The sequence below is a fragment of the Ictidomys tridecemlineatus genome, chromosome 7, assembly GCF_052094955.1.
Source record: "Ictidomys tridecemlineatus isolate mIctTri1 chromosome 7, mIctTri1.hap1, whole genome shotgun sequence".
NCBI lineage: Eukaryota > Metazoa > Chordata > Mammalia > Rodentia > Sciuridae > Ictidomys > Ictidomys tridecemlineatus.
Window position 1 is genome coordinate 192,848,057 of NC_135483.1, and position 141,564 is coordinate 192,989,620.

At 46.2% G+C, this 141,564-nt stretch overlaps 3 protein-coding genes and 1 pseudogene across 7 annotated transcripts in view; 3 read left to right on the top strand and 1 right to left on the bottom strand.

Moving 5' to 3' along the window:
* The first annotated feature begins 2,608 nt into the window (after window positions 1-2,608).
* Window positions 2,609-78,704, top strand: LOC101973439 (UDP-glucuronosyltransferase 1A6). Of its 5 annotated transcripts, none has more exons than XM_078018265.1 (5): window positions 2,609-3,478; window positions 73,754-73,885; window positions 74,493-74,580; window positions 74,756-74,975; window positions 77,734-78,704. In XM_078018265.1, exons 1-5 carry the CDS (start codon window positions 2,624-2,626, stop codon window positions 78,029-78,031), a joined length of 1,593 nt encoding a protein of 530 aa, XP_077874391.1. In that variant the 5' UTR covers window positions 2,609-2,623; the 3' UTR covers window positions 78,032-78,704. The 5 variants fall into 5 exon arrangements, with proteins under 5 accessions (XP_077874391.1, XP_040123976.1, XP_040123974.1 ...); XM_040268042.2 differs by lacking the exon at window positions 2,609-3,478 and adding an exon at window positions 8,515-9,403; XM_040268040.2 differs by lacking the exon at window positions 2,609-3,478 and adding an exon at window positions 40,738-41,700.
* LOC144365675 (UDP-glucuronosyltransferase 1-2 pseudogene) lies at window positions 53,318-54,902 on the top strand (annotated as a pseudogene).
* Window positions 62,337-63,737, bottom strand: LOC101973153 (dnaJ homolog subfamily B member 3). Its single transcript, XM_005326404.3, has one exon. The coding sequence runs from the start codon at window positions 63,617-63,619 to the stop codon at window positions 62,903-62,905; it is 717 nt and encodes a 238-aa protein (XP_005326461.1). The 5' UTR covers window positions 63,620-63,737; the 3' UTR covers window positions 62,337-62,902.
* Window positions 78,705-87,779: 9,075 nt separating the features above from the next.
* Mroh2a (maestro heat like repeat family member 2A) overlaps window positions 87,780-141,564 on the top strand; it is a 59,118-nt gene continuing 5,333 nt past the window's right edge. Inside the window, exons 1-36 of the mRNA XM_078018485.1 lie at window positions 87,780-87,847; window positions 88,460-88,559; window positions 88,678-88,771; window positions 88,963-89,144; window positions 99,665-99,796; window positions 100,008-100,170; window positions 102,363-102,461; window positions 102,960-103,111; window positions 103,634-103,777; window positions 104,556-104,648; window positions 104,834-104,912; window positions 105,022-105,135; window positions 107,180-107,256; window positions 108,104-108,223; window positions 108,495-108,605; window positions 109,349-109,496; window positions 110,554-110,594; window positions 111,109-111,250; window positions 111,488-111,540; window positions 112,304-112,411; window positions 123,221-123,340; window positions 123,498-123,620; window positions 124,851-125,003; window positions 126,007-126,129; window positions 126,989-127,068; window positions 128,503-128,611; window positions 129,136-129,231; window positions 132,482-132,586; window positions 133,557-133,680; window positions 134,165-134,283; window positions 135,004-135,156; window positions 136,997-137,154; window positions 139,553-139,712; window positions 139,795-139,988; window positions 140,331-140,468; window positions 140,885-140,999. Of these exons, the coding sequence (XP_077874611.1) occupies window positions 87,780-87,847; window positions 88,460-88,559; window positions 88,678-88,771; window positions 88,963-89,144; window positions 99,665-99,796; window positions 100,008-100,170; window positions 102,363-102,461; window positions 102,960-103,111; window positions 103,634-103,777; window positions 104,556-104,648; window positions 104,834-104,912; window positions 105,022-105,135; window positions 107,180-107,256; window positions 108,104-108,223; window positions 108,495-108,605; window positions 109,349-109,496; window positions 110,554-110,594; window positions 111,109-111,250; window positions 111,488-111,540; window positions 112,304-112,411; window positions 123,221-123,340; window positions 123,498-123,620; window positions 124,851-125,003; window positions 126,007-126,129; window positions 126,989-127,068; window positions 128,503-128,611; window positions 129,136-129,231; window positions 132,482-132,586; window positions 133,557-133,680; window positions 134,165-134,283; window positions 135,004-135,156; window positions 136,997-137,154; window positions 139,553-139,712; window positions 139,795-139,988; window positions 140,331-140,468; window positions 140,885-140,999 (4,290 nt within the window). The remainder of the gene's footprint in view (window positions 87,848-88,459; window positions 88,560-88,677; window positions 88,772-88,962; window positions 89,145-99,664; window positions 99,797-100,007; window positions 100,171-102,362; window positions 102,462-102,959; window positions 103,112-103,633; window positions 103,778-104,555; window positions 104,649-104,833; window positions 104,913-105,021; window positions 105,136-107,179; window positions 107,257-108,103; window positions 108,224-108,494; window positions 108,606-109,348; window positions 109,497-110,553; window positions 110,595-111,108; window positions 111,251-111,487; window positions 111,541-112,303; window positions 112,412-123,220; window positions 123,341-123,497; window positions 123,621-124,850; window positions 125,004-126,006; window positions 126,130-126,988; window positions 127,069-128,502; window positions 128,612-129,135; window positions 129,232-132,481; window positions 132,587-133,556; window positions 133,681-134,164; window positions 134,284-135,003; window positions 135,157-136,996; window positions 137,155-139,552; window positions 139,713-139,794; window positions 139,989-140,330; window positions 140,469-140,884; window positions 141,000-141,564) is intronic.

The window sequence follows — 141,564 nt, forward strand, 5'->3', positions numbered from 1 at the left end:
GAAAATTAGAATTGAAGCTTTGAGAATAATAGGGAATTTTGAACAAATTCTTGGTCAAGGGAAGCAATAGACCAGTAGATCCCTGCAACTTCATTCCCAGGGAGTGGACTTATATAGTAGTGGTCACAGTCAAGGTGGCCTTCACCCAAGCAAGAATGCATTACGTTTTGTGGATCTAGAATGAAAGATGCCAGGCACGTTCCTGGCACTGGCAATGTTATGGTCTTCCATGACCCATTCCAGTGACACCATAGTGGTTTTGTTTTTCTGTGGTATGCAGTGTAACTGTGCAGGGACTGGCTAGGTTTATTCACCAGGCCAGGGTATGAATGAAGATGGCTGTGGTCATGTTATTCTGGCTCTCTATGCTGTGACTCTAGAGGATGAGCTAGTTACCACAATAGGTGGGCAGGCCTGTTGATCACTCTTCAGTCATGTGAGCCACATGCCTTTGTTCTGACACCAGGGGTGGTAGCTGCTGATCTCCACTCTCTCTTGAAGCAATTATCTGGACTGTACTACCAAGTGGGGCTCCTGGCTGAGTACTGCAGTGGCTTCTGGTGAGGATGATTATATGGTAACCTGGGTGGCCATTCTAGTCTTTGGGGTCTGCTGTTGGGCAGAGGGTGCAGGCTGGGTTCTGAGGTAATTCAGAGTTCTTTCTTAAGAAAGGTATGGCCTGAGGCTATATTCATGGCAAATTCAGGACTTCATCTTTTTCAGAGCCTTGGGTACCTTGAGGCTGGAGGTATTGGAGGTGTAGCAGGCCTAACTCTACACTTGTCTTAAATGCACAGAGATGGGAATCTCTCTATGAGAGGTCTGTCATTGGCTCTGATTTTTCGCTGATTAGGGATACTGTTTGACTTTCTAATTGAAGGCATTGAAATACCTTTGACAATTTGGAACCCAGAAAGTGGGACCATCCCTGTGTTGGTGAGGTGAATGTGGTGGCATTGAGCTGGGCAGGAAAGAAACCATCTAGGGCCGCAGCTAGGTTGAACTTCCCATTGGGCTTTTTATGGCAACCAGCTCTGCTGGTCTGAGGTTTGCCTGTATCTGTGTTGAAGCATCTTAGCTGACAGCAACACTGAAGGTCCAGCAAGGTGCACACGCTGGTCACCATGATCACCGCCTCCTCACTGCCATTTCCACCAGAGTTGCCTTTGAGGTGATAGTGGAGTGGGGTCCTGGAGGGATCATGGAATGCTAGGGTGGCTGGATGATGGCCGCATGTCTCCTCTCCTTCTGTGGAGCCATGTTCCAGGGAAAGCATCCTGTGTGGTGGTGTGGATGTTTGGGGAAGGAGGAGGGTTGGCGTTGTCAGAGTGAGACCTTCTTCCTCCCCTTCCAAGCCAAGTGTGACTCAGTTCTGCAGACTGGTTGGGTGGCCTCAGGCTTATGCCCAAGTGTTGGAGTGTCAAAAGATGTCCTGGTCTGAGGATGATTGTTCACTGAGCTTTCTGTGTGGAGGTGGGTTCTGAGACTCCAGATTCGTCATATTCCTGTTGTCACTCTCCTCCTTCCGATTTTCTAAAGACAATGATGTAACATGACAGTTACCAAAGCAGTGATACAGCCAGTATCTGGTAACATCCAGGGTCTTGAAGGAACCACTGTGTGTTCCTAACAAGGGTGATGCCCCTAGGTTGGCTGTGGAATCGCTCTCTTGACTCTCCCTGTGGTATTACTGGAGAAATGCCACTGTGCTCACCTGTGAAGGTATGTAAAACGGCCTAATGTAGTTGAGTCCAGTGGAACAAACTGTTGCTGTGTACTTTTCTGTGGCTGGACACAGTGTGGGTCGTGTGGAAGGAGGGTGGGAACACGGAGACTGTGTGTCCTGTGTCCACAAAGAATGCTCACTAGAGTGTGGGAGAGAGGCACTTACATCCCTCAGGGAGGGCTCATGGGTCATGAGTCAAGCGTTGACTAGGTGATGACCTGCTGCTCTGGAGGAGTCAAGAGAAAGCGAGGTACTATAGATGGTGGCCACAAAGGGTCAAATGTAGCGGGCTCTCAATCCTGTTGTGGCATTTCAGAGGCCTCAGAGGTTTGGGAATGGATCATGACTCCTGTTGAAAGTTGGAGAGACAGCAGCAGTGTGAGTCCATGGCACATTCAGTGGTGAACCACTTTCACTGGCAGGGAGCAGGTCAGGACTGAGGCCCTTCCAGGAGTTCCTTTGAAGCTGGATCTCCCATTTCATTCTGAGCAAAGAGTCTCTGGTGCTAGGAAGATAAAGTCTGGGTTTTACTTTGAACAAATTCTAAAATGTAATGTTTATTGAGGCTTGTGTTTAAATCCTTCCAGATGACAAAGTCCCAATCCATTGCCTAGTAATTCTGTTATTAAAGTCACATTGTGGTACAGGGCATGATGCTCCTAGGAGGCAAAGATCATAAACCTGGAGAACACATAAGTCACGTAGGTCAGCAGATATTATTCATTAATCAAGGCTTCCCTGAGTAAATGATTGACAGCGGGCATCGTACCTTTTCACAAATTGATGAGTACACCCACGTGAATTGTTCTGGTATCTAAGTACCTGGACTTCTTCTGCCTACTGTATTCCTTGAGCTTTGTGTCCAAGCAGCTGGATTGTTGGGGGCTCAGCTATCCCATGGCTCCTGCTCTTTTGCCTGCCGCCCTTCCTCTGTGTATGAGTTTGCTGCTGGCATCTGGCTCTGCCCAGGCAGGCAAGCTGCTGGTGGTGCCCATGGATGGCAGCCACTGGTTTACCATGAGGTCAGTTGTGGAGAAAGTTGTCCACAGAGGGAATGAGGTGGTTGCTGTCATGCCAGAGGTGAGTTGGCAACTGGGACAGTCATTGAATTTTACGGTGAAGACTTTTTCAACTTCTTACACTCTGGAGGACTTGGACAGAGAATTCAAGATTTTTGCTGACACTCAATGGAAAACTCCAGAACAAAGTATGTATAGTGTTGCAATGGGTTCATCCAAAGCATTTTTTGACATCACTTTTTCACGGTGTAGGAGTTTGTTTAATGACAAGAAGCTAGTGGAATACTTAAAGGAGAGCTCTTTTGATGCAGTGTTTTTGGATCCTTTTGATGTGTGTGGCCTAGTTGTTGCCAAATACTTTTCACTTCCATCCGTGGTCTTCACCAGGGTAGTGTTTTGCCATCACCTTGAAGATGGTGCACAGTGTCCCAGTCCTCTGTCTTATGTTCCCAGATTTTTCTCGATGTCCTCAGATGCTTTGAGTTTCATGGAGAGAATAAGGAATCATCTAATATACTTGGAAGAGCATTTATTTTGCCCTTATTTTTTCAAACCTGCCTTGGAAGTTGCCTCTGAAATTCTCCCAACACCTGTCACAATAGGTGATCTCTTCAGCCAAATATCCATTTGGTTGTTAAGAACTGACTTTGTTTTGGAATATCCCAGACCTGTGATGCCCAACATGATCTTCATTGGTGGAATCAACTGCCACCACAGGAAGCCACTACCCAAGGTATGTTGTGTCTCCTTTAGCACACTTTGGAAAACCTGGCTTTGGGCATTAAGAAAAAACCCTTACTGAGCTGTGATTCCTTTAATATCCATTGTATCTGGCATTTCTTCCTGGGTTAACAATTGTTTGGTGCCTGTTCATTAGGTGTGGGTTAGCAAATTCTATAAAGCTGGCCTCCTTGATATTTATGTGCATATCAGTGATGGAATTCGTATGATTTTTTATCTGTTTTTTTGTTTGTGTTTGGTGTTGCTGGGGATTGAACTCAGTGCCTTGTGCATGTTCAGCAAGCACTCTACCAACTGAGCTGTATGCCCAGGCCCCAATTCATGTCATTTTTATGCTCCCTTTCTTTGTATTAGTGCTTGAGAAAAAACCTGAGAAACATATTAGGATGTGAACCTTTTTATTATTATATTCTTTTGCCAATCCTACAGGCAAGTATTCTTAGCAATTTTGTATGCATGTTTTCTTTTTATTGATGTTTGTATATGTATGCATATATCTATGCAAACTTTATACCTATTTTATTCAATAATATCTAATAGTGAAGTGTACATGAGTTCTTTTTTAATTTATTTTTTTTGTACACGAGTTCTTTACCTTGCATTTTCACTTGGCAAGGTATTGTAGTCATGTTCACCATTCAGTACTTACAAAGTTAACTTCTTCATTTAGTAATTGCATTGAAAGCTTTAAGGACCTTTTTCTTTTGAACCCACCAATGGTGATAGATATTTAAAGTTTTTTTCTGCTTTTTGCCTCTTTGAACAAGACTGCGGTAACCATTCTGAAGTATTCTCTTCCACTCTTGTGTTTCCCTACGTTTGCTGTTTTCTTTGTATCCTAGGAGCGTCTTAGGGGTAGAGCTGTTGGTTAGTTGCTGTGCTCATGTTATGCTTAACTAACCTTCAGAGTCTTGAGCAACCCCTCCTCCATGATCAGCAGTGTATGGGAGCTGTAGCTTTACATACCTTCTCCAGCTCCAGATGTTATGAAGTTTAAGTTTTGTTAATTTTATGAATGGAATATCAAGTTTTGGTTTTTGCTTTCTGTTTCCATAGTATTTGGGCATTTGCATTTCATGGGATTTTACTATTCACATTTGTTAGCCATTTTTAATATGGCTATCTGTCTTTTTAGAACTAGTTTCTTTAATTCTCTATTTGGATATTAATCTAGCTTTTTAGTGTGTGGTATGAATAAAATTTTGGAGCTTTTCTTTATGTTTGTCATGTAGGATTTTTGATTTTGGGAGTCAAACTGGTAAAGGTTTTCTTTAAGAGTTCAGGATCCCAATTTGTTTGTGTCTTTCCTTACCTGAGATGTAGAAACCTTTTTCCCATCATTTTATTTTTTTGAACTCTTCCAGTGTTGCTGTTTTCTTTTTGCAAAAAGACCTTTAAGTATACTGTCAAAACATCTAATTGTATTAGTTTTCTCCAAGGATAGTCCTGTGTCCCAACTTCTTTTGGTCCTAATTATGTTCTTCATTCGTTGCACTGAACTCTGTGTGTGTGTGTGTGTGTGTGTGTGTGTGTGTGTATGTGTGTGTGTGTGTCTATTTATGTGGCACAAATGTGGCCCTGTGTTATTAGGAACATAGCACAGCTCTTTTATATGTGCTATGAATATTTTTCCAATTGATTAACTCTTCCTCATAATTTTCTCTACTTCAACCTTTTAGGTTTTTCCAAATCTGACTCATGGACACATTATTTGCAGATTATGTTTTGTTGCTTTTTGTTCCTCCAGTGTTAAGAGCATTTTTTATTTTCTCAAATAATAGTCTACTATCAGAACTCACTTTAATACTAATTCCATTATCTGTCACTTTAATTACACTGTATACATATCATGGTAATTTTCTATGTGCTGGTGTGTGCTTCAGAACAGTTTTATTCCACTGCCTTATTTTTCCATTTATGCTGCAGTACTGTGTTTTGATTAAGAAGCTTTGAATACTTGGGAGGACAAGGCCTATAGTCCCTATTCATATTTCTAATTTATCTTGAGATTCTCATAACGTGTTCTTTTTTCATAAAATTTAAAGTCATTTTGTTGAAGTCTAAAAAATAAAAGTTTAGTGTTTCTTTTTTCACCCAAGAATATGTATTTCTTTTTACTTGTGCATATGTCTTTTAAAATATCTATCAGATACTTCATTTACATAACATCTTTTTTCTTAAAATTGTTTAGACATGTTTTGAGCAAAGGCAATTTTCATTTTCTGAACTTTAAAGAACAATTTTTGCAACTTTATGTCCAGCTTATTCCTATTTTTACTTTTTCAGTTCCAATATTTATTATCTGTGTAATACCATGTATATTTATTGGATCCAATACCTGAAAAACACTGTGATTTAGGCAGTTTAAAGTGAGATTCAATTCTTTGTAACTGAAAAGGTCTTGATGAATACAAAAGTAATATTGTTGGCAAGTGTACCTTAACTAGATTATAGTGGAGCAGGCTGTGTTATCTCAGTATATGATTTTATTAGGGATGGACTATGGATGTTTCATCTGTTGCATGTTCAGTAGAGTTTGTAACAGTTCCATTCTCTTATATATTCACAGGTATTTAGTAAGAGTATCCTTTCAGCCAACTGGTGGGATAGTGAAAGATTTTTCCTTCTAAAGGCTGGGAGACTACAGTGTTAGGAGTGTGAAAACCATACACAACTTTCTGCATTTGGCAGGGTTTTTTAAAAGAGTTTCTTTGACCAGCTGATAGAAACACAATTTAATGCTCCTTGTAAAAGGCTAGAAGGCGACAGTTGTAGGTGAGTCAAAGCCAGGCATGGTTTCCTGCTCTTGCTAAACCAAGCAAGGAGATGCATGTGGCAGGGCATAAAAAGCTGATCCATTTAAAAGCTCTCTCCCCTTTGTCCAGTCTGTAAGATGGGTGAAGAAACATGCGGTAGACCTTGAGGATCCTTCCGGGGAGCACCTCAATTGTTTTCTTTCCTGTGATACTTTGGTAACAGGTAGCCCAGGTGGATTCTCCACTTGCCTTAGTGCTTACCTGTCTGCAGCTCTCTGAATCCTGGCATCAGAGGCTTATGTGCAGATTGCTGGTGTTTCTGCTCATTAGCTTCTCTCATCTTCAGTGTGTGCTGAGAGCATGACACAGACTTCCAAGTAGCACATTACATTAAAGAAAAGCATGCATAAACTTGAACTAAGGAGTGCAATATCAAATAGTGAGGGGAGCGCTATCAAATCAAAACAGATAATAATAATAGTGAAATGAGAAAAAAACTAGCATTAAGGAATCTGAAGTTAGTCTTTTTTAAGGTATTTGAGATGGAGGGATTTCTTGCTGGGCCTTCTAGCTCTGGATTACAGCAGGTATTGGGAGGCATAGTGGATACTCAAACCTCAGCTGTGTTACCTGTGTGTTTCTGGGCAAGAGGCAGCAACAGCATCAAGCCTTTCAGCTGTATGTTTAGTTCTTCCCTGCCCACGTGCTGCACCAGTGGTAGTAATGGGGTTCCCCTCGGTGGAATGGGCTGGCTGAGTACTATATGCTAAGAAAAATAGAGTGATGAAAAAAAACCAACAGAATACAGGAAATATTCTTTTCAATTGGGGCAGGATGGGCTAGCCGATCACATGGATGGAGCTTCCACACTAAAAAGAAGAAAATGGAGCCTGGGCTTGCTTTCTTTATATGAGAGGACATCAAAGGCCTTCCATAGAATGTTCTTTACCCAGTGCAGTTGAGTCCAGTACAACTAACTGTGCTTGTGTTCTTTCTCTGTGCAGGGCATGGTGTGGGTCCTGTGGGAGGAGGGTGAGAACATGAAGAATGTCTGTCCTGTGTGACAGGAGTGCTCAGTGGAGTGTGGGACACAAGCACACTGATCCTGAGGGAGGGCCATGGGTCGTGGGCCCATGGCAGAGGTCCGAATCTCTGGCCATACATGAAATCATTCAGAAAGCCAGAGGCATCAGCATAATGGTGAGGCCAGCACTGAGTAGGTGATGACCTACTGTTCTGGAGGTGTCAAGAGAAAGTGAGCTACCAAAGATGGTAGCCACAGAGGATCAAATCTCTGGAATGGGGATGGGAATGAGAATTGAAAAGACAGTAGAATGAATCAAAAGTAACTTTCCTATGTTCATATATGAATACATGACCAGTGTACTCCACATCATGTACAACCACAAGAATGAAGTTATACTCCATGTATGTATGATTGTCAAGATATGTTCCACTGTCACCTATAATTAAAAAAAAACAAATAAGAAAAACACTATTCTAATTCTAACCCAAACCCTAAACCTAACCCTACATATTGGCAAATATATATGTGTGTGTGTGTGTGTGTGTGTGTGTGTATGTGTGTATGTGTATATATTCATTTACACAAATATATGTATCCAAACTCATGGGGTAAACCTAATGTTAATTCTATACTGACACCTAAACATAAGCATAAAAGTAATCCCTGACATGGTCCACGATGCTCTGAATTCTACTGTACCATTTTAGAGGTCTCAGAAGGTTTGGAAATGGATCACGAAACCTGGGTTAAACAGAACAGGAAGTGTAGAAAGGTTGATCCAGGGCAGTTTTGTTTGTGAATAAAGCTCCTGCCACTGAGGAGGACTGAGGAGCTTCAGTGTTTCCTTTGAAGCTGGGTTGCCAATATCTTGCTGAGAAAAGAGCCTTTGGCAATCTGAAGATAAAACCAAATTTTGCTTCTGGAAAATATACCCCAATTCAGCCTCTATTCATATTTACTTTCCTTTCATCTTTTTGAGTTGTAAAGTCCAAAGTCCTTGCTCTATATTGTGTTTCTTTTCTCACATTGCTGTATGAGGTGTGATTCTCCCCTGACATTATGATAAGCTATTCTTCTCTGGAAAGGATACCCATCAGGTATGTCGACACAGGTCACTCATCAATCATTGCTTATCTGAGTAAATCATTGACAGTGTATAAATATTTTATGAATTTATAAATGCAGGATTACTGCTGTACATAAAATGCTTGTACTTCCGCCTACTGTATCCCTTGAGCTTTGTGTCCAAGCAGCTGGATTGCGGGGGCTCAGCTATCCCATGGCTCCTGCTCTTTTGCCTGCCGCCCTTCCTCTGTGTGTGTGTCTGCTGCTGGCATCTGGCTCTGCCCAGGCAGGCAAGCTGCTGGTGGTGCCCATGGATGGCAGCCACTGGTTTACCATGCGGTCAGTTGTGGAGACACTAGTCCACAGAGGACATGAGGTGGTTGCTGTCATGCCAGAGGTGAGTTGGCAACTGGGACAGTCACTGAATTTTACAGTGAAGACTTATTCAACTTCTTATACTCTGGAGGACTTGGAACATGAGTTTAAAGTTTTTGCTGAGGATAAAATGAAAAAATCAGATGAAAATTTAGTGTCTGCATTATTGGATTCAAACAAGGGGTTTTTTGAACTACATTTTGCCCACTGTAGGAGTTTGTTTAATGACAAGAAGTTAGTAGAATACTTACAGGAGAGCTCTTTTGATGCAGTGTTTATGGATCCTTTTGACGTGTGTGGTCTAATTATTGCCAAGTACTTTTCACTCCCATCTGTGGTCTTCACCAGGGGAGTATTCTGCCATTACCTTGAAGAAGGTGCTCAGTGCCCCAGTCCTCTGTCCTACATTCCCAGATTTTTAATGAGGTTCTCAGATGCCATGACTTTTAAGCAGAGAGTAGAGAACCTTATAAGCCACTTAGCGGAGCATTTATTTTGCCCATATTTCTTGAAAACCACCTTGGAAAGTGCCTCTGAAATTCTCCAAGCCCCTGTCACACCATATGATCTCTTCAGCCAAGTATCCATTTGGTTGCTTCGAACTGACTTTGTTTTGGACTATCCCAGACCTGTGATGCCCAACATGATCTTCATTGGTGGAATCAACTGTCACCAGGGGAAGCCACTGGCCATGGTAAGCGTGTCTCCCTTAGTACTCTGAGGGAACCTTGGCTTTGGGTGTTAAGAAAGACTCCTTCCTGAGCTGTGATTCTTTATTAATATCCATTGTATTTGTAATTTTTTCCTGGGTTAACAATTGTTTTGTTTCTATTCATTCATTGTGGGTTAGCAAGTTTTATAAAACTGGCCTCATTGATATTTATGTGCATATCAGTGATGGGATTTGTGTCATTTCTAAGCTCAATCTCTAAATCTGCCACAGAAAAATCCCAAGAAGCACATGTGAGACATTCCTTTTTGCCAATTGTTTAGGAAAGTGTTCTGAGTAATTTTTTATGCATAATTTCCTTTTTTGAAATTATTTTGTATGTATTCATGTATCTAAAGCAAAGTTTACACATGTTTTATTAAGTAATATCTAATAATGGAACATCGGTTGCGGCTCAGCAGTCAAGTGCTCTCCCAGGATATGCAAGGTGCTGTGTTCGATCCTAAGTAGAGTGCTCCCCTAGCACGTGCAAGGTGCTGTGTTCGATCCTAAGTAGAGTGCTCCCCTAGCACGTGCAAGGTGCTGTGTTCAATCCTAAGCACAACATAGAAATGGATAAATAAAAATAAAGGTTTAAAAGTATAAATAAGTAATATCTAATAATAAAATGTACATGAATTCTTCACCTTGTATTTCACTTTGCAATGTATTGTAGTCATGCTCACAATCTAATACTTGTAATGTGTTCATTTAGTAATTGCATTGAAACTTTAAACAGTTTTTCTTTTGAATCAACCAATAGTGATAGATATTTAAACTTTTTCCGCATCTTTGGACCAGACTGTAAACCATACTGTAAATGTGTAAAACACATTCCTTTATTTTTTCTTCCACATCATGTTTTATTTTTTCAACTCTTCTAGAATGTTTTCTGCCTGCTCTTGTGTTTCCCTTTCTTGCTGTTTTCCTTGTATCCTAGGAGCATCCTAGGAGTAGAGCTGCTGGTTAGATGCTATCTCATGTTATGTTTAAATAACTTTCGAGTCCTAAGGACTATCCTCTTTGATCAGCAGTGTATGAGAGCTGTTGCTTTTACATGCTCTCCAGCTCCAGATATTCAACTTTTAAGTTTTGTCAAATTTCTGGGCATAACATTGAGTGTAACTGCTTTGGTTTTTGCTTCCACTTTCCACAGAGATTTGCATTGAGCATTTGCATTTCTTCATAATATCTTGTTCTCATCTATTGGTCATTTTTAATGTGGCTATCAATTGTTTTACAACTAGTTTTTTAAAATCTTCTATTTGGATATTAATCCCACTTTAAAACATGTGCTATGAATAAATTTCCAGGAGCTGTTCGTCTTTTGCCAAGAAGGATTTTCAATTTTAGGAAGTTAAATTGTAAAAGTTTTTTTTTTTTAAGAGTTCTGGATCCCAACTCCTTTATGTCTTTCCTGACCTGAAATGGAGAACCATTTTTCCACATCATGTTTTATTTTTTCAACTCTTCCAGTGTTGCTATTTTTTTTCTTTCTGCAAAGAGGCCTTTAAATACACATTGCAAAAATCCAATTCTATTAGTTTTGTCAACGGATAGCCGAATGTGCCAACTCCTTTTGATCCTAATTCCATTCTTCATCTCTTGCACTGACTGCATATATATATATTTTTTTTTCTATGCTCTTTGCATTTGTATTGGCACTCTCAGTTTTTTTCCACTGACTTCTCTGTTTATTCGTCACTACTGTGTTCTCAGTAAGTTGCTCTATGGTAAGCTCAAATATGTGTGGCTCACTATCTGTGTTTCTAAATTTCCTAGGTGATTGTCCTTATGTATGCTGCTTCATAAAAGGTTAAATTGTTTTGTCAAGATCCAAAAAATAAAAACAAACTATTTGTGTTAAGGCTAAATTAAATGTTTTCATTAATTTGAGAAGATTGGCACTTTTTTTTCTTGCTTTTCAGGAAGATGTATCCTTTTTACTCATTCAAAGGTTTTTTGTTTTGAGATACAATTAGGTGTTAATATTTAATTACTTTCACTAATCAGCATTATCCAATCATCTGGAAGAATATGTATCTGGTAACACAAAATGGTTTCATTGAATTGGCTTAAATTATAATTTGCCTACTTTGAATTTATTTTTGAGGTGACTTTTTAAAATGTTATAACTATATAGAACATGGGCTTTATTGTTACATAGTCATACATGCTCAAAACAAAATTTGTTCATTTCATTCCCCAGTTGGTTTCCTCTCCCTCCCTTCCTTCCTCCTCCTGGTATCCTTGCATTACTCTATAGATATTTTAAATGTCCATCAGTAAAAAAATTCATTTTATTTGCATAAGCATTTTGTCTCCTTCTTAAAGTATATTTCTATGCATTTTATTATTTGTGCACAGTGCTATTTTTATTTATTTTGTACTGTTTATTGGTAATTAAAGGGCAGTTTTGTGCATTTACTTAATATCTAATTATATTCCTATATTTTTTCTTAGTTTGTAAGATTGATTTGGTATGGAACAGCATCTGCAAATCATTCCCCCTGCTGGTATTTTCACCACTTATTTTGCTTCACTGAAACACATGAGTATACTATTGGTCCAGGCACATTAAAATTGTATGCAGTCACTTGCAACTGAAATAATCTTGACAAATACAAAACTAATGTTCTTGGAAAATGCATGGTGGCTAAATTCGTGAGGAACAATTCATACATTATCTCAGCATCTTAGGGATGGACTATGCCTATTTATCTGTAGTACTGTCTTCTGGCCTGTTCAGTATACTTCGTAGCATAACCCTATTCTCTCCCAGGCTGGCAGGTGTTGGAGAGGTTCTTCTCTTCACCTGTGGAAACATGACCTAATGCTCATTCTAAAAGCCTGGGGGACTGTGCCTTCAGGCATGTTAAAGCTAGGTATATCTTTCTGCTCTGGGGGAGACCAAGCAAGGAGATACATGTTGCAGGATCTTAACAAGCTGAGTCATTCAACAGGTTTTCTCCCTTTTACCCTCTATGAGCACTGTGCCAGTCACCAGGAGGCACTGCCTGTGCTCTTGCCCTCTACCCTGGGGTGGGGCCCTGCACTTTCCTGAACCCACAGCGAGGTCAGGGTGGTTTTAGGAAGTCAGAATCTGTATATGATTTTCTGTCACCATCATTTAGGAATGCCTATAAAACATGGAACCATATAGTGTTTCAAATAGGTTTGTTTTTTATATAACATTCATATTTTGAAAATAAAATATTTGATTTTATATATGTATTAAAGGATATATATGGATTCAAACTTCAATAGAATGGGCGACTATATACATTTATAAATATAAATGTACAGTAAGCACAATTCTCAAAGAAGAATTCAAAGAAGAATTAAGATCTCAGAGGGCCCTTTGGTTAAGAGCCTGGGTATAGCACAGGTATAACTGTAAAAATTTCCATCCATAGAGCTATGAAGTGTGTGTTTAAAATTGGCAGAGGTCCCTTGGGAAAGCATTCAGTATTTGTATTGCTGAAGAATAGGTGTCATAGTCTTAACAGCATCGATTTTGTGAGAAGGAAACATTGATGATAGTGGGATTTTGTATGTATGTTCCTTTATCCTTGTTAGCTGTGTTTGGGAACATGGTGTCAAGTCTCTCTGGCAATAATGGTGATATCAAGAGTCTGGCATCATAGAAGACCTCTAATTCCTCCATGCAGAGGGGTGTCTGTTAATTGCACTTCTGTAGAGGAGCAAACTAGTGCTGGCCTTAGTGTTCTGCCATCTCAAGTCTCCTGTACAATTATTTGCTTAAAGTCAATTTTGCTTGATAAACTTATAGGTACCTCTATTCTTGCTTAGTTTTCATTGTGTAGGACATCTTGTTGGAATTCTGTTTTTTTAAACATTAAATTTTTGCTACTTCTTATTTTATGTATGTGTTTTCCAAATTTTACTAAATGTTCTACCCATTTGTTTTTTTTTAGTTAGCCGGCTTTTCTGAACATTATTCTGAATTCTTTTTCTAATGTTTCATTTCCTTAGTATCTATGATTGCAATTTTATTAGTTTTTTGGGAGTTATCATGATTCACTTATTCAAATATTTTTTATTTCACATTGGGGTGTGTGCATTTCAGGGTACAACTGCCTGTTCTGACCTTCACTGGTTCTCTTGAGGATAGCTCTTCATTTACTTATTATTCTATCCTGGGTGTTCTAGGTTACCCGACATAAAGAAATATTAGCCATGGGGTTGGGGCTGTGGCTCATCAGTAGAGCGCTCGCCTAGCATATGCAAAGCACTGAGTTTGATCCTCAGCACTACATTAAAATTTTTTTAAAAATGTATTGTGTCCAACTGCAACTAAAATTTTTTTTTAAATCTTAAAAAAAGGAAAGAAACCCCTCAGCCATTAGCAGAAAATGTCAAGAGAATACAAAGAATTATAAAGAACCAGAATGGAAGATTTGTGGAGTTAGGGGGGAATTTTGAACAAATTCTTGGTCAAGGGAAGCACTAGACCACTAGATCCCTGCAACTTCATTCCCAGGGAGTGGACTTATATAGTAGTGGTCACAGTCAAGGTGGCCTTCACCCAAGCAAGAATGCATTACGTTTTGTGGATCTAGAATGAAAGATGCCAGGCACGTTCCTGGCACTGGCAATGTTACCGTCTTCCATGACCCACTCCAGTGACACCATAATGGTTTTGTTTTTCTGTGGTATGCAGTGTAACTGTGCAGGGACTGGCTAGGTTTATTCATCAGGCCAGGGTATGAATGAAGATGGCTGTGGTCATGTTATTCTGGCTCTCTATGCTGTGACTCTAGAGGATGAGCTAGTTACCACAATAGGTGGGCAGGCCTGTTGATCACTCTTCAGTCATGTGAGCCACATGCCTTTGTTCTGACACCAGGGGTGGTAGCTGCTGATCTCCACTCTCTCTTGAAGCAATAATCTGGACTGTGCTACCAAGTGGGGCTCCTGGCTGAGTACTGCAGTGGCTTCTGGTGAGGATGATTATATGGTAACCCGGGTGGCCATTCTAGTCTTTGGGGTCTGCTGTTGGGCAGAGGGTGCAGGCTGGGTTCTGAGGTTATTCAGAGTCCTTTCTTAGGAAAGGTATGGCCTGAGGCTATGCTCATGCACAATTCAGGAATGCTTCTGTTTCAGAGTGGAGCCTTGGGTACCTTGTGGCTGGAGGTATTGGAGGTGTAGCAGGCCTAACTCCACACTTGTCTTAAATGCACAGAGATGGGAATCTCTCTATGAGAGGACTGTCATTGGCCCTGATTTTTTGCTGATTAGGGATACTGTTTGACTTTCTAATTGAAGGCATTGTAATCCCTTTGACAATTTGGAACCCAGAAAGTGGGACCATCCCTGTGTTGGTGAGGTGAATGTGGTGGCATTGAGCTGGGCAGGAAAGAAACCATCTAGGGCCGCAGCTAGGTTGAACTTCCCATTGGGCTTTTTATGGCAACCAGCTCTGCTGGTCTGAGGTTCGCCTGTATCTGTGTTGAAGCATCTTAGCTGACAGCAACACTGAAGGTCCAGCAAGGTGCACATGCTGGTCACCATGATCACCGCCTCCTCACTGCCATTTCCACCAGGGTTGCCTTTGAGGTGATAGTGGAGTGGGGTCCTGGAGGGATCATGGAATGCTAGGGTGGCTGGATGATGGCCGCATGTCTCCTCTCCTTCTGTGGAGCCATGTTCCAGGGAAAGCATCCTGTGTGGTGGTGTGGATGTCTGGGGAAGGAGGAGGATTGGCGTTGTCAGAGTGAGACCTTCTTCCTCCCCTTCCAAGCCAAGTGTGACTCAGTTCTGCAGACTGGTTGGGTGGCCTCAGGCTTATGCCCAAGTGTTGGAGTGTCAAAGGATGTCCTGGTCTGAAGATGATTGTTCACTGAGCTTTCTGTGTGGAGGTGGGTTCTGAGACTCCAGATTCGTCATATTCCTGTTGTCACTCTCCTCCTTCCGATTCTCTAAAGACAATGATGTAACATGACAGTTGCCAAAGCAGTGATACAGCCAGTATCTGGTAACATCCAGGGTCTTGAAGGAACCACTGTGTGTTCCTAACAAGGGTGATGCCCCTAGATTGGTGGTGGAATCCCTCTCTTGACTCTCTTTGTGGTATTACTGGAGAAATGCCACTGTGCTCACCTGTGAAGGTATGTAAAACGGCCTAATGCAGTTGAGTCCAGTGGAACAAACTGACCCTATGTATTCTCTCTGTGGAGGACATGATGTGGATGGTGTGGAAGGAGGTTGAGAATATGAAGAATATATGTGCTGTGAGCACAAATAATGCTCACTAGAGTTTGGGAGAGAAGCACTTAATCTAATGATCCCTGAAGGAGATTCCACAGGTTATGGCCCACAACAGAGCTCTAAATCTCTGGCTAGGACATGAAATCATATGGAAAGTCAAAGGCATTCAGCATGATACTGAGGCAAGCATTGATTAGGTGATGACCTACTGCTCTGGGGGTCAAGAGAAAGTGAGATATAATCAGTGATGAACCACATTTTCACTTAGGGAGCAGGTGGGGACTAAGACCCTTCCAGAAGTTCCTGTGAAACTGGATCTCCCCACTTCATTCTTGCCACAGTCCGGCTGCAGCAAAACAACCGGGGGGTGACAAACAACTTGTGTACATTGATACAGCAGGAGTGGGAGCCATTTATTGTAGGACCGGAGGGTACATATACATTACATAAACTAGATACAGCAGTCAACCAATAAGGAATCTCCACACGTAATGGCTCGCTGGCGCTACTTCACAAACCACTCCCTCTGGCAAAATGCCAGGCGCCATCCTGACTTGTTTACCAACCCTAACACATTCTCAACAAAGAGTCTCCAAATTTTACTTTTAGACAAATTCCAAAATGCAATGTTTGTTAAGACTTGCCTTTTAATCCTTATAGATGAGCAAGTCCCTACCCGTTGCTTAGTCATTCTGTGACTAAAGTCATATTGTGTTACATGGCACATGTTCCTATGAGACAAAGATCAGAAGCTATTCTAAACCTGGAAAACATACAAGCTTGGTATTTCAACAGTTGTTATTCATTAATCAAGGCTCTTCTGAATAAATCATTGGCAGTGGGCATAATACATTTTAACTAATTCATGAATACACACTAAGTGCTGTGGTACTTAAGTGTCTGCACTTTTTCTGCCTGCTATATTCTGTGAGCTTTGTGTCCAAGCAGCTGGATTGTTGGGGGCTCAGATATCCCATGGCTCCTGGTCTTCTGCCTGCTGCCCTTCCTCTGTGTGTGTGTCTGCTGCTGGCATCTGGCTCTGCCCAGGCAGGCAAGCTGCTGGTGGTGCCCATGGATGGCAGCCACTGGTTTACCATGCGGTCAGTGGTGGAGACACTCGTCCACAGAGGGAATGAGGTGGTTGCTGTCATGCCAGAGGTGAGTTGGCAACTGGGACAGTCACTGAATTTTACAGTAAAGACTTATTCAACTTCTTACACTCTGGAGGACTTGGACCAAATATTCAAGTTTTTTGCTGATACTCAATGGAAAACTCCAGAACAAAGTATGTATAGTACAGTAATAGGTTCATCCAAAGCATTTTTGAACATCACTTTTTCACGGTGTAGGAGTTTATTTAATGACAAGAAGCTAGTGGAATACTTAAAGGAGAGCTCTTTTGATGCAGTGTTTATGGATCCTTTTGATGTGTGTGGCCTAGTTGTTGCCAAATACTTTTCACTTCCATCCGTGGTCTTCGCCAGGATAGTGTTTTGCCATTTTCTTGAAGATGGTGCACAGTGCCCCAGTCCTCTGTCTTTTGTTCCTAGATTTTTCTCGATGTCCTCAGATGCTTTGAGTTTCATGGAGAGAGTAAAGAACCATCTAATCTACATGGAAGAGCATTTATTTTGCCCTTATTTTTTCAAACCTGCCTTGGAAGTTGCCTCTGAAATTCTCCAAACCCCTGTCACAATAGGTGATCTCTTCAGCCAAATATCTATTTGGTTGTTAAGAACTGACTTTGTTTTTGAGTATCCCAGACCTGTGATGCCCAACATGATCTTCATTGGTGGAATCAACTGCCACCAGCGGAAGCCACTACCCAAGGTATGTTGTCTCTTCTTTAGCACACTGAGAACAATTTGGCCTTGAATGTTAAAAAGAGAAACTTTTCTCAACAGTGACTTGTTATTTACATGTGTCGTACTTGGTGTTTCTTTCTGGTTTCATGAATTCTGTTTTTTTCAATTTATTTAACTATAAGTTTGCAAACATTAGAATTCTAACCTCATTGATCCATGCATATATGCAATTGATATAATTATATATAATATTATGATCGTATTTTTTTCAGGTCACATTTTAATAGTGTCTCATATGTACACTGGCAAAACATTCCTTTATTTAATACTATGTTTCCTCCTATAGAAAAGTGTTCTTGGGCTGGGGCTGGGGCTCAGCGGTAGAGCGCTAACCTAGCATGTGCAAGGTGTTGGGTTTGATCCTCAGCACCACATAAAAATAAATAAATAAAATAAAGGTATTGTGTCCAACTACAACTAAAAAAATAAAATATTTTAAAAACAAAATAAAGAAAAGTGCTCTAGTATTTTTCTGCATCTTCTCAATTTCTTGATAATTTTCATGTACATGAAGATATCTAATACAAAATTTATATCTACTTTTAAAAAATAATGTGCAATAATGAACTGGACATAGTGTTCTTGAGCTTGCATTTTTCATTTGCCAACAGATTTTTGACATGTTCAGCAGCCAGTGGGTAGGGATGTAACGTTTTCATTTGTTGATAGCATTAAAATCTTTACTTTGTATCTTTCTTACTTTACCTAACCAATGGTGATAGTTAATGAAGCCTTTTCTCCTTTTGGCTTTATGAACAGAAGTTTTGTAAGCATTTAAAATATTTTCTCTGGGGCTGGGGATGTGGCTCAAGCGGTAGCGTGCTCGCCTGGCATGCGTGCGGCCCGGGTTCGATCCTCAGCACCACATACAAACAAAGATGTTGTGTTCGCTGAAAACTAAAAAATAAATATTAAAAAAAATTCTCTCTCTCCTCTCTCACTCTCTCTTTAAAAAAAATTAAAATATTTTCTTTGCCTTCAAATATTTCCTTGTTTTTGCTTTTATCTCAGGAGGCCAGCATCATAGGCATAGAGTTGCTGAGATTGATGGTATGCATATGTCACATGTGTATACCCACATTGTGGTTATAGTTTTGCCATAACTTTTCTAGCATCAGATGTCAAACTTTAAAAGTTTGTTAACTTTAACAAATTTATAATTTTAAAATGTGCTAATTTTCTGGGAAAAATACTATGTGTATCTCCTGCACTTTTTACATTCTGTTTTCATAGATATATTGGCCATTTGCATATCCTTATTTGTAAATTACATATTCACATTTGTTAATACTTTTAAACAGGGCTTTTTGCTTTTTTATAATGGAATTAGGAATATCAACACTTAACATTTTTAAATATGTATAGTGCAAATAACTTTTCATTGGCTGTTTTTCATCTTTGTCATACAGTATTTTCACTTAAAAACTTTTTTTGAAGTTGTAAATGATCAACATGCCTTTATTTTATTTGATTATTTTCATGTAGTGCTAAGGATCAAACCCAGTGCCTCACAAGTGTTAGGCAAGTGCTCTGCCACTGAGCTACAGCCCCAGACTCCAGTGTTTTCCCATTAAGTAGTTAAATTGTTTAACTTCCATTTACTGGTTTCTGGATTTCAAATTGCTTATGTCTTTCAGGTCTAGCATATATAAACAATAAAGTCCTCCAATATTGATGACATTATTTTTAATGAGATCTTTAATTTATACAGAATAAGGATCTAATTTTAATTATTTTCTCAAAGTATAGTCCACTGTCCCACAACTTTTTTTAAGTTGTAGTTGGACACAATACCTTTATTTTATTTATTTATTTTTATGTGGTGCTGAGGATTGAACCCAGCATCTTGAACATGCTAGGCAAGCACTCTACCACTGAGCCCCAGCCCCAGCCCCACTGAACTCCTATTCATTTTAGAATCAGCTTATCACATTTAAAATAGCCTGGTGGAAATTTGCTAACCTTACATTAAATTGATCTGTAGATCAATTCAGGGAAAATTTAACATCTTTACAATGTTGAGCATTTCAATCCTTAACACATATGTTATTTATTCTTATATTTTCTTTAAGACTTCTTAATAAAATTTAAAATTTTCTCCATAAAAGTCTTCAACTTATTTCTAGATTTATATCTGGGTGTTTCATATTTTTTATGTTATTTTACATAGTAGCTTTGTTTAATTTTTTCATTTCTGTTTGTTCATGATATATTAAAATAAAATTTATTTTGAGTATTGATTTTTCTTAGCAACCAATAAACATTTAATAATAAATTATCTGTACATTACATTAAAATTTCCTCTGGCAATTATTTTCTACAAATAATGACAGTTTAGTTTCTTTTTTCCAATCTTTTTTTTTTCTCTTTTAACCATGCTGGTTAGGGAATCTAGTACATGTTTAATAGCAGGCATCCTTATTTTATTCCTGTTCTCAAAGAAAAAGTTTTAGGTTTTTATCTTGGTTATAATTCATGCTGTAGATTTTTGTGGAGATACCATTTATTATATTAAGAAAATTCTATTCCTAATGTTCTAAGACAGTTTTTTTTCTTTTTTATGGATGAATGCGAAATTTTAAGTTTTTTGCACATCTGTTAAGATTATTTTTTCTTCTTTAATCTATTATTTTAGTAGATTACATTAACTACTCCTTTGTAATTCTTTTTTTATTATTATTTTTTATTGTTGGTTGTTCAAAACATTACATAGTTCTTGATATATCATATTTCACACTTTGATTCAAGTGGGTTATGAACTCCCATTTTTACCCCGTATACAGATTGCAGAATCACATCAGTTACACTTCCATTGATTTCCATATTGCCATACTAGTTTCTGTGTATTCTGCTGCCTTTCCTATCCTCTACTATCCCCCCTCCCCTCCCCTCCCCTCCCCTCCCCTCCCTTCTTCTCTCTCTACCCCCTCTACTGTAAATCATTTCTCCCCCTTGTATTATTTTTCCCTTTCCCCTCACTTCCTCTTGTATGTAATTTTGTATAACCCTGAGGGTCTCCTTCCATTTCCATGCAATTTCCCTTCTCTCTCCCTTTCCCTCCCACCTCTCATCCCTGTTTAATGTTAATCTTCTTCTCATGCTCTTCGTCCCTACTCTGTTCTTACTCTCCTTATATCAAAGAAGACATTTGGCATTTGTTTTTTAGGGATTGGCTAGCTTCACTTAGCATAATCTGCTCTAATGCCATCCATTTCCCTCCAAATTCTATGATTTTGTCATTTTTTAATGCAGATTAATACTCCATTGTGTATAAATACCACATTTTTTTTTATCCATTCGTCTATTGAAGTGCATCTAGGTTGGTTCCACAGTCTTGCTATTGTGAATTGTGCTGCTATGAACATCAATGTAGCAGTGTCCCTGTAGCATGCTCTTTTTAGGTCTTTAGGGAATAGACCGAGAAGGGGAATAGCTGGGTCAAATGGTGGTTCCATTCCCAGCTTTCCAAGAAATCTCCATACTGCTTTCCAAATTGGCTGCACCAATTTGCAGTCCCACCAACAATGTACAAGTGTACCCTTTTCCCCACATCCTCGCCAGCACTTGTTGTTGTTTGACTTCATAATGGCTGCCAATCTTATTGGAGTGAGATGGTATCTTAGGGTGGTTTTGATTTGCATTTCTCTGACTGCTAGCGATGGTGAGCACTTTTTCATGTACTTATTGATTGACTGTATGTCCTCCTCTGAGAAGTGTCTGCTCAGGTCCTTGGCCCATTTGTTGATTGGGTTATTTGTTATCTTATTGTCTAATTTTTTGAGTTCTTTGTATACTCTGGATATTAGGGCTCTATCTGAAGTGTGAGGAGTAAAGGTTTGTTCCCAGGATGTAGGCACCCTATTTACCTCTCTTATTGTTTCTTTTGCTGAGAAAAAAACTTTTTTAGTTTGAATAAGTCCCATTTGTTGATTCTAGTTATTAACTCTTGTGCTATGGGTGTCCTATTGAGGAATTTGGAGCCCGACCCCACAATATGTAGATCGTAGCCAACTTTTTCTTCTATCAGACACCGTGTCTCTGATTTGATATCAAGCTCCTTGATCCATTTTGAGTTAACTTTTGTGCATGGTGAGAGAAAGGGATTCAGTTTCATTTTGTTGCATATGGATTTCCAGTTTTCCCAGCACCATTTGTTGAAGATGCTATCCTTCCTCCATTGCATGCTTTTAGCTCCTTTATCAAATATAAGATAGTTGTAGTTTTGTAGATTGGTTTCTGTGTCCTCTATTCTGTACCATTGGTTCACCTGCCCGTTTTGGTACCAGTACCATGCTGTTTTTGTTACTATTGCTCTGTAGTATAGTTTGAAGTCTGGTATCGCTATACCACCTGATTCACACTTCCTGCTTTGCATTATTTTTGCTATTCTGGGTCTTTTATTTTTCCATATGAATTTCATGATTGCTTTCTCTATTTCTACAAGAAATGCCGTTGGGATTTTGATTGGCATTGTATTAAACCTATAGAGAACTTTTGGTAATATCGCTATTTTGATGATGTTAGTTCTGCCTATCCATGAACAGGGTATATTTTTCCATCTTCTAAGATCTTCTTCTATTTCTCTCTTTAGGGTTCTGTAGTTTTCATTGTATAAGTCTTTCACCTCTTTTGTTAGGTTGATTCCCAAGTATTTTATTTTTTTTTTGAGGATATTGTGAATGGAGTGGTTGTCCTCATTTCCATTTCAGAGGATTTGTTGCTGATATAGAGGAATGCCTTCAATTTATGCGTGTTGATTTTATATCCTACCACTTTGCTGAATTCATTTATTAGCTCTAATAGTTTCTTTGTAGACCCTTTTGGGTCTGCTAAATATAGAATCATGTCACCTGCAAATAGTGATAATTTAAGTTCTTCTTTTCCTATTTTTATGCCTTTAATTTCTTTCATCTGTCTAATTGCTCTGGCCAGTGTTTCAAGAACTATTTTGAACAGAAGTGGTGAGAGAGGGCATCCCTGTCTTGTTCCAGATTTTAGAGGGAATGCCTTCAATTTTTCTTCATTCAGAATGATGCTAGCCTGAGGCTTAGCATAGATCGCTTTTACAGTGTTGAGGTATGTTCCTGTTATCCCTAGTTTTTCTAGAGTTTTGAACATAAAGGGATGCTGTACTTTGTCAAATGCTTTTTCCGCATCTATCAAGATGATCATATGGTTCTTATTTTTAAGTCTATTGATGTGGTGAATAACATTTACTGATTTCCGTATATTGAACTAGCCTTGCATCCCAGGAATGAATCCTACTTGATCATGGTGCACAATTTTTTAGATATGTTTTTGAATCCGATTCGCCAGAATTTTATTGAGGATTTTTGCATCTGGGTTCATTAGAGATATTGGTCTGTAGTTTTCTTTCTTTGAAGTATCTTTGTCTGGTTTAGGAATCAGGGTGATATTGGCCTCGTAGAATGAATTTGGAAGTTCTCCCTCTTTTTCTATTTCCTGAAATAGCTTGAAAAGTATTGGTATTAGTTCCTCTTTAAAGGTTTTGTAAAACTCTGCTGTATACCCATCCAGTCCTGGGCTTTTCTTAGTTGATATCTTTTGATGGTTTCTTCTATTTCCTCAATTGATATTGGTCTGTTTAGGTTGTCTATTTCCTCCTGACTCAATCTGGGGAGATCATATGACTTAAGAAATTTATGGATGCCTTCATTATCTTCTATTTTATTGGAGTATAAGGATTCAAAATAATTTCTGATTATCTTCTGTATTTCTGAAGTGTCTGTTGTGGTATTGCCTTTTTCATCCCGTATGCTAGTAATTTGAGTTCTCTGTCTTTTTCTCTTCGTTAGCATGGCTAAGGGTCTGTCGATTTTATTTATTTTTTCAAAGAACCAACTTTTAGTTTTGTCAATTTTTTCAATTGTTTCTTTTGTTTCGATTTCATTAATTTCAGCTCTGATTTTAATTATTTCTTGCCTTCTACTTCTTTTGCTGTTGTTTTGCTCTTCTTTTTCTAGGATTTTGAGATGAAGTATGAGATCATTTATTTGTTGTTTTTTTCTTTTTTTTAAGGAATGAACTCCAAGCAATGAATTTTCCTCTTAGAAGTGCTTTCAATGTGTCCCATAGATTCTGATATGTTGTGTCTGTGTTTTCATTTAACTCTAAGAAGTTTTTGATTTCCTCCTTGATGTCTTCTATAACCCATTGATCATTCAGTAACCTATTGTTCATTCTCCAAGTGATGCATGATTTTTCCTTCCTTCTTTTATCATTGATTTTCAGTTTCATTCCATTATGATCAGATAAGATGCATGGTATTATCTCTACTCCTTTATATTGTCTAAGAGTTGCCCTGTGACATAATATATGATCTATTTTTGAGAAGGATCCATGTGCTGCTGAGAAAAAAGTGTAACTGCTTGATGTTGGGTGGTATATTCTATATATGTCAATTAAGTCTAGGTTGTTAATTGTGTTATTGAGTTCTATAGTTTCCTTATTCAACTTTTGTTTGGAAGATCTGTCCAGTGGTGAGAGAGGTGTGTTGAAGTCTCCCATGATTATTGTATGGTGGTCTATTAGGCTCTTGAACTTGAGAAGAGTTTGCTTGATGAACATAGCTGCACCATTGTTTGGGGCATATATATTTATGATTGTTATGTCTTGTTGGTGTATGGTTCCCTTGAGCAGTATGTAGTGTCCCTATTTATCCCTTTTGATTAACTTTGGCTTGAAATCTTATTTGATGTGAGTATGGACACTCCTGCTTGTTTCCCGAAGTCCACATGAGTGATATGATTTTTCCCAACCTTTCACCTTCAGTCTATGTATGTCTTTTCCTATCAAATGTGTCTCCTATAGGCAGCATATTGTTGGGTCTTGTTTTGTGATCCATTGTACTAGTCTGTGTCTCTTAAGTGGTGAGTTTAAGCCATTAACATTTAGGGTTATGATTGAGCTATGGGTTGTTCTTCCAGCCATATTTGTTTATTTATGTTACTAAACATGGTTTGTTTTCCTCTTTGATTATTTCCCCTCCTTTACTGTCCTACCTCCCCCTGTTGGTTTTCATTGTTATTTTCCATTTCCTCTTCCTGTAATGTTTTGCCGAGCATGTTTTGAAGAGATGATTTTCTAGCTGCAAATTCTTTTAACTCTTGTTTATGTGGAAGGTTTTAATTTCATCTTAATTTAATTTAATTTTCATCTTCCATCCTGAAGCTTAATTTTGCTGGATACATGATTCTTGGTTGGAACCCATTTTCTTTCAGCGTTTGAAATATGTTATTCTAGGATCTTCTAGCTTTCAGAGTCTGTGTTGAAAGATCAGCTGTTATCCTGATTGGTTTACCCCTAAATGTAATCTGTTTCTTTTCTCTTATAGCTTTTGAAATTCTCTCCTTATTCTGTATGTTGGGCATCTTCATTATAATGTGTCTAGGTGTGGATCTCTTATGATTTTGCACATTCGGCATCCTGTAGGCTTCTAGGATTTGGGATTCTGTCTCATTCTTCAAGTCTGGGAAGTTTTCTCCTATTATTTCATTGAATAGATTGCTCATTCCTTTGGTTTGGACCTATATACCTTCCTGTATCCCACTGACTCTTAAGTTTGGTCTCTTTATGTTATCCCATATTTCTTGGATGTTCTGCTCATGGTTTCTTAATAGTCTTGCTGAGCTGTCTATGTTCTTTTCAAGTTGAAATACTTTGTCTTCATTGTCTGATGTTCTATCTTCTAAGTGTTCTACTCTGCTGGTAGTATTCTCAATTGAATTTTTAAGCTGGTTTATTACTTCCTGCATTTCTAGGATTTCTGTTTGTTTTTTATAATCTCTATCTCCCTGTATAGTTGATCTTTTGCTTCTTGGATTTGTTTATGTAATTCATTGTTGAAGTGATCTTTCATTGTCTGATTTTGCTGTCTAATGTCTTCCTTGAGACTCCAGATCATCTGAAGCATGTATATCCTGAATTCTTTATCTGACATTTCATCTGCTGCAGCTATTACTTCTTCTAAAGTTGAGTTGGCCTGCATTTCTTGTGGTCCTTTCTTTCCTTGTCTTTTCATACTACTCGTGTTTCTTTCTGCTTGGTGAAACTGTTGTGTTTTTGAAATTTTCCCCCTATATATTTATATTGCTCTTGTATAGTTGAAAAGTCTCCCTTGCAGGGGTGGGCAGCGGCTGTGCTCCTCCTCCATTTGGGGTGATCTGTCTACCACGCTGGCAGGCTGCTGGGTCTGTTCTGTCAGTCAGTCGTAGTTATGCCTACCTTGCAGGCATGGGCGGTGGCTCTGCTCTGCCCCTCCTCCAATTGGTGTGACCTGTCTACCACGCCCACGGACCCCTGGGCCAGTTCTGCCGTTTGGTCACAGGTCTGCCTACCTTGCAGGCGCGGGCAGAGGCTCTGCTCTGCCCTTACTCCAATTGGGGTGAATTGTCTACCACATCAGCGAGTCGCTGGGCCTGTTCCAGGCGTGGGAGGTGGCTCTTCTCTGCCTCTACTCCAATTGGGGTGACATGACTTCCACGCCGGCGTGTCGCTGGGCCTGTTATGGGCGCGGGCAGCGGCTCTGCTCTACCCCTACTCCAATTGGGCTGACGTGACTACCACGCCGGCGGGCCGCTGGACCTGTTCCTGGCACGGGCGGTCGCTCTGCTCTGCCCCTACTCCAAATGGGGTGATGTGTCTGCGTCGCCGGTAGGCCACTGGGGCTGTTTCGCCTGTTGGTCACAGGCCTGCCTACCTTGCGGGCGCGGGTGGCGGCTCTGCTCTGCCCCTACTCCATTTGGGGTGACGTGACTACCACGCCGGCAGGCCGCTTGGCCTGATCTGCTGGTAGGTCGCAGGTCTGCCTACCTTGCAGGCGCGGGTGGCGGCTCTGCTCTGCCCCTCCTCTAATTGGTGTGGTGTGTCTACCATGCCTGCGGACCGCTGGGCCTGTTCTGGGCGCGGGCGGCGGCTCTGCTCGGCCCCTTTTCCAGTTGGGGTGACGTGATACCACGCCGGTGGGTCGCTGGGCCTTTTCCGGGCACGAGCAGCGGCTCTGCTGTAGCCCTCTGGCTTGATGACAAACTGAGAGAGACTCGGGTGTATGTGACTCACTTTCTTTACCAAGAGACCAACTGTTTCTGTTGCCGCTGGTATTGATGAAGTTATCTCCTCCGCCGCTTTCTGATGACATCAGATCTCTGCCATGTTGGTATCCCATGCAAATGGCAGCATTTCGTTCTCTTTGCCGGGGGACCAAAGCAACAGGTGAGTCCTGACTGGCCCTCACAAGCCCTGTCTCAATCCTGTTGCCACTGCCTATGAAGGCTCGGTTGGTATTTACCTCCACAGTATTCAGCAGGACCCGGACCGAGAAGCAGTTTCCACGGGTTCTCTGTCCCACAACTTTTAGAATAATTCCATTCTTTATCTATGGAATTGAAATGTATCTTTATCAAGTTTTAATTTTTTATGTTCTTTGTATCTGCTTCTGAACTCTGTTTTGTCCTACCAACTTATTTACCCATTCATGCTGTGATACCATGTTTTGATTAAGTGACTTTTTAGTAAGTTTTAATATCTGTAAGTCAAACCTTATAGTTATTATTTTTATTTCTGAATTTCTCATAATGTATTCTCCTTCATATAATTGAAAATTGTTTTGTTTCATTCTAAGAAATAAAAACAAACCATTAGGGATTCTCTTAATATTATATTAAATATTCTTCTCATTAAAAAGTGATTGACATGTTTTGCTTTTTGCTTTTGTCCTCTTGTTTAGGATAATGTAATACATTTAATTTATTCACATATATTCTTTAACGCCCCTTGGTAAAACGTCATATTATTTATGTAAGCATTTTTCTTAAAATATATTCCCAGGCATTTTGCTATCTTTGAAACTATTTTCCCCAGGCAATTTATATTTCAATTTTGTAGTGTTTGTTGGTAAAGTGCAGCTTTGGATTTTCTTCATTTATGTTGTATGTACTCATATTTCTAATTTCTCTTATGATTTTTTTGAGATTCTGCCTCTGCAAGTAATTTGTTCCATGATTTTTGTACTACTTGTATTAGTCAGCTTCATGTTACTGTTATGAAATACCCAAGGCAATTAACCTATTTAGAGAAAAGATTTGTTTTTGGCTACTGGGTCTAAAGTTTTTGGTCTCACATTGAGTGGTCCCATCACTTTGTATCTCTGGTTTGAGTGGTACATTGTGGAAGTCTTGGTGGGATAAACTATGCACCTCAGGATCCTGGATGCAAAGAGCAAGATATAAAGGGGCTGGCATTCCACAATGCCCTTCAAGTACACACCCCAATGACCTAAGGACCTCCCTTGAGCTCCCCCACCACTCTAAGGTCCTATCACCTCCCAAGAGCATCACCATGGGGGCCAAGCCATTAACACTAGATCTTTAGGATTCAAACCAAAGAATGACTTATTTTGTTTATTGGAGCATATATTTCCAAACACTGTGTAATGAAACAGCATTTCTAGGCAGTTTAAATTGGGATTCAATCATTTAGACTTGTAAAATCCTGACCAATACAAGAATTAATAATATTGGTATGTACATAGTAATAAATGTTCAATGCCTGATGTCTCACTTCAGTTTTTTTATGGATGGATTATTCATTTCTATTGGCTATTATACCGTCTTCCATGTTCAAAAGACCTTATAGCAGAATCAGATTCTCTTGACATATTTTTAGGGGTTTAGTGAGAATATCTTTTCAGCCTACTGATGGGTTATTTGGAATGGGTTGAGGAGGATAACTTCCTGCCCTGGAGGTTCATTGGACAACTCTGTGGTTGGGATGGGACACCCAGGTTAGGGACTCAAGGTAGGATGATTTTCCTTCATGCTTCAGAAGGTAAGGAGCTCAACTTTGTGAGTATTCTGTGGGATTGTCAGATACCTCTGATCAAGTGCCGCAACAGGCAGCAAACTGTGGTACCACCAAGATCTTTTCTGAGTCCTATGACCTCTGCCTCCTTTTTTGTTTCTACCTGACCACAAGTAGATTAGACATACCTTTCCATGTTCTCTGTGAGAAGAGACAAAAATGGGCTTCCTGGGAAGCTTCTTGTGGTACTAGGATAGCTGGATGACTGTCTTTCTCTTTTCCCCAGGAAAATCCTTCACAACTGGTGATGTGCCAATTTGGGGTAGGCAGTGGGGTAGCACAATTGGAGTGAAAACATTCTTTTTTACCCTTATAATTTGGACTTTATTAAGTTCTGTGGACCATAAACTTGTCTCAGGCTTCTTTCTAAGTTCTGGGGTTTACAAAAGGATGTTCTAGACAGTGGGTAGATACAGGGTGAACATTCTTCAAGGGGGAGGGGTGCCTGAGTTGTCCTAAATCTCCTTCTTGCAGACATCACTCTCATCATTTTTATTTTTCAAGGACAATCATCTGAAAGTGCCCAAGTGACAAAGGTAATAGTTGATGAAACAAATGTCGAAGAACAGTTAGGGTCCTGGAAGAAGCCATTGTATGTTCTAACTAGGACGATAGACCTAGGTTGGCTGTAGAATTCCTCTCTAAATGCTTTTCAGGGTGTTCTCTGAAAAGGACCACCAGGTTCACTCATGAAGGTATCTGGAAACTTCCACAAAGTGATTGGGTCTGATGCAACAAATATTCCTTGTATACTGTGTGTATTATACTACGTATAAGCCATAGTGTGGATCCTTTAGAAGAGTGTGAAAACATTAAGTCATATCCCATGACTCAAGGGGCACCCAGTAGAGTGTGGATGACAATACATAGATTCTTGAATGACAGTCCTTTGATGATTGTGGTGAGCTTTTAGCAGAGGCTTAAATCCCTGGCTAGGACTTAAAAGCATGTGAGAAAGAACAAGGCATTTCATTGGAATGCTCTGGCAAGCTTGGGCAGTGGACTATCCACAGCATTGGACATATCAAGGGGAAATTATTTAAAATAGATGATCATATGATCAAGAATATGAATAACAATAAATGCTGGTGAGGATGTAGGGTAAAAGGTACACCTGCATATTGTTGGTGGCACTACAGACTAGTTTAACTACTCTGGAAAGCAGTATGGAGATTCCTCAAAAAATTAGGGATGGAACCACCATATGATGCAGCTTGCCCTGCTCCTTGGTATTTTCCCCAGAGATCTAAAATCAGTATACTACATCAATATAGCCACCTCAATATTTATAGCAGCACAATTCACAGTAGCTAAATTATGGAGTCAAGAAATTGTGGTACATATATATGTGTATGTATATATATCCTATTCAGCCATAAAAAGAAATGAAATTATGGCATTTGCTGTTAAATGGATGGAAATGGAGAATATCATCCTGAGTGAAATAAGCCAAACTTAGAAACTCAAAGGTCAAAAGTTTCCTCTCATATGTGGAAGTTAGAGTAAAATAAAGGAAAGGGAGAGGGAAGGATAGGATAATAAAAAGAACCAATCAAATATAAATAAATAAATATGTGAGTGAAAGGAAGTCTAGTAGAGTAGAGGAAGGAGAACCAGAGAGGGGGAGGACTGGAGGGAAAACGGGGAGAGAAGAGAGGGGATCATGATCTGGAATGGATTTATATGCTGTCTGAGTTTGCCGGGATGACCCAAATACTATGTATATCTATAAAGCTCTGAAAAAAAACAAACAAATCTCCAGCCTTCAGCAGAGTAATGGATGACAGGTAGTTGCATATATTTTGCTAAGCAAAGTCATGCATTTAATAATTACTATTAATATTGAGTAGCCATAGATTAATTCTGATTTTCACAAAGTCCAGCAAGGTGTATCATGTTCTCCCCATTTTATGGATGACAAAAATAAACCTCCAGAATTCAGTGACCTGATATGATAAAGAGTTAGTAAATACGAAAATAAATAAAACAGATGATTATCACCTTCCACCAAATCCCCTGACTGATCCATGTAGCCTCATGTTGTTGGCCCCATGTTAGCATTTCAGAGGCCTCAGAAGGGTGAGAGAGAAAGCAGGACAAGCAGCAATGCCTGTCCACAGCAGAGTGGTTTGTGAACAGCACTCAATGCCTGGGAGGAGCTCAGGCCGCCAGTGTTTCCTTGAAACCTGGATCAGTTCTCAGCAAGGGCCCTTGCTGATCTGAAGATAAAAAATCTACATTTTGCTTTAGGATAAATGTGATAAGTGCAAGCTTGAGTCAAATTAACTTTCATTTTTATCTCTCTGAGTCCTCAAGGTCCAAACACCTTGCCTAGTGACTCTGTTTCTAAAGTCATGTTGCAACAGGGCATGATTCTCCTCAAGGCAGAGATCATGAAGCTACTCCTCTCTGGAAAACCGACTGGTAGATACCTCAGCAAATGCTGCTCATTTATTATCGCTCTTCTGAGTAAACAATTGGCAGTGGGTGTAAATTATTTTAATGAACTTATGAATACACACCCTCTCCTGACACAGATTTTGTGCCTGTACTTCTTCTGCCTACTGTAGTCCCTGAGCATAGAATCCAAGCAGCTGGATTGTGGGGGCTCAGCTATCTCATGGCTCCTGCTCTTTTGCCTTCCGCCCTTCCTCTGTGTGTGTGTCTGCTGCTGGCATCTGGCTCTGCCCAGGCAGGCAAGCTGCTGGTGGTGCCCATGGATGGCAGCCACTGGTTTACCATGCGGTCAGTTGTGGAGACACTAGTCCACAGAGGACATGAGGTGGTTGCTGTCATGCCAGAGGTGAGTTGGCAACTGGGACAGTCATTGAATTTTACGGTGAAGACTTATTCAACTTCTTACACTCTGGAGGACTTGGAACATGTGTTCAAAGTTTTCGTTGAGACTCAAATGAAAAATCCGGACCAACGTTTATTGTCTACGTTATTTGGTTCATCCAATGGTTTTTTTGAACTACATTTTACCCACTGTAGGAGTTTGTTTAATGACAAGAAGTTAGTAGAATACTTACAGGAGAGCTCTTTTGATGCAGTGTTTATGGATCCTTTTGACGTGTGTGGTCTAATTATTGCCAAGTACTTTTCACTCCCATCTGTGGTCTTCACCAGGGGAGTGTTCTGCCATTACCTTGAAGAAGGTGCTCAGTGCCCCAGTCCTCTGTCCTACATTCCCAGACTTTATTTTGGTTACTCAGATGCCATGACTTTCAAGGAGAGAATACAGAACCTTATAAACCACTTGGGGGAGCGTTTGTTTTGCCCATATTTCTTGAAAACCACCTTGGAAAGCGCCTCTGAAATTCTCCAAGCCCCTGTCACACCATATGATCTCTTCAGCCAAGTATCCATTTGGTTGTTGCGAACTGACTTTGTTTTGGACTATCCCAGACCTGTGATGCCCAACATGATCTTCATTGGTGGAATCAATTGCCACCAGGGGAAGCCACTGGCCAAGGTACATGTGTCTCCCTTAGCACACGGAGGGAACCTGGCTTTGGGCGTTAAGAAAGATTCCTTCCTGAGCTGTGATTCGTTATTTATAGTGGGTCTGTTTGGAATTTCTTCCTGGTTCAACAGATTATTTTGTGCCATCTGCTCTCAAAGGCCTCTCAGTGTCAGGGAAGGGAGAAGTAGGGTCCCCATAGTTTGCTGGCCCATTATGTTTTACAAGATGAGAGGAGTGACATGGAGTATTTTAAAAGATGGTTCAATGTAGTTTTGAGAATCTGGATCCTGGAGTCATCCAATCTTGAGTTCATAGATTCCCCAGCCCTAAGAGTTACATACCCTTGGGTAAAACCTCAGTTTTTAATTTGAATGAATGGAGGTAAAACAGTACACCACACAGAGCTGCTATCCAGGTGAACTATGATAATGCATGCAGACTGTCTGGTATATGGCAATGAATTGACAGTAGCCATTATTAAGTGGATGATGTGTACTTTCAAGCATGATTATTTCTAACCTCCACAGTGGTGGTAAATTAACCATGCCTTCAGACTGTCTTCAAAACACCTTTATCAGATGTCAACAATTCTCCTCTTGTTGTGAGCCTCCCATGAATTATTGAAACTTTTGGTGAGTGACATATTCCTCCCAGAGAGAGTTTACAAAGGAAATATAACAAATGTTATATTTGTATAATGCTGCACTTTGGTCAGAATTATTTGTAGCACCTATGTTGCAGATGATGCAACTGAGGCACCAGAGGTTGATTGAATTACCCATGGTTATACTTCTGGTAAACGAGAAAGCCTGATTCAAAATCTGGACATTCTTTTAAAAAATAGTGTATAATCCACATACTATAAAGTCCACATTTTGAAAATATACAATTCAGTGGTTTTCAGTGTGTTTGCAGATATCTCAACCCCTACCTCTACCTAATTCCAGATCACTGAATGGAATGTTCTGTTACATGCCTTTGGTCTTACGTGTCATTCATGTCCAGTGTCTCCCTATTACTTCTGTGTTTGGATTCACGTCTGGTTCTTATTTTGTGTCTAGGATTTACATTTGGCTCTTTTTTATGTCTCTACTGTTCAACTTGCTTTTTTCATGTACTGTTTCCCAGATGTCATTAAATTTTCTGTTCATATATTTGTATAGTTTGTTGAACTTTGTATTATTCTGAAGTCTTTGTCAGTTGTTTCCTAATCTTGGTTTCTATTATTGAAACTTTATTAGTTTCTTTTGGCACTGTCATGATTTGATGATTCCTTGTAATACTCGCGTTTTTGTATTGTTGTCTACTCATTGGAAGAGACAGCCCCCTCTTGTGGAATGTAGGAGTGTTCTTTGGCAGGGATAGTTCTGTACTTCTAGTGTATAATTCTGGAAGGGCCAGCTAACACCACCCTGGGCAGGAAGGGCTTATTCTTTCTTTAAACTCAATTATTTCCACATTCCTATACTTATCTCCTAGTGCCCTAGGAGAAAGGTACCTGGGTCAAATGGTACAGGCATATTGCATATTCCTGGATGACTGGGCCTCTGCCTTTGCATTTATCTTGGGTGTGTCTGTTGACCAGGTTCTACTAACAGGTGGAGCTGCTGGCTGGATATAATGATGGCTTCTGTTCAGTCCATTCTGAAGATCTATTCCCTGTTTGGACAATTACAGTGTTTGAGATGTCTACTTGGACAGGATTGAGGCCTCTCACACTTATTCATTAAAATAGAGTAAGTGTCAGGCTAGACACAATGTTCTTTACTTTATTTTTCACTTGCAAATAAATCATAGCTATCATTAAAAGTCAATAATCACAGATTTCACATGCTCTTTTAATAATCATATAATTTCTTTATTTTGAACGTACCTTAGTTTTTTTTTTTTTAACCAATCTGGATTGATAGATATTTAGGATTTTCTTTGCTCTTGTGAACAACATTGTAGCAAACATTCTTAAATACTTTCTTTGAACTCAACTATTTCTACATTCATGTCCTCATCTCAGTAGACTAGTGCTCTAGGAGAAAGGTGCCTGGGTCAAAAGGTACAGGCATATTATATTTTGATAAACTGGAGAAACCAATTTCAAATCTTGAGCCACCTCACACTAAGATCAATGATATATGAGAGTTGTACTTTTCCCATACCCTCCAGCTCAAGATGTGGTCCAACTTTTAAAATTTGGTTAATTTGGGGGGCAATAGTATTGAGTGTAGCTGCTTCAGTTTTCATTTCCTGTTTTTATAGATGTATTGATCACTTGCATTTTCTTCTATGAATTATAGAATCACATTTTAAAATCATTTTTATATGGCTAAATATCTTTTTGTAACTAATTGCTATAAACCTTTTGAGTACTAGGTTAAGACAGCTTTTTCTATATGTGCTGAAAATATTTTTATATTGATTGTTCTTCACCTTTTGTCACTTTCACTTTTGGAGATTCAACCTGTTAAATTTATTTTGAATGGTTTCTATATTTTAACTTGTTTAGGTCTTTCTAAGCCTAATGCATATAAACATTCTCTCCATATGATGTTTTAATATTTTAATCCCTTCAAATGTTTTTCTTAGTTCTTTTTAAGTTTGTTCTTTATCGAGGTACATGATAATAGAGTGTATTTTGACATATTATACATACATTGAGTAGAACTTATTTTAACCCCTCAGTAGACATGAGTTGGTTTTGGTGGTTTTACAGAATAACATCAATTGACTCTTTTTTCATTATTTAATGTGAAGGATCCTTAATTCAAAAAAATCTATTGAAAGCTGCAGTACCTACAGAGTGCTGGGATGTGGCCATCATCAAATGAGCATGGCTTTTCCTGGCAGAGTATGTTGTCTAACAGAAAGGCAGACTTTAGTCAGTTACAAATTGTGAAACATAGTCTGAGACAACAGTAAAGGGTGTAAAGAGAACTAATCAATGTGTTGAGCTGAGAAGATGTCAGGGGCAGCAAGAAGTCCAATGGCATGAGTTTTTAAATATTTAGAACCCTGTCATGCCTCCTTCTCATCCCTAGTATCCCAAGGTGCCTATAATAAACACAAGTGAGAGAAAGTTCTGCATCCTCTTAGCAGTCCTTCTGTTAAGGCTTTGTTACTGGCCTAGGCCCCTCCACACTGCTTATGGGCTCTGGGACCACCTGTGACATTGCTGCAAGTCTCAGGGAAAATCATAGACACAGCCCCTAGTAGGAAGGTGCCCACTGCAAACAACTCTATACAGCCTGGTACCATCATGTGTGATTCAGGCTTGACCATTTTGGACCTGCGCCAAGAGAAATCTGATGGCACAGTTACACAACCCCAATCAAGTTAAAGAGATTGCAGCCCATATCAGGTACACTATCTATGTAATCCAATGAGCAGGACGGTCATGGATTTATTGTCATAAAGTTTTATTTTTAAAACTGTTTATTAAGATGAAAATTAATTTGATTTTGCCATTTTAGTATCCTGGATTCAGCCTCTTTCTTTATTCAAGCATCAATGCAGGTCACATGAGCTCTTATAGCTCCTGGCCCCTTGTCATGGGTTGGGGGCAATTCAAGCATCTAGAAGAGTAGCACCCAGGAAGTGGACATCTCCCCAGGATCCACTGTTCCAGCCCCCTCTCTGCTCTTGCTGGAAATAGCCCCAGCACACATTAACATCTTCTCTCTCCTTGAAGTGCCAGGAGACCTCCTTTCACTCTGGGGAATATGCTCCTCAGACAGAGGTGGGTTCCATCCCAGGACCTGCATCCTCACTGCAGTGATTTATGCCCAAGGCCTGCACCACTGGTCTGCAGTAAATCTGAGGAAAGGTCGGCCTTTGTCTGCACACCAAGGGCATTGAGACCCCACCACTCATGGCTGAACCAGCCTCCAGGACAGGCCTTCTCTTGTGACTGCCAGACATGTCAGATTATTCTCTCTAATGCCAGTGTGGAACACACACACACACACACACACACACACACACACATCTCATTCTAGAAAGACGATAGTCAAATCTCATGGGGCAACAGAGAAGAATTTCCAAACACCATCGAAGCTTGCAGGGCACCATTCTGGTGATGCTGTGTCAAGTGATGTTACTTCCTGTTATTCATCTCCTTCCTGACAAGTCCCTTAGGCCCTTCAGTCTTGCTTGGAGTTAGAACATAAGCCACTTGGTTTCCAGAGCAAAACTCTGCTTGGAAGGGTTCAGACCATGAATCTCAGCAGAGTGGGAGGCTCCATGCAGTGCACCTGGGACTGGAGCCCTCCTGCTCTTCCTTCCTTAGCCGGGAGCCATTCTCTCTACAGAGGTACTTGTTCTGATGGCAAGGGACCCTGCCTAGCTCCTGTGTGCCCCAGAAGGTGAACCTGCACTGTGCTTCCTTTGCAGTCCTCACTGGGGTTTCACTGCTGTGTAGGTGGAGCCAAATCAGGATGCTGGCACCCTGATGCCACTGTTCACTCTAAATAGGCACCCTGCTGGCACCTCTCTCCTAGGAGAGGCCCTAGGGGCTGCCCCTGCCCAGACAGAGCTGTCTCTGCATGCTTGAACATGAATATGCTTCTTGGCTGGATGTGTGGGGCCAGCCCTGCCCATGGGATGGCCCTTCAATCTGTTCCTCAGGTTTCTTCTCCTCCACAGGGCCCCAGCTTGCATCTAGTGCCAAAGTCACAGGTTAGGACAGGCCTTGGTGTGCCAGTTCGAATGTGCGTGACTAGCTCTGGGTGAGTCTGTTCCAGTAATTTCAGGAACAACCTCTCACTGGGATAGCCTCCTTTCCACACCTATTGTTCTGTGGGTATCCTCTCAGCAGCGCCATAAACAGGCAGAACAAATGTGAACTCCTGACCCTTGGTCGGCATTGAGAAATTGCAAGTCATATGAATTGTCCACTGGTTGATGGGTGGCCAGAGCAGAAGCAGACACCAGGCTTTTTGACTCTTACTCCAGGGCTGCCACCACGTGCTGAGTAGACTCAGACTTCTCCAGTCTTAATTTCCTGAAGGCAAGCCACAGATTACCTGTTGTGACACTGTGGTATATAATGGGAAATGAATCTTTGGTATTTCTTCCATTTTCCTACACAGAGCACTGAAAACCCTTATAATTTCCTAAGTGGTGGGAGGATAAAGGTAGATGGAGTTGTTGTCCATAATAAGCCCCTTTAACCACAGCTGGGTCTAGCTGATGTGGGAATTTGGAAAGCCTACAAGGGGGGTCAGTTTCCAGGGGAACCAAGCAGGTGATTAGAGGGAAGAGAGGAGAAAGGGGCTGAAGGGTGAGCTGGTCACCAATGGCCAGAGATTCAATCACTCATGCCTATTGCGAAGGAAGCCTGCAGGAAACACAACAAGGTCGGATGCAGAGAGATTCAGGTGGCCAAAGGCAGGGAGGCTGCGGTGCTGCGGGAGGAGCATGGGAATCCTGTCCCCCTTCACCCACCCCAGAAGCTGCTGCTGCTTCATCTGGCTGTTCATCTGCATCCTGTGGAATACCCTTGCTGATAATCCAGTCCCCGGCATTTCCTTGGTCTGTGTGACTTTCTAGTAAAGGACTGAGGACAGGAAGTGAGTATGGGTACCTCTGGTGTGTAGGCAGGTCATTAGAGTTGTGGATATGTGAAGTGGGGACAGTCTCATGGGATGCAGCCCTGGAGTCCTGAGCTCAGCATGACTCTGATTGGTGTCAGAATGACCTGACCTGTGGACGTCCTGCTGGTGTAGCAGGATTGGTTCCAGTGAGGGTAGGTCGCTGCGCCTCTCGCCCCAGGAGTGCTCTGTGCTGACCTAGAGCGTGTAAGGAGGTTGGCTTTTCCTTGGGCATGTGCTCCAGAGGAGGGACCGACTCCTTGGAAAGGAGCATGTGGTCTTGGCCCATTCCTGGTTCACAAGGGAATCCTCTTGACTTCAATGAAGAATGAACACGGGGTGTGAGATTGAGACAGACAGGCCAACCCAATGCTCATTTATTCATTCAGCAAAGATTTATGGAGAGCCTACTGTATGCCAGACATTGCTGTGGATGCTGGGGATGAGCAGAGAACAAAGCAAACATTGTCCCTGCCCTTAAGGCGCTCCCACGAAGGGAGAAATGAGCAGTAAATAAGCAATAGGGCAGTGGGTGAAGGAGGAGAAGGGGCTTGGGAGTGTCGCTGGCTGTTTCATAATGAGGGAAGGTGAGGTTAAAGGCCCCGAGCAGCCCTGAAAAGAAGGGAGTGATCACGCTGTGTGGACGTGGAGTTGCCATCTTGGTCATCTTCATCATCTCGAGCAGGGATTGGCAAACGATAGCCACAGGCCGACTCTAGCCCATGGCTTGATGTTACTGGAACAAGTCCAGCCCATCTGTTGCTATCATCTGCGGTGGCACTCCTGCCACAATGGCAGGGCTGAGTCATTACCAAAGAGACAGGATGGCCTAGAAACCTAATGGTGTTCTATTCGAGCCTTTATAGTAGACGTCTTCCAACCCTAATCTACACCAGAGGTTCTCAAAGTGTAGGAACCCCGTCAATCTCTGCGTCCCGGGTAGTGGGAGTGTAGAGCGGAATGCTAGTCAGAATAGCACTGAGACATTGCTGCTTCTGTGCTCACCTTCTCCTGAGGGTGCCATAGAGCCTGTGTGTGACACTGCAGCAGAGTGACTGAAGGGGGAGACAGGGCAGTACAGCTGGCATTCTGAGGCTGGGCTTTAAAGGGCCTGTGAGGACGTAACCGAATGTCCCCCTCTTCTACTTCTGTATGTTAGGGGAGATGTAGTTATTTTTCAAAAAAGTAATTATGTTAACATATAATGGGCTTATCCTGTTAAATACGCTGAGGGAGTATTTAAAACTGGGTCAGTTTAATCTCTGCCGTCGTTCCCATGCACAGACATGACCCACATGCACCAAGGCTTTGGGGACCCTCAGTTATTGTGGAGGGTGCATTAAGTGAAAGGCACAGAAGGCCATTCATTTGGCAAGCTCTAAGTTGCCCACGTACGGTGGTGAGGCTTGTGCTGGAGTTCCACATCTCCTCCCCAGAAATCGGGAGGGCAAGGGAGAGCAGAGGAAGGAGCCTGTGTTCGAGTGTGAGAAGGGAGTTTCTTCACGCTGAGCCTTTTTGAGGAGGCCAGACTGAGAACACCACTCTGGCTCTGTTCTGTTTGTGTTCTCCTTGTTTTTTTATTCTGTCTATAAAACCTCCTGGGCTCAGCTTGTCAGGACATTCCTCTTTTATAAAGTGAGGTACTGCCCAGTTCTAGAATTGTAAATAAAAAGCAAATTAAGTTCCTTACACAGGTTGGTTTTAATTGGCATTGTCATTTATCAAGAGTAAAGAAGTCCGGGAGCAAAAAGCAGATCTAGAAGTAGCCAATTTTGTGTCTTCTTGGGAAGTTCAGGAGTAAGAGGTGCCCTTTGCATGGGTAGCAAGCTGCAGGTTCTCACCTGTAGAAGGATGGCACACCTGCCTTCTGTGTTTGGACTGCAGGAGATGGCGGGTGGGTGTTGTGGGTTGAATTGCCTCTCCCTACAGGATATGTTGAAGTCCTGACACACGGCCCCTCAGAATGTGACCTTATTTGGATATAGAGTCATTGCAGATGGAATTAGTCAAAATTAGGCTATTGCTGTGGTTCCTGACCCGATAGACCGGTGTCCTTATAAAAATAGGAAAATTTGGGCACAGACACACACACATGGAAGAGCAGGTGAAGATTTAGGCAGAGGTCAGGTGATGCTTCCAGAAAGCCAAGGACACCAAAGACTGCTAGTAGTCCCCATAGGCTCAAGGAGATGTCCACATAGATTCTCCATTCCAGACTGAGAAGGGGCAAACCCTGTTGTAATGTTGGTCTCAGATGTCCAGCCTCCAGAGCTGGGTGACAATACGTTTCTATTGTGCAGGCCACCCTATCTCTGGTATGCTGTAAGCCACCAGTTTTTGGTTTCTTTGTTTCAACTTGTTGGTTGACAAACCTCCATGTGGTATCCTGCCACCATTTATATTTCCACATTTTGTCCCTTGTCTATTTTTCTACCTGCTCTTCTGTCTCTTCTCCTCTTCCTGTACTTCCTCCTCTTCCCTAAGGCAAGCCAAGATCTTCTATTGATTGAGAATTTTGCAGAGCTACTTGGGCCACCGGAATGGCCCTCAGTTCATGTCTTATTGAGACCAGATGCCTGATCACAGTCCTAGAGAGGGCCTCTGTGGGACCTGTTCTCTGGCACACAGAAGAATTACCTCAGATAACTCTTGCATCAGGCCTGGGAGAGATCCTGATGCAATCTCCCCTAAGTAGATGTGGCAGCTGAGAGGGGAAGCACCCAGGCCAGCTGGCCTGGGCGGGCTGCCCCTGGACCTGTGCTCAGCTGCACTTCAGTGGAGATGTTCTTAGAGCATCCATCCCTCGGGGCTATTTTGGGCTGCATATAAAAGAAAACCCCCAGCAGTACAGACTCACCTGGGGCACGTGGGGAGGGTGGCCTCAGGTTCTTGTAGTGCAGCTTGGCTTCCTGCAATGCACTTTTTCTCCAGCAATCCTTCTGAGGAGCTGAATGTCGAGGGGAGGGGACGGTGCTACTGTGTTGTTTGCAACCTTGAATTTGTCATCTGTTCAACTAATGTTTCCTTTCTGATCTGAGAAAAGTTGTCAAGAGAGGGGGAGAGCATGGACAGGTCTTCCTCCCTGGGGACAACTGGGGATGCAGCTGAGGTCAGAGGCCCACAGGCCCACAGAGCTCTCCCCAGGTGGCCCTCTTAGAGAGGGAAAGGCATTTTAGCAGAAACAAAGATTCAAGGAAGGCTAGACTCTCAGGTGATGGCTGGCAGGCTTGTGAGTGGTGTGAGTTAGCTGTTTGATTAAGTATGGTTAAATATTAATTTGACTGCTTTTGTTTCAAAGGCAGGATTCAGAGCAAGGGAGAAGCAGGCAGTCTGTGAAAGCCACCGGTTGGCTGAGGGAGAATGGCTGGGAGCCCCGGGGGTCCCTTTGCTTCTCCTGGGAGTTCTGTCCTCCTTCCCGCTGTTCAGAGAGTTTCTGCAGGGCTTTTCTTCATAGCACTTTGGGGCACAGTTGTAGGTGACAGGCTGCTGGTGGTCCCTCAGGATGGAAGCCACTGGCTTAGTATGAAGGACATAGTTGAGCGTCTCAGTGACCGGGGCCATGACATCGTGGTGGTGGTGCCAGAGACCAATTTGCTTCTGAAGGAATCGACACACTACAGAAGGAGAGTGTACCCGGTGCCCTATGGCCAGGAGGAGATGGAGGGCCGCTACCGCTCTTTTGGGAATCAGCACTTTGCTGAGAGATCCTTCCTGACGGCCGCGCAGACAGAGTACAGGAATAACATGGTTGTCATCGACATGTACTTCCTCAACTGCCAGAGCCTCCTGCAGGACTCGGGCACCCTGAGTTTCCTCAAGGGGAGCAGGTTCGATGCTCTTTTCACAGACCCGGCCTTGCCCTGTGGTGTGATCCTGGCCGAGTACCTGGGTCTGCCCTCTGTGTACCTCTTCAGGGGCTTCCCGTGTTCCTTGGAGCATGCTTTGGGTGGAAGCCCGAACCCCGTGTCTTACATCCCCAGGTGCTACACTCAGTTCTCAGCCCACATGACGTTTCCCCAACGCGTGGCCAACTTCCTGGTTAACTTCTTGGAGAGCTATCTGTTTCACTGTCTGTATTCAAAGTACGAGGAGCTGGCCTCAGGCCTGCTCGGGAGAGAAGTGCGCCTGTCTGCCTTGTATCAAAAGGACCCCGTGTGGCTGCTGAGGTACGACTTTGTGCTGGAGTTCCCCAGGCCAGCCATGCCCAACATGGTCTTCATTGGAGGGACCAACTGCAAGAAGTGCCGTGTCCTGTCCCAGGTTGGTGGTTTGGCTCCTCGTGGATTGCCCTGTGTCTTGTGGGCAGGTTCTGTCCTTGTCCCTCAGTCTCGTTGGGCAGGGTTGTCAGAGGAATGGTGGTGGGAAGGGGAAGCCAGGTGTAGAGTAGCAGGACAGGAAGGCCTGGGGCCCCGGGGAGGGGAGGCAATTGAGTGAAGCCTTGCCTGGCCACAGGAAGAGGCACGCTCAGTTAGGTTATCTGGGGACAGTCTCACAACCATTGCAGGAGGCTTAGGAATGTTCCCATCCAGACAGAGGGGAAGGCTCGACCCAGGGGCAGGTCAAAACCATTCTCCCAATTCTGTCCTCTGGTTTGCCCCTGGGCATGAGCTAGAGGTGACCTGTGGGCCACATCTGCCCCGAGGCCTCTTTACAATGGCCCACAGCTAAGCAGGGTTTTGTAGTGTTAAAGGAATATTCATAACCATGGAGGATGCGTGGCAGAGCTGTGTGGCCCTGCATCCTTACTGGCCTTTGTGGGAGAGGGGTCATGGTCTAAGGCCAGTGTTTGTAGATGCCCTCCTGAGGTAGGGCCCAGAGTAACCTGGGAAAATAATCATCTGGGAGACTTTCTCACAAATGTAATCAATCCTGGCTGTGATGGCACACACCTGTAATCACAGTAACTTGGAGTTTGAGGCAGGAGGATGGCAAGTTCAAAGCCAGCCTTAGCAACTTTGTGAGGCCGTCAGCAAAGTAGGGAGTCCCTGTCTCAAAATGAAAACACAAAAATGGGTGGGGATGTAGCTCAGTGCTTGAGAGCCCCAGGTTCGAACCAAGTACAGAAATAAAAATTTAAAAAATACACATAGTGACCCTCTGTAAGGAATCAGCCCCCCTCTGTCTTTCACCCCAAAATGTTCCTTTCAATGCATTGTTCATCCAAGAGCAAGTCTCCAAGAGGTCTCAAGGGCCCCTCCACACTTTTATAACACCTGCTGTGTTGTGTGTTAACAGCAAGAGGCACGCTCAGTTAGGTTATCTGGGGACAGTCACACAACCATTGCAGGAGGCTTAGGAATGTTCCCATCCAGACAGAGGGACAGGTGCAGGTCAAAACCATTCTCCCAGTTCTGTCCTCTGGTTTGCCCCTGGGCCCTGAGCTAGAGGTGACCTGTGGCCATGCTACTAGGAAGCCCTCTGAAAATGGCGCTGTGTGAGCCTCAGCCCTTCACAGATCCTCATGCTGAGGATCCATGTGCCCCACACAGCATGTGACCGTGCTTTGCAGAGGGACAGGGGTCTGGTGGCTCTGGCCCTCTCTTCCTTGGAGCCTGGTTCCATACCAACAGGAAGTTCGTCCTCTTGTGTTCCACAGTCTTGTCAATTGTGGTTCTCCATTAGGGTCTCTTTCGACACCCAGGGGGAAATGGCAGAGAAAAATGTCAATCTTTGGGAATGTCCACTATAAATAAATGCCAAGTGTGTTTCACTGACTCTCTGCATCAAGGCGAATGTGAGGACCAGACTTTACAGGAGACACTTTTGCAGGCTGACATCTCAGCATGTCCTGATTGAGCCCAAGGTGGATTCCTGGCAAGCCAGGGGCACAGAATCCCAAAGTGCAAGTCATCGTTAACAGGCACTTTCTAAGGTCCATGATTTAGGCCAGTGTCTGTAAAGTCTGGCTTTTCTTTCAACATCCCCAGTTTATCTTTATGACTATTTCTTTTGGAGGTTATCAGACGTGGAGGGTTTTGGCAGCAGTGTTTCTGTTAATAAGTTATCATGTAAGAGTGACTAAGAGCTGGAACACATTCGGGTTTTTACAAAGTGCTGGACATGAACATGCAAAACCCAGAAAGTTGGCCAACAATTTACACAATGCCACAAAGAGCTGGCTTTAAAAGCTATATTCCTTTTGCCTGGTGTGTTGTCTCAGCACATTTTATTTTAAATGGTTTTCAGAAAGAACTTTTGAGAGTGATTCACGGGCCCTGCAATTCACTCATTTAATGTTTATAGTTTGTTGGTTTTACATTCTCAGATTAGGGCACTCTGTCAACCTTAGCACCTTCAGGCATGTCCCCAAGATGCACCTTGACTGTCACCAGTCACTCCTTCTTGGCTCCCGACCCCTGTGACCCGTGGATTTGCTTCTTCTGCTCTTCACAGGAATGGAAACGCAACTTGTGTTTGGCTTCCCCCAGCGTAAGGTGTCAGGGCTCGGCTGTGGGGAGCACAGGTTTTTATTGCCCATAATCTTCAGGGCCATGGGTGTGCCACCCTTCTAAATTTGCTTGTGTGCTGAAGGAGTTTGGGTTACTTCTACGTTCTGGCTACTAGGAGCCAACTGCCGTGAACACTTGTGTGCAGGTTTTGTGTGGACATGTGTTTTCCATTCTGTTGGGTGTGTGGTAAGTGTGGAATTTCTGGGTTGTGCGGTCACTGCATGTTTCTACTTTTGGGGTGTGACCAGATTGTTCTTCCGGGTGTTGGTGCCATTTTTTTTATTGTGATAAAATACACATAACTAAGATTTACCATTCTCAAGTGTAGAGTTTGGTGGCCTCAGTACACACACCGTTGTGTGCCACCATCTGGTACAGAACTTTCATGGGCCCCTGAGAGGAAGTCCACACCCTTAAAGTTCTCTAGCTTTGTAGTAAGGTTGTAATTGGGAAGTGTGAATCTCCCACACTTGCCATTCATGTTCAAGATTGTTTGGGCTATGCTGGGTCCTTTAAAGTTTGGGACTCTTAGAATTTGTTTGCCAATTAAAAAGAAACTCATGAATTTTGATAAGAATCATGTTAAATTTGTAGGTCTCCTTGAGAAATATGGCCATCTTAACACAACAAGATAAGTAAATATCCTGATTCATGTACTGGGGTGTCTTTCTGTGTAATTAGGTCTTCTTTAATATCTCTTAACACTATTCTGTCCTTTTTAGTATAAATATAAATCATTCCTAGGCAATTTATTCCTTCCGATGGTGCTTTACATCAACTTGTGTTCTTTCTTTTAATTTTGGATTGCTCATTGCTGGCGTAGGGAGAAGTAGTCGACTTTTGTATATTGCTCTGGACTCTTGCTGAATGTGTTCATTTGTTCAAAGGTTTTAGCTGAATTCTCAGCAAGATTGAGGGTGTAAATGGAAGGTCAAGCTGTGTCCCTACTGAAGGGGCTCTGCTAGTGCCTTTGAAGTCTGGAGGTTTTTTCTCTTTTGTTGCCTAATTGCTTGGTGGAGTCTCCAGTGCAACCCTGAAAGGAGCCTGCAGTCCTCCTGTTCTTGTTCCTGATCTGATGAGGACAGCGTGCAGTCTGCTCTGGCAGTGGGCCTGGAGGTCTGCTGAGACTCCAGCTAGGTTGGTGACATGGCCATGTACTCCTAGTTTGTCGAGTATTGCTGTCAGACCTGTGATGTTGCATTTTGTCAAATGTGTTTTCTGTGTCTACTGAGATGAACATGTGGCATGTTCTTTCCTTTCTTCTGTGATGTGGTAAGTGACAGGAAGTGAATTGATTTCAAGGTGTCAAGGCCAGGGCTGGGGATGTGGCTCAAGCGGTAGCGCGCTCGCCTGGCATGCGTGCGGCCCAGGTTCGATCCTTAGCACCACATACAAACAAAGATGTTGTGTCTGTCAAAAACTGAAAAATAAATATTGAAATTCTCTCTCTCTCTCTCTCTCTCTCTCTCTCAAAAAAAAAAAAAAAAAAGATGTCAAGGCCACCTTGTATTCCTGGGTCAATCCCACTTACCACACTTTTTACATGTTACTGGATTTAGTCCAATAGTATTTCTTTCAGGACTTCTGCATCTGCATGCAGAAAAGCTACTGCAAGTTTTATCTTGTTGTGAAGGTTTTGTCTGGTTGGTGTCAGTGTTTCCCTGGACTTGGGGGACGAGCTGGAGGTGCTCCCCACTTTCCCATCATGCAGAACAGGCTGTGAAGAACTGGGGTTCGTTCTTTGCGTAGATGATAGAATTTCCTTATGAACGTGTCAGGTCCTGGGCTTTTCTTGGTGGGAAGTTCTAGAATTATGTATTCAATCATTACAGTGGCTGTAGACCTATTCAGATTTGTCTTTTTTTCTTGGAGCAGTCTCAGTAGTTTGATTCTTCTCAGAACTTTCCCATAGAATCTGCTGTCTAATTTATGGGCAATGACGGGTCAGATTGAGCACTTGTAGAATGTTTTTATTTTGGTATGCTTGGTGTAACATTCCCTCTTTCAGGCCTGATTTGAGTTATTGAAGGCTTCTGTCTTCTCTTTCCTGCCCTAGCAGAAGGTTTGGTTAAGTTTGTACTTTTTCCACTAGCTTTGGTTTTGTGGATGTTCTCAATTGTGCTGTGGAACAATTCCTCTGTGCTCTGTTATCCTTCTGCTTGCTTTGTGCTTAGATTATTGTGCTTGGATGGAGACTTTTATTATTACCCAGTGGCCCTCTTACATGTAGTAGTGCTTTTGTTTAGAAGTCTATTTTAAAAAAAATATTAGCCACTCCACTATTTTATGGTTGATTTTTCATGATCTGTTTCCCTACTACTTTACCATGCATATAGTATTTTTTTTTAAATCTATGTTTTCTTGGTTTTGAATCTCAAACATGTCTTGTCAAGACAGAATATCTTTGGATCTCATTTTCTACCAAATGGCCAGCTTTGTCTTTTGGTTGTGTTGTTTAACACATTTATGTTTAATGCTGTTATTCATATAAGTGGTTTATGTCTGCCAGTTTCCTTTTCTTCATGTATACCCACACGCACTCTTTTACTCGCTGTTCTGTTTCTCCCTACTGCTTTCTTTGCACTAAGTGAATATTGTTCTAGTATAGCTTTTTAATACCATTAATGACATATTTCTGAGTGGTTCTTGCACTTATCTGTACATTTTAACACCAGTACCCATTTCTGACTTAAGATGACCTATCTTGCATTGTCTTACTATATACATTAATGTGCATGTTGTAAAGAATATGGAGAAGTAGAACAAGAACATGTTGACAGAGTTTGTTACATCAGCTGTCTTATCTATCATTCCTGGTTCTCTTCACTAGTTCTTGTGGATCATGGTTAGCCCTGCTGTCATTTCTTAACCCAATCATCTTTGCTTTCTCCTGCCTCCTTGGGAGCATGATTGCTAAAGTTATGACACTCATGCATGCTAAAGGGCCCCTATTGCAATCACAAATAGACTGAGTTCTGGAATTGTTTGGAAGATCAATTAGGAGAACAGAGGGGAAGGAATGTGCATTCATATTGTCTTTTATAGTAAAGTGATTACAATTATTGCTGCTTTTATAAGTTCCTGTGGGTGGGTTGAAACTACTGAATGACGTTGCTTGTTTCCCACCTGAAGGATTTCCTTAGTATTACTTGTCAGTCTGTTATGCTGGTAAGGAATACTCTCATATTTTGACTCTTTATTTTGGACTCTAAAGCAGGGTTTTGCCTTTGGTTTGCTTGTGTTTTGAGTGATACTCCTCAGAGTCTTGGTACTGAGGTGGCTCACACCTTATCCTTCAGCACTGCATGATTTTTAGCTGCTGCACATTAGGCAAAAGTAATGGAGAATAAGTGGTTTTCCAGAAATGAGGAGTGGAGAAGTTGGCCTGTAGAGCAGTTTCCCAACATGTGCAAGGCCCTTGGTTCCATTCCCATCTCTGCAAAAAAAACAAAGAAAGGAAGGGAATCGGGAGAGCGGGGGTTACCTTGAGTTATGGAGAGAAGCTGGTAATATTGCTTGTGGTAAGACAGAGAAATGGCTGGTAGGTCTGTGAGAAGCTGTGAAAGGAGAGGAATGTGAATTGACAGCTCTGGGAAGCCCAAAGTCTTTGCTGCAATTAGAGCTTTGAGATAATAGTCACAAGTATCATGACGCACAACTAAACCAGTCAGAGTCACTGCAGGTGAACTGGGCTGGCATGAAATAATCACACAAAGACAGAGAAAATACCTTTTTCTTTGGGTTCTGTGATGGCTCCTCTGACCCAGCTCACATACGGAAGCAAGGCCGGCAAGAAAAAGAGAGGGGCACACCTCGAACCCTGGTTTTGTTGGGGGAGGCAGTTTGAAAGAACACTCCATCCATTTAAGGCAGAGAGGTAATGTTACAAGGGGCAGCCCACTCCCATTTGGTAACGCCCACTCCCAAAGTTGTGCTCCCTGTTGATCAGAGATGGGGATCCATCTGCTTCTGGGTCAGGGAAGCCAGTCTCAACATTTCCATCTCCCAAAGCTAGGGGGCGCTCAGTTCCTATGTGGCAGCTTCCAACACAGAACTATCTTGAACAAGTTCACCATTACACTGGTACCTATCAATGCCTTGAGCAGGTAGGTTTGCAATCGATCAGTGCCATATTTTTTGTGTCCCAGTGTCAAATGTGAAAGAACAGTTTAGTTTCAAAAATAAAGAATTTCAGCTCAGAGGTAGTGAGTATTAAGCAAAACACAAAGCCCTCCCAAATGTGGAATGCAATGTGCCTGCACAGGTGGTGTGTCTGTGAAGCTGTCCATGACAGGGGCATAAGTAGAGTGGGGACAGTAAGAGAACCGGGGCTGCTGCCTTATATAACCTGAAGGGTGTTGCATGTGCCATGGGATTTGCAGGTAGTTTCCTTTGGACTGATCGAGCCAGTGACCCTGAAGGAAGCATCCTTGTTACATAATCTATTTCATAAGAGCCGTGGCCACGTGTACTGATCATTTGAAACTCTGTATGGATCTTTGGCTGTAGTACACTTGGTCAAAGCAAATGATCACTGAAGTCTTATCAGAGGCTGGGCAGTTGAGTGTGTCCATGGTGCTGATGGTTTTCCAGCTGCGAAGCAAGATTTCTCAAAGCTTTGCCTAGGAGTGGAGATGAGAAGTGGACCCAAGGTGGTGCTAAGTGAATGTGGGGAATCAGTTTTGCTGCTCTGTCCTGCTCCAACACCTGTGGCTTCATCCTCCACCCATGCCTTCTTCCCCTCCCTGACCAGTAGAGGATCCTGAAACATCAGGGTGGTAGGATGGTGAGCCTGAATACCAGGCACCAGTAGCAATGACTTGGATTGGACAGCCAGCAGTCTCAAGGCAAGACTCCTAGCACCTGTCTAACTGGGGCTGTGACTCCTTGATGAAGCAGGAGGCTTTGCTGAATACCAGCTGATGCAGAGAGAGAACAAGTAGGCAAAGCAGCTTTAGTACCCTCAAAGGGGCTAAGGAATCCACAGAAGCCTAGGATTTGTGAGGAGATGCTTTCCCAGTCCCAGGATGGCTGCCCATGTTGGACAAAGTCTCATCATCAGGGGCGCAACTTTGTAACACAGCAGAGGGACCCTGAAGGCACTCTTCTCTGGGTTTCATAGTCTTCAGCCTCTCCAGTCTATCAGTGAGCGGACGTGTGCCCTGGGTACCATTTCTCCCCCTAAGTATGTGCTCTCAAGAATACAGATGCACTTGACCTGTTCTGGCACTTTGTACAAATAGTAGCATACATATTGTTTGTCTTGTTTGCTTTGTTCAACCTTTTTTTTGAGAGGTTTGCATTGATGAGTGTTCTTGCAGCTTGTGGTCTGTGTATTTTCAGTACTGAATAGTGCGAATACACTACAATTGTATTTATCCATTCTATGTTGTGGACACTGTGTTGTGCTCTGCTTTTGATTGCTGAGGACAATAGTAGAGTGAACATTCTCTTACACTCTGATGCAGGCGTGCTGGGTTTCTCTAGTGTATGTACTTAAGTGTGGAGCTGCTCTGTTGTAGGGCATACGTATCTTTAATGTAATAACATTAAAATCGTGAGGGCACCAAAGCCCGCAGTACTCTTGACACAATGAGGTTTTGGCAAGACTTTCTGCCTCAAGTGATTTTAATGGTTCCCGTAGTGGAACAATGTTGGTGTGTCTGTTAGGAGTGACTTGCTGCTTCAGGGATCAAATCACATCACCAGCACCCATTTTTCTCCATTGCTCATCTCTGCTTCATGGAGATGACAGCCCTCCAGGATCAAGATAGCTGAATGGCAGGGACTCTGGCCTGAATTCTGTTGCCTGGATCCTAGTACAAGTCCTATATCTCATTGGTTCTGATTAAGTCACATGTCCACCTCTGAACCAATCACCGTGGCCCAGAGAGTGGGGAGTGCTGAGTGGTTGAGGCCCGGGTCCCATGCTCTGTCCTGTCTGGGAGTGTGTGCTCACCTGCTGCACACTTGAGAGTCCAGATGAGGGGCAGTCCCTGGGGAGAGACAGGAAATGATTGATCCATGGGAATTAGTCCAATTAAAGATGTTTTCTTCTTAAATATCCAATTTCTTATCAGTAGCCCTTACTATAATCCTGTTAGAGTATGGCTATCTCTGTGTGCTAACCTGGGTTTCTTTTAAGAAAATGAGGTGGAAACTCCATGAGAGTGTCCAGAAGAAAGGGTGATTTGTCAGGCTTTATGGGAATCATTTGGGGCTTATAAGCATTTTGAGGTGGAAATCTCTGCTTGCTGTTCACTCTGAGATGATTATTTTGTGTTGTGACACAAGTCCAAACCCAGAGCACAGCGTGAGGGAATATTATACATTCAGGTCTTTTGCTGCTCATGTGCCTTGGCTCAGGTAGGTGGTTGTACAGTAGGTCTGGTCTTTATCAGCTGAGGAAATTTGTTCTCTTGGAATGGCATGGAGTGGGCTCAGTTTATGTTGAGGCACATTAGGAGGTGATGCTTACAAATGTGCCGCTTCATTGTGCCCTTGTGATTTGTAACAACTGTCTGGACCTGCGCACACACCACCACATTCAACAAATGGACCGCGCCATTACCTCATAGCTTCCCGGGTCCTTTCTCAGCCACCCAATAGGTCCTCTCAGCCTAGGCATCCCCGATGCGGCTCTGGCAACCAGAGAGTAGAGACTGTCTTCGTGGAGTTTCATCTGCATGCAGTCATAGCGATGGTCAGGAGGCCCACACATGGCCTTCTCAGCCCAGGCTCCTCTGTGGCCCTGCGCTCTGCACGCCCCCTGGTGGACACCTCCATCTGCTGCCTCTCACATGGGTTGTGTCCCTGACCCCAACAGGGACAGGGAGGCACCAAAGGAAAGCCACGTAAAGACATGGGGCTGGAGGAAGGTGACAAGAGCAGGCAAGGAGGTGGAAGGGTACAGTACAAGCTAAGGAGAGCCTTGGGCAGACTCCACCTGCTCAAAGCAGCAGGCAGGATCCCCCCAGAGCCTTGTGGGAGAAGGAGCGACCCCAGCTGACACCTGGGTTGTAATTCTAGCCTCCGGGATACCCATGGAATAAGGGTGCTGTTTGAAGCCCTAGGTTCTGGGTCCTGTGTTTGCAGTCCCAGGGGACAGCCTCGTGCTGCCTCCTCTCAATGGCCTGCTTGCTGGGGTGGCACGCTCCCCAAACCCTGCCATCTCCATGCCTCTGGTGGGGTGGGGTCAGCTGGGCTCTCAGAAAGAGATGTAGGGGCTCCGTGTGGCCCCTGCTGTGCCTCATTAGAAGCAGGCTTCTGTCCCTGTGCACCCTCTGCTCCTTCAGTTCCCACCCGTGCTGCTCTCCGGGGCCTACCGAGGCTTCTCACTGTTTCTTTCCATCTCACCATTTCACATTTGCCACAGTGTGTGGTCCTCACTGTGGGACCTTGGTCTGAAGGAGCCATGCCTTTGTCACCTGAAGCCAGGGATTCCTCTAGCTGTATTTGAAGATGTCTTTTGTCATGTTCAAAACCGCAGTGACGTGTTGCTTGGCCTGTGTTACATGTATTGCTGAATTTTGCACCAAATGGAGAATGTTACATGTGCAGCCCTCCTTGGGCCTTGTTAGGACTCTAGTGTGAATTCATGGTAGGAGTGGAGCAGAGCAGACACCCCGTGGGCCACTGGGCAGACTGTGTGTTAGGACCTGCCCCAGGGGCTTGTGAGGCCCTCCTGGCAGGACAGCTGCACCTGGCCCTGGGGTCTCTCCCACAGCACCACTGCAGTGGAGGAGGGCAAGGAAGAGACAATACTGAGTGCAGGGCGGGAGAAGGGTCCAGAGCCAGGGCACGTTGCATTGGCTGGAAATGTGCACGGCAGCTGCCCTTGCTGAGAATAGATCAGCAGCTGGCTCCACTAGACACTCTTCACGTCTGACTCCTCAGCCACCAGCTGCGCCCTCTCATGATTTTATGCAGGGAACATGGCAGATGAGCACCTCACCCTGCACACCAGGTCACTGTGCGAGGGTCTCCAGAGAAGGGAAGTGAGGGATTCCTTCCCAGGCTAGTAAGACAGACACTGAGCCTTAGGAAGAACACAGTGGAGTCTCTAGGGAAGAAGAAAGATCCAGAACAAGAGAGCAGAGAAGTTGCTCTGGAGAGGAAACAGGAGAACCAGGCCTCTGCATTCCTAGCTTGCAGGAAAGTTAACCCACTGGCTCCCTGCATGGTGGCAGGTGGCAGTGCCCAGGAAGCTTTGGCATCCACACTTGTGCCCGTGTTGCCACCCATCCTGATTGTGGCTCTGTAAGGGGGCCATTCTCTCCCAAAGGGCAGCCTCAGCCTGGCTCTCCATGGTGGAGCAGGCTTGGAGGAAGACTGAGGTGCAGGGGGAGAGAGGGTGCCTGACAGCCTGCCACACTGTTGCCAGGAAGATGGGACCAGCAGGTGGCAGCCATGGGCTGAGCCACAGGGCGTACATGGTGGGGCAGGGCCAGCCTTGTAGCTGTGCAAACTGTGCCAGCCCATGGTTTGCAGCCTGCCCTGGCCTCACACTGGCTCTGTCCATGTGAAACCGAGCTAGTTTCCACGAGTTATGTCACCCATCCTGTTCCTGGGCCTCTGTCCATCAAGAGTGGGGTTGACAGTGATCCTGGAGGAAAGCCCCATCACAAGTACAGGATGCGACAGGTCACTTAGTGTCCATGATCCTCTCTAAACAGAGTGCAAGACTATGGCCTTCCTTCATGGGAGGAGAAGTCGAGATTGGGTCAGATCCAGGCAGGCTCCAGCTCCCTCTGTCCTTGAGAGGAGCAGCCCACGGGGGCAAGATGCTCTCGGAATGCACTTTATTCCATTGCTACGCCTGGCCTGACCCCTGGAGTTATTTTGTATGGTCCCTCCACTGTTCTTCCAGAAACTTCCACACAATAAAATCTTCTCATCTTGACTTAAGACCCCTCATTACTGCCCTGGTGACAACCACTTCAGATGGTGTCCTCTGAAGTTACAGTGATGTGCTGGGAAGGAAATGCACCAAAGCAGAAAGCCAGGTACCCCTCTGTGTTTTGGCACGCTGGCCTGGCAATGATCCATTCCTAAGTGTCCTGTTAGTCAGGAATGCCACGTGAGAACTCAAAGGCTCACCAGTGGGACCCCTGCCGGGAGAGAGCTTGCACATGGGCCAACCACAGTCACTGGAGCTCACTGGCAGCCAGACAGAGTGTGGCCAAGAGAGGAACTGATGAACTGTAACGGGCGTCCAGAGCCTCCCTCTGGGAACTGGCTGAAAATCAAGAGGTGAACTAGGATGTCCCTAAGAGAGAGCAGCAGGGTCAGAGAAGTTCTTCTAGGAAGCGGGAGAGGGGTAGGTCAGTCATGGAAGGCCAGGACGGAGTTACCATGCTATGATTGCTTAATGATTAACTCTGTTCTCCAGTGACAGCCGGTTCTGCTAGGTGGTCTTGTGACAAGATAATAAAGTCCAATAAATCCTGAAGGTGGCACAGTCCTGTGTGGAGAGTCGCCTGCAGTGGGCATCTGTGCAGATGGCTGTGGGGCTCCAGGGGCCCCTGCGAGGGCTTGCAGTGTTGTTCTTGCTGTGCGTGTTGCCCAGGGCTGAGGGCAAGAAGGTGCTGGTGGTGCCCATGGAGGGCAGCCACTGGCTGAGCATGCGGAATGTTGTGCGGGAGCTCCATGCCCGAGGCCACCACACCGTGGTCCTGGCTCCAGAGGTGAATATTCACTTTAAGAAAGAAGATTTTTTCTCCCTGGAAACTTACACTATTTCATATACAAAAGAAGAATACCATAACCTCTTAGTGCACAGCCTTTTAGGGACATTTGAACATCAGCATTATGGGAAGCTATTTGTAAAATCAGTGGAAGTTTTGAAAAACGTATCTGCGCTCTATCTGAGATCCTGTACGGCGATTCTGCATAACGAGACCCTTATCCGTCATTTGAATTCCAGTTCCTTCGATGTGGTCTTGACGAATCCGGTTTTCCCCTGTGGGGCTGTGTTGGCTAAGTACCTGGATATTCCTGCTGTGTTTTTTCTGCGATTCATCCCTTGCGAGTTTGACTTTGAGGCCACACAGTGCCCCAATCCTTCCTCATATATTCCTAGGTTCCTGACAATGAATTCAGACCATATGACCTTCCTGCAAAGGGTCAAGAACATGCTGTACCCTCTGCCATTGAACTATTTTTGCCATATTGCTTTTATTCCTTATGTGAACCTGGCCTCTGAGCTTTTGCAGAGGGAGGTGTCCTTGGTGGATATTCTCAGCCATGCATCGGTGTGGCTGTTCAGAGGGGACTTTGTGTTGGACTACCCCAGGCCTGTCATGCCCAACATGGTCTTCATTGGAGGAATAAACTGTGTCCACAGGAAGCCACTGTCTCAGGTCTGTATTGGTGCCTTTACCAGTCCGTGTTCCCGGCAGAGTTCCTTGAAAAAGAAACTTGCTTTCAAGTGCTTACTTATCCATGTTGTCTCCCAAGATTCCTGCCTCTCCTTCTCCTAATCATCTTCAGTGAGTTTAATTGTTAAGGTGTCATTGCTCATGTGCCTAAGGCTTGCACTGACCACTGGTGGGGCTGAGGGTGTGGCATGGGCTTTGTATCATGACTGACAGGCAACGATGTGACTCCCAGCCATCCATCTGTCAGGGCAGTGCCTTCCTGGTGGTGCCATGTCCTTCCTGTGCAGTAGCAGAGAAATTGAGGTATGGTCTGATCCCTATGGGAAGATTTGCTTGCAGGTCTTCAGTAGAAGTGCACAGCAACCAGCAGGTTGGGATTGTTGACATGATGGTTTGAAATGGTCTTGTCTGGGAGGGATGGAGAGGGCTCACAGCACAGTGAGCAGTGAGTGGAGTGGAAGCAAGCTATGTGTTGTACTATGTAGCCTGGCTACGTTAGGGAGAGTTTGAAATGCTCTATGGTCTCATGTCTGCAGTGGCAGCTAAATGACGAAAAGAGTTTAAATGTTCCTAGAACATGCTTCAATTGCAGATTTTCTGATTTTGTGTAATAAACTCATGAATCTCAAAACCATATCTTGTATAACTGAGTTTTCTTCCTGATATAACAGTTTTGCTCAAATTATATGTAGTTGCAGCTTTATACATATAGCAGCCAGACTGATGCATGTAGGTCTTATAGTTTGTTTATATGGTTGTATCTTATCTTTAAGTAATATCCCTCATAATCCTCCTGGCCTTATGTATGTATTGCTATTTCTATGTTATTTAGGTATCACCCATCTGTTTTCTTTTGCCAAAAATATTGTGACTTTTTAAAAACACTTCAAAGAATTGTTCAAAAAACCTCCAATTTTTTACTTCCTTTAGATGTAAGAGCTCTGCCCATTCATGCAATGTATGTGCTTGATTTTATTCCTCCCACATAGGGTAAGCTTATTCTATTTACATTACTGTTTCCTCTTGTTAAAAACATTCCTCCTTCTTCTGAATTCTGGAATGCAGTGGCCCTTTCTCATTTCCATCTGGATGTGGTGTGCCGTGTGCTGGTGGTCACGTCATTCTCTTTCAGTTATTTGAGCCCACGTGACCACAGTGGGCCTGCCCAGATACTCCAGGACAGTCCTTTCACATCCACACCCTTGATCTTCCCTGCAAAGTCCTTTTGCCATGCAATGCAGCACACTCACAGGTGTCAGGGATTAGGACGTGACCAGCCGTTTGGGGCCACTCTTCTGCCTACCACAGGCAGGAAGCTGGACATTCCACTCAGGTACTTCTCCAAGCTCGAAGGCTGTCCTCCGTCAAGCCACTGAAGTTTTGTTCTGGTTTCTCCCTTGAGCACACCTGTCATCCACTCATTTCTTTAGTGTAGACTCCGTGCTATGGTCTTCTATACCTCCTCTCTTTGCCCCTAAAATCCAGGAAGAGGATCTCTGGAAGTCCATGTTTATGTCATTGGTCTCTTTTCTGCAGTATCATTTTCTTTTGCTTTAAATAAGCATTTGAAAACTTTTACCTCTTTTGCTTTCCTGAATCAGTACTATCCTTCGAACAACTACTGCCCACAAATAATTTGGTTTGCCTTAAGGTCGAGAATTCCTGTGAGTTTTGTACCATAGAGTTACTTACAAGTGACAGATTCTCCCTGGATTTAAGTTAGTATTCTCAGCCCCCAGATGGAGAAAGACAACAAAAGAAAAGCAAAGCTATGGAGCAGTGTTTAGAGAAGTCTAGCTTCACACAGGCTTGCTTGGGAGTCAGGTAAAGGCGGAAAGCAGAGAGAGTGGTCTCATGAGGTCCCTGACTCCTTCTCCAGCGCAGTCCCACCAGGGGGGTGGTGCCTGAAGTGGGACTGGAGCGTGTTCAGCAGGCTGGGGAAGAGGGGATGAAAGGGATCTGCATTTGTCGAGAAAGCCTGATGAGAGAGTGCAATCAGGTGTCCCCAGAAAGGTAATCAGGACCAGGTGAGTGATTTCCTTTGATGGGAAAGGTGTGTTTTCTCCATCTGGGGACAGAAGAGTGGAATCAGAGGGGAAAATATAATTTGGGTTATTTGAAAACAGCATGGGCCCTTCCAAATGCTTTCTACTGTCTGAGGTAGGCAGAACCCAAATAATGTGTAGTGCCACAGGCAGGAGAAGTATTGAACTTTTTGAAATTTTGGAGCCTTCTCAGAGGGCTGCTGGTTTCTGGTGTGACTCTCCTTGCCTGATGAGGAAGGAGGAATTCCCCCAAGTGGACTGGGGAGGTTCATCTTAGCACTGGAGGAAATGCCCCATTTTTCCCACTCTGAGTATCTACTTGAAGCCCTCCTGCCTATAGCAGTGTGTCCACTTAGAACAGAGACATTTTGAAAATAGAATTTTAGTTTTGAATATTTTTAAAGTAAAATCCCTTATTATCTCTGTAAAAAGAGAACTTTCCATTCAAAGTATCCCTAATGCAGGGTACATCAAAACTGATTTTGGAGTTTGCTCCCAACAGTTAAACCTAGCCAGAGCTCTTAAAGACCTCTGAGTGACCTTGATAAGATAGGACCTTTGCCTACCACTGATCTTTTTCTGGGCTATCTCTTGATCTATTGTGTAGCTACATACAATCTGTCTTGCGCTGAGCCATGATTTCACATGCACCTCCACTGGCACACTGCCTGCTCCTTCCTGTCGCTTCACAATTCCCAAGGTCCCCCAACTGCTTCAGGAGCAAAGCCGCCCAGCAACTCCCTAGTGAGCAAGTTCACAGGCAAGAGCACTCTGCCTGTGAATGAATGAACTCTTTCCAAAAACCCCAGACATCTGTCTTTCTGACACTCTTGAAATGTTACTACATAGGGAGCAACTGCACAGATTATCTCAGCACTGTTCCCTGAAAGTGGCTTCAACACTTCAACAGTGTGTTCAGGTCACATGACCGCTCTGCAAAGAACTAAGAGCTTGCTGTGTTGCTAACCTATTTCACGTGTCTATTTGCTTTTCTGTCATGTAATCCATAGATGACAACAGGGTTAGGGCCCTTGGTGATGGACTGTCCCAAGGCAGCCATGCCTTGACCAGGTGTTGGCTGGAAATGTGCATGGTGGCTGCCCTTGCTGGGAATACAGCAGCTGGCTTCACCTAGACACTCTTCACGTCTGACTCCTCAGCTACCAGAGCGCCCTCTCATGATTTTATGCAGGGAACATGGCAGATGAGCACCTCACCCTGCACACCAGGTCACTGTGCGAGGGTCTCCAGAGAAGGGAAGTGAGGGATTCCTTCCCAGGCTAGTAAGACAGACACTGAGCCTTAGGAAGAACACAGTGGAGTCTCTAGGGAAGAAGAAAGATCCAGAACAAGAGAGCAGAGAAGTTGCTCTGGAGAGGAAACAGAAGAACCAGGCCTCTGCATTCCTAGCTTGCAGGAAAGTTAACCCACTGGCTCCCTGCATGGTGGCAGGTGGCAGTGCCCAGGAAGCTTTGGCATCCACACTTGTGCCCGTGTTGCCACCCATCCTGATTGTGGCTCTGTAAGGGGGCCATTCCCTCCCAAAGGGCAGCCTCAGCCTGGCTCTCCATGGTGGAGCAGGCTTGGAGGAAGACTGAGGTGCAGGGGGAGAGAGGGTGCCTGACAGCCTGCCACACTGTTGCCAGGAAGATGGGACCAGCAGGTGGCAGCCATGAGCTGAGCCACAGGGTGTACATCATGGGGGCAGGGCCAGCCTTGTAGCTGTGCAAACTGTGCCAGCCCACAGTTTCCAGCCTGCCCTGGCCTCACACTGGCTCTGTCCATGTGGAAACCTGAGCTAGTTTCCATGAGTTATGTCACCCATCCTGTTCCTGGGCCTCTGTCCATCAGGAGTGGAGGCTGACTGTGATCCTGGAGGAAAGCCTCATCACAAGTGCAGGACGTGACAAGTCACTTAGTGTTCATGCACATCTCTAAACAGAGTGCAAGACTATGGCCTTCCTTCATGGGAGGAGAAATTGAGATAGTGTCAGATCCGGGCAGGCTCTGGCTCCCTCTGTCCTTGTTTAGAGTAAGCAGCCCATGGGGACAAGATGCCGTCAGGATGCACTGTACGTCACTGCTTAGGCTGGTGTTTACATAGTGGCAGACATAGCCCTGTAGGGCAGATACAGAATCCTCAGCAATCTTTTCAGTGAGGATTGCAAAATCATCTTCAGTTCAAGTTATCCCTCACCACTGTCCCATTTGACAGCTGCTTAGATAGCATTCCTGATCATTACAGTGATGTCCTGGTAAAACAAATGTCCCAAAGCAGAAAGCCAGAAAACCAATCTTTGGTTTGGTCAAGCTAGCTTAGGAAAGAGCTATTCTTAAGTACTTCCTACTACTCGTGAATGTATGATAGAATTTCAAGACTCACAGTTGGGCCACTTCCAGTAGAGAGGTTGCACTCGGGCAAACATCAGTCACTCCTCAGAGCTCACTGGCAGCCAGAGTGTGGCCAAGAGAGGAACTGATGAGATGTAACAGGCGTGCAGAGCCCCCTGCTGGGAACTGTTTGAAAATCAAGAGGTGAAACAGGATTTCCTCAAAGGAGCTCCAGGGTCAGAGAGTTTTTAGAGAGGAGAAGAGATAAGATCTCTTTCTCCAAAGATACAGCTAGAAGGGTAGGTCAGTCGAGGAAGGCGGGAATGGAGTTACCATGCTATGATTGCTTAATGATTAACTCTGTTCTCCAATGACAGCCGGTTCTGCTAGGCGGTCCTGTGATAATAAAGTCCAATAAATCCTGAAGGTGGCACAGCCTTGTGTCGCCTGCAGTGGGCATCTGTGCAGATGGCTGTGGGGCTCCAGGGGCCCCTGCGAGGGCTTGCAGTGTTGTTCTTGCTGTGCGTGTTGCCCAGGGCTGAGGGCAAGAAGGTGCTGGTGGTGCCCATGGAGGGCAGCCACTGGCTGAGCATGCGGGATGTTGTGCGGGAGCTCCATGCCCGAGGCCACCACACCGTGGTCCTGGCTCCAGAGGTGAATATTCACTTCAAGAAAGAAGACTTTTTCTCCCTGGAACCTTTTCCTGTTTCATATACCCAGGAAGACTATAACCATTACATGGTGGATAATGCTCAATTCATTTTTGATTCAGAACATTTTGTGAAGAAGCTTCTAAAACATTTGGCATTTTCAAAGAATGTATCTGCACTCTTTGAAAGTTCTTGTGCTGGGCTTCTTGGTAACAAGATCCTTATCAATCATTTGAATTCCAGTTCCTTTGATGTGGTCTTGACAGATCCCGTTTTCCCCTGTGGGGCTGTGTTGGCTAAGTACCTGGATATTCCTGCTGTGTTTTTTCTGCGATTCATCCCTTGCGAGTTTGACTTTGAGGCCACACAGTGCCCCAATCCTTCCTCATATATTCCTAGGTTCCTGACAATGAATTCAGACCATATGACCTTCCTGCAAAGGGTCAAGAACATGCTGTACCCTCTGCCATTGAACTATTTTTGCCATATTGCTTTTATTCCTTATGTGAACCTGGCCTCTGAGCTTTTGCAGAGGGAGGTGTCCTTGGTGGATATTCTCAGCCATGCATCGGTGTGGCTGTTCAGAGGGGACTTTGTGTTGGACTACCCCAGGCCTGTCATGCCCAACATGGTCTTCATTGGAGGAATAAACTGTGTCCACAGGAAGCCACTGTCTCAGGTTTGTATTGGTGCCTTTACCAGTCCGTGTTCCCGGCAGAGTTCCTTGAAAAAGAAACTTGCTTTCAAGTGCTTACTTATCCAGTGTTGTCTCCCAAGATTCCTGCCTCTCCTTCTCCTAATCATCTTCAGTGAGTTTAATTGTTAAGGTGTCATTGCTCATGTGCCTAAGGCTTGCACTGACCACTGGTGGGGCTGAGGGTGTGGCATGGGCTTTGTATCATGACTGACAGGCAACGATGTGACTCCCAGCCATCCATCTGTCAGGGCAGTGCCTTCCTGGTGGTGCCATGTCCTTCCTGTTCAGCAGCAGAGAAATTGAGGTATGGTCTGACCCCTATGGGAAGATTTGCTTGTAGGTCTTCAGTAGAAATGCACAGCAACCAGCAGGTTGGGATTGTTGACATGATGGTTTGAAATGGTCTTGTCTGGGAGGGATGGAGAGGTGCTCACAGCACAGTGAGCAGTGAGTGGAGTGGAAGCAACCTAATGTGTGTTGTACTTATGCAGCCTGGCTCAATTAGGATGAGTTATGGTGTCATGTCATACTACATGACCAAATTTCATAAATATTCTGAGCATATACCCATATTGCCTAATTTCAATTCTTTTGTAATAAATTCATTGAATCTGCCTAATGTTATATAACTAGTATTTTTTCATGATGTAAGTGGTATTTGCTAAAATATAGTTGATTTTTTTAAAAAAAGACTTTGCAGTAGCCGGGTTGGTGCATGTAGGTTTAGTGCTTGCACCTTGTTTATAGAGTTGGCTGTTATGTTTAAATACTGTCCATATTTCACCTGATGCCAGTGTGGCTACTCTTTTTTTTTGCCAGGCTCTTTATTTTCACTTAGAATACTGTGAGCATTTTAAATAATTCAGATAATTTTTAAAAAACCCTCAAATTAGTTTCTTTTGATGGAAGAAGTATGCTCATTCACATCATATGCTTGATTTTATTCCTAACCATTAGTTCATAGGAGCTTTTATCCAGCTTACACATTTTCAAAACGGATTTTCAGTTCTAAATATTCTTTAAGGAAAATGCTTTATTAGTTATTTTGGTAGAAGAATTGGGCAGTGTGGGAAGAGGGCTAGAAGAGATACTGTTCATTGTAAACTGTAGAACTTTTAAAGTTTTGTTCCATTGAAATATACTTCTTATTCAATAAATTGATAACAATGAAAAAATGCTTTATTATCTCTGTAGATAGAAAAATTTCTATTCACTGCAGCACTGATATAGAATATGCCCTAATTAATTTTCAGGTTTGCTCCCAACAATTAAGACTAGCCAGAGATCTTAAAGACTGTGACCTCTGAGTGAACTTGGTATGCCAGGCCTTTTGCCTACCACTGAATTCTTTCTGGACCATTTTGTGACCTACTGTGTTGCTACACACACTCAGTCTGCCTTGTGTAGAGTAGTGATTTCACATGCATCACCATTTGGACACTGCCTGCTCCTTTGAGTTCAAACTCCTGCTCCCCCAGCTTCTTTGGAAACAAAGCCACCCCAGCGACTCCTTAATGAGTATGCTCACTGGTATGAATCCCCTTTCTCTGCCAAATGAACATGTTTTCTTAAATCCCTGGAAGTTTGTTTTTAAAAATATTTCGCTTTTGTTTGTGTGTGATACTGGGTATTGAACCCAGGATGTTCTACTACCGAGCTCCATTCACAGCTCTATTTTTCATTTTGAGACAGAATCTTGTTAAGTTGCCCTGTGTTCCTCCTGCTTCGGCCCACCAAGTAGCTGAAATTGCAGGTGTGAGCCTCCACATGTGGTATTTTATGACACTCTTTGAAAGGTTACTACATAGGGAGCAACTGCACAGGTATCTCAGGACTGTTCCCTGAAAGTGGCTTCAACAGTCTGGGTGCCTATGAGAGTGCTGAGTCCCATCCCATGTTCCTGCCGTTGAGTCATCTGCATGTCATTCCATGCACACTGGAATTCTAGGACACAATAAGGGTCAGGCCTGTTCTCACACAGTTCTAGTTGACAGTGTGTTCAGGCCACACAACTGCTCTGCAAAGGACTAAGAGCTTGCTGTGTTGCTACCCATGCCTTGGTGTGTGGTACATGGTGCCTCACCTAACCAATCTTTCTGGAAAAAACTAGTTTGTCAAGCTAATAGGATATCTGTCCTCAACATGGCTCTCAGGGAGTGTCATGTAGCCTTAGGGAAAGGCTCTGTTTCTTTGCTTCTTTCCAGCCTCTAGTTGTAGAACCAAGTCAGGCCCGAGTATAATCCTGACATTAAATACCTTTACTTGAACATTTCCCCGTAAGAGGGAGCATGCTCCTGGTCCACTCTTTTCAGTGAAATGGATTTCAGACTTCTGTTTTCCAGAACTTTCAGAGGAGAAATACAAATTTATTAAGACAGCATGTTTGTGGTAATTTGTTACAGCGACCACAGGAAACTAGGTAAACCCATTTTGCTACATTTAACTCTTTAAAGAAAAGCCAGGTTTTAACATTTCATTTAAACAATGGTCAACTCTTGCTATACCACCAATTTATGTACAACCAAAATCCATCTTTATTTTAAACCAGAACTATTATTAATATCTTTCACTGCTATGTGCCAACAAATTGATTCATATTTCAATGGCTCATATTTCAAACAATGAAATAATGAACGATTAAAGTGCTGTAGTGACCACTTTTTCCTAGCACTACGAAATAATCATCGTCTGCCTTGGGATTAAGTTTAATAAATAGCACAGTGCATACAGATATTTACAACAGTTTTAAAGACAGAGATTCTATTCGTGTAGTCCCAACAAGAACAACAAATTGGTGTTGGCATGAACTGTTTATACATTCTTGGGTACAGCTGTTTTGAAAGTAGACTTCACTTGCAGTCTTAAAAAAATGTCCTGCTATTCCCCCAAATGTGCTTTAAGTCCAGGGGAATTACTTGGTGTCAATGTGTAGCAACTGCTCTCTGCCATTTATTATCAGGGACTTTAACTCTCCGTCTTCTTCCACTTCCACTCTTTCCTGGCCATTCTCAATGATTCTTTTGGTGGTGACTTTTTTGCCATTAACTATTTCGGTGGAAGTTGACATGGACTTGAAGCTTCCTGTCCCACCACTGCCACAAGACATGGAGAAGGAAGAAAGGCCTCCATTTTCAAGGGAACCAAAGGAAGTAAATCCTGTATCAAAAGAAGAAAAACCACCCCCAAAAGCTGGGAAGCCACTGAAGGTAGAGAAAAGGGGTGCGGACCCTCTGCTTCCCCGGGAGCTCCTCCGACCCCCAAAAATGTTCTCAAGGGGGTCTCCGAAGAAGTCAAACGAAAAAGGGTCCCGGCCGCCGAAGAACTCCTTGAAGACCTCAGCCGGGTCGCGGAAAGTGAAGACGAACTGGAAGGGGTCCTCGAAGGTGCCTGCGCCCGCGCTGCCGCCGTCCACGCCGGCCTCGCCGTAGCGGTCGTAGACGTCGCGTTTCTTGGCGTCCGACAACACCTCGTAGGCCTGGGCCACCTGCTTGAATCTCTTCTCGGCCTCCTCCTTGTTCTCCGGGTTCTTGTCGGGGTGCCACTTGAGCGCCAGCTTGCGGTACGCCTTCTTGATGGCCTCCGAGGAGGCCTGCCGGGGCACACCCAGCACCTCGTAGTAGTCCACCATGTTGGGCGGCGGGCGCGGCCCGTGGCCAGGGCACGGGCGAGCGGCGCGGGGGCAGCAGGGGCACGCGGCCGAGTGCGGGCTGCAGCGAGGGCGGCCGACAAGGGCGTCCCTTATGACGTAGCCGCCTCTCATTGGCCGAGGCCTCCGTCGGTGCCGCATCCCAGAATGCTGTGCTTGGGGCCTGTGCCCACCGCTGGAGGAGGCGCTCTGTGACGCCCCACTCCCGGGCGTGGAGGCCCCGCCCACAGCCCCGCCCACAGCCCCGCCCACTCGGACCTGCCCTTGGGGTGAGAATAGACCAGGAGCGTGACCCGCCCTGGAGAGAGAGGGGCGAGCCCTGGCCGCTCCGGAGATGCCGTTTAACACTCCTCTGTGCGTGGAGCCCTCTGCCCCAGCAGGGTGAGGGCCTTGAGGGAAAGGGTAGGTTGGTGGACCCTGGGTGGGGCGGTCATGTGACTGCGGCGGACTGCTGTCCTCAGGACCCGTTGCTTTACTGTGACCGTGTTGTGTCTAACATGTATAAGAAATTGAAACTGAGAATTAAAAGATGTACTCATTAGGCAATAATAACGACCCTTGGCACGCTGGCGTAAATCCCATTCATATGAGAAAATAGCCGTTTTTCCAAACAAAATAATCCCGTGAGAAGAGTGGCATCGTTTTACATTTTTCACATCTCGTTTTATTATCTGACTTAATAGAGAGTTGTATTTTCATGTCTTCTTCTGCATTCAGTTGTTTTGAGGTTGGAAACCTTTAATTATCTCCCCTGTATGCTTGTAAAACAGTAAAAAAAAATCAGCATTGTTGTCAGAGCAACATTTTTTTTTTTTTTTTTTTTTTTGTGGAGAATGGAGGGTGTCTTGCCAAGTTGCTGAGACTGGTCTGGACCTCCTGCCTCAGCCTCTGGAGTAGTTGGGATTACAGGTGTATGCTACAGGCCCCTCTAGGAAATAGTTTTGACTTTGTAAAATTCCCTTTAAAAGTTCTTGGGGGATCCCCAAGGATCCCCAGCCCATAGTTTGAGAATCACTGGTCTAGTAAATCAAGATCTGTATAATCTGTGTGCCATCTTTATAGTACTGGGGTAAACTTGGGATGCAGAGATTAGTTCCACTGAAACTACTAGATCATGATGGTTTTCTTTTTGACATTTCTTGATATCTGAGCTCTCTCAATTTTCTCTCTGTTCTCTTTTTGGGCACAATATTCCTGCTTTGATTAGTTGTGAAGCAATACATCAATAAAGGCTATTTAGTTCTAAGGGGAAAATGATTAACCAATGAACTTTCTAAGATTTCAACATGAAGGAAAATGAGTGGAACTGGGTGCATTATCTCTCCAGAACAAATTGCCAACTTTATATCACATTGAGTAACACAACTTGAATTCCTGGACTTGGCACTTAGTAAGCACACAATAAACATTAGTAGACAACTGTTCAGGAGTGAAGTCCAGTATGAACAAAGCAACTTGGGAAAGTACACAACAGGTTTTGGGAAGGGCAAATGATCCAGGATGGCTGGAGAGCACACAGCAGAGGGAAGAATCAAGTAGAAGAGCTAGAGAGGAGGAATGTGCTTAGGCAGATGGTCTGGGTTCATTCTAGGATGTCCTGAAGGAAAGACTGTAGAGTATGAATGTTCTTGTGGGTCTTAGGAAGCTGTTGAGCAAGGTGCCAGCAGTGGTGTGGTGGGCAGGGCAGGGAGTGGCTGATGCTGTGAGTCACACTCAACAGCTAATGGTTGAAGGGACTGGAGCCTGAGGCTGCTCCCAGGGGAGCCAGCAGAAGGGGCTGAGAGGTGGTGAAAGAATCATCCATATTCAGCACCTGCCAGCTGGATGTGGGGCCTAGAGCAAAGGGAGAGGGTAGTTGAGCTACACAGAACTTTTACTGAGTGCAGACTGTCTAAAAGACTGTGGATGGGTGCCTGGGTGAGACAGTGATTCCTAAATTGAAATCTTGCCTGTAAGGAATGTAGATACTTATGTACAGTCTAATAGCAAGGACAGATCTACAAACTGGTGAATAAGAAAGGCAGAATAGAAGAGAATGCTGCAGAGGTTTGAAGAAGACAGATTTGTTTCCCATGGAGGGTCCTATAGATGATCTGCAGGACAATGGATATGTTTATGTTGTTCCTTTAGTAATAAATCCCTCCATTTTGGTCATATTAAAGGAATTCAGAGTGCCCCAAATGGTGGGATTATTAACTTCTAGCTTCAGTTTAAAAAGGAAAACACTTCCTTGTGGGTTCCAGGAAAACTTTACATGAACACTTCACTCTTCAATAGCCCCCAGGGAAAGAAAATGTTACTGTCCTGTTTTTCTTCCGTGGCCACCAGGGCACATCTCACTCTGCCCTCCAGCTCTCTGGTTGTAAATTTGTCTCTGCCTGCTGGTCCCCTCCTCACAGGCAGAGTTATTTCTACATTGGTTTTCTGGCTGTCCTCTGGGCAGAATGCCTAGCACACAGTAGTGCTCACATGTTCCATAAATATTCAGTGAATTGGCAATGGGATTTAAGTGTCAGGTTTGCTCAGGTGCCAGGCAGAAGTTTTTTTGGGTCACTCAGCCATGGTTCTTAGAGTGGTCATGATGAATTAGGATTGCTTGCCATAAAGATTAGGACACATATTTGCTGATCAGGGAGAGTTGTAGTCTCAAACCTTCTCAAACCTAAAAAAACTCCACGATCTAGAGGTGTAGCTCAGTGGTAGAGCACTTGTAAAGCCTACATGAGGCCTGGGGTGTCCCAGTACTGCATTGAAAAAAAGAGGCCAAGGCTCTGCATGATTCAGAAAAGTCATAAAATCATTACAGTGGCAACTGTGTGCCCCTTTGCTCCCTGTTATCTGTAGATGAACTCATAACATTGGGACTTTGGAAGAATTATCAATCTTAAAGTTAAGCTTGGACTGCAGGGTTCATGATTACAGATAAGGACACAACAAATAACGAAAACACTGCTACATGTTTTCTGCTCACCCAGAATTAAGAGTGTGGGAGGCAGAGAGAAGCTGCTGGGGCCCGAGTGTGCAGTTGTGTGCATTCCCATGGGAGATGGGGGATCTGTTAAGGAAGGATGGTGGCTTATAGAAAAGGGACCCTAAGTACAAGGAGGAGGGGTCCCTGTTACTGTGTCCCATGGGACACCAATTTAAAGTTGGCAGTTTCTCTATGACCTTCTTAGCACATCCCCAAGTATGGTTGGCAGTGATGTCCATGGTAGAAATGTTGGTATCTGTTTTCATCCAGGTCTTGTAGAGAAGAGCCACTGATCCCCACCCCCCAAAAGATTGCAGGGCTCAGTGGTGCCTGAAAGAATGGTTGGCCCATTCTTTGGGAGGGGCATTTTTGTTCAGCAGCTATTATAAGCTCACTCCCAACCTTTGCCTGGTCTCCTAGGACACCAGCTGGTGCTGTATGAACACTGTTCTTGGCCTTAAAGTTCTTCCACCTGCCTTTACTTCTCTCAGTTTGATTGGGCAATGACCTAAGATCACAGATTTTTCTTCCAGCTTCTAATTGCTTGTAAATTTCAATCCAGGGCTTGGCCATCATTATCTGGGAGCTGTTAGAGGTCAAAAGATCAGGGACTTGGAGCACAGACCCCCAGGGCCTGGGTCTTAGCCCTACCACTTATATATGCAGGACTCTGGCAAATTGATTTGCTTCTTTTAGCCCCAGTATCTTTGTAAAGTGAGAAAAATGCTGTCTGCCTCTACAGGACAGTTCTAAGTGATTGCATAAAGTGTTTTATGGGGGCACTTAACAGTGCTTGGCACATAGGGCACACTCAATAAGTACAGAGTTTTATTATTGTTTTGTTCACCTGTCCCCTTTGCCTTTAATGCAGTTGTTGGAGTTTACCCTGGACCTTGGGCCAGTGCCATGAATACAATTGAACTTGCTTATCTATTTTGATTTCCTATTTGTCAAATATCCCCTGACTGTCTCTCTGAGTGAGTACAAGTCTGTCTTTGGAGAAGCCTTCTGTGCATACCCTCTCTAGTGGATTTCCCTTCCCAGTTGGTCTCTACCCTAGCATGACCCCCTCCCTTGATCCACATCATTAATTTCTTTCTAGTACATTTCACAGCCTCCAAGGTCCCTGTTTATCAGTTTAGATCATGAGTCTGTTCATCTTGATGGAGCTTAAAAATGAAAAGCTAATAAAAGTGGTCAGGCAGAGCCCCAAGGGAGCAGTGGAGAAGGGCATTCTTAAAGTCTCCATGGGCCAAAGGTGGTTTGAGTGTTGCATTCCAAGAAACTTTCTCTTTCTGGAATGGAAGTCTACTTTGTTATGTAGTGGGCCTTTTTCTTCTGGTTACATGTTCTTGATCCATGAAAATAATAATTTAATGGATGCAAAGGTGCTGGAGATATTTTTCTTTCTGTGCACACTCAAGAATGTAATTAGAGGAAGGATTCTGGCCAGCTCAACTGTTGCTGCCTGTTAAGAAACCCTGTTAAGTAAAGCTCCACCCTCATCTCTGACAGCAAGCTTCCTGCTGACTTTGGAGAAGGAGGGCTTTAGTCATGTGACACTATCAAACATTAACTTAGTGTATGGATTGGCTACATGTGAGGTGTACTGCAGGCAGCAGAAGAGGTGGAGGCACCATGGCAGTAGTGTCCCAGGGCCCATGCGCACTTCTCTTGGGCTTGCTACTGTGTGTGCTCAACCCTTCTATATCCCATGCGGAGAAACTGTTGATAATCCCAGTAGATGGCAGTCACTGGCTGAGCATGGTCGGGGTCATCCAGCAGCTACAGAAGAGAGGACATGAAATGGTGGTCATAACACCTGAAGCATCAATTCATATAAAAGAAGCATCATTTTACTCCTTGAAGAAGTATCCTGTACCATTCCAAAGGGAGGACGTAGAAACCTCTTTTGCTGAACTTGGGTTTTATGCTTTTGAGAATGTGCCTTTCCTGCAGCACGTGGCCAAAATGTATGAGAAAGCCCAAAAGGACTCTGCCGTTCTTCTGTCTGGCTGCTCCCACCTACTACACAACAAGGAGTTCATGGCCTCCCTGGTGGAGAGCGACTTCGATGCTGTGCTGACAGACCCTTTCCTGCCTTGTGGTTCCATCGTGGCCCAGTACCTAGATCTGCCAGCTGTGAACTTCTTGAATGCACTGCCTTGCGGCCTGGACTTAAAAGCTACCCAGTGCCCCAGCCCACTGTCCTATGTGCCCAGGGCTCTGACTTCAAACTCAGATCACATGACCTTTCTGCAGCGAGTGAAGAACGTGCTCATTGCCTTGTTGGAGAACTTTCTGTGCAGTATGGTTTATTCCCCTTACGCAGCACTCGCTTCACAAGTCCTTCAGAGAGACCTGACTCTTCAGGACCTTCTGAGCTCAGCCTCAGTCTGGCTGATGAGAAAGGACTTTGTGAAGGATTACCCCATGCCCATCATGCCCAATATGGTTTTTGTTGGTGGGATCAACTGCCTTCACACAAAGCCAATCTCCCAGGTGTGTATTTGAGGGGAACTTTACCTGCCCATATTATCACAAGTACTTTGGATGAAGGAACTTTTCTTAGATATATGCAGGGCAACATGATGAGGTAGTTTTAAATGTCCTCTTTTGTCAAATTCTGTCCTGCGTGTCTTCTAGACATCAGTGTTTCTGTCTTTGGTATAATCTTCTGAGTTATTCTTTAGATCTAATAAGAGTTTAAGAAAGCATGCTTTAGGAATTTTATTCTGGGCATTTCAGTGGGTAGTTGTCAATTTAATGCAGTAAGTATTAAATGCCATAAACACAGAGTGCTGGGTTTGAGGCACCTTGCACTTTGCCCTTGATCAGGTAACAGACTTGAAGTTTAATCTGATCAATAGTTCTTTGGCATTTATAGATCCTGGCAAGGGGACTTCCAGATTCTGGGTGTGCTAACAGGAATCCGGATCCTGTGACCTCTCTTTTAATAAGTTAGTTACCAATGGGTTCTGCCATTGGGCAGAAAGGTCATGAATCTCATTCTGCAGTGTGGAGGGAGAGCTGATGACCCCTGGAAGATCTTGCTCTAAATGTCTGACATCCTATGGCCTGTGTGGATGAGGACAAATGTGTGTGGAGGAGGTGGCCTACTTGAGAAAGAATGAGTATTACTGATTTCCTAAAAGTGACATGATAAAATCTAACAGGATAGAAAACCATTAATGATTCTCTGTTAGATAGAGGGAAATGAATAGGTGAAATATCACCAAACCAATTGGTACATCTCAGATAGGAAAGAAATCTAGTCAGCCTGCCCAAATTATAGAGGCATGAAAGAGAAATGTTTTTGCTATCACTGAAAGATCCAAGAGAAAGCAATGGCATTTCACATTCACTTTGATATTTAAAACTTTGGTGACAGCATGCACACTGGAAATTCCAATCAGAATGAAAAGACTTGTTTATAAATCTTAGGATCTTCCCCCACCACACCAGCCTTGTCTATTCCTGGGATAGTCCGTCTTTCTGGCTCAGGATCCTTGGTACACTGCCCCTCTCAGTGAGCTGCCCTCTGAATTTGTCACATCTGTCTGCTCGTCTTTGAGATCAGCTTCAGTGTCACCTCCTTGGAGTTGGCCCTCTCCAGCAGCATTCTGTGCAGATTCCTTCAGAGTCCATCAGACACGCTATCATTTCACTTAGGGGGTTTCCCACCGTCTCCTCCATGTCCTGAGCCATGTGAAGGCACGTGAGACTTTGTGTCCATCACCTGCTGCCACGTGCATCCCTAACATCTGGCAAATGGTCTATATGTGCTTGCTATGCCTGGAACATCAGTTCCTAAGACTAATGTACAGTGGGTGCTGGTGGAATATTTGGCAAATGAATGAATGAAAAAACAGGTACAAACTAGAACTAGTTTCTGGATAGGTAGCAATCCCCAATATTTCTTTATATTCCTATGATTGCATAAAGATATCTATAATTGTATACGTGCATATACATAATATATATATATATATATATATATATATATGTAGCTTTTTATGTTTGTTTTACAAAATAGGGTGGTAATATGTGCCTGTTGATCACTTATGAATATGCTGGGATTATTGCTCCAGTTCTAAATGCTATATCTATTTATTAACTGCTCATCAGTATTTCGTGATGCTTAGGTCCCATGGTTTATACTGCTAGCCGTCTAATCTAGTTCACTGTGGAGAAACATTGGAATTTGTATTCTAGGATATTTTGTTATGACTTCCAACATTATCAAATATTGGAAGGATCAAATATTTTATAGTTTTCCTCATATTTATTCTGTTTTTCTCATTTTTAAGTGTATTAGTTTTTTGTCACTACTGTGAATGTGTTATTTTTCCATTTCTAGCTCTAATTACCTATTCATTTTCAGCTACCTCACCAAAATATTGATTTTCATGACTTTTTAAAAATGAAAATTCAGTCAGTTTTTGATAAGGAAATTTTGGGTTCTTCCATTCCAAATTTCATGCAAAATACTAGGGCTGTTGAATTCACTAGAAGCTCTAAGAGCAGGTGAATGATTCTGGTGATTGCCAGGATTCCTGGCTGGTTGCTGATTTTAGGGGAAACTGAGTTTTACTTTTTCATTTTGCATTATGTTTGCCACTGTTTGTGGGAAAACAGTCTTTATTCAAATAATTTTAATCTTTGGGAGGTTTATAAGGACAGGTTGTTAAATTTTATCAGCTGTTTTTCCAGCATTTATTGATATAATCATATTCCCCTCTATCCCATAAATTTGGTGAATTGCACAAACTACCTATTGGTGGATGCTTTGTTTGGTGCACACATGCTCAGGTGTGAAAATATCCATGTAACTGTAGCTGACAGTAGCCTTCTTTGTCTTGTTTTAATCGGAAATCCAACTATTTATATAAGTTAATTTTGCCACTCCTGTATTCCTTTTTAAAATTTCCCTCATACCTCTTCAGTGCCCACTGTCTTCAGACTTTCTTTTTATATACCATGAAGGTGGTATTTGTAATCTGGCCAGACATATTGCTTTAATAGGTGAATTTTGCCTGTTTGACTCTATGACTAGGTTTGATTGCACCTTGTCTGATTTATTTTACATTTCATTGACTTTGCTGTTTCCCTCTTTGCCTGATTTTTGCTGGTTTGTCAAATTACGCGCTGTTTTCTCTCTACCCCTTTGTTAGTTAAAACTGCTCTGCGTTCCCTTCCCTCTGGTGGCAGTTGTCCTAGTTCCAGCCCTCTGGGTGGAAGTCCTGAACTTCAAGAATAAAGACAAAGTCTTTATTCCATTAAGAGCATCCCTAGAGAAAACATGACCCGGCTTTAACACATCTTCAGTGGGTCTGGAAGGAAAAGAATTGGAGAACAACATTTGGTGAGAAAGGAGTGAGCCTCAAGAGATCCAGGAGTCATTCCTCTGGCAGGGAGAGAGGCTCTTTGTGGACTGTAGCCTTTCAGAGACTGTGGCCAGATACAAGATTAGGGAGGCAGAGACTTCGGGGTGGCCTGGAGGAATGTGCACAGGAAGAGGAAGCCCTGAGTAGGTGTGGTTGACCTGAGGGTAAAGTGGTAAAGCGTGAGGTTTCCAGCATGTCGTTGAATTGGACTCTTGAAAAGCAAAAAGATATTTGCCAAGGGAAAATATGATAAAATCCTGAAACTAAAAGTACCCAGTAAAATTTAGGAGCTCTTCTAAAGTTTTTGTCTTGAGTGGAGGAGGGCTCATCAGAGTGGGGAATCCTTTCACTACAAGGTGAGAGGGTCTCCTCCCTTTTGGAAGGAGTCAAGGGGTGGGGGAATCAAAGGTTATTTTCAGTTAACATGTTGCTTCACTCTTTGGCCATTCCAGTGGCTGTGAAGTTAGGGCAAGGTTTAGAGGAAGTATTAGCAGGAGAGGGATCAACCCCAGCTTTATCCAACCCCACAAAAGCTGGCACAGGGCTGGGTGCTGGCTGTGATAACACGATTTCTGTGGTTGCTCTGTTGTCACCTGTAGGTGAACTTTCATGCCATTTGAGCTTAAGTCCTGCTATTCAACTGGATGTTTGTGGAGCTGTGAGCTTGACATTGTGTTTATCACATTCTCCTGGTTGCAGAATGGGTGTGGGAGAGTGTAAAAGATAGGAAATTAGACTCTGGCCTTTTCCCTACAAGATTAAATGTAGCCTATAGGAGTGAAGGTCAGCCATTCACATCACTGAGTAGGAAAGTGCACTTATATGTGATCTGCCTCAGGAAAGAGGGAAGGAGGCATGTGGTCTTGATCCCTGGAAGAGGGATTTTAGAAGAGCCATGGTCAGGATGTTCTTGCCATTGACCAAAAATGTGGTGTGGTGGGCAGAATGAGTTGGCCTCTCTGACCTAGTTGATGAGACCATTGGATAAGGTCAGCTGCTATGATGAGCCAGACAACTTCTGAGGGTCTGAGCCTGGTGAGGGTGGGTGGGAGTGGCTCCTCCCTGGGAAGGCTGCTCAGTGTTTGCACTTTTCTGTCCATGTCTGTGGTTGAGCTTGGCAAATGTTGCCGTTCAAGTGACACATGCTGAGCCCCATGAGAAGTCTTCTGTACCTCACAGGTAGGTTTACCAGGGTCCTGGCTTCCCCAGTATCATATCCCAGGGAACCCCCAGTTGTATGCAAACCTACCATTTCACAATTGCATCAGTGGCCTTGATATGCTTCGTGAACACATAAAACTATCTGGGAGACTCTCAGGGTAATCGGATCATTAATTACCTAGGGCTGGGGAGGATTGCCATGATTATCAGAGCTCCATTTTCCCAAAGTGGGACGGCCACCCTGTGTGCATGAATGTACATGGCTGTGTGTATGTGGCTGTATATGGCCGTGTGTGCATGTACATGGCTGTGAATGAGTCTACATGGATGTGCGTGCATGTGTGTGCATAGATATGTGTGTGCACCTCCGCTTTTCTTTTGGGAAATGAGCACATTGCCTGGATTCCGAATCTCAAGGCGGTCCCACTGGTAACCTTGTAAAGCTCCTGTGGGGGTAGCAAGGGAGGGGAAATGATATAAAATTCCCAATTTTTGCCTTTCACATTGTTAGAAAGACATCCAGTTCATAGCTTAATGTATATAGTCACTAAAGAATATGAGCAAACAATTAACTGGGAATCTCTCCTATGGCTCTAGGAATTTGAAGCCTATGTCAACGCCTCTGGAGAACATGGAATTGTGGTTTTCTCTTTGGGTTCAATGGTCTCAGAGATTCCCCAGAAGAAGGCTATGGAAATTGCTGATGCCTTGGGCAGAATACCCCAGACGGTAAGAAGGCTCTGTATATCACTCCTCTATGCCTACCTTCATAGAGACTTATAGTAGCTAAATTAATTCCACTAGTTGCAACTGAAGATTTGGCCATTCACTTTCCCTAATCCAAAGTGGTTTTTATTTGTTATTTATTTCACTTGTTTTGGTGAAATTTAACCCTTAACTACCTTTAAACCATGGTCCCCTTCACTCAGAAGTCTCATTTTTCTCTAAGAGACACTTGTAGAGACCTTTAGTTAAAAATGGAGAATTCAGATAAAAATAAATAACATGTTGTTTCTTCATATTAATTGGAGCATTTCTCCAGAAGGCTGTTGGTTAGAACACTCGCTTTCTTTCACGTGCTGTTCTTCATCCACTGCTGTCTTCAGTAAGCTTTCCCCTGAGGCGCACAAGGGGAGCCCTGGTGCGCAGCCGGTGCCCGGGGAGGAGCCTCGCCGGCCGCCCAGGCCCGCGGCGTTGCAGGTCTCGGCCCTGCAGAGGTCATGCGCATTCTCTTCCTTCAGAGGACTTGCTGCCCGGCTGCTGTCGCGGGGCTTTTTTATTTTGTTTTAAATCCTGCCACATTCTTTTATGAAGATGTCCCTTTCGCCTCTGCAAGGTCCTGTGGCGCTACACGGGAACTCCTCCATCCAATCTCGCGAAGAACACGAAGCTCGTCAAGTGGTTACCGCAGAATGACCTGCTTGGTATGTTGGGAGGGTCGGAGCCGGGCACGGGCGCGGGCTCCCGGGTGGTTGCGCTGGGTGCTGGCCTGCGGGTCTGGGCGGCCACGCCCTCCCTGTGTGCTTCTGTGGGGCCCAGCGCAGCCCCCCCGGGCCTCAGCCGCAGGACAGCCGCATCCCTCACGGTTCTGCCTCCCAGGTCACCCGAAGACGCGCGCGTTCATCACGCATGCTGGCTCCCACGGCATTTACGAAGGCATATGCAACGGGGTACCGATGGTGATGATGCCCTTGTTCGGTGACCAGATGGACAATGCCAAGCGCATGGAGACGCGGGGAGCTGGCGTGACCTTGAATGTCCTTGAGATGACTTCTGATGATTTGGCAAATGCCCTAAAAGCAGTCATCAATGACAAAAGGTAAGAGAGAGGGTAAAGAATACCACCTGTGTTTTCCCCTTTGGGTTCACCGTCAACATTCTGGTGTGAAAATACCCCCAAAACCAGACTCATAAATAAGATAATTTGGGGATTCACTTTATGAAAGGACACTTTAGTTCTTATGACCTTTTATTTCCCCTACTAGATTTAAAATTTTATTTAACAAAAGAGTCACCATAATAGGTGCCTCATCTATGAGTTTCTGCAGAGAGAAATGTTCTGTTACAAGAAGCAGAATGTCCCTAAGACAAAACAAGCCCAGGTTCACAAGTATAGTGTTTCCTCTGAGGCCTTGTATCCACGAGGCATCGCACAGGTGGACGTTCTGTGATATCACAGACAAAAGCTGAGAAGAAAAGCAAATGCTCGTTTTTTCAAAAATGACTCTTGAAAACTGTTCTGTGGGCAAGAGCCATCAGATCACATGCTATCTGCATGAAGTGTAAGGTAATGCTGTCAAGCCGACTCCCAGCCAGGGGAAGAAATGATGGCCAGCAGTGTGTCCCTTCCAGCAATAGATAGTGTGTGTGTTTGCATGCCTGTATGTGTATGTGTGTGTCTGTGAGAGTGTCAGGAGTGTTGTCGTTGTCTATTTTCGTTGCAATAACAGAATACCTGGGGCTGGGTGACTCATAAAGATAGACGTTTACTGGCTCACAGTTCTGGAAATTGGCGAGTCCAGGGTCTGGGAGTTGCACTTGGTGAGGGCTTCACACTGTCATAAGGTGGCAGAAAAATGGAAGGGTAGGGCGTTTGTCAAAGAGACGGAACACGGGGAACCCTTGTTTGCAGCAACCTATCCTCCCAGTAACCACGCCTGTCCCACAGAAAGGCATTCATGGCTCTCAGTGACCTAATCTCTTCTTATAGGCCCCACCACTCCTCTAACTCCTGCATTTGGAATTAAAGTCCCCACATCTGAACTTCTGGGGACACATTAAAACCACAGCTTACCCAGGTTGCTTTCTTTAGGAAGATGCACCAATTGGGAGGACAGATGAGAATAGCTGGGTTGCATTCACCTGGAAGGACACAGTACACTGGGGACACAGCAAGCCTGGCCAGGGGAGGCGGGAGAGGACTGAAGACTGGCTCCCAGATTTGAGGTGCTAAGTGTGTGCTGTGCCAGTGGATAGGCGGGAGAAGGCCACCCGACCCTGGGCTGGAGTGCTCGGTGAGCAGGAGATGTGGGTCGCAGCCCTTCCTCTCCTGGGCATGGTCTTCTGACCTGGCACTTCAGGCCCACTGTTCGGCCCACGCACCAGCACGCTGGCCGCCTGGCTTCAGTCCATGTGTTGATGAAACTCACATTAGTCACGTGACTTTGCTCCTTGGCTCAGTAGTGTAGATGACTACATGTGACATAAAAATGACTACAAGTTCTCTAGTGTGTTATTATTTCATTTTTCATTTTTTTTTGTGGTGCTGGGGATGGAATCCAGGGTTTCATGAATGCTAGGCAGATACTCTCTCACTGAGCCACATCCCCTGCTCACATTGTTATTTTTAAAGAACACTAACCCATTAGCTTAAGTTATTATCTAACTTCAACTATTTGTTTCTGAGCAAAACATCTCTGTCTCCATGTTTCTAACAGTCTAAGCTAGGACTGTACCTATGCAACACAAAGAAAAATGGAAAAGTCTCAAGTATCAGTTTATGCAGACAACCATGCCATCATAGGTGCTCAATAAATATTGAATGAATGGCTGGCTGGGTGTGGTGATGCACATCTATAATTCCAGTTATTTGGGAGGCTGAGGAAGGAGTATTACAAATTCAAGCCCAGTCTAGATAACATAGCAAGACCCCATCTCGAAATTTTAAAAAAGTAAATTGAACAAATGTGACTGAAATTTCTAAGAAAATTTAATATAAGAGCTATATAAAAGGAAGCTATTTAGCCAGATTTATGGCCAAATATGAATATTATGTTATGGTAATATATTTAAATAAAATACCGATATATTTAAGAACAGCAATGATCATAAGTCCTGAAGAGGAGTATCTTACTTTTCTCTCTTTCCTTCTCCTTCTTCTAATTTATCAGCACACCAAAGTGTCTGCCCATTTTGGATTTGTTTGTTCTGATTCAACTAGCAGCACTGTCTAATAATCAGAATCCATCTTGCATTAGCAGTTTGCATAGGCAACTTCAGGCTAAATTGAGCACACAGGTGGTTTGGTGTGTCAGTGAGTCAGTTGAGAGTGTACCCACCACCTTGGAGTTAGCACTTCAAAATGGTTTTTCTTTGGCCATGTGGGAGGCCACCTAACATTTATGACATGACTTTTTCCTTCATTTTACTATAAAGTAAGATTTTTAAATTTTTCTATAAGTATAATCTAATATTACACAAAATTCCTGTTTCATTGTTTTACTATAAAAAAGCATAATCTAATTCCCACAAAAATATAACTAAGAAGTAAAGTAGGAAGCAAGGTTTTAAAAATGTGTAAAAGTACAATTTGGGGTCCCAGTCTCCCTCCCTCCCTCCCTTCCTCTTTTCTCCTCTCCTCTTTTTCTTCCTCACCTTCTTCTTATGTACACAGAACATTAATTGAGAGAGAGAGAGAGTGTGTGTGCGTGTGTGCGTGCTTTCTGATTAGAACAGAAATACAGTTCTCTACCAAGTTCAGAAAGTCTGGTAATGTCCTCCCTGGCCACCAGCATGAAGGGTGGCTTGTTCATTGTCGAGGATGTCCTGGGCACCCACACATTTGTCTGTGTGTCTAGCTACAAGGAGAACATCATGCGCCTCTCCAGTCTCCACAAGGACCGCCCCATTGAGCCGCTGGACCTGGCTGTGTTCTGGGTGGAGTTCGTGATGAGGCACAAGGGGGCCCCGCACCTGCGCCCCGCCGCGCATGACCTCACCTGGTACCAGTACCACTCTCTGGATGTCATTGGCTTCCTCCTGGCCATCGTGCTGGGAGTGGCATTTATCGCCTTTAAATGTTGTGCCTACGGCTGCCGGAAGTGCTTTGGGAAAAAGGGGAGCGTGAAGAAAGGCCACAAATCCAAGGCACATTGAGAGGTTGGTGGGAAGTAGGGTGAAATTTTGATCTATCCTCCAATCAAAGGTAAACTTGAAAATAGGGTCAGTGTTAAATTCTTTTTATTCTTATTAAAGAAATATTTTGCCATAGTTAGACATTCCCAGAGCATTTTATAAAAAGGAAAGTAATTTAATAGCTAGTTAAAGGTAGATAAAGGTATTAGATACAAATTCTGCGTCAGTATTTTCAATCTGGCTGTGCCTGTCTCCTCTCCTGTGGCTTACAGACAGCCTGGGCACTCTGGGTTATTTTCCTTATGCAGTCGTGTGGCCTGTTTGGGAACACAGGATTCAAGGTTAGTCCCACAGTTTCCCCTACTTCACATGGCGGTTTTCATGCCACCATCTTGGTTTGTGGACTGCTGTGGACCAGCCCGTGAGTCTCCAGTGACAGTCAGTCTTCACTTAAGTTCAGGTTCCTAGGAGGCACTTTTTATATCTGAAGAAGGAAGCCTGTATATGAGAGGGTGGGTCGGAGCCTTGAGAACAGTGTATGATTACTGACTTTGGGGAAAAATAATGATGCTATAAAATTGATGGACGATGCATTTGCAAGGATGATCATTATTTGTGTCAATGATAGAAACCAAGTACATTTTATCTGATGTTTTTCACAACTAAAAATTTGTGAATAAATTGGCATAAATTATTTTTTCTGTGTTTTTCTTTATATTGGTGTTGCATTTATTTATTATTAAATTATATTTTCTAATTATGGATGCAAGATAAGACAGAAAATTGAAAAAATATAGACGTTGACATATCACACATTAGAAAAGAGGATTTGCCAATAATCACATTGCCCCGAAATAACCATCGTTCCTCCTATAGTTTGGAGCCTGAATGTCCCCCAAAAGTCACATGTTGGAGGCTGGTCCCCAGCCTGTGGCATATTGGGGGGTGGTGAAACTTTTAAGAGGTGGGGCCTACTGGGAGGAAGTTAGGTTGCTGGGTGAGCCCTTGAAGGGGACATTGACACCTGCCCCTTCCTCTCTTTCTTTGCTTCCTGGCCACCGTAAGGTAAGCAACTTCTTTCCCAATGTGCTTCCACCATGATGTGCTGCCTTACCCAGACCAAAAGCAGCATGTCCAAGTGACCATGGACTGAAACCTCTGAAACCGTGAGCCAAAATAAACCTTTCCTCTTTATAAGTTGATTTATTTCAGTTAGTTTTTTACAGTAATGCTGATTAACAGCATTAACCTGTATTTTAGCACATACAAATATTGCAGATACACCAAATATAGCTAGTATTTTCCAACATTCTGTACTCACTTTGCATTACTACAACAAAATAACCTGAGGCAACTAACTTATAAAGGAAAAAGGTTTATTTAGCTCACAGTTTAGAGGTTAAAAGACCTGGTGCCTTTGAACTGTTCCAGTGGCGCATCAACCTCTGTTCTGATGAGGACGGCAGGAGGTGGCACATCGTGGCAGGAACCTGTGTAAGAGCAAACAAGTGACTACATCTTGAGCCAGGAGGGGGGAGAGTGAGAGCAAGAACGAGAGTGAGAGAAAGAGACTGAGGTCTCACAGTGCCCTGTGAGGGCACATCCCCAGTGACCTAAGGACCTCCCACTAACCCCACCTCCTAAAGACCCCATCACTTTCCAGTGAACCCTTCTGCAGACCCCCATGAGACCCACAGGTCTTTGGAGGACAGATCTAAGCTCTTGCATTCTTTTCCTCACCCCCAGAGTTTCGTATCCATCTCACAGTGCAGAACCCCAAGAGTTAATTCCATCCCCAAGTCAGTGTTCCAGCAATGCTCAGAAACAAGTCCAAAGTCTCGTCTGAGACTCAAGGCAAATTCAGTGGTGAGTCCTTTTTAAAACAAAAAAGCAGGTTACATATGTAGAAGGTACAATGGCAGGAGAGTCGCAGGGCGTGCATTTCTATTCCTAAAGGGAGGCATGCAGAAAGGAAAAGGGGGAATCAGCCCAAAGCAAGGATGAAGCCAGCGGGGAAAACAGCAAACCCCAAGGCCCCATATCTGGCATCTGGGCACACCGTGGTGGGACGCGGGCTCCCGAGGGCTTGGTCATCCCTGCCTCTGTGGCTCTACCGGTGGCAGCCCACATGGCTGCGCCTCCAGCTGATTTTGCATGCTTCCTGCGGCTTTCCCTGCAGGGGCTGCATGTAATGACATCTCTGTTTTCCTTGGGCCTCACTTTAGCTTTGGCTTCACTCCCTCAACTGTGCCATGCATCATCTGTGGGAGACTCCCTGCAGGAACTGCAGCCTTGTAGCACAGCTCTGCCTGGCCTCCCAGACTCTAAATTACCATAGGGGCCACCGAGAGCCCATAACCCTTGCAATTCTGCCTGCCTGCAGACCCAGCATCAGTGGGTGGCCCCAAGCACTCCATCAGAGTGAGCAACACTGGGAGCACAACTGTGGCTGTGGAGGGCTTTGCTGACTGAGTGTGGAGAAGTGAATTCTGAGCAGTCCTGGGCTCTCAGTTCCCTGGGACTCTTTCCTGAAACAGTTCTTCCCTGGAAAGTATTCGAAACAAACTTACACTAATATTCCTCTGTGCCTGCGAGGACAGTGGTGGCCTTGCTGATTGCTGAGATGACTGGGAAGTGTGGTTCCTATTTTCCCGGATTCAGCTTCTTTGTACTGGTGCCAATCTCTTTAGAAACACCCATCCATGGCCACACCCTTACACTCTTTTGTGCTCCTTTCCTGGCCAGGCTACACATTTTTCAAGTCTTCGTTGCTCCTTTTTGCTCTTGATTCTCAATGTAAATTTGGCTAAAAGCAGCCAATAACATCCATGGTATAAATGCTTTGCTATTTTGAAATCTTCTGTACCAAATAAATTAGCCTACCACATTTAAAGTCATCACAAAGTAATATATTCAAATTATTTGCCATGGTGTGACAAAAGGGTGGCCTTTTCTCCAATTCCCAATGGGATCCTCGTTTCCATGAGAGACCTCATCAACAAGGCTTTTACTGTCCACATTCCTATCAGCATTTTGGTCTTCTGAGCCCTCACTAGAATCACCCACAGTGCTTACAGCATTGTAGGCTTTCTATAATTTACTCCTCCAAATTTTCCATCCTTTTTCTGTTGAACAATTAAAAGGCTCCCCCCCACACACATCTTCAGGTATAGCTATCGTGATGATCAATCTCACTTCTGACACCAGTTTTCTATATTGTTCAATTCATGTTACTACAACAAAATATTAGAGGCAGCTAACTTAGAAAAGGTTTATTTATCTCATGTGTATTCTACAAATACAGTGTTTTCCTGTTTCCTGGTTTGTTCCCATAGAAACAGAGGTGGGAAGCTCAATAGAATGGCAGCACCTAAGAGTGTTTTATTTTATGAAAGGATTATGTGTGAGTTCAACAGTATTGTCATGATCAGAAAAAAAAAGTATTTTAATCTGTGGGGACAAGTATGGAGTACTGCATACATGGTATGCGATAAAGGCATCTGAGTGGCAAACCACTCCCCTCATGCTAGGCGCGTGCGTATGTGGCAAATTGCTTACCCTGTAGACACAGTCCTGGGCGTGAGGTCATGTGTTGGAGTCCCTGTGCTTGCTCCACGGCCCGCTCCTTGATTGGTCGCTGCAAGGACAGTTGGCAAGAAACTGTACTGGTGGCTGCCTGAAATCTCTTAGCTCCTGCCTGAGTATACGTACATGGTTAACTGTGCAATAAAGTCAGACCTGCTTCCTGCTTGGTCTCCGGAGGTCTTCAATAGTGACTCCCAGCCACACTCTCCTCTACCCTGTTCCATGGACCTCCTCGCTGGATGAGAGCCCATCACCTGGCACCCGAACAGGGATCTGAGGTAAGTCTACATGAAAGGGTGTGGCCCCTCACAGAGCAGTGAGGAAGGGGAAATGGGAACTTTCCACCATAGTCTCACAGCTGCAAGTGCTGCACACTCTCTTGGATACTAGAGGTTTAACCCTGAATAAGAGAAGCCCAGAAGTTTTGGGACGTAGTGACAGATACCAGCCCATGGATCAGTGCCACTGATGTTCCTGATCCTAGGATATGGGACAAGATAATGGCAAATGCATGGCAAGCTGAAGTGAGACAGGGGTATACTTTACCATGACATTTTTTTCTATTGTGACAGCCATTCAGCAAAGTTTAGGGGGCCCCCGCAACAGATCCTTGTCATGTAATGATGGCCCTGAGGGAAGATGAGGCTGTGAGACACGGACAAGGGAAGAGCAGTGGGGGTGAAAATCTACCTCAAAGCAAGCAACCACAGCAGGTGCAGGAGGGAGAGAGACAGGAGAAGGTACCGCTGGCCTTCATGGAACAAGAAGAGGTGACCCCAAATGGTGCAGGTGCACCTTCTACTGACAGGCAACGACTATATCCTTTCCTAAGTCAATGGCAACTGCCTCCTTATGAGGCAATGCCACAGCAAATGACAAGGCCACAGACAGGCCCAAGCCATGGTCTCCCAGAAACCCATTCCGGGAGGCCAGAGGTCCTTTTGAAGATCTATGTAGGACACGAGATGAAAAGTGGGGTAAGAGGATACCAGCCTTCCCAGTCAACACGGACCCCACACACAGTGCCCTGCCACTTGGTACCCACACATGCTGGGCACCCTGAAAGAGTTGAAGAAGGCAGTAAAAGAGGATGCACCCTGGGGGCCATTTGCAGAGCAAAGGCTCAAATCGCTCAGTCGCTCAGTCTTGAACTTAATTGCACTCAGGACTGGAAGGACCTGGCCAGAGCAGCTCTTGAGCCGGCAGCGTTTTTGAAGTAGAAGACATTCTTCTATGATGCAAGTGAGCAGCAGGGAGATCGTAACCACACCACAAATGTCAACCTCCCAGCTGAATGCCTGCAGGGACAGGGAATCTACCAAATTATTTCAATCAGGTACGGCTCTGTGCTCTGAGAGCCTGGAGGAAGCTACCAGCTGCGGGAGGCACAGTTTCTCTGCAGGGCTTAAGGCAGAGAGCCACCGGGGACTTGCCACAGTTTATTGACAGAGTCAACAAGGCAATAGAAGGGAAGGTGTCTCAAGAAGGAGCTAGGGCAGCACCAGCCAAGGGTTTGATCTGGGATGGACCAAATAAGGAACATAGAGCAGCAGTGGCACCAGTACGCAATGGCACACTGGATGAGTGGACTTTGGCCACCCAGGATAGAGGGACACAAGCAGCTCGAGCCTCTCTGCTGGCCTCAGCCAGGGCAGTTGCATAAAAGCAGGACTAAGGAGGCCTGCAGACAGCTAGTGAGAGAACGCAAAAAATATGCATCTTTTCTCCCCAGTGGCTCTTTACAACCCGATGGAGTGAATCCCCAAGAATTAAAATCTAGTGCTTTTTGGCAAATGGATGTCACTCACTATGCACCTTTTAGAAATTTAAAATACATTCATGTAATCATTGATGTCCATTCAGGCTGTGAAATGGCCACAGCCTCCACAGGAGAAACCACAAAAAGTCATCTCCCATCTACTTCAATGTTTTGGAATTATGGGTATTCCCATGTCTATTAAGACTGACAAAGGGCCAGCCTACCCGAGCAAGACATTTCAAGCAGGTTGCAATGAATGGCATATATAGCACTTAACTGGAATCCCCTATAACCCCCACACTCAAGGCATCATAGAAAGAACACACAAGGAATTAAAGACCATGCTATAAAACATGGGGGAAACTATACCAAGTCTCCTTGCAATGCCTTGAACAAAACTTTATTTGCCTTAAATTTTCTTTCAATGTCAAAATTTTCTATGGAAACAGCAGCTCATAAACATTGGGTCCCCCTCCTGGGGCCCTCCCATCTACCCATGGTCTCATGGAAGGATCCCATAACAAATGCATGGGGTGGTCTGGGGCCCCTCCTAAACATGGGTCGAGGGTTTGCATATGTTAACAGGAGCCTCACCCATCTGGGTGCCTGGCAGAAAGTCAAGCCCTGGACCCCCAGAACCACCAACCAAGAAGGTGAAGGAACTAACTCTGGAGGAAAAACCTCACAGGCAAAGAACTCAACAACACTAATGGACCTCACATAAAGTAACCTGGGGTGGTCTTAAAGGTCTTGCTGACCAAGCCACCAGATTGGCCCCTTTGCCTGGTGGCAACCCCATCCCTGGGCCTATGATGGTGGTCCTACTGTGTGCAATGCTCACTGCTAACAGTGAAGCCTCCTGTCAGGTAAATTGAACTTTGGTTACTAAGCCACCACCTTTAGCAGTTGCTAATTAGGAAGGGCCTTTACCTGAGCTCTTCTCTAATAATTCCAACCTTATTGATCCTGAGTTATTCATCCAGGAGGTGACGGTACCCTGGAACCAGCATTTCCATAGCAACTCTTCCCATTTGTTTCTTTGTAGTAGATAATGAAAACTACAATCCAGAGAGTCACCTCTATTTTGCTCTTGTCAATGAAACTATAATAAGCCTTATGTTGGGCTGTCTCTCACTGACCTTAGAGTTACAGTTAATACTACCTATGGCCATAGACTCCCCCATGGCAAATGCAAGAAACCCTTGCTGCCAACATGCCCAACAACGCTTTTTGGAAAGCCCCCCGCCCCCCTGGATAATGATAGCATCCCATGGAATCAATGTGTCACTGCCATACCTTATCTCCTCGATGAGAGGAATTTCTCTGGGGAAGGACAACGTCTATGCTCCTGGGTGGGCACAGCTCCCTGGAATGTAACTGATGTGCCCCAAAACCATATTGGCCACTGCAGTACCTGCTGCACAGGACGAGCCATTACCAACGGTTATGCAGGAAACAGTATGGCATAATAGATATTATGCCGGAATATTGTTGGCTGTTAGAGCCATCCATGGGCATCAACCTGCTGGATGAATAGGTTGACATTGAGTCCAGACCCTTACCATTTGCCTTTATGCCAAATTATACCCATACCCTCTATGCACAGGTGTGTGTGTGTTATGCCACCCTTTGCCATGCTAATTATCAGTGATACTGAGGGCATAAATATCACTCCAACAGAGATCCCTTGTGCTGACAATACATCCTGCTGGCTCACAAATTGCCTAACCCCTGCTATGACCGCTAAACGTGTATTTATCCTCAGAGTGCCCCCAGCAGTCTGGCTTCCAGTGACCCTGTCCAGAGAGGGGAGGAGTCCATGGGACATGGAGATGAAGAATCTTCTGAGATTCTACACCAGACAAGGCGTGCAATTAGCCTCATCGTCACTGGGATTATTGCCCTGGTGGCTGCTGCTTCGCTCACCCAGAATATCCAGCTGGCTCAGACTGTGGGCAATGTGTCTACTGCCACGGCAGAAGCCTTTGCCATTCAAAATGACATGTCCTGAGCCACTATTTTAGTCATTCGGCAAGCACTAGACCTCCACAGGAATAACTAGATATTCTGTTTATGTTGTAAAGGCTCACTTATGACCCTGAATTTCATAGTATTCATGTCATCCAATATGCTGTATCTGAAAATGTAACCTTACACTTCTCCAATTTTTCTCAGTATATTAAAGGTGCTTGGGATATTGATTATCTTATGACCTTACTAAGGTAATTGTCAAAATCAATGAGGCTAAGGTGTCTATCTTAACAATCTCTTCTTTCTTCCAGGGATTGAATAAACACTGGAAAAATCTGATAGCCAAATTAACTTCTCCTTATAATGCTATTATCCTGGCCCTACTTTTTATAATAGTGATAATTTTTTTTCTTGTGTTGTGAGACGCTTATGTAACATGTAAAGGCCACCCAAAGAATAATAGCAATGCTGGCTAAAGTCCTTGCCACACAGTCAGAGGGGAGAGACGTGGGGACACGTGCATGGAGTGCTGCATACATGGCATGTGTTAAGGGCATCTGAGTGGCAAACCTCTCCCCTCATGCTAGGTGTGTAAGTGGAAAACGCTTACCCTGTAGGCATAGTCTTACAGTCCCTGTGCCTGCTCCAGAGCCCGCTCCTCAATTGGTCGCTGCAAAGACAGTTGGCCAGACATTGTACTGCTGGCTGCCTGTAATTGCCTGAGTATATGCTCATGGTAAATGTGCAACAGAGATCTTGAATAGCGACTCCACAGCCACACTCTCCTCTACCCTGTTCCGTGGACCTCCTCGCTGGATGAGAGAGCCCGCACATTAATCTCTTTGATAATGGGTTCAAGGGCATTACACTTTTTGCCATGAAGATTACACGTTATTCGGCATATAATTTTAATAAACAGGCCTTTCTCCATCCTCTTGATAGCTACATCCTTCACAGTAGGATTTTGCCACTCTTCCCATCAAGAGCGGGTATCTCTATCTCCACCCTTTGAGTCTGGGTTGGTCTGTGGCTTGCCTTGGCTGAGAGGAAGTGGTAAGCAATAGGTGCTGGTCCCAGGAGGCCTTCATGTTTCCACTCACTCTCTTGGAGTCCTGCCAAACTGCTAGGAAACTGCGTGGGCTAGACTGGTATCTTAGCTACCCTCCTCACTTCTGCCAGTACCCAGCCAGCAACCAGTCCATAGCCACCCACTTTGCTGACTGTGGGTGCCTGAGTGACTCCAACTGCACTTGGATGGACATGGTCCAGATCAACAGCACCAGACAACTGACCCACGAACTTGTGGAAATAATTATTGTTTTCAGTCGTTAAGCTTTGAGGTAGTTCATTACACACCAATTGCTAACTGACACCTTCACTTTTGGCTCTAAATCCATGATCCTTCATGTGTTGGGTTGAAGACCCTCAGAGGACAAAGAAGTACCCTACCCACCCTGTATCCCGCCATGCTTAGCTGCACACAGAGGTATGCAATCAAAGCATGTGGAAGTATTTTTGGAATTGTAGCCCTCTGATTTGCGTGATCCTGGAAAGAGATAATAAGGCCTGGTGGGGAGAGGGAGGAGATACTGCAGAGGAGCTGTGAAAGAAGACGTGCAGGCGACCACCTTCTTGAATCTAGTCTATAATGATTGATGGGTCTCCAAAGGCAGGATTAGGAAAAGTGAAGGACTTTTATGGGGAAGATGTGTTTGAGTGATATGATGGAAATTCATTTTCTAATCAACCCAATTCTGTGATGTCGAAATAGGCAGCATCTGAGAGAAGTGAGCTCTGTGGTGTTAGAGGCGACTGGGCAGAGGCTGGAGAACCCCCACTTGGCAGGATGGGCAACTTTAAGTACAAGTTTTAACTAAGGAGCCTTGGACCTGGGTGTGGCTCTCATTCTCGCTCCGTAGCCGGGAAGGCTTAGAAAGCTTCCCTGAGGCCAATCCTTCTTTGTGCAAATATGGGTCTGGACCATTTGTTTTAGTTTCGAGTGACACCTTGAAACTAAAAGCCAAAAGCACCAGCTCCTCTACCTGTCTTTGAGGTCATTTATCTTCCAAGAGGGCTCCCCTCCTGCACACTGTCTGATCCTTGGCAAGATGAAGTCCTATCCCCAGACTCTGTCACTCCTCCTCTTGTCTCCGGCTGCCCCATCCTGGGCTCCCTCCCCTGGGAAGTGGCTGTGAATCACCCCTACCCTCACCATTTCCCTTTTCCAAACAGGCCGCGGGACATCAGCACCCACGAGTGGGCAAGAGGAACGTTTAAGGACGACACCACGTGGGGCTTTTATCCCAGGGCCCTGTGCACCCCCCAAAAGCCCTGGGTTGGGACAGAGAGTTGGGCAGTTGGATCTCAAAGTTCCGAGGGTCTGGGGTCTAACGGGTGCCCGTTCTAATGCCCCCTCCCACGCTGCCGGGCGGCACATTCCTCATGAGAACCGCCATGGAGGAGGCCAACGGCCTCACGGGGGCACCTGAGGCTGCCAGTGCTCGCATTCCTGTTGATGTGCAGTAGGCAAGGAACAGAGCTTCTCTTAGAGGCATACTTTTGTTCCATCTATAAGAAGACTCTGAGAAAAGGTCAGTATTTAGGTCCCAGAGCTAAAGGAAACCCAGGAAGAAAAGACCACCATGGTGAAGGGCCCTAGGATGAGCCTCGAGGACAGAGGAACTTGGGACAAAAGGAGACAGGAGCTGGGAGCTTCTTATCCCTGCCTTAACATCTGTGTTGGCGTTTGTCAGCCCTTAAGAAGCTGGGAGAGCCCTTGAAGGGACTTAGGAGAGTAATTGAGTTCAGGAGTCATGAACTTTCAGGGTCTAGAAGAGTAAGGGGGACATTTTAACCAAGTGTAATAGTTAGTTATTGCTGTGTAACAAATGATCACTAACCCAGTGGCTCAAAGGAACACCCACTGATTATCCCACAGTGTTCGTGGTTCAGGAGTCTGGGCTCAGCTGGGTTGTTTTTGCCCAGGGCCTCAGAGGCCCCATCAAGGTCTTGGCTCTCCTGCCTTCCCTTCTGGAGCTCAGCGACCTCTTCCAAACTCTTGTGACTGTTGGCAGGATTCAGTTCCTCAGGATTGAGGAGTGAGGCCCCATCCCTTACCACATGCCCCTCCCCAGGCAGCTCGAATGCTGCCTGCTGGCTCCTCAAGGCCAGCAGAACGCGTATCTCCGCTCAGCCGAGGTGGAGGCTTCTGTTAACAAGAGCATCATGGGAGTGGCAACCCTTTGCTTTTGTCATATCCTGTTAGAATCAAGCCACTGGTTCTGCCCACACTCTGGGGGAAGGGTGTGTTGCCATATGGAGCCCTTTACAAATCTCATTTATTTCGCAAGAGTTTGAGGAAGAGATGGCAGAAGCAGCCGCAGACGTGAACGGAGACGTGTCAGAGGAAGCAGAGGACGCGGAGGGTCTTGCATTAGATGACAGTGGTAAGGAGGTCACTGCCAACCTCACCTTCCTGTCCCGCTCGGCCACTCACTGCTTGCAGACCAGCCCACCTGGGTCTCAGCTTCTCCGTGTTCCCAGTGGGCGTGATGTCCTGGGGAGGCTGGAGCTGGGCAGGTGCAGGGCTTCCTGTGACGGCCATCTCCGCATGGCACCGGTGCCCTCTTTGTTTCAGGTATCTACCAACAAGTCACAAACCTCCTGGACATCATGGACAGTGAGTCAGCAAAGACAGACATGGCTGGGGCAGGCCTCGACATGCGGAAGACCCTGGCCTCGGTGATCATCACAGAGAAGGCCACCGCCGAGCCCTCTACGGTGATCCGCGCTCTTACCCGCTGCCTGCAGGTGCCAGAGGTAGGGCCGCCTCGCCCTGCACACCTCTTCTGAGCCCAGCCTTCTTCTGCTACTCAGCTAACAGTCATGACCGTCACAGGTGCAAAGCTGTGCTGGGGTGCAGAGACGAGGAGTGGCAGAGGCCGGGCCGCTCACATTTTCCAGGCTCCCTGTGTCGTGGTACCTGGGTTTGGGAGCCGCCTGGCTGGGCCGTGGGCTCTGGATTGGCCGTTACCTTTGACTGCATGGGCTGCGAGAACAAGAGTACCAGAGACTTTGTGGCTTCACATTTATTTTCTAGATTCCAGGAATCTATAATGGAGGCGCCGGCAGATTTGGTTTGTGCTGTGGGCTCTTTTCCTGATGTGTAGACAACTGCCTTCTACTGTCCTCATGTGACTTCCTCTGCATGCATTGAGAAAGAGAGCTCCCCTCTGCCCTCTCCTCCTTGTATCATTACACCAGACCCACTGAATCAGGGCCCCACACTTCTGACCTCATGTAACCCTAGTTACCTATCAAAGGCCCATCTCCAAATGCCATCCAACTCGGAGTTTAGGGCTTCGGTTTTGAAGGAAACAATTCAGTGTGTATGTGTGTGTGTGTGTGTCTGAAAAGCATGCACACGCGTGGGCAACTTGTGTACTATTGTAGGGGTTGGCTAACTCAGGGAGGAGCAGGCCCCAGAAGTCAAAGATCAGGAAGTACAGATAAAAAATGATGAATACATAGGCCTTCAACAGAGATCAGTGTCAATAAGCAGACAATGAACAAGTACACATTCTAAAAATTAATGTACAACAAATATTTTATTTATTCATTAATTAGTGGAGGAACCAGTAAAATGGTAGAAGCTGTTCAAATGAGAATTTTACCCATGGAGACTTTTCTTCTTTACCAGATAAAAATCCACTGGCATTGCCCTGGCTGAAAATGGTTTTCACAGCTGGGGGTGGGGAGAACATTTGCATTGTTATCAGTTTAATACAATTTAATTTCTATGTCTATAGAGCTGTAAAATAGCCCAGACAATCCAGGGCAAACTAAGATGCACACCCCTACAGACCCTGATAACCCCAGAGCATCTGCCAGACAGCAGCACTGGGCACTCCTCTGGAAGATAGCCAGTGGTCACCTGTCAGTCAGCTCCTAAGTCTTTGATAGCTCTTCTCTTGTCCAAACACCCACCCTCCCTCCCTCCCTTCCTCTTCCCCTCCCTCCCTCCCTCCCTTCCTCTCTTTTTTTCTGATTGACACATAATAATGGTACATATTTATGGGGTACAAGTGAAATTTTGATTCATGTGTACCTTGTGTAATGATCAAATTGGGTAATTAGCATATTCATCCCCTTAAACTTTTATCATGTCTTTATGGTGAGAACATCCAATCTCCTCTCATCCAGCCCCTTTGAGACAAACCTGCATTATTGTCGACTGCACTCACCCTTTGGGTAGCGGAACACCAGAACCTCTTCCTCTTGTTGACCTGGAAAGTTGTACCCCTTGACCAACCTCTCTGCCTCCTCCTTCCTCTCTCCTCCCTGTTCCTCTCAGGCTCTGGTGGTTACCCTTCTACTCTCATCTCCTCTGAGATCAACCGTTTTTGAGGCTCTGCACAAATGAGGTCATGCAGTATTTGTCTTTCTGTGACTGGCTTATTTCACTTAGCATGATGTCTTCCAGGTCCATCCTCTTTGTCACAAATGGCAGGACCTCGTCTTTGTATGGCTGAATAATCTTCCATTGTGTATATATAGAGATCACACACTCTTTTTCAGCTGATGGATATTGATTCAAATCTTGGCTGCTGTGAATTTGTACTCCTATGTGTACTGATTATTATTTTGTAAAATTAGAGCATTATAATTATACATAGTATTTGGGTTCATTTTGGCAAAAATCGTACATGCCTGGAATTTGATTTCAATACCCATCCCCCCCCATGTTTCCTCCCCTCTTCCTTCTCTCCTCTACTGATCTTTCTTTCACTCCATTATTAACTTATTTATGATTGGTACTTTCTACATGCACATAAGGATAGAATTCCCTTTGGTACCTTTATATTGTAGATAACATGATTTTGTTAGATTAATTTCATATTTTCCCCTTTCTCTCCCTCCCTTTTGTTCTCCTCCTACTCCACTGACTTTCCCTATATCTTTATGATAACAGACCCCCTTTTCATCTGCCTTCTTTCACTTATTTTCTTTAGCTTCCACATATCAGAGAAAACATTGGACCTTTGATTTTCTCAGCCTGGCTTATTTCACTTAGCATGACTGTCTCTATTTCCACCAAATTACCAGCAAATGCCATCATTTCATTCTTCTTTGTGGCTCAGTAGGACTCAATTATGTATATACACCACATTTTCTTGATCCTTTCATCTATGACGGGTACCTGGGTTGGTTCTATAATTTGGTTATTGTGAATTACGCTGCTACAAACATTGATGTGGCTGTATTTCTAGAATATGATGATTTTAGATATTTTGGATAAACACCAAGGACTAGGGTAGCTGGATCACATGGTGGTTCTATTCCTAGTTTTTTGAAGAGTCTCCACACTGCATTCCCAAGTAGTTGTACTAACTTGCAATACCATCAACAATGTATGAGTGTACCTTTCTCCTCACATCCTCCCCAGTATTTATTATTATTTGTGCTCTTGATCATTGCCATTCTTATGGGAGTGAGATGAAATCTTAATGTAGTTTTGATTTGTATTCTCCTGATTGCTGGAGATGTTGAACATTGTTTTATATATTTGTTGGCCATTTGTGCTTCTTATTTTGAAAAATTATTTTTTGGTTCTTTGGCTCATTTATTGATGAGGATTTTTTTTTTGGCATTGAGTTGTTTTGAGTTCTTTATATGTGCAGAATATTAATCCCCTTCAGAAGAGTGACTGGCAAAGATTTTCTCCCATTCCAGAGGCTATCTCTTTACTCTATTATTCCTTTGTGGTGCAGAAACTTTTTAAATTTGATGGCATCCCAATTATTGATTTTTGGTTTTATTTCTTGAGCTTTAGGGGTCTTGTTAAGGAAGTCAGTTCCTGTTCCTATATGATGGAGTGTTGACCTTTAGGTTTTCTTCTAAGAGTTGCAATTCCTAATACCTAGGTCTTTGATCCACTTTGATTTTACTTTTCTGCACAGTGAAAGATAAGAATCTAACTTCATTCTCTACATATGGATAGATATCCAGTTTTCCCAGCACCATGTATTAAAAATCTTCAACAATTCTTTTTGGCACCTTTGTCAAGTATCAAGTGGCTGTAAATATATGAGTTTGTCTTGGTGTCTTCTATTCTTTCCCATTCATCTTCATGTCTATTTTTATGCCAATACCATGCTGTTTTTCTACTATAGCTCTGTAGTTTAATTTGAAATCAGGTATTGTGATGCCATCTACATCACCTTTTTCTTTTTAAAAATATTTTTAGTTGTAGATGGATACAATACCTTTATTTTATTTATTTATTTTGATGTGGTGCTGAGGATTGAACCCAGTGCCTCATACATCCCAGGCAAGCGCTCTACCTCTGAGCCACAACCCCAGCCCCACTGCATTACTTTTCTTGTTCAGAATGGCTTTGGCTATTCTGAGTTTCTTATTCTTCCAAATGAATTTTAGGACTGATTTTTTTTTAGTTCTGTAAAGAATATAATTGGTATTTTTATGGGGATTGCATTGAATCTGTATATTGCTTTTGGTAGTATGGCCATTTTGACAAAATTAATTCTGCCTAGCCAGGAATATGGAAGGGCTTTCCATCTCCTATCATCCCCTTCAATTTCTTTCTTCAGTGTTGTATAATTTTCATTGTAGAGGTCTCTCACCTCCTTGGTTAGAGTCATTACCAGGTTTTTTTTTTTTTTGAGATTATTGCAAAAGAGATGGGTTTCCTGATTTATTTCTCAGCTGAATTGCTGGTGGGGTATAGAAAAGTCATTGATTTATGAGTGTTGATCTTGTATCCTGGTACTTTATCATCTCTAAAAGTCTTCTTGTGAAATTTTTTAGTCCTCTAGATACAGGATCATGTCATCAGGAAGCAGTGATAGTTTGACTTTTTCTTTTTAAATTTATATCCCTTTAATTTCCTTCTCTTGACTGATTGATCTGGCTGGAGTCGAAGGAACTACATTGAAGTGTTGAGAATGCACGTTCTTCTCTTCTTCCTGATTTTCGAGGAAAAACTTTTAGTTTACTAAGGCATTGGCTTTGGGCTTGTTATACATAGCCTTTATAATGCTGAGGTAAATTCCTTCTATCCCTAGTTTCTCCAGGGTTTTTAATATGATTGCTGCTGTATTTTATCAAAGGCCTTTTCTGCATTTATTGAGATGATCATATGGTTTTTGTTCCTAATTCTATTTAAGTGGTGAATTATATTTGCTGATTTGCATATGTTTGAACAACCTTGATCTCTGTGAGGAAGCCCACTTGACCATGGCATATTATCTTCTTCATGTCTCTTCACATGCAGTTAACTAATGTTAAGGATCTTTGCATCTATGTTCATCACAGATATTTGCCTGAAGTTTTCTCTCCTAGATGGCTCTCTGCCTGGTTTTGGTATCAGAGTTATACTTGCTTCCCTGAATGTGTTTGGGAGTGTTCCCTCTCTTTCAATTTCATGGAATAACTTGGGAAAAACTAGTATCAGTCCTTCTTTAAAGGTCTGGTAGAACTCAGCTGAGGATCCATCTGATTCTGGGCCTTTGTTAGTCGGCTTTTGTTTTTTGGTGCTGAAGATTGAATCCAGGGGTGCTTACCCACTGAGATGCACCCACCCCCAACCCTTTTTATTTTGAAACAGGTTCTCACCAATTTGCTTAGGGCTTTGCTAAGTTGCTGTTATCATCCTTGAATTTGTGGTCCTTCTGCCTCAGCCTCCCAAGTTTCCGGGATCACAGTTGTGTACCACCACACCCAGATGCTGGAAGGCTTTTAATGGCTGTTTCCATTTCATTACTTGATATTGGTCTGTTTAAACTTTCTGTATCTTCCTGGTTCCATTTAGTCAGATCATATGTATATAGAAATTTGTCAGTGTCTTCTAGATTTCACAGATTATTGGAGTATAAATTTTCAAAGTAGTTTCTAATGGTCACCTGGATTTCAGAAGTATCTGTGGTGATATCTCCTTTATCATCGCTAATTATGTTCATTTTGGTCTTCTCTCTTTTAGTTAGTTTGGTTAAAAGTTCATCATTATCATTTATCTTTTCAAAGAACCAGCTCCTTGTGTTGATCTTATGTATTTTTTTTCTCAATTTCTTTAACTTTGGCTCCGATCTTTATTATTTCTTGTCTTCTATTGATTTGGAAGTTAGTTTGTTCTTCTTTGTAAGGCCTTTGGTTGGAGAATAAACTTACTTATTTGGGATCTCTCTACTTTTTAAAAATGTAGGCACTCAATGCAATGAATTTTCCTTTTAATATAGCTTTCATACCTTTCTCCAAATTTTGGTGTGTCATATTGTTGTTTTCATTTTTTTCCTAATATTTCCTTGATTTCTTCTTTGCTCCATTCTTCATTTAAACAGTATTGTTTAATCTTCATGTGTTTATGTGATTTCTATTATTTTTCTTGTTGTGTTTCATTCCATTAAGGTCAAATGGAATACACAAGATTACATCATTTTTTTGTATTTGTTAAAACTTATATTGTAACCTAGAATATGTTCTATTTTGAAAAGGGTTCCATGAAGTGCTGAGAAGGTAAATTCAACTGTTTTGAGATGAAACATTCTACAGATGTCTATTAGATCCATTCAATTTATACTATTATTTTGGTTATACATACCTTTATTGGTTTTATTATTTGATGACTTGGTCTATTGGTGAGAAGGGTGTGTTAAAATTACACATTGTTATTATATTTGGGTCTATCTAGGATTTAATATCAAGGAGTAATGTAACTGGGTGTGTTGACATTTGGGGCATACATATTCCCTTTGTTAGGATGTAACAGCCTTCTTTATGTCTTCTGATTGACTTTTGCTTGAAATCAGCTTTGTCAGATATGTGAATAGCTACTCCAGCTTGTTTTCAGAATTCATTTGCATGGATTTTTATCCATTCTTTCATTTCCAGGCTTTCAGTGTCTTTGCCTGGAGATGATTCTCTTGCAAACAGGATCTATCTGGATCTTGTTTTTTGATCAATTCTACTAATCTATGTCTTTTAATTGTGGAGTTTAGACCATTTATATTCAGTGTTGTTATGGATATGTATTTATAGTTTGCTGCTGTTTAATTTTTTTATTATATTTAATTCTGTTTTGATTCTTGTTAGATGATTACTCTTTTATTAATCTTCATTTATTTGGGAGTTTTGGGATTTTTTTTGGTGGGGGGATTCCATTGTGTGCAATTTATCTTTAGAATTCTTTGTAGTGTTGGCTTGGTTGTCATGTATTCTTTCAGTTTATCTTTGTCATGGAAAGTTTTTATTTCCCCATCAAATATGAAAGAGAGCTTTATTGGGTACAGTAATCTTGGTTGACAATTGTTTTCTTTTAGAGATTGAAATATCTCAATCCAGGCCCTCCTTAATTTTAGTGTCTAAGTTAGTAAGTCAGAAGTGAGCCTTATTGATTGGTTACCTCTAAATGTGACCTGATGTTTCTCTCCTGCAGCTTTAATATTCTTTCCTTATTTTCTATGTTAGGCATTTTGATTATGATGTGTCTTGGAGAACTTCTCTTCTGATCAAGTCTATTTGGGATCTTTTTTGTGGATGTCTATCTCACTTATGATAAGTATGGGGAAAGTTTTCTGTGACTATCTTGTTGAAAATGTTCTTAATACCTTTAGTTCTTCATGCCTTTATCTCCATGTTTTCTTCTATCCTGATGATTCTCAGGTTTGATGTTTTTACAGAGTTCATATACATTCTAATCATGTTTTATATTATTCTGTGTATTTAAGTTCATGTATCCCATATTCAAGGCCTGAGGATCTGTTTTAAAGGGTTGAGGTAGTATTTTCTATACAATATAATTTGTTGATGATGTTTTCAAGTGAATTTTAAAATTTGATTCATGTGTCTTTCATTTCTAGGAGTTCTGATTGCTTTATTTTTAATATTTCTATTTTTTATGGAAATGGTCTTTAATATCTTGAATTTTCTCTCTTAATTAATTCCTTAGATCTTACTTTAGTTCACTGAACATTTCAAGAATCAGTTTTTAATAATAAGAATTTCATCCACTTCAATATCTGTGGGATCTTTTGTTGGGGATTATGAATTTTTGTGTGTGTGGGGGACAATTTGTTTGCCTGTTTCCTCAAGTTTTCAGAGGTCCTATACTTGTGCATCAGTTGAGTTTGTTTCTCCTTACTCTTTTATACGTGTGTCCTTATGTGTAGCTCTTTTGAATTCTAGTATTTCTTTCTGTTTTTGATATATGAGTAAATGTTGATGGATGGTCCTGAAGTTCCCCTTTGGTTGTTCTTTCTTGGGGCCTGGTTTTTGGTTTTGGGTTTTCATCTCCAATTTTATGAGTTGAAGTAATGTTTAGGTTCAGGTGGGGCTAGATCATATGTGGGGTGAGATTCACTGTTGTTTGGGTTGTGAGTATTTCTCAGCAGCAGAGTCTCTACTCTGTAATTTTGAAGTGGCCCAATTGTTTTCCATCCCCTCTTAGAGGGAGGAGGGAGCCGGGAATAACATTGATGTCAGTAACAGATTGTATACTTTTAAGATAAATGTCCAATGTCTACTATGACATATGTAATATTACCACCTATATAGGAATGGTGGGGGTTAGCATTTAACATCAGCTTGAAAAATACAAAACTGTCCACTATTTCAGGCATTCGACATCAGGTGTTTACTATGCTGTCCACCATATTAATAATCATGTCAACATGAAGGGGTGAATTACACAAATCATATAATTTTACTATTTGGTGGGATTATGGTTTCTTATGTAAAGAGAAAATAGGATGAGAGGGTGGGAGTAAGTAGAAAATATTTTTAGAAAGGGATCAGAGGAGATACAGGAGGTTGGTAGTAGATGCTGGCTGTAAGGAAGAAAGAATAAAAGATTTCCTAAAGTAATAAAGAGAGGAAGTGGAAACAGAAATTTGGTTGTTAATGGGGGAAGAGAGTGAAGAAGTAGAGATAAGAGGGGAAAGAACCATGGTACAAAACAACTAGCAACTGTAAGATCAAATCAACTCACACCTGCATATAATTGAATCCTACCTAAGACAAATCAAGGCTAAATAATAAGAGTAGAAGGAAGCAATTAATGTGAAAGTAAAATTATACAAATACTCATATATTTTTCAAACCTATCCATGGTGACTACACACCTCCCCCCATCCACAAAATCATGCATAATGGAAAAAAGTAAAAAGTAATATAATGTGGTGAAGTGAAATTTGAAAAAAATTAAATAGTTAAAATTTACAAAGAAGGATAAAAAGTATGAATATGGCAGAAAGAAGAAAAAAGAAGTGAAAAAAAAAGAAAAATTTAAAAATTCTTGCTGAGAAATAAAGGGCTTATTTCTGCTGAGGTGGTCAAAGCTGTTGGCCAGGATGGATTTCCATTCTTTGTATTTGCTTTTGGCTCTGTAACCCTTAGCTTGGGGGTTGGGGGTCGTTAGGCCCAATGCATTTGTGTTCCTCACTTAGCTTCCAGGCTTCGTGACTGGGAAACACAACTGGTTGTAGTACATTTCAGCTTTGAGTCGTCTGGTTCATGATGGGCTCAATACAATTTGGGTATTGACAAAATGTGCATTTCTGTGGTGGAGGTGCTAGAGTTCTAAACTAGAGATTTTGGTAATTGGAGTTTAGTATTTTTTTAAAAAAAAATTTTTTTTATTTGTTCTTTTTAGTTATACATGACAGTAGAACATATTTGGACATATCCCGCACACATGGAGTATAACTTCCCATTCTTGAGGTTGTACATGAGGTGGAGTCACACTGGTCGTGTATGTATATATGAACATTGGAAAGTTATACTCCTATTCATTCAACTGTCTTTCCCATTTCCATCCCCTGTCTCTTGGGGTTTAGTCTTGATTGAACTTTGGAACTCTTGGTAGGAGTTTGAGAGTTGATCCACAAGCTGGATTGCTGGGGAGATGTCCCACTCTGCAGGATGTCTGGATCTCTAGGGTCTCTGATAAAATCCACTTTCAGGGAAGAGGGACGGCACCTCCACAGGTTTCAGCTTCACTATTATGAATACTAATTACTGGGTATCTGCCGCGGGGTACAGATGCTCCTGTGTGGTCACTATAGCATCAACAGCAAAAGTAGCTTTCTCCCGTGGGATCCAGAGCCTGAATGGTTCAGACATCATTTTCTTTGTGCCCAATTCAATCTCTTAGGTTCAGGTGCCCTCTGGAAATTGTTTTAAGTTGGCTCAGGCATTCCCAAACTCCTGTGTCTGCTCACGGTTGCACTGCCTGGTGGCGGCCAGAGCTACTTTTACTGATTATCCTTGATCACAAATGAAGGCTGGTCTTGCTGTCTCTTAGCTGGCTATTTATAGAGTGTAGACCTCCTTGAACTTGCCTTGAAAACCTAGAGCATGCGTTCTCAATGGTGTGATGTTGCCCCCGGAGTTCTCAATGGGATGAAGGAAGTTCTACATTTATGTATGAAGCATGGACATGTGGACAAGCACTGTGCTATTCAAGTTTTGTTGGGGGAACACTTAGGGAAAAATGTCTAAAAAGTCTCCTTAAGTGGGTACTATGACTGCTGCTACTACTACCAACTATTATTAATAGTTGAGAAATACTGGTCTGGAGATATACAGTATTGAGCAATGACTAAAGCCACACCACTAATATCCACCCAGGTACTTTCCCAAAGCTATTGCTGGTTGGAATTTTAGGAAACTCTATTAGTTGCTGCCCCAAGACTAGGAAGCTAAGGCCAAGACTTTCGTGCTGCATGTCAGCAGAAGAGCTAAGAAATTTGAGTGAATTTCTCTTCTTGAGGTCCCCAGATTTTCTGAGGTTTCTGGCCTTTCTACCACATGAGGCATTTCTCCAGAACTCTCATTCCTTAAGAGTGCCTTTTCATATCTGACCCTTGCATGACTGTCCAGGTATGGTCTGGGTGCACAATCCATCTATCCAATCTCATCCTAAGGCAGGTTATTTTAAAAGGTGCCAAATTTTGCCCACATAAGAATCAAAAGAGAGGAAGAGACAAGTTTCTGGGTCTCAAAGTTCCCCCATCAGGGTGAAGAGCTATTTGGGGTCTTTTAAAAGGGCAGTACTAGTTGTGGGGAGGACTGTGTGTGTTGACCATCTGACACCTGCCTTGCTGACTATTGGCCAAAACTGGGAAGAGAAGCCATTTGTAAGTTGCATGGACAGGGACGGTTGGATGGGTGGGAGGGAAGAGGGAGATGTGGAGGCAGAGACCTGGTGGTTGGAGGGTGGTGGTGGCCGTCTCTGGATGGGATTCTGATGGAGAAGAGAAGGAGGGAGAGGAAGTGAACACAGGGTGCTGGGACAGGGCCTTCCCAGCTGCCTGCTTCTCTCCCAGATCTCCACCCAGCGCAAGATCAACATCTACAACATCCTCCAGGAGATCATCCAGCAGGAGGGGGAGCTGGAGGAGCCGTGTGTGCAGAGGCTGGTCACCGTGGCCTCCAAGGAGATGAGGGAGATCTCCGAGGTAGCCGGCTGGGCTCCATCATGCTTCCCCCCACGGCCCAGAAGCCGGGGCCTCTGTGGGGCTGGGGATGCCCGAGGCCCTGGGGCAGTCACTTCTGGGTCGGGGCTGGGTGGGGGAAGGCTGAGCCCGAGCCAGGAGGATGGAGTGGGCGTGGGATCCTAGGGGTTTGTGAAGTCCTCGCCACAGGTGGCCCCCGTCCCATCCCCTGCAGGTGGAGGGCTACACAAAGGCAGAGGTGGCCAGTGACACGCTGGTGGCTCTGTCGCGGAACCACTTCAGCCTGGTCATGTATGAGCTGCAGCACCACCTCAAGCCCCTCCACCTCACGGATGAGTTTGTCGTCGTCACCTTGGCCAAGCTGGCCAATGGCAATGGTGGGTTGGGCCCAGTTTCCGCCCCCTGGGCCCCCGGGCTCTGCCCACCCCAGGCCTTGTCTCTCCACGGCTCTTTTCTTTCCTGTCTCTTCCTCTCCGCGGTTTCTGTGTCTCTCAGGTTTCAGGACTCTCGCTCTCAGCCTCTCATTTCTGTCTTACCCTGCCCCCCCTTCCTCTCCCTGCATCAGTTTTTGTCTTCCCGTCTCCATTTCCCTCTTTCCTTCTCTCCCTCCCTCTCCTTTCACCCCTGCGGTGGGCTCTGAGCCTCGGTGATGAGTAGGACTCCCACGGCCCTCGTCCTCAGCAGTGGCCGTAAACAGGCAAACACCTGACACCAGGAGCTGAAGGGCGTGACAGGTGGATCCTAGGGGCCGCTGGAGACCAGGGTGAGGGCAGGGGCTCTCATCCTGTGGGGCCTCGGTGAGGAAGCCATGTTTAGGCAGAGACCTGAAAGAGGAGAGGATGTCTGAGTCAGGAAGAGGGTAGAGGAGAAGATTCCAGGTGCAGAGGAACACTATGCGCCAAGTCCCTGTGGCAGGAAAGAGCTTGAATGATCTGAAGAACCGAGACGTGGCTGGGGCTGGAGTTGGGAAGCGGGGGGAGATGGGCACAAGTGAGGGGAGAGGTAGGCAGGGCCCAGTGGCCGTGGGCAGTCTGGACTTTATTTGAGGACACTGGAGCTTCTGAAGGGTTCCAAGCAGGTGGCTCGGGCAGCCATGCCCTCGGTGAGCGGTGGATAGCCGTGAGATGGCCCTGGCAGGTGGGACGTGGAGGTGCATTGTGTGGGGGGAGAAGGCCCAGAGGGGCTAAGCGCTGTGTGTCGGCTAGGTTTGCCTCCTGAGATGGGAAGCACTAGAAGAGCGGGAGGGCTCCAATTGAGAAATGCGGTTCTGTGAGGTGTCTCGACAGAGAGGCCACGTGGGCAGCTGACTGCGGGATGTACAGGTCAGAGGGCAGGTCTGGCCTCTGTTCCCAGCAGCCTGTGATGGCAGGTGGCATTCAAAGCCATTGGGACCCCGAGAGTAAAGGTAGAGCGGGAAGAACTGGGGACAAGGACCCAGCCTGGAGGAGCCCAACGTGGAGAAGCCCTAGGAGGAAAGGGAGGAAGGTGCAGTCCTGAGGCCTGCTGGGGAGAGCACACTGCTCCTCAGTTCCGACAGCCCCATCCAGGTGGACAACGTCCTAAGTCAAAAAATTCACCTAACCTCCAGAATACCGTGGCACCATAGAGCTTGGTCGTTTCCCCTGGTGGCAGTCAAACCGACTGGGAGCTGCTGGTAGCCTGTGGCTGCCCAGCATTACAGGAGAGTAGTGCCCCATGTCACTAGCCTAGGAGAAGGTCCACTTTCAAACCTGGAAGTACAGATTCTCCTGAATGCCTGTCAGTTTGTACCACTGTCAAGTCCAAAGCCGCAAGTCCTTGCAATTCAGGAAGGGCCACAGCACCCCATGTGTCCACTTCTGCTGAGAGGGCCAGTGGGCGAGGCTGGAGGAGGTGCGGGAGTTGCCTGGGTGCTGGGGGCCTGTGGGAGGCCAAGAGAGGAGGGGCTGCAGGCGGGCGGCCGGCAGCGCCAAGGAGGGGCCTAGGTCTGTGGATGCTGCTGCCAAAGATCCCGGAGAAAGGGAGCCCACGGGGGACGGAGGCTTTTTTACATCATTATTATCAATATATATGGTTTTTATTGTTCCAAGTCTGAAGAAGTTGGCGGGAGGTGCTGTCAGTGTGGGAGGCGGGGCGGGGCTTGTAGGGAGGGACAAGGTCCTGCTGGAGGATGACCCTGTCACGGGTCCCCTTTCTTCCATCTCTCTAACTTCCTCTCTACACACCCCGGGGACCCTCCGTGGGGCCCGATGTGCTCCAGGAGCCTGGACTGCGCCTCTGCTTTCCCCCTGCTTCTCTTTGGTGCTTTGAGCCCCTGTCCCCAGCCCCTCGTGGCCTGCTCTGCCCCTCCCTCCCCTCCCTCCCCTCCCTCCCCTTCTCCTGCCTGCCTCCTCCTCCTCCTTCCCCACATCCAGCCCCCTCCTTTCACACAGGGTGGAATCCCACACTACTTCCTGTGGCCCCAGGAGGTACGGGTTCCCTGGATCTGGACTGTCAGGGACTGGAGGCGGCAGGCAGTGGGACTTTCCTCTTGGGCTTGCCCTGGCTCCGCCCTGCAGTGACTGCTGTGACCTCTGTCCTCATCCTGCAGTGTTTGAGTTCATGCCGTACATGGGCATCACTCTGGCTACCATATTCACGATGCTGAGGCTGGCCAACGAAGCCAAGATGCGCCAGGTGATATGTAGCGGTGCGTGTCCACGTGTGTCTGTGGGTCTGTCCTGGTCAGAGTCAGGGAGGGGGTCGCAGGGTGAGGAGAAGGTAGAGGAATCTTGAGCAAGAGGTATGTTCTTCATTTCCCCCGACATTTGCTCAGTCTCCTGTTTGTTTGGCCTCTGAGCGGCTCTCCCGGGGTCAGTGGCTGAGACACGTGGAGGCCTTTTACAAGACCATGGCATGGGGTAGAGGCCGTCGTGTGCCTCGGTAGCTTGCTCTGTAGTTCAGCGTCTGAGACCAGAGAGGGGTGGACATTCAAAGAAGGGGACGTCAGGGGAAACCTCTCCCTTGAGGTTGGACTCGGTCATGTCTTTAACGCAGTGTAAACCTGATCGTCTTGCCCAGAGACGGATGACTTGACATTTATTTTCTTGAGAAGGGGGGAGGGTCTCAGCAACCCAGGGATGGGCTAGGAAGACTTGGCTCTGCTTCCGGCCCCTCTGGCCCCATCCGCCGCCTCTGCTGCCGGCAGCCATGGAGACCTTCTGTGAGACGGTGCAGTTTTACCTGAGGCACCTGGAGGACAGCGTGTACCCCGTGATGACCGAGGAGCAGTTTGCTCTGAAGCTGTTCCCCATGTACCGCTACTTCGTGACGGTGTGGCTGAGGCAGCACAACCCCGAGGTGAGCTGCGCCCTTCCAGGGCACCTGTTCCCCTTTGCCACACTCGGCAGACTGGGCTGGGAAGGGCTGAGGGACCCCGGGTCCAGCCTCTCTAGGGGCTAGAGAAGCTGGGACCTGCCGGAGGGCAGAGCTAGCCACGTGGAGGGTGCTTGGCCGCGTGGACCCACTAGCTTGCTTTGTGAGCTGGACCCTGTAAAGGCCCCTGAGAGACGTTAGATACGGGCTCCTTGCTTCAGGGCGACGTGCGGGGGTCCTCTGTCTTGCCCACAGGAGCTATTTGCACTCTGACTCAGGGAGTAGGACTATTTTAACGAGGAAACTGAGGCCCACAGAGGTTCTGTACCCACCGAGGTTACCTGATTGTAGGTGGGACCCCAGGGTAGTGTGGCCATGCTGCACTGTCCCTGCAGCCTTGGGTCCCCCTCTGCCTCAGGTCCGTCCTCCTCTGTGTCCTTGGAGTCAGTGGGTGGGGCCCAGATCACGGGAGCAGCTGGGACTTGGGGGACCCCGTTTCCTGGGCAGGTGAAGATGGGGGTTGTCAAGTCCCTGAAGCCCATGCTGAGCCTCCTCCTGCCCAACGACGAGCTGCGGGAGCAGGTCTACGACTACATCCCCCTGCTGCTGGCCGAGTACCAGGGCAGCCTGGAGGCCATCTTCATCACACAGGTTTGGGTCCCCAAGTGTCCTGGGGAGTCATCTGGGTGGAAGGTGAGGACGCACATATTTAATGTCCTATCAACAGACCCCACATCTGTACCTCCAAGGGGCTGAGGAGCTTTGTCCTTGTCAGGTTTGTGGAAAATGAACTCTGTCATTCCAGGTGGAAGGGACCAGCCCTGAAGGGTCTTGGAAGGCCCTAGGGGACCATGGCCTTTGTGTCAGTTTCGTAGGACTGCTGCGATTAGGAATCGCAAGGGTCTTGGGATCCTTAACTAATTATGTCTGCAAAGATCCTATTTCCAAATAAGGTCACCTTCTGAAGTTCCAGGTGGATGTGGATTTGGGGAGGACACCATTCAACCTGCAGCAGCCTTTGGCCCATCTGAGATGGAGGTGCTGCCAGGTTCCAAGTGGAGGCATGGTCTGGGCTGATGGCCACTGTAAAGGGACCATTCGTCCACAAGCAAGGCTGGCACTTAGCTGCAAAAGCAAGAAGCAGAAATGAAAGTGATGGAAATGGGGAACCATCCATAGATCTTTCCAGCAAAAGGAAGATGAACAGGCCTGGGTGATGTGTTCAGAATGTGCTCAGCACGGGCACTTCCCAAGCTTCACTGTGCCTGGGAATCACCTGGGCCTGCTGGGGATTACCTGCGGGTCTGTGTTTCTAATTAGCCCCTGGGGAGGCTGGAGCCACCAGTCAATGGCCCACAGAGTAGCAAGCACCTAGTCTGACCCTGAGTTGGTAGAAGGCCACCTGCAACCATTTGTCCATCCATTGCAGGTTTTGAGACAGATTCTGGAAGTGTCAGTTGTCACCAACACCCCCATCCCCCAAATGCAGCTAAACCCCATTTTCACGGAGCTGCATGTGCAGGTGAGTCCGGCGAGCTCAGCTGCGACCTCAGGGTGGGTCTTCAGGAAGCAGCTGCAGGAGGTGGCCTTGCCCTGGCTCACTCTTGAGCCTCCTGCATCCTGCGGGGTGCAGGCACGGTCAGGCTGGGCTGCCTGTGTCTCCTGCCCCTGAGATCTCCCCTGTCCTCCCTGCACCCCCGTCCCCAGGTGTGCACCAAGGCCCCAGCCCAGCATCAGTACAGCAGCCAGAACCTGATGGAGATTGTGCACTGCTTCATAGCCCTCGGTGAGCCTCGGCCACAGGGCCCTCGCCCCTGCCCGCAGGTCTGCCGGGAGCCTCACCGAGTCCCAGCAAGGCCAGAGGGAGTGACGAAGGGGCTTATTCCACTCCACAGCTCGCTCCTACCCCAAGGAGCTGATGAAGTTCTTCTTCAGCCAGATGGAGGTGGGTAAGGAGGCCATCCGCGTGGGGACACTGTCCCTGATTCGGGCTGTGGTGAGCGCAGAAGGTGAGCATCAGTGGGCAGGTGGGGTGGCAGAGGGGGGGTGTTGAGTCTGGGCCACTGGCTCTTCCCCTTAGAGACACTGCTGTGGCCCCAGGGAGCCATGTCTCTTGGTGGCTCCTTATTTTTCTGTGACTCTAACCAGCACTCTGGCCCACCCCAGCCTCTGAGTCTGGATCTCCCTATGGACCTTTAAAGGGGATCCAAAGGCCAGATCTACAGTTTAACCAACCTGTGGGCCTGACCACAGTGGCCCATGGATTCCATGCCTACCCTTAGCCTCTTTCTAATCCCTGAGCCCCAATTCCAAACCTGGCCTTGGTATCAAAGGTAACAGATGTCCCCACCAATTCCCTACTGACATGGCACCTATGAGTTTGAACAAAGTGCCCTCTTGGACAGCGTGTGCCTTGAGGGTACTTAATGGTTGGAAGAACGCGGGCAGCTCCCGCTTGGCCTTGAAGCTGCATGCCTCTGTGCAGTGCAGACTGTGGGCTGGGAAGTGCTGAGGGACTCCGGATCCAGCGTCTCTAGGGTTCTAAAGTAGGTAACTAGACGTGAGGCACCTTCACCCACATGATTTAAGTAACAATGAGATCCTGTTTACCTAGTTCGTGGACAGAGATGCTAAGGATGACGGCTAGAGTTGGCCTAGGCATTTCTGTAAAAGGCCACATAGCAAAGGTATTTTTAATTATGTAGGCCGTATGGACAAGCGTGTCTCACCTCTGCCACTGTAGAGTTAAAGCAGTTGTAGACTGCCGAGCTGGCCACGTTCCAACAAAACTTCACTTACAAAAAGATTAGACTGCAGGCTCTGCTTTTCCCATTCCTGGTCTAGGCCAACCAGAAACCAGCTCTCCATACTCTCCATACTTCATTGGAAGAGATTTTAACTGATAAAGGACTGTGGATGGTCAATTAAATCAGGGCCAAACCTTGGGCTCAATAATCTAACATTTTGTCAATTATGTGAAAGAAATAATCGCCAAAGGTGATTTGACATTAGTGTCCATTAAAACATTGTGCTTAAACCAAAACTTCAGAAACAGCTGCAGTGTTTTTCTGCGGGGAATTTGTGGAATAAATTATGGTGTATCTTCATAATGGGATGCTATCCACCACTAAGAGGTGGAGTGGGTCCCTAGTTCTCCATGGCAGAGCTGCTCTGTCGGTATTAAGCACAGCATCGCCGTGCGGGGCAGGGCATATGCCATGGCCTCGGGTGCACGAAGGAGATCTGCTCTGGGCACGCTGACCCTGTGAAAGTGGTTGTCTTTTATCTTAATTTCACAATGAACATGAACAAATTTCACTTTCAGAAGAAATAGTTTCCATCTTAGAGGCGAAAACCTGAGACTGTGCCCTTCTCTTACCTGCCACCTTCTACCTGTTCTCGTTTCCTCTTTTCCTACCCAGTGGTGACTAGGTGACTCCAAGCCCTGAACGCCTTGTTGTACTTCCTTTCCAGACGGCTCCAGGACCTTCTCTTCCTTGCCTCACTTAATCTTCCTTCTTTATCTGGTGTCAGTTGTCTGACTCGCACACACGCACACAGCCCCATGGTGCGCTGGGCACGGTGTTAACACGTTCTCGTTCACACACAGGCACAGAAGGGCTCAGCAGTGCACCTGAGGCCACACAGCTTGATTATAGTGGAGGCAGGGTTGAAGCCAGGCAGCCTGGCACCAGTCCTCAGTCTTCACTGCTGAGCTTTGCCACCCTGTGTGCCCAGCCTGTCCCCTCAGGCTGCAGGGATCCAGGCAGGGTTCACGCTCTTGCGTGGAGGCCTTGCCTTAAGGAGAGGGTACCGGGGTCAAAGGAGGCCTGTAGCCAAGGGGACAAGGTGTGAATCTACGCCGCCTGGGCCTCAAGGGAGGGTGCTGCTGGGGACGGTATGAGGACACGCTGTGCCCAGGAGGAGCCTGGCTAGAGACATTCTAAGAAAGTGTCTTTGGGATGTTGGAGGGGATTTAAAGGGGAGGTGACAGGGAGAGGCCACCTGTTGTCTCCCTGAGCCACAGACCTCAGACCCGTCTTCCTTTTTCAGACCCCAAAATGAGTCTTAGGACCATCTACTTGGCCATTCGGGTGGTCAAGAACAGCCTCTCTGATGCACGGTCCAAGGTAACAGGGCAGGAGCCTGGAGAGATGGCACGAGGGGACCCCGTCAGGGGACCAGCCCTCTGGGTGGAGGCCTTGATGGGAGCCCCGGCTTCCCACTCAGTCCTGCGTAGGCCCAGAGGAGAGTGGCAGAGGGAGCGGCTCTGCTCAGGAGGCCCTGGTGGTCACTGGGGAGCTTTCAGGGCCGTGTCCTGGCACGGCCACCAGGTTGGAGGAGAGCCCAGCTGAGCGGCACTGGCTCCAGCCACATGGCGGTGTGGCTTTGGGAAGAGAGCCACAGAGGACCCCTGCCCCCAGGAACAAGAGCTGGGACCACAGCCCCAGCTCCAGGGCAGCCTCAGCCGCTGGGTGGGTGGGTGGGGGGCAGCTCCGGTCCAGCTGTGGGCTGGGAAGGGGTAACTAGGACGGGGGGCAGCACAGAGGTTGTGGGGGAGATGGGCCAGGAGCACGGGTGTCAGGAGAGGAGATCTTCAATGCCTGGAGGCTTCCAGGGGGAAAGTGCTGGCTTTCCTTCTCCTCTGCGTAGCGAGTCTCACTGGAGTAAGCCCAGAGAGCCCAGGATGAAAGACGGGCCTTCCCCCACCCCCCAAGACCCCTAAGATGGGCCACCACATGTCAGAGGGTGGGAGTAGGTGTGTCTCAACATGGGCACACGGCAGGGTGGGTCCCGCAGATGGGATGAGGCGTGTTGCCAGAGTGGGCAGGAGCCAGGTGGCTCCTGAAGCCCCTTCCAGCCCTTAGTTAGCAGTGCCAGTTCCCATTTGTCTCACCCGACAGGACTGGGTACTGGGTGCTGAGTTCCTGCCCTGGGGCCCTCCCCACACCAGCAAACCGTGACCCTGTCCCTCAGGTGAGGATGGCTATTCTCCGCATCATCGGCCAGTTGGCTCTGTCAGGCTACCAGGACCGGATCAAAGGTTGGGGCCTGAAGTACGTGTCTGTGCAGCTGACCCTGTCCACCTACAAGCTGGTGAGTGACCCTGACATGCACACCATGGAAATGCTTCCAAAGCATTGAGCATGAATGCTACTTTATGGACCTGTGATTACTACGCAAGGGCACAGGGGCACAGCAAGCCCAGAGGTCCAGGTGTGGGCAGGAGATACACAGGCAGGAGACCTGTGCATAGCAGTGAGCATCCGGGAGACCAGTGTCTGGGCATGGATTCCCCAGGGGAGTAAGAAGACCACAGCAAATCTCTGCTAGCCCTCCAGCAGGGGCCCTTCATTCTGTCTTCCAGACAAATCACCGGGATAACTTTTATCAGAGGGACTTGGAGGAGAAGATGGTCCACAAAGTCACCATGGACACCGTGAAGATCATAACCTCTTCTGTCAGTGGCATGACCAATGTGAGTCCACTCCTTGCCCAACCAGCCACCATGGTAGAGCCAATGGCTCCTGTCCGCACCTGGAAGACTGGAGAGGAATGGGCACGCGGCGGCTCTGCACTCTCACCTCTTCCATGCTCACTGTCTGCAGCAGCTGGGGGTTGGGGGGTCTTTGTCTTCCACTTGCCTGAGCTCTTTCCCTTCAAAATCCAACTCCAGAGCCATGTATTTTGTGGGTGTGTTTGTGTGTGTGTGTAAGGAAACAGTCCACGAGCATTTAGCAAGTTCCTGCTGCGTGAAAGACGTGAAGGTACAGGCTGGGAGGACTCCACATGATCACAGGGAACCCAGAGTTATAGGAGAAACAACTTTCAATTGCAATGAAATGTGACAGAGCAATAAGATAGGAAAATTTTACTATAAACACATCAAGAAGGGGATGTAAATCTGACTGTCACAACCAGCAAGCACAGCTGGGTCATCTGCCCAGCATGCAACTCCAGAGGATTTGAGGTCAGGAAAGGGGCCTAGACAAAGACAGTGTATTGGGTGTAGGTCTGGTATTAGGCTGGCAGGCAGGGTGTGAGACCCTCCTGACCAAGGCCGGGCTGGCAGGAGTCAGTGTAGGCTGAGTGTCAGTGGTGTCTGGGGCCAGCTCTGGGCAAGTTGGCTGAGGCCTATGCTGTGCATGTAGCCTGCCAGTCTTGGATGGCCATGGGATGCCTCCAGCTGGACCTGGGTTCCTTTTCCCCTGCCCACCCCAGGAGTTCTGGGTACGGCTCCTGTGCTACATCATGGAGACAGACTACACGGAGGCCTTGACACCCATCTGCATCAGCCTCACGAACCTGGCCGAGCGCCAGCTCCACAGCAAGGATGCAGAAGCAAGCATGAGTGGCAAGTGCAAACACGGTGAGCAAGAGCCCTGAGCCCGCTGGTGGGACCTGGCTGCTGGGTCTGTTCCTTGTCACCCTTTCCCAAGTCCCCTCAACAAAATTCTCTAGGAAGCGCCCAGAATGCACCTTGCCACATCTGAGGAGGTGCTGGAGTCCTGGGGAACTTCCTCCTGGTAGCACACTCTTCATGTCCCCATGTCCCCAGTCCATACCCCTGGCCCAGACCCCACCTTGGGGGCCTCCTGCCCAGGCTCTCTCCAGGTGTGGTCTTTATGGGTCTCTGTTCTGCTGACCTCTCTGAGTCAGATAGAGGGACTATAGTTGTTCATCCAGGTCTTCTGTAAACTGACCCCATGATGGTCCACCCCAGGGTGGACACTGTTAACACCAGATTCTCAGAAAAGCAGCTAGGCCCATCTGCTATGGATTGCGCTGTCCCCCTCCCTCCCACTTCTAGTGCTGAGGGGGCTGCTCTCACGGGCTTGGGCTTCCCAGGGATGGCTGTGGCTAGTGATGCTGGCAATTTAGTTAGGCCTTCAGGATCCATGGTCTGCCTAGCTGGCCCCCTGAGGTCTTCCTCGTGGGCCTTTTCACTTTGGGACTGAGTCCTCTCCTGAGTTCCAACACCTACAACTTCTTAGCAGGCCTGGCCCCTCCCTTGTTTATCCATCCAAGTCCCCGGAGTTTGCTTTGCATGGGCTCATTGACCCCCAAAGCCTGCAGGGGACAGGACGGGTGGAAGCAGGCTTTCTAATTACTGCTGGCTCAAGGGAAGCTAAGGTTCACAATAGGGGACAAAACACTATCATGGCAAGTCTGGTAACCATTGCAACGACCACCCAGGGGTAAGGTCTGATATAGTACCTCCTGCACTCAGCACGTCAGCATGAGTTTCCCTTGTGCTGAGTCAACTATAGTGATGTTCTTTATTGGAAAGTCCCCTGTGCTGACCCAGTTTCTGGATGGAGTCATGCTGGGAAGGCACCTCCCAGGGTCAAGTCCCCCTCAGGGTATGTGGGCATGTCCTGGTATGGGATGGGCAGCCTCAGTTCAAGTTGCATCTCCTTCCTCAGTGGACCTGCCTGCACCTCAGAAGCTGCTGGCCCGTCTCTTGGTGAGTGGCTGACCTGCACATGCCCAGGCCTGGCAAGGCTATGCCCTGTGGTGCCTCTCTCTTGAGCTGTTCATTCCCTGAGCCCCAGGAGCAGAGAGCCAGGGTGCAGTGAGGGAGCTGGGTGCTTAGCAGGACAGAGTGTCCCAGACCCCTATTGTCCCTGTTGGGGAGAAGTGGCAGGGGCAGTGTGCTCAGATGGCCAACCCAGCTTCCTCTGCCCAGAGCATCTCCAGGACACTATCAATGGGCTGCCTGCCCCTGGGGGTGGGGGTGAGGGGTCTGTCCTGTGGATATAATCCATGCTCCACTGAGGCTTGGGGTGGATGAGGAGGCCAGGCCTGGCCTCTCTTGCCCCACCCCCATCAGCATTCTCTGTAAGGGACTCTCTGTCCTGGAGGTCCTTGGACTCTGTTTGAAAACCGCCCACCTTCACCTCCACTTACAGTGAGGGCATGAACCCCAAGACGGAGGGAGGTGTCAGGCCCTGCTGCGCTCATGACCTGGTATTTTGCAGGTGCTGATGTCGTCACCCTACAAGGGGGAGGGCCGTGGGGTCGCTATGCTGCAACTCCTGAGGACCCTGAGCCACAGCATTGCGCCCACCATGGCCAATGTGTGGGAGCAGGAGATCCCCCTGCTGATCCGGTACCTGGAAGGTGAGGTGCCCACCTCGTGTGTTCACTGGGCACAGATTGCACGGCTTGGGCACCAGGAACCTAGGCTCCAGGTGGACCCACGTGGCCTACTTTGGTCCTGAGAGCTGGCCAAGGAGCGGGAGGTGGGGAGCGAAGTGCTGCTGGCCAAGGGCTCTTGTGGAGGCCTGGGATGGCAGCAGGGTGCTGACCAGGGACGACAGAGGGGCAGCCCGTGCCATCAGCTGTGTGCCCCCACAGAACACACAGAGTTCACCTGGAATCAGAAGGCCTGGGAAGACAAGCTCATTCAGGTAAGGGCGACCAGGCTGCTGAGACCTGGATGGGTGGGAGAGCCAGTGGATGGGGGGGCATTGGTGGGGTTGGATAGGCAGGTGAACTGAGGAATGGGAGGACATTGGGGGGTTGGACGGGGCGGTGAGCTGAGGAATGGGAGGACATTGGGGGGTTGGACGGGGCGGTGAGCTGAGGAATGGGAGGGCATTGGTGGGGTTGGACAGGCAGGTGAGTGGAGGAATGGGAGGGCATTAGTGGGGTTGGACAGGGAGGAGAGCCAGTGGATGGGAGGTCATTGGTGGGGTTGGACAGGCAGTGAACTGAGGTATGGAAGGGCATTGGTGGGGTTGGACGGGGAGGAGAGTGGAGGAATGGGAGGGCATTAGTGGGGTTGGACAGGGAGGAGAGCCAGTGGATGGGAGGGCATTGGTGGTGTTGGCTTGCGGGGTTTAGGGTCCCCTAAAGGATACATTCTCCTTCTGTCGGAGAAGACTTGGAAAGCATAAAGTTCCTAGCTATACTCTCTCATCAGGGAGACCCCAGAGAACCCAGCACCTGGGGATGCATCAGTGTGGCATCTGTCCTGCCAGCCCCCAAGGGCACAGCCATCCCCTACCCACAGACACCAAGCATTAGTGCTGGATTGGGGCTCCATGGACTGTGAGCTGGAGATTTGGGGAAGGATGCCCAGAGAGGGCAAGCCATTACTCGAGGTCATACAGCATTCCCAGGGCCCGGCAGGGAGCAGGGCTGGTGTCCATGCATCTTCTTTCTCCCCAGTTTCTGAGACTTTCCCTCAAGACAACTCGGGGGACCAGCTGGAGCCTGCGCCTGAGCAAGGAGCTGAACAACCAGATCGGGAGCTTTGATAGCCCCTCTTTGGAAAAGGTTTGTCCCCACAGCACAGAGCGTTTGGAGAGGGAATGGGGAGTGCAGAGGGTCCCCACGTGCGGGAGACCAGCAGGACCCTGGCTGTTTGCAGTTCCTGGGAGAAGGGGCGGTTGGAATTGTCCAGGGAGTCTTAGTTTTTTGTTCTGTTCCAACTGGGTCTTTGATTTGTTTATGTTCCAGATTCTGGTTGGTAATCACATGAAAAATGATTTGAAAATCCCTTTTTGTACAAAACTAAACAATTGTTGAAAGAAATCAGGGAAGGTCTCAATAAGTGGCAAGCACCTGTGTTCACAGACATAGGATTATAAAGATGGTGATTCTCCCCAAATTTATGTACAGATTCAACTCCTCCATAATCCCAGTTAGCTTCCCGCCCCCTCGTACACTGACGATCTAATCCTCAGATTCATATGAAAATGCAAGGGGCCCAGAGTAGCCAACAAAACTTACCTCCTGATTCCAATCTTCCGACCCAGCTGCAGTAAGTAAGACAGGGTGGTCCTCACATAAGGATAGACAGGAAATAGCACTGAGAGTCTAGAAATAAACTCTCACATTTATGGTGAATAGATTTTTCAATAAGGGTGCCAAGACAATTCAACAGGCAAAGAATAATCTTTTCAACAAATGGTGCTAGAACAGCTGGCTGTCCACATGTAAAAAGAATGGAATTGGACCCCTTCCTCACACCATACACACACATTAGAATGGGTAGTTGGCAAAAATAAGAGCTGAAAGTGTAAAATTCTTAGAAGAAAACTTAGGCATAAGACTTCATGACTTTGGGTTAGGAAAGACCTTCTGAGATAGGACATCAGAAAAGAATAGGTGATAGGAGAAAGAAAAAAATAGAATGAGCATCATAAAAATTAAAATCTCTTGCACTGAAAATAATACCATTGAAAGGATGACCCACAGAATGGAAGAACATATTTGCAAATCAAACATTTGTACAATGTGTGCACACACACACACACACACTTGTGCATACACACACACACAGCAACTTATTAATACAAAGACAGGTCAACTAAAAATGAAAAAGGTATGTAAATAGACTTTTCTTCAAAGATGATGTATATATGGCCAGTAATCACACGAAAAAAATGTTCAAAGTCACTACTACCATTAGGAAATAGAAATCCTAACCACAAAAAAATGTCAATTAATACCCACTGGGACAAAAGAGAGATGATAATGCGTGTTGTCAAGGGTGGAGAGATGGAACCTTCATATGTTGCTTTGTTTGTTACGGGGGGATATAAATTGGTGCAACAGCTTTGGAGCATAGTTTGGCATTTTGTTAAAATGGTAAATACATAGTTACTATATGATGTAGCAATTCTACTCCTAATTATTCACAGCTAGAAGAAATTAAAACCTATGTCCACATAAAACTTATACATTAATTGTTCATTGTATCAATATCCCCAAGGTGACAACAACCTAAATGTCCCTTAGTAGATGAACAGATAAACGAAAATGGTACATCTATGCAATGGAATAGTATTCAGCCATGAAAAGATAGGAAGTACTAATACATGCCACCTCTAAAGTGAATCATAAAAACAAAGAAGCCAGATGCAAGGGAACACAAAGGACCATGTGTTAAATGATTCTATTTATATAAAATGTTCAGAATAGACACATTTCGAGGTTAAAAATAGATTCGTGGTTTTCAGGGGCAGGGGGACTTTGGAATGACTACAAATGGGTATGGAGTTCCTTTTGGGGTGACAAAATGTTCTAAATTTAAGTAAATATGTGATGATGGTTGCACAACTCTGAATATACCCTTGAATTTATATGTCTTAGATGGATGAGTTTTATGGCATATGAACTGTATCTCAATTTAGATGTTTTAGAAAATGTTTTTAAGTTACCAACACAAATTCTATTTGTTAAATATGTTCTCTTCCTAATTGAGTGTGTAAAATAACAGCAAAGTGTGCCTTACAGATTTCTTCCACTAGCTGAACACTGTAGCTTTGTAGGCATATGGTTAAGTAGGATGATTTAAAGCCCATTTGAAAAAAGTTGTAGGCAGCATTGAATAAGCAAGTGCATGAAGTTCAACATGCCACAGTAACTCAGCTATCCCAAGCAAGTAAATATGTGAATAAACAGATTTTTAAGAAGAATTTCAGTGGCTCAGATAACTTGAAAACCCAACTAGATACAACATAATAAGGAACCCCATGGAGACCCTCCCTGTCCCCCCTCTCCTACTGACATTCCCAGGAAGCAGGGAGTAGATGGTGACAGATGCGTACAGCCAGTCCTTTCCCAAAACTAATGTGCAAAAACCAAAAAAAATCATCTTTCCAATATGCAAATAGAACAGCAAAATAAAGTGAAAAAAGACTCCATTCAAAGTCCCAACATGATGGAACACATAAACAAATAAAATCAGGGGCATATGACCCAGGCAAGGTGGCACATGCCTGTAATCCCAGTGGCTTGGGAGGCTGAGGCAGGAGGATCATGAGTTCAAAGCCAGCCTCAGCAACTTAGTGAGGCCCTAAGCAACTTAGCAAGGCCCTATCTAAATAGAATACGAAAAGGCCTGGGATGTGGCTCAGTGGTTAAGCACCTCTGGATTCAATCCTGTGTACAAAAAAAAAAATTTAAAAAAAAATAGGGAACTTGTGACATAGGTGGAACCAGTGTGACGAACAGTGGTGAGACAGGAAGTGAGGAAGACCTGAGCCAGCGACACGGCTCCTGTAGCTCCTGTGCTCGGGCAGCAGCCTCAGTGTGCAAAGGGGTCCACCTTGGTTCCCACTGAGCAACGGTGTCACTTACTCCCAGTCAGAGTCCTTCAGGGGGCATTGGTGGCAATGTGCTGACTTTATGGGATGTGACAAGAATATTTCCAAGGTCACCTGAGTGATGAAATGAAAGAAAGTCCTGAGAATGTGTGGAAAGCGAGTTGAGGAAGGGTTTCTTATGGTTGTACCTGACGTGGAGTTACACCTGTCATGGATCCACATAAACATAGGAGAGTTATGTCCGACTCATTCTACTGTCTTTCTCTTCCCAGTCCCCCTTCCTTCCCCCCATGCTTCCCAGTTCAATCAGGTGAACCTCCACCGGCCCCTCCACCTATTACGAATCAGCATCTGCATATCAGAGGGAACATTTGGCCTTTGGATCTTTGTGCACTGGCTTCTTTGACTTAGCATGGTAGTCTCCATTTCCATTCTTTTACTGGCCAATATTACTTTATGGCTGAGTAATATTTCATTGTGTGTATGGGCCACATTTTCTTTATCCATTCATCTGTTGAAGGGCACCTAGGTTGGTTCCATAGCTTAGCGATTGCAAATTGACCTGCTATAAACATTGTTGTGGCTGCATCACTATAGTATGCTGATTTTAAGTCCTTTGGGTATAGTCCAAGGAGTGGGATAACTGGATTAAATAGTGGTTCTATTCCATGTTTTCTGAGAAATCTCCGTACTGCTTTCCATAGTGGTTGCACCAAATTGCAGTCCCACCAGCAATGGATGAGTGTGCCTTTTCCCCCACATCTTCACCAACATTTGTTGTTATTTGTATTCTTGATGATTGCCATTCTGATTAGAGTGAAATGAAATTTCAGAGTAAGTTAAGTTGCATTTATCTAATTGCTATTCATTATCTAATTGCTATTCATGTTGAACATTTTTTTTCATATATTTGTTGGTGGATTGTATTTCTTCTTCTGTGAAATGTCTGTTCAGTTCCTTTGGCCATTTATTAGTCGGGTTATTTGGTTTTCTGGTGTTAAGTTTTTTGAGTTCTTTATATACCCTGGAGATTAGTGCTCTGAGATGCAGGTGCCAAATATGTTCTCCCATTATGTAGAGTCTCTCTTTGCATTATTGATTGTTTCCTTTGCTGTGAAGAAGCTTTTTAGTTTGATAACCATCCCATTTTTGATTCTTGATCTTACTTTTGTGCTTTAGGAGTCTTGTTGAGGAATTTGGTCCTAAGCTGACATGATGGAGGTTTGGGACTACTTTTCTTCCAGTAGGCCCAGGTCTCTGGTCTAGCCTAGGTCCTTGACTCTCTCTGAGTTGATTTTTGGGCAGGATGAGAGATAAGGGTCTGATTTCATTTTGTTACATATGGATTTCCAGTTTTTCTAGCAGCATTCGTTGAAGAGGCTCTCTTTTCTCCAATGTGTGTTTATGGTGCCTTTGTCTGCACTTATGCATTTATGTGGGTTTGTCTCTGTGCCTTCTATTCTGTACCATTGGTCTTCATGTCTGTTTTGGTGCCAGTAACATGCTCTTTCTGTGATTATTGCTCTGTAGTATTGTGTAAGATCTGGGGTTGTGATGCCTCTTGCTTTACTTTTCTTGCTGAGGATCGCTTTGGCTGTTCTGGGCCTCTTGTTTTTCCAAATGAATTTCATGACTGCTTTTTCTATTTCTATGAAGAATATCCCAGATCATTAATGGGAATTGCATTAAATCTGTATAAAGCTTTAATTTAATTTAATTGCATTAAATCTGTACGGTCATTTTGACAATATTAATTCTTCCTATCCAAGAACACTGGCAATCTTTCCATCTTTTAAGGTCTTCTTTACTTACTTTCTTTAGTGTTCTGTAATTTTCATTGTAGAAGACTTTCACTTCTTTTGTTAGATTGATTCTCAATTATGTTTTTTTTTTGAGGCTATTGTGAATGGAATGATTTTCCTAATTTCTCTTTCAGTTGATTCACCACTGATGTTTAGGAATGCATTTGATTTATGAGTGTTAATTTTATATCCTCCTACTTTGCTGAATTCATTTCTATAAGTTTTCTAGTGCAGTTTTTGGGTCTTCTAAATATAAATCATGTCAGCAAAAAGGAAGAGTTCTTCTTTTCCAATTCATGTCTCTTTAATAGAGTTTCCAGGACTATGTTGAATAGAAGTGGTGAAAGAGGGCAGCCCTGTCTTGTTCCAGTTTTTGGAGGGAATGCTTTCAGTTTTTCTCCGTTTAGAAAGATGTTGGCCTTGGGTTTAGCATAGATAGCTTTTACATGTTGAAGTATGTTCCTATCATCTCTAGTTTTTCTAGTGTTTTGAACATGAATGGATGCTACATTTCGTCAAATGCTTTTTCTGTATCTATTGAGATAACCATGTAATCCTTGTCCTTAAGTCTATTGACGGGATGAATTACCTTTATTAATTTCCATATATTGAACCAATCTTGCATCCCTGGGATGAACCCCACTTGATCATGGTGCACCAACTTTTAAGTATGCTTTTTTGTATGTGATTTGCCAGTATTAAGAATTTTTGCATCTATGTTCATCAAGGATATTGGTCTGAATTTTTCTTTCTTTGATTTATCTTTGTCTGGTTTTGGTATCAGGGTGATACTAGTCTCATAGAAGGAGTTTAAAGGGGTTCCCTCCTTTTCTATTTCATGGAATAATTTGAGGAGGATTCGTGTTAGTTTTCCCTTGAAGGTCTGGTAGAACTCAGCTGAGATTCACCTGATCCTGGGCTTTTCTTTCCTTGTAGGCTTTTGATGGCATCATTGCTTGAAATTTCATGGCTTGAAATTGATCTATTTAAATTTTCTATGTCTTCCTGATTCAATTTGGGTAGAACATATGTTTCTAGAAATTTGTCAATATCTTCAAGATTTTTGGTTTTATTAGAATATAAATTTTCAAAATAGTTTCAGATTATTGTCTGTAATTTAGTTATGTCTGTTGTGATATTTCCTTTTTTATTGTGAATTTTAGTGATTTGAATTTTTTCTCTTTCTCTTCATTAGCTTGGCTAAGGGTTTATCAACTATATTTTATTTTTTCAAAGAATCAATTTTTTGTTTTGTCAATTTTTTTGATTGTTTCTTTTGTTTCAATTTCATTGATTTCAGCTCTGGTTTTAATTATTTCCTGTCTTCTACTGCTCTTATTAATTTGTTCTTATTTTTCTAGGGCTTTAAGATATTATGTTAGGTTATTTATTTGTTGACTTTCTAGTCTTTTAATGAATGAGCTCAATACAATGGACTTTCCTCTTAGCACTGCCTTTATAGTATCCCAGAGATTTTAATATGTTTTATTGCTGTTCTCATTTATCTCTATATTTTTAAATTTCATGCTTGATTTCTCCTGCTATCCATTCAATAACATGCAATTTAGTTTCCAGGTGTTGAAATAGTTTCTATTTTTTTATTAGAGATTTCTAATTTCATTCCATTATGATCTGATAGGATGCAAGCTGTTATCTCTGTTTCTTTCTTTCTTTTCTTTTTTTTGCTGATAGTTGCATTGTAGCCTAAGATATGGTCTATTTTGACATGTTCCTCATGACAAAAACACTCAGGGTCACTCCAGGTGAACTGGGTTGCACGAAATAATCACACAAGAGACAAAGATACTTTTTTCTTTGGGGTCCTGTGACAGCGTCTCTGACCTTAAGGGTCCACAGAAAGAGAAAGAGAGTGAGCATGTGCTGAACCCTTTTATTGAGGAGAAACCATTCAAATAAGGCAAGGGGTCAGGTTTCAGGGGGTTGAATCTAGCTTCGTGTAGTCTGCTGTCAGCAGGTTGACTGACATCCAGGAAGGCCACATCCAAAGGCAGAGCAACGAGAAGGGGACACCCAAAGGGTGTTTCCATGGAACATTCTATCCCAAACAGGGCAAAGGGGTAAAATTACAAAGGAACAGGTGAGTGTGGCTCAATCCATGGGTGACCTGCCTACATCTGAAGACACGCCCTCAAACTTCCTGGACCAGGGCAATGTCCAGGTCCCTGTGAGATGCAGTGACAGTCAGAGCCTCTCCGCTCCAGGACGGAAAGAGCAAATCATTCAGAGTGGCTCCCCACGCTATTGTAGAGAAGAATCGTGTGCTGCTATGAAGGAAGTGTTTTCAATCACTGATGGATGAAATGTTTTATATATGTCTATTTAGTCTAAATTATTAATTGAATGATTTACTTCTATAGCTTCTTTATTTAGTTTTTGTTTGGAGGATATATCCAGTGGTGAGAGAGATGCTAAAGTTACTCACTATTTTTGAGTTGTGGTCTATCTAATTCTTAAAATTGAGAAGGGTTTGTTTTATACACACACACACACACACACACACACACACACACACTCCATTGTTTGGGGCATAAATATTTATGCTTGTTATGTCTTATTTATGTATAATCCCCTTAAGCAATATAATGTCCTCCTTTGTCTCTTCTGATTAACTTTGGCTTGAATTCCACCTTATCTGATATGAGGACTGACACCCCTGCTTGTTTATGAGCTCCATGTGAATGGAATGTTGTCCCCATCCTTTTACCTTTAGTCTGTGGATGTCTTTGCCTATGAGGTGAGTCTCTTGGAAACAGCATATTGTTGGGTCTAGTTTTTTAACCCAATCTGCCAGTCTGTCTTTTCATTGAAAAGTTTAGTCTATTTACATTCAATGTTATTATTGAGATATGGTTTTTATTCCCTATCATTTTGATTGATCTCTGGTTTTTAATTTGAATTAGTTTTTCTTTGATTGACTATTCTTATATTCTTCTAGTATAGTTCCTCCCTTTGCTGTTTTTCACTTTCATTTTTCATTTCTTCTTCATGAAATATCTTAGTGAGTATGTTTTGTAGTACAGGCTTTCTAGTTGTGAATTCTTTTAACTTTTATTTATCATGGAAGGTTTTTTATTTCATCATCAATTCTGAAGGTTAATTTTGCTGGGTACAGCATTCTTGGCTAACATCCATTTTCTTATCATTCCATGACCATCTAGCTTTGAGGGTCTGTGTGGAGAGATCACCTGACATCCAGATTGGTTCCCCTCTAAATGTGACCCATCATTTTTCTCTGGCAGCCTTTAAAATTCTAACCTTGTAATGTATGTTAGAAATTTTCATAATAATATGCCTTGCTGTGGGTCTGTTGTAATTTGATGTGGTGTCCTGTAAGCCTCCTATATCTGATTTTCTACTTCATTCTTTAGGTTTGGGAAATTTTCTGATATTATTTCATTGAAAAGTTTGTGCATTTCTTTGGTTTGTGTCTTTGAGCCTTCATCTGTCCCAATAAACCTTAAATTTGGTCTTTTCAGGTTATTCCTATTTCTTGGAAGTTCTGATCATGGTCTCTTAGTATCTTTTCTCCATGGTCGATTTTGATTATATATTTTGTCCTCCTTCATTGCCTAGAACTCTTATCTTCCAAATGATGTAATCTGTAGTTGATGCTTTGCAATGATTTTTTAAATTTGGTTTATTGATTCATTCATTTCAAGGATTTCTGCTTGATATTTTAACAGAATCTCTATCTCCTTATTGAAGTGATCTTTCACTCTTTTATTTTCTCTCTGATTTCATTCCTTACAGCATTCTTTACCTTGCAGATCAGTTTACCTATGTACATTCTAAACTTCTTCTCTGATATTTCTTCTACTATTCTGTTACTGGAGTAACTTGGTTTGTTTGGGGTGATTTGTTCCCTTGCTTTTTCATATTGTTTATGTGTCTGGGTCTGAGGTAGTAGGGTTTCTATCCTGGGGACTTATAGCATCCCTGAAGGTTTCTAGTACCTCACCATGTAAGAGGAGATGAATAATAACAACAACCAATGCAAACAATATACAGCATTAAACAAAGTAGTTCCTTCTATCACATCTATGATATTAATTGTCCCAATAAACAGAAATGATATGATTAGTTATTGCCTACTATAAAAAAGTAAGTTTGCCAAAGGGTTTACAATGGTGAACAGGGAGAATGGTGAATAGTGAACAGGGAGAGAATAGAAGTGATATAGGATGTGATAATTATAAGGTTGGAGGAAAGAAGATAGAAATAAAAAATTAAAGGAAGAGTGAAAAAGAGAACAATAGAGATTGGCTGTTAGCAGAAGAAAAGAGAGAATTGGGGAAACAGTTTCTCTCTTAAAAGTTAAAAATAAAAATATAAGAATATAAAACAAAAATTAAATACAGTAATCAAACATGCTAGGCCTCAAAAACTGATCCATGAAAACAAACTGGCTTGAAAAATGTTGAAATGAGAAAAAAACACAAATATGAGTGTTGTATAAATGACCATGAACCATTAAGGTCACAATTAAATACAGAAAAGAAAAAAATCTTGATGGAGAGTTAAAGAATTCTTCCTGTTGGAGTTCACAAGACTCCCAGCTTCTTAGCAGTGTTAGGGGGTTCTTCTCTGGAGGGTGCTGCTCCGCCCTCTGGGTTGCTGGAGCAGGAGAGGTAATCCCATAGGCAGAATTCCTGGAGGCAGGGTTTAGGCTCAGGCTGGCTCTAGGTGCTTTGCTGAATACCAGTTTGTCCGGAGATTTCAGATCAGCTCCCCTCCAGGGCCCAGCCATTGCCAGTCCACATTGGAAGTCTGCACCCCAGGATCTCCCCTGCGTTCCATTTCTGTGGTGGAGGAGCCCATCCTTAGTCCACTAGGTCCCCTCTGGACCCCATGTTTCCTGGTCTTGATTCAGTCTCCAAACTCAATCTCTCCTGCCCTTCTCTTTCGAGTTCCCGGCCAAGTGCATCTCCCGCAGCCGATCCTGCAAGCAGCCAGGTTGGAGGTGAAGGGATAGAGCCCAGTGGGTTTTCACGTCCAGTACCCCCTGTGTAAACCTCTCTCCATGTTTGATTTCCTCCTGGTCACTTAGGCACACTGTGTCGTGCAGTGTGGGTTTTCCAGGTCTGCATTTCAGGCCAAACTCGGGTTTGCCAGAAAACAGCTTCCCAGGTGCCGGCCCTGATGCTGCAGCTACAACACGGTTTCTTCCTCAGTCTCCGCACACTGCTGGGAGAGATGGGGGCTTCTTTCCTGCACAAGGATGCTGTGCACCGTGCCTGTCGGTTTAGTCGGGTGGTGTCTTTGAGCTCTAAATTCACCATACCCAGACATGCTTTGGGCTGCCTAAAAATTCCCTCGTCCCTCCGCTTGGCTCGCAGAGGGACTGCTCAGGCTGGTGCCTCCGACTGTGCAGTGGCTGTGGCCTGGGGTTTCTTCCTCATTTTATTATAGCCAACCTCCCGAGTCCCCGATCTGCTTTGAATGCCCGGCTTAAATTCCAGACAGGTCTCCCGTGTTTCCTGTTGTTGCTTTGCTCACCCTCCCAGAAGCTGCCCAGCTGCTTTCTTGGTTTCACACCTCCTGTATCCCACCGTCCTGAAAACCCTGACCCGAGCTGAGGCTTTCGATAAGCCAGTGTTGGAACATGAGCCTCAGAATGGGACCGCTGGGTTTTAAACCCCGGTTCCACCTCCTGTGTGTTTTCCTCACCTCTGGATTCAACAGCATTTGCCTGATCAAGTTCCTGTGAGGATTATGTGATTCTTCTTATGTTTCCAAGTATAAAAGTAAAATTCTTACAAACAATAATAATAAAGTAACCCACTAGAAAAATTGGGGAAAGAATAGAGCCAGAAATGAAAAGGGGTAATATGTCTCAGGAGGAGAATGTGGAAAGGTGGCCAGCGTGACTAGTGATCAGAGAAGCAGGTCGACCTGAGGATGCTCCAGGCTCACTGAGCATCCCTGGGTCAGGGAGTGGGTGGAGAGACCCGTGGGCCCCACTTACTAGGGAGAGGATTTGGCTCAGGCTGCTGAGATGTGCACCACGCCTGCCTGTATACAACCAGACCCCCAGAAAAAACTGAATATTTATTTTAAAGAATATAGGACTCACATAGCTATATGTACAGTATAAGATGATAATAATTAATGATAAAAATCTGGAGGGATGTGTAGGAAGCCCTCCGCAACAGCGCCACCTGGAGGGGGAACGGGCGGTCTGAGCTCCCTCCCTCCCTCCCACTCTCCAGGGCTTTCTGTACCGGGCCTTGGGCTTCACCTTGGCCATGGGGCTGGAGGCTGACAAGGTGGAGCTGCTGCTGCTGGAGCTGCTGTACAAGACTGACTACAGCAACGACTTTGACCGGGAGGTGAGGGTGTCCACAGCCCCTCAAATCCCCCAGGCCCCTTTGGATCCCGGGGGACGTGTGTTCATTCCTGTGGACATGCATGTGTGTGCACGTGTGCTCGCACCCCGCTCTCCCCCTGCCCCAGGCCCTCACCCTGCCTGGCGGGGTCTCCCCACAGGGCGTGGTTCTATGCTTTGGCCTGTGTGCCCGGGGCCAGGCGAGGACCGTGCTCAACGTGCTCCAAGACTTCGAGGACAGGATCCAGGAGTCGGAGCAGTCCTGGCAGATCAGTGCCTGGCGGGTGAGGCCCCCCGCTCCACTCTGGCCTCCGGGCCTCTGAGCACAGCACAGCTGGTGTGCCGCGTTCCCCTGTGTCTCCCATTGCTTCGACGACTGAGAACATGTGAGGAGCACAGGGAGGGCCTTTGCAGGAGCCTGATATCGTCAAACGGTCGTCCCTGAACACTGGGTCCCTCAGTCCAGGTGGAAGCCTCCTGCGTGCAGGACCACCCATCAGCTGTGAGGGAGGGAGGTTGATGGGGACACCACCAACCAGAGGCCACTTGTGCACTCCTTCACACCTTCATCAAGGTCAAGGCTCCTACCAAAGATGCTGGGTTGGCGCTACCCACGTGCTAAGTGGACCGTGTATGCTGGAGGGGCCGTGTGTTGGAACATGAGCCTCAGAATGTGACCGCTTGGTTTTAAACCCCGGTTCCACTTCTTGTGTGTTTTTCTCACCTCTGAATACAATAGCATTTACCTGGTCAAGTCCCACTGTTTAGAGAAGAGGACATGGAAGTTTGTCCACATGCACAAACTTGGACAGGGGCAGCCAGGTCCCTTCTCTGGAGCCTCAGAAGACGATGCTGCAGGCTGGCTGAGCCACCATAGGAAACCATCTGCTGTCAGTGCCCTGGGCTTTGGCATTGACCTCAAACCCCTGCCTGGAGTCTGGTTGTGTGGATGGAGAGAATTGAGCCTGTCCCTGGCTTCTGCCCCAGCTCCTCCCTCAGCAGGACTGAGAGCCAGCCCTACCCAAGGCTAGCAGTGCGTGGGGCCCCCGCGTCCTGTGCAAGGGAAGTCTGGCCTCCCACGGCTCCTCCCGCTCAGAGGGTGTGAGCACCAGGAAGGCAGGGCCACGGGTCCTCAGCTCAGGAGCATTGGCCTTGAGCAGGTGCCTACAGGGAAGGCATGAAGCAGATAAAGGCAGCCTCTGGGTAGGGGTGTCCCCCCAACCTCCCTTAGCCGATGGGTGGTCCTGCTGTCTGTCACTGGACTGAAGCCTCCTGGGGGAGGCAGGGCTCTGGGTCTGTCTTGCTCAATGCTTCTTGTCATTCCTGGTGTATATGGTGGGTGCTCAGCCCAGATGGAAATGAGTATGTTGGTGCGTGTGTGAACCAGGGCCAGGCACCCCGACACAGTCGTGGGGGCACTTGGTGACTCTGCAGCTGCTCCCCCCCCCCCAAGAGGGGTGAGCTGGGAAAGCCTGCGTCCCCAGTGGTCCTTGCCCTTCCTCACTGCCCCACAGAAAGACCACCCCTGGAGGCGGGAGACCGTGAAGAGTGCCCTCATGGTGATGTATGGCTGTGTGTCCTCTTACTGCCACCCCCAGATGCTCCTCTCCCACGTGGACACCCCCATCACCGCTAAGATCATTCACCACTACTCCAGCAGCTGCCAGGTAACCCACACGGGGCCGGGTGCCTCCCTTGAGCCTCGCTGCTGCGTGCCCTGCATCACCTCCTGAGCAGTCCCTGCCCAGGAGACAGGCAGGAGTCCTCCCTGGTGCTCAGCCTTTGGGGAGCTCCTTCCCCAGACTGGTACTCGTCCCAGTTCTTCAGTGTCACATAGGGAAGGCAGGGGACATCCCTCAAGAGCTGTGTGGGGTGAACCCCACCTCTTCCTAGATTCTCCTGCTCCCTCTGCCCTCATCTCTGGTTCACCCGACACTTGGCCCAGGCCTTGCCTAAAAGACAGGAAGTGGGCTTGTCTTCAAGATGCAAAGGAACTGGGTGCTTTCCCGAAATAGGGAGGAGGAAACAGGGTAAAGCAAAAGTTACTTCATTTTTATTTTTTGAAAACTGGTAAAATGCACCCAACATTCAAATGACCATTGTAATCATGTTTAGGGAACAGCTCAGTGACAATAAGTACATCACATCATGGTGTCGCGTCACCCTTCTCTAGAATTCTTCATTTTGCAAAATGGAAACCCCGTCGCCATTAAACCCTGGCTCCCCACTTTTCCTCCCCCAACCCTGGCAATCACTATCCTACCTTCCAGCTCTATAGTTCTACTACTCCAGGTTCCTCACGTAAGTGGAATCATACAGTAATTATCCAGTTATTGTATGTCAATAATTTGTTCTACCTGCTTGGTGACACAGAGGGTCTCTGAAGCAGGCCACTGAGCTGCGTTGCTGCCCTCAGGCACAGATGTGGAGGCTTGGGGAGTGGCATCCTCTCTGGGGTCTGGGTGCTGTGTCCAGTGCAGCATCCCCCACAATGGGGCAGATGCCAAGTCAATGTGCTTCAAGGACAGACTGAGCCGACCCCTGCTCAGAGCATCCCTGACATTGAACCTTCTTCGGAGCAGAGGGGTCCTGGAGTGAGTCCTGAGGCTCGGGTTCTTTAGGAGCTCCCTCACAGACAGGATCCCCTTCCCATCCTTCCTCTGGACATAGGACATCAGCCTCAAAATGGCCTTCATGAAGAGTGTTGTGCAGGTGACCAGGGCCATCAGAAGCATCAGGGACCAAGAGGACTTTCACTTTGCTCAGAAGCCCACGCTGACCCGCCTGGTGATGGTGAGCAGGGTGGGGCTGCCCAGTCCTGGGAGGTGGGGGCTCTAACTCTCCGTGACTGGTTTCTCCTGGGGGAGGCCCTCAGGGCCTGTGTGTGAGGGTAAAGGGGGCTTCAGAGCTCTCCCTGCCTCCTCCCGCCTTGAGCTGTCCCGCTGAGTTCAGAGAACCGGCTTTGGACAGATGAAGGGTTTCATAGCCAGGAGAGTTTGAGAACCCGGGAGGGACCTCAGTTGACTGGGGCCCTGTGGTGTCCAGGGATGGTCCTCAGAGGTCCGCTGTAGCCTTAGCGTTTCTCCTTGGGAGGGACGTAGGGGATGGTGATCTTCTAGAGGCAGGGCTTAGAGTGACATTTGCACAGGAAGTGTCAACTGTCCAAAGGCTGATGGAGCTGTGGGGCACCCCATGCCCTTTGTCTCCAGACCTCCCCACCCCGCCATCCTGCCAAGGCCTTGGGCCCCTGGAAAGCGCCCCAGCTGTGCTGGATGTCCTGGGGGAGTGGGGTACGGTGGAACAGGAGACCTCGGGAGATGAGCACACGCGTGTCGTTTCACACCAGCCTGGCCCAGCCTGTGGAACAGTGTGGAGTTCTGGATGAATAAAGGGATGTGGGCTCAGGCAGGGAAGTATGTGGCCAGGACACTCGGCCTATGGGCGTAGGCCTTGCTCCTTGTACTCTTTCCTGCCTCCCGATGCCAAAGGCCAAGTGAACAAAGGAAAGCCAGGACAGAGGTCTGGGGCAACAGGGAACTTTACAAAGGGCCAGGTCTTCCCTGAGCCGATGCTGTGGAGTGCAGCCTCTGTCCCCATCAGCCACGGACCTCCTGGGTGGCAGGAAGGTCACCACCTTCCTTGTGCTGCGCAGGCGATCCTCAAGATGGAGCCCACTGACCACCTGGCCTCTCCCGTGCGGACAATGGCAATGGACGCCCTCTCGCACCTGAGGTGACTGGGCCTTTGTCTGAGCCCCGAGTGGCCCCTGGGCTTGGGGACAAAGCCCAAGACACCCCTTGGTGACCCTTCAGCGTTTGCACCTCCTCCTCCCTGCCTGCCTCTGTGTTGGGGTCTGGGGTAGCTGCTCCCTGGGGCAAAGGGCATCTAGAAGACGGGGTCGGCTCCTTCCCTGATTCCCAGCAACATGCTTCTCCTGGAATGGCAGGAGGGAGGACGGTTTGGGGGTGGATGAGGGGTTTTGAGCAATGCCAAGGAGCATCGAGGGATATGGGGGTGGACTCAGCTGACAAACCCAGCACTGTTTATGGATCTGTTTCTACAGGTGATACCATAGCAAAGCTGTGCCCTCCCCGGAGGTCCACCTGTGGGAGGGGAGGCGAGGGGGGCATGTGGGTTTGTGGTTAATGCTGGAGGCGGTGGGGGCATTTTCAGGGTACTTGACTTGCAGAGGACTGGTTGGTACTGGGCTCTCCCAGAAGCCACGTGTTGCTCTAGGGGGCAGCCGCAGGCGGATCGTAAGACACTCCACTGACCCCAGCAGAGCACATGTTCAGTCACATGCTGGGTACGGGGCAGGACCGGGTCTTGGCCTCTCAGGGACTTCAGGCACGTAGGTCAGAGCTGACCGAGAGGGATATGTTTGTAGGGGAACCAAAAGACACAAGCAAGAGACTGAAAAGGAGGGCTGGGCAGAAAATGCAGTCAGCCTCTGTGCAGTAGGGGCCACCAGAGGGTGTGGAGCCGGAGTCAGCCCTTGACTTCTGCTCTGGGCTGGGGCAGAGGGGCTGAAGGAGGCCAGACGCCTTCAGGCAAGACGTTCTGGAAGTTAAGGTGGGATAGGGTCTGTCGGCCCGGGGCACAACAGAACCACTGGGGAGCTTTCCATAGTGCCTTGCCCTGGTCCCACCCCAGGCCCTTAGGAAAGAATCCCTGAGCCTGGAAGTGGCCTGTGGGGGTCCTTGGGAGTTCTCCAGGTAATGTGAGGGGATAGATGGTGTCTGGGCCCTGGTCCCCGGCCAGCTGGCTCTCCCCCTGCAGTGTTAGTGAAGACACAGGAAGCCCGTGCACCCCAGAGGCTTTGGTTCACTAGGCCTGCAGCCGCCGGCCAGAGTTTCTGTGGCTAACCAACACCAAGCTGCTGCTGGTGGTCCAAGTATCCCACCCTGAAAATCCGGGGTTTGGACCAGATTTTCTCTGACTGAGATTGGGGAGGAAGGAGATTCACAAGTTCAAAGCAGGCACTGGAAGTGGGAGAAGTGACCTGGGACCCCTGAATCTCTGCCTCGTTCAGAGATACAGCACTGGAGGCTGCTGGGCAGCAGACAGGGCCCCTGGGCGGGGATGGGATGTGCCTCTGGCTGGGCTGAGGGCAGCACAGGTTCCACTCCTCAGCGAGTCTCCTCTTGTCAATGCCTCTTTCCACAGCAAACTGCGGCCTTTCTACTCCATAGAAGAAAGTAACGAGCTGATGGATATCAGTTTGCATTCTGCCATTTCTCTCCCACCCCCTGGAGAGGACAGCGAGTCTATTAGGGTAGGTACTCTCTTGGCCACCTCATCTTCTGGGTCAGAATTTGCTTTGACACGGGCAGAGTCCACCTTCCTGGGCCACCATAAGTGGTTAGAGGCAGCAGGGTGTAGAGGTATTATCTACTAGTAAATACCAGGTAATACTAGCTGCTGTAACAGATAAACCCCCAAACCTCAGTGGTGCAACCAGATAAAAGTTTCTTATCCAAGCAAAGCCCAGTTGTCAGTGAGGTAGAATGTGGCTCTGCTTCATGCAGTTGTCACAAATCCAGGCTGACAGGGGCCCCCACCATCTCCAAAGCATAGCTCCTAGGGTCCTAGGCTCTAGTTTTTTGTGAGATGGGTTCTTCTTACAAGAAGGTCTTGCACTTCACATGGGAAGATGAGAGTAAATAGCTCACTGTGGGCAGGTGTTCAGGGCTGGCCATCAGGCCCTCTCCCCTCTGCACTCTGGCATGGATTCCTGCAGAGCCCAGTGGCTGACTGTGTGTAGCCCTCATGGCTGCCCCTTCTGTCTCTTGGCCTTAGACTCTGTATGCCAACACGCTGAGGTCTCTGGAGCAGCTGATGGAGAGCCTCATGCAGAGGCAGCTGGACCCCCGGGGGCTGCAGGAGATGGTGCACGTGAGTGGCCTGGCCAAGGGTGGGGAGCAAGAGGTGGTCACTCTTCCAGGGAGTAGGCTCGAGGGCCAGACTGTGGGAAGCAGGTGGTGCATCAATACATTGTAGTGGTGACACTGCTGGTTGTCGGTGGGTTATTGGTGACGAGTCCTGCTTCCCCACATGTTAAGTCTGAACATTAGAGACGCACCCGAGGCAAGCAGATAAAGCAGGGTTTATTTAAAAAGCCTGTGTCATAGGCTTCTCCTGGGAGGGAGGAGGGGGCCATAGCTGGTATCCTGGGGTCCCCAGGGTGACGTGTTCGGCCCTTTTTATGTGTCCTAGGCTTCCTTTGTTCTCCTGATTTCCCCCCTTACCTTTCTCCTTCCCGCACGTGTGACTAGGCCCAGGAATGCTCATAGGCCAGAAGGTGGGAAAGAGGTGGGCTGAAGGGGAAGGGCAGGATGGAGTAGACAAGGACACAGTAACAACCTTATAGCTCCCTGTAGGGGAGGGGCAGTTCCTGGGACAGGTCACCTTGGCAACAGGTTGGAGCAGGGGCAGGTTCTTGATAAGATCCCTCAGGGGACAGTCTCCAACTTCCCAGACTCACTCAAAATTTGCCTCTTAGCTCCGACCTGACTCGATTTACTATCCTACACTGACTGCCTTTCTAATTCTGGCTTCTGTGGTTTTGTTTTGATTACATTTCACGTCTGCTGAAAAACTGCAACAGTATAAAGTCATGTTTCCCCCAATCCATAATTCTTAACATTTCTTCACATTCTCCCCTCTGGCTCTTCCTCATCACACACACACACACACACACACACGTTTTGAAGCACAGGAAGATAACTACTCATAACTACTCAGCTCAAGATCAAGAATGATCTATCACCACAGGACCATGATCCGAATCAGGACACTGATTGTTGCTACATTGCTCTATTAAAATCAATGATCCATATTGAAATTTCACTAAGTGCCCCCAATAGGGTCCTTGCTAGCCACTCCCAAGACCAGTCCCTTGCATGCTTTTAGTCGTGTGTCTCTTTCTTCTCCTTTAATCTGGAACAGTTCCTCTCTTTGTCCCTGTCTTTTTAAGCTTGGCGGTTTTTGAAAGGCACCTGATGGTTCTTTTGTTTTTAAATTGGGCTTTCTTGTTACTGATCCTTTAGAGGTCTAATATGTTCTGGGTATAGTATGCCAGTTACAGGATTTAAAAATATTTTCTTCTAATCTGCGGCTTTTCTTTTCCTAAATTCCCCAGAGTCTTGTGATGAAGAGACGTTTTAAATTTAGATGAAGTTTGATTTCTGTTCTTTTATGGATCATGTTTTGGGTGTCAAGTCTAAGGAATCTTTTCCTAACCTCAGATCACAGTGATTCTCTCCTGTGTTTTCTTCTAGAAGTTTTATATTTTCAGGTTTTGTAATTACATTTCCGATATATTTTACATTAATCTCTGATAGATTTTGAGTTAATAGGATGCACTTTGAATTATTTTGTATGATGTGAGGCACAGGTCAAAGTGTATTGAATTTTAGTGTCTTGGCATGTGGGTAGCCTGTTGTTACAGCATCATTTGTTGGAAGGACTGTCCTTTCCTCATGAATTAATGTTATGCTTGAATTCGGGACCCCCAAAAGACCACCAGAGACCAAGATGGATGTAAGCAGCAAAGAGGCGTTTATTGTGAGCTAGCTCAGTCCTCCGCGCATAGACAGCAACTGGTGATGCTGAGAGGCCCGAGCCCAGGGTTTGCAGCAGTTTTATACACTCTTTGGGGAAGGAAGGGACTTCACATACATCATAGCATCTCTTAGCAAATCATCACACACCACAGGAAAATCATAAAACAACTCTAAAACATGATTAGCACATTCACTGGCGGGAACAAGTTGGGTAGGGGTGATTGGTCAGTACAAGACGGGGATTTGTTTGAACTGATTGGTTTAAGCCACGAGGGGAGTACTACTGAACTACATGGTTTCCCAACATGTTATCAACCACCATAAAACTACTGGGGGTCACCTGGCATCCCAGGTATTTCCCTGTCTCATGCTGATTGGTGGTTGCTAGGGGGTTGCTATGGGTCCCCACCTAGCCTGACTGAGTCAGGGACACCTGGCGCTGCACATCTCTCCTGTTATTTGTAGATAAACAACTCAGCAGGGTGCTTAGGAGTGCTCTGTGGGTCTTTCCAAGGACAAGGGTCATGCCCCCTTCCTTGGACAGGCTTTGCTCTGGGGTAGAGGCTGGTTTCTCAACATCAGTTTCTCAGTTAAAGCCAATCAGGCCAAGCTGACTGGTAGCATTGTTTCCTGTGTCTTTTATGACATTCTGCCTTCTGGTTCTCTCGGTCGTTGAGAGAGAGGTGCTGATCTCTGACTGGCACTGTGGACTTGTTGGTCTCTCTCTCCAGTGCTGTGCATTTCTGCTCCGTGTATCCTTTAGCAGTGCTATTGGGTGTGGAAACATCGAGGACTGCTGTGACTTCTAGATGAACTGACCCTCTGTGGTGATTCGTGGCCCTCGTGTTCCATAGTGATTGTCAGTCAGCTTTCCATGACTGTGACAAACCGCCTGGGAAAATCGGCTTAGGAGGAGGAAGTGTGCTTTTGGCTCCTGGTTTCTCAGCCCGGGGTGGGCCGGCTCCCTTTCCTTGAGCCTGCGGCAGGGCAGAGCATCAGGGCAGGAGTGCCTGGCTGAGGGGGTCTGCTCACCTTGTGGCCATGGGAAAGCAAAGAGGAAGGGAGGAAGGATCCAGGGTCCCAACCAAGGACACCCCCAAGGACACCCCCAGTGACCTAGCTTCTTTCCACTAGGCCTCACCTCCGAAGGTTCTCCCATTTCCCAGGGGTGTTCCAGGCTGGAGGCTGCGTCCTTGGCACAGGGCCTTTGGGAGCACGCAAGATGCAAGCCACAATAGCAATGTCCCCTGCTCTGACAGGAACTGTGGTGTTTGGATGGCCCCAGGCCCCTCTGGAGTGGGGTGGGCTGTGCTCCCGGCCCCTCGTGGCAGGCAGATGTTTGGAGCCAGGCTCAACACAGCAGCCCAGCACCATCCCTGTGAAGATGCGGGGACCCCCCTCTGCCATCAGCCTGGTTTTCCTCCGTAGTAAGCCTGTAAAGAATCCAGACGTGCCTGGAGCCCTGCAGAAGTACTGAAAGTCAAACTCAGAGTGGGAGGTTTCAGGAGGGCCAAAGCTGGCCAGGACAGGGCTGCCCAGGATTTTAAAGCCCACTTCTGTGTTCTGGGCTCTACACATAGCTCCTGGAGAAGTGGATCTTGTCAGAGAAAGAATGGGAACGGGAGAAGGCCACCAACCTCCACCTCCATCTCATGCAGATCTACGTGCAAAGTGTCGGCGTCTGCGTGAGTCCAGGGTCCCCAGCCCAGCCCAGCCTGCCACTCTGACGTCATAGAGCTCCTCTCTCTCTGGGAGCTTCTGAAGTCAGGTTCTGCCCTTGAAGAGCCCCTGGGAAGAGGCTGCCATGAGCAAGCCCCGGGCTCTGGGCGGGGCAGAGGGAAGTGGACAGGCCAGCAGCTTGGCCTGGACCAGGTTAGTGAGCCTGAGGCTTAGCCATGGTGAGGCCCTCTTTAAAAACCAGAGAGGACACTCACGTTTGGAACACGAGTGGAAAACGAAGTCCACTTAGAATGAGGGAGTGGATTGCGACAGTCACAAATGGCTTGACAAGCACCACACCCTGGGGATGGCTGAGGGTGGGAGGATGGTGTCCCAGGGCTGAGGTGCAGGCACAACCTCAGGCCTGGGGGTCGTGTGGGTGAGACCCCGGGGCACCTGGATGGAGGTGGGAGCAGCTTGGCCAAGTGCGGCAGGAGCTACGGCCAATATTAAGGCCATGTGAGGCCAGGTACTGTCAGGACACGTGACTTGGATTCCGTGATCTGTTCTCATAACATCCCCGAAAGAGGAGGCGCCATTGTTTGCTCCACTTTATAGACAGGGAACGTGAGGAACTGAGAGGCCACATCTCCTGCCCAGGCCACTCAGCTAGTGAGTGGGGAGGCCCATTTTATAGGAATGAGACAGGGGCCTGGATATAGAAACTGGGTCCCAGTTCAGAGCAGTGAGCAGGGCAGAGCTGACTCAGGGCGTGTCCCGAGGCCGGACCCTGATCCTGGCTGACCTCCTGCAGCACCACACCATGGCGCTGGGAGACTGATGCCTGGGAGGAGGTGGATGGGGTAGCCTTCCTGTACCCAGAGCAGGGTGCCCAGCACAGGGTTCACCCTCTCTAGCCATCATCGTGCTGCCTCTGGGCAGCCCCAGGTGTGTGTGAGGACAGAGGTGTGAGCCCTGCTGTCCCCTGTCCCTCAGATTCCCCTGAAGCTGGGGCAGTTTGGCACACTGGTTGGACTCATTGCCCCATGCACCTGTGATACCCACCAAAGAACACGTGTGGCCTCAACTAATATCCTGTCCAGCCTGCTAGATCTTCATGGTATGGGGAGAGCAGGCCATGGGGGCCGGCCTCTGCGGGCAAAGAGGCAGGCTGCAGGGGGAGGATCGGCTGCAGGCCTGCCCTGAGGCAGTATGACTGTCTGGGGGCGGGGACAAATAGGGCTTCCAGAGGAGAGTGGTGGAGGGGGGGCAGAGTGCACCAAGAGGCCACAGAAGGTTCCAGAAGGAGAGACCCATGGGTTGATGCACTAAAGGCAGTGCTGGGCAAGGTCAGCTACGGATACCCAGAATGCAGTGGGACTGGCTGGAGCTGAGCACAGGGGGAATCAGGGGGGCTGAGCTGTGCTAGAGGAGGTGTGGGCAGAGGCCACACCCGGAAGAACAGCGAGAGCAGGTGCAAGAGGGATGGGATGTGCCGATGGAGGGTGGCTCAGGCCTCTGCAGCCAGGGCAGGAGTTTGCTGCTGATTGGCCTCGGCCAGACCCCGTCCTTGCCCACCAGGTCTGAAATTGTATTCCCAACAGCAAGCCAGACCTGCTCCTTATGGGATGCTGCCAAGGAGAAGGAGCTGGAGAAGTGCAAGGAGGACATCCAGGACACAGACGCCGACAAGGTCTTCGGTGCCTCCTCCAGGATTGCCAAGGTGATCACCGGCTGGTCCCCACCCCTGGCCACTTCTTGGGCTGGGCTTTCCTGGGCTGGCTGGGTCTCCCATGTTCTCTGGGGGTTGCTGCCTCCCCAGCCTTTTGTCCAAGGGATATATCTGCACTGAAATGACCTGTGTAGGGCTCCTCACTGGGGCGCTGAGCAGAGATGGTGCCTAACATTTCCTGGCCAAGTCCTCCCGGCACTTACAATGTGCTGTGCTGAGCATGGAGAAGGCCACAGGAATGGTCCAGAGCAGTCCTGTGGGCTAATGTCACACTAATGAAAGGCAGTGCCCAGTCGAGGCTGCTGTTACCTGGATAGGCACCTTCCTTGCAAATAGGCCTTCCACCGTGAGCTCCCCTTTGCCTGAGGGTGGAGCTGCTTCCTGGTGCAAAGGGGGCTTTGGGGGAGGCAGGATGAGCACAGGGCTCAGGGCGCAGGCCAGGCAGGCTGCAGGACAGTGGAGTGGGGACGGGAATTTTGTGCGGGAGCATCCTGTGTGGGGTTCAGGGAGGGCGGGAGGCAGGTAGCGAGGACGGGGAGAGGTTGGTTGTGGAGCGCTTTGATGTGGGAGGTGCTGAGTTGCTGTCTGAGCACCTCGTCAGGACAGTGAGAAGCTGGGCAGCAAGTCCCGAGAGGGCCATGGCCATGCCCCCTGGGTGGAGTAGGAGGAGCCAGGGGAGCAGGCTGGAACTGGGTTGTGCTCTGATCCTAGGTGGTCTGCATGGAGTTTAACTGTGACGAGGTGGTCTCACTCATCCAGAAACTCTGTGAGAACATCGGGGCCATGGACCTGCCACACGACAAGGCTGCTGTCACCTGGATAGGCTCCTTCCTCCAGATGCGGGCCAGGGAGCTGGAGGATAAGGTGGCACAGCTGCCCAGGGCCCTGGGTGGGGCTGGGGCTGACTCCCGAGTCTGCCTCTTCCACAGCCCTGGGGCCGAGGAGGAAGAGGAGGAGGAGGAGGAGAAGGAGGAAGAGGAGAGGAGGAGAAGAAGAGGAGAAGGAGAGGAGGAGAAGAAGAGGAGAAGGAGAGGAGGAGAAGGAGGAGAGGAGAGGAGGAAAAGGAGAGGAAGAGAAGGAGGAGGAGAGGAAGAGAAGGAGGAGGAGAGGAGGAGGAGGAGAGGAGGAGAAGGAGGAGGAGAGGAGGAAGAGGAGGAGGAAGAGGAGAGAAGGAGGAGAAAGAAGAGAGGAGGAGGAAGAAGAAGAAAAGAGGAGGAGGAGGAGAGGAGGAGGAGGAAGAAGAGGAGAGGAGGAGGAGAGGAGGAGAAGGAGAGGAGGAGAAGGAGGAGGAGGAGGGGAGGAGGAGAAGGAGGAGGAGGAGGGGAGGAGGAGAAGGAGAGGAGGAGAGGAGGAGGAGGAAGAGGAGAGGAGGAGGAGGAAGAGGAGAGGAGGAGGAGGAGGAGGAGGAAGAGGAGAGGAGGAGGAGAGGAGGAGGAGGAGGATGAGAGGAGGAGGAGGAGGAAGAGGAGAGGAGGAGGAGGAAGAGAAGAGGAGGAGGAGGAGGGGAGGAGGAGGAAGAGAAGAGGAGGAGGAGGAGGGGAGGAGGAGGAGGAGAGGAGGAGAGGAGGAGAAGGAGAGGAGGAGAGGAGGAGGAGGAGGAGGAGGAGGAGGAGGAGGAGGAGGAGGAGGAGGAGGAGAGGAGGAGAGGAGGAGGAGAGGAGGAGAGGAGGAGAGGAGGAGGAGAGGAGGAGAGGAGGAGGAGGAGGAGAGGAGGAGGAGGAGGAGGAGGAAGAGGAGAGGAGGAGGAGGAGGAAGAGGAGAGGAGGAGGAGGAGGAAGAGGAGAGGGGAGGAGGAGGAGGAGAGGAGGAGGAGGAGGAGGACAGGAGGAAGAGGAGGAGGAGGAGAGGAGGAGAGGAGGAGGAGAGGAGGAGAGGAGGAGGAGGAGGAGGAGAGGAGGAGGAGGAGGAGAGGAGGAGGAGGAGGAGGAGAGGAGGAGGAGGAGAGGAGGAGAGGAGGAGAAGGAGGAGGAGGAAGAGGAGAGGAGGAGGAGGAAGTGAAGAGGAGGAGGAGGAGGAGGGAGGAGGAGGAGGAGGAGGAGAGGAGGAGGAGGAGGAGGAGGGAGGAGGAGGAAGAGGAGAGGAGGAGGAGGAAGAGGAGAGGAGGAGGGAGGAGGAAGAGAAGAGGAGGAGGAGGAGGAGAGGAGGAGGAGGGAGGAGGAGGAGGAGAGGAGGAGGAGGAGGAAGAGAAGAGGAGGAGGAGGAGAGGAGGAGGAGGAGGAGGAGAGGAGGAGGAGGAGGAAGAGGAGAGGGGAGGAGGAGGGAGGAGGAGGAGGGGGAGGAGGAGGAGAGGAGGGGAGGAGAGGAGGAGGAGGAGGAGGAGGAGGAGGAGGAGGAGAGGAGGAGAGGAGGAGGAGGAGGAGAAGAGGAGGAGGAGGAGGAGAGGAGGAGGAGGAGGAGGAGGAGAGGAGGAGAGGAGGAGGAGAGGAGAAGAGGAGGAGGAGGAGGAGAGGAGGAGGAGGAGGAGGAATAAGAGAGGAGGAGGACATAGCTAGAGTAGAGGCAACAGCACCCAGAGGCCATGGGACATGTCCCTCTCCTGGGGCTCACCCTCACCCTGAGTCCAAGGAAGAGATGAAAGCCTCTTTGGAGAGGTCCGGTGTGGATGCTGGGGAGGGTCCTGGAGTCTTGCCCTGCCCACTGTTCTCCCTCAGGGAGAGGTGTCCCACAGGGCCTGATGCCCCAGTGATGCCTGCCCCCTCCCCAGGTGGCTGAGATCCTGGGCGCCATCCTGGTCCACCTGCCAGTGGTGGACCACCCGGAGGTGCGGCGCCTTCTCATTGAAGGCATCCTCTTGCTGGCTCACTACCACCAGGAGACTGTCCTCACGTCACTCTTGAGGCAGCCCTGCCCATGGAGAGGTGGGTGCCCAAAGGAGGAGGACATGTCCCAGAAGCCCGGGGCCCTGGGCGGGTCAAAGCCAATTACCTGCATCTCATTAAGGGGTCCCCAGCCTCCAGGGAACCACTGATCCAGAGGCCAGACTTCCAAAGCCTCATCACACCTGCTGGACTCCTCACGTGTCCTGGCTGTCCTGTCTGGGTCAGGCCAGGAAGTCCAGTACTGTCCCCTGATGGCAGCCCTTTCCTTTCCTGTGGGGACAGAGCCTCAGGCAGATGAGCCACCGCCTGAGAAAGCCCCTGAGATGCTCCAGTCCCTGTTCCTTTTAAAATGTGGCCTCAGAGGGGAAGGGGTTTACCCGGAGCCGCAGAGCAGCCCCTCCTCCTGGGAGCCAGCTCCTCCACAATGTCTTGTGTGGGGGCGGGGTCTCGCTGAAGGTGAGGAGTGTGTTTGGGACAGCACTGGAACTCACCAGGGGAGGCCCAGAAAGAACTCATCTGGGGAGTCCCCCCGGAGCAGCTAGGCTGTGCTGCCCCAGTAAGATGAGGGGGATGTCACACTAAGAGGCTGTAACCCAAACCCAGGCCTCAGGCCCACAGCCAGGGCTGACCTTCCACTCCTAAAGGAGCCCTGCAGGGTCAGGTGGGAGTGCAGCTTTAATGAGGGTTGGTGGCACTTGGAGCAGTGCTGGAAAGTAGGGGCAGAGGGCAGTGCACTCCTAGTAGTGTGTCCCTAGGTCCTACTGGCATTCCTGGTGGCTACTGGTGGTTGACCAACATCTGTACTGGTCAGCTATCACTGCATAATAAATGCCCCCAACTTAGTAGCTTTGAACACCCTGTCGTGAGCAGTGCTATCAATAGTTACTCAGAGACGGATTGTCTTTAAATGCAAGTGTATATCGACCACATCAATCATCAAATATAAACAATTAATGCAAAAAGTGCTGGCTGTGCAGAAGCACCCCGAATAGCCTTCAGTGCACACTGATTAAACACTATAAGCACAGCACACAATCCCAGGGCAACCACGAGCCCCAAAATACCTCTGATGCCTTGCAGCTTCTCTTAGCCAAGAGCAGACGTTGTCCTGATCCGGTGGTGGGCTGGACGTTAGGGAATGGTGAAGTCAGTCCAGGGACAGACAGCAAGGCGGCCAGTCTCACCAATGTCCTTGGAGAAAAAACTCTTCAATGTGGCAGGACCAGCAATTTAAATAGAGTTCCAAGTTGGTGGCGTACGTTGGTGATTGGTTACACCCAGTGAAAGTCAATGTCCATTGGTTATGTCCAGTGAGGTGATGTAATTGCAGCTGGCATGTTCTTTGTGCATGTCCAGGGAGCTGGGCTCCCTGTCAGTTGTAGCCGGTCATTGCTAAGCATGCCTGTGGCTAGTGGCCCTCACAGCTCCTTATCAATTACAAGCAGATGTGACTATGCAGCTCAATGGCTGCTGTTCCTTATGGCCAGCAACTTAGTGAGTCCCAGCATGTCCCAGCATGTCTACTGCAGATGCTCCTTACAACCTCACAGTTGTGAAGGTCAGGAGTGAGCACTTAGGTGGCAATTCACTCAGGGCCTCAGGAGACTGCAGTCAGGTGGAGCTCCTCCAGTTTCAGGTGACTGTGGTAGAACCCAGCTTCTTGCCATTATGGGACTGAGGGCCCTGTTTTCTAACCCCCTGGATCTCTTTATCCTTGGCCCTAGTGAGTGTCTTTTGGGCCCCTCATCTGATTTCTACCTCTGACCCCCTCCCCTCTACTCTTTCCACAACCCCAAACTCACCTCCCTGTGCTTGTGCATGTGGTGTGGAGGGCTGGAACAGGCAGTTTACGAGTCTCTTTATTCTGTTCAGCCTTGTTAGACTATTGCTTTAGCCCTTTATAACCTACTGATTCCCACCTCTGTCCCTCTGTACCTGGCGCATTCAGACACCATCCTGGGCAGTAGAGCCAGAGACTTGAACTTGAGGACAAGGGAGACATTTCCTCTTGTAGTTTGGCTGGTCACCTGACTTCTGAAAGCCTTAATCTCCTTTTCTGTAGCATAGGGAGAGAAAAATACCTTCCTCTAAGACTCATTGGGAGAATTAGCTGATAAAATAACATCAGCAAACTGCCTGACGTGCATTGGGACCTTGGAAGTATTTCTGTCCTTACAGTCTTCAAACACAACCAGTGGGACCCCAGGTGTTCCAAGGGGCCCTTGGCTTTCCCAGCAGGACTATGAGGCTGGGCAGAAAAAGGGGCCTGAGCATGCAGTCAGGGACCTGGGTTCTAATTACGCAGACTAACACCGCCTCCCTGAGGTTCAGCTCCCAGAGTTCAGACAGTAGCTGGGGCCCTGCCAAGGGGTTGAAAGGGATTCTTCCCTACCAGGGCACATGGCAGAAAACCCACTGTCCTTGTGCCTGTCTTTGGCTAGCCACCTGACGGAAGTGTGGCTGACTGTGGCACAGAATGTGCCTTTTGCACGGACTATGCTCCACGGCTTGATGGGCCGCCTGCAGTCGCGGTTCACCCCCAGGGTAAACGCCACCTCCAAGGCTGACATCTGGCGCCTGGCCGCAGTGGACCCCCTGATGGTGAGTGGCAGGGGCAGGCCCTGGGTCTTCTCAGGGGTCTCAGGGGTCTCATTCCCAACACCTCTGGCCCTTCTCTGCTCAGACCCTGTGCACCATCCATCTGCTCCTGGAGAAGCTGGACAGGGAGGAAAAGCTCCGGGACCTGTTCCCTGACCTCCTCTACACCCTCCTGCTGCAGCTCAGCAGCAGCCACAGGCCCGAGGCCGCCTCACCTGTCCTGAAGACCTGGAGGCTGGTCCACACGGGGACCCTGCCCGAGGAGATAAACCTAGAGAGGTGCTTGAGGGCAGGTGGGCAGGTGGGTGGCCCATGGGGTCCAGGCAGCAGGCTTGGGCTGGACCTGGCCTCCAAGGCTGGACCTCCCTGAGAAGCTGTCTGGGCCCCTGAGTCACCTGCACGAGGGGGCGTAGGTCCCTCCTCCTGGTGGGGAAGTTTCTGGAGGCTGATTTTACCATCCCTTTTATGCATGTCCAGCTGGTGTGGGTTTCAGTTTGCAGACCCACTCGGCCCCCTCAGCTCTTTGCATGGGGCCCAGCAGGGGTTGGGATCCCCACCTCCCAGACAGGAGAGCAGGGGCCGGGAGCCCAGCAGTACATCAGACCTGCCGCCTCCTTCCAGGATCACCATCAAGTCCATGCAGCTTTTGCTCAAGAGAATCAACAAAGAGCGCTTGCTGCACGCCCTGGAAGAGCAGTCTGTGTGGGCATTGCTGGAGGACAGCCTGACCTTCCTGGAGGGAGTGGGCCTGCTGGCCAGGTGGGGCCCAGGCTCTCACGGGGTGGAGGGCACTGTGGGACAGAGGCCTTTGTGACTGGCACAGCTGGGTGCCTTGTATCTGGGGACACTGCCACACTGACCTGTGTCCCAGACTCTGGGGTGGCAGTGCACTGTAGGACAGTGGGAACCTTTTGTTCAAAACTCCAGAGCAGATGTGAGGTCAGGGAGAGAAGGGGCTAGCGGCAGGACCAGCATGGGCAGCGCCTCCTGGGTCCTGATCACCACGAACAGCCCTCATCCTGTCCCCACTTTTAGAAAAGCAGTTGGAAAGAGAGCATTTCTCTGACAGCCCCTACTAAGCCCCTCAGACCCCCAAGCCAGCGCCAAGCGGCAGAGCAGTGGGCAGGCGCTGGGCTGGCTTCCCTGGCCAGGTAGCACCCTGGTGTCCTTCACAGGCTGTGCATGCAGAACATGGAGAGCTACAGGCTGAGGCTGTCGGAGCTGGTGCTCAGGGGCATGGCCTCCGAGGTCCTGAGCTGCCGCGTCAGCAGCACGGCCGTCTGCGTGGAGGTGAGGCCCGTGGCCCTGTGGGGTGGGCGGTGGGGTGGTGTCCTGGGCTCTCCTGCGATGGCTGGCCTCTGAGGCAGGCACCCAGTGGCTGAGGGTCCTCTGAGCTTCCTCCTTTGCACGCTCCTTGACTCCTTCGCTCCTTGGTCCCAGGAGTAGTGCAGGGTGGGCACCGTGGGGAGAGGCTGAGATGGCCCGTGCCCGAGACGCAGCCGAGGCAGGGCAAGGTGAGGGTGAGGGGAGTGACCTGGGCCAGCGGAGGCACCATGGGATCCACCGAAGGCTTTGCACAGGAGGCTCTGAGAGGCCACCAGCCTCGCCAGCCAGGAAGGTGAGAGGGCCACAGCCATGTGGCCCAGCTGCTCTGCCAGGGGAGGGTTTGTGAGTCCTGAGGGAACTGACCAGAGACTGTGAGGGAGACTTTACTGGGTGCATGAAGCAGATGTGCCCCAGGAACCCCAGAGCCCAGGACGGCAGCAAGCTTTGTATGGAGCACCTCCTAGTAGGACCGCACCTCAGCAGGAAAACAGCCCCGGGGGCTATGGAGACCGTGGGTGGGCGGGGTTCC

Coding starts and splice junctions, on each gene's coding strand:
- LOC101973153 (XM_005326404.3), bottom strand. CDS start 63,619: ATGGTGGACTACTACGAGGTGCTGGGTGTGCCCCGGCAGGCCTCCTCG.
- LOC101973439 (XM_040268040.2), top strand. CDS start 40,801: ATGGCTGGGAGCCCCGGGGGTCCCTTTGCTTCTCCTGGGAGTTCTGTC. Junction 41,701..73,753: donor AGTGCCGTGTCCTGTCCCAG/GTTGGTGGTTTG, acceptor CTATGGCTCTAG/GAATTTGAAGCCTATGTCAA. Junction 74,581..74,755: donor ACCGCAGAATGACCTGCTTG/GTATGTTGGGAG, acceptor TCTGCCTCCCAG/GTCACCCGAAGACGCGCGCG.